The sequence below is a fragment of the Rhinoraja longicauda genome, chromosome 7 (assembly GCF_053455715.1).
Source record: "Rhinoraja longicauda isolate Sanriku21f chromosome 7, sRhiLon1.1, whole genome shotgun sequence".
Lineage (NCBI taxonomy): Eukaryota > Metazoa > Chordata > Chondrichthyes > Rajiformes > Arhynchobatidae > Rhinoraja > Rhinoraja longicauda.
The window spans coordinates 8,759,278-8,903,456 of NC_135959.1; the positions used below are offsets into that span (position 1 = coordinate 8,759,278).

Sequence of the window (144,179 nt, forward strand, 5' to 3'; positions counted from 1 at the left end):
GGGGAGGGATGAAGGGTGAGGGGGGCATGAGGGAGGGATGGAGGAGGGGAAGAAGCCTCGTCACATTCACACAGTCATTCAATGGAGGAGGAGGAAGGAGGGAAGGAGAGAAAGAGGGAGGGAGAGAAAGAGGGAGGGAGGGGGAGAGAGAGGGAAGATGGAGAGAAAGAGGGGATGGAGGGGAGACATGAGGGAGGGAGGGAGGGAGGGGGGAATGATGGAGGAGGGGAAGAAGCCTCGTCATGTTCACTAATGGAGGGGATGGATGGAGGGAGATGAGGAGAAGGGGGGGGCATGAGGGGGGGGGTAATATGGGGAGGGGAAGCCTCGTCATGTTCACTAATGCCTGGAGGGGGAGGGATGGAGGGTGAGGAGAAGGAGGGAGGGAGGGAGGGAGGACATGATGGATGGAGGGGAAGAAGGTATGTAGGTTAATTGGCTGGGTAAATGTAAAAATTGTCCCTAGTGGGTGTAGGATAGTGTTAATGTACGGGGATCACTGGGCGGCACGGACTTGGTGGGCCGAATGGCCTGTTTCCGGCTGTATATATATATGATATGATATGATATGAAACGTAATGCTAACATTTTTGTCGGGAGGTCTAGAAACACACAACAACAAAAAAACAGGGATGCAATGCTGAGGCTCTATGAGGCGCTGGTCAGACAGCATTTGGAGTAACTGTGAGCAATTTTGGGCCCCATATCTGAGGAAGGACGTGCTGGCTCTGGAGAGGATCCAGAGGAGAGTCACGAGAATGATCCCAGGAATGAGTGGTATAAGAAAATACATTGACTTCTCCAACTTTAGATAGTCCCTCTGTCCCTCTCTTCCCCTCCCCCTTCCCAGATCTCCCTCTATCTTCCTGTCTCCACCCATATCCTTCCTTTGTCCCGCCCCCCCTGACATCAGTCTGAAGAAGGGTCTCGACCCGAAACGTCACCCATTCCTTCTCTCCTGAGATGCTGCCTGACCTGCTGAGTTACTCCAGCATTTTGTGAATAAATACCATGAATGAGTGGGTTAACATACGGTACGATGAGCGTTTGACAGCACTGGCCTCTACTCGCTGGAGTTTGGAAGGATGGGGGGGGGGGGGGGGGGGGGGGGGGGGAGGGGTGGGGACCTCATTGAAACTTACCGAATAGTGAAAGGTTTGGATGGAGTGGATGTGGAGAGGATGTTTCCACTAGTGGGAGAGTCTAGTACCAGAGGTCTTAGCCTCAGAATTAAAGGACATTCCTTTATGAAGAAGATGAGGAGGAATTTCTTTAGTCAGAGGGTGGAGAATCTGTGGAATTCTTTGCCACAGAAGGCTATGGAGGCCAAGTCAATAGATGTTTTTAAGGCAGAGATAGACAGATTCTTGATTCGTGCGGGTGTCAGGGGTTATCAGGAGAATGGGGTTAGGAGGGAGAGATAGATCAGCCATGATTGAATGGCTGAGTGGGGCTGAATGGCCTAATTCTGCTCCTATCATTTATGACCTTATGAAATTTGCTCCAGATGAATTCAATGGAACTGAATTTACAACACAGAGTTTCGCAGAAAGCCATGTAAATAGCACTTGGAGAAGGAAACAAATTTCTAATTTGTGCATCTCTTGATTTTCTTGAGTTTCTCGAGAGTTTCTTCCCACATCTCAATACAATACAATACAATACAATACAATACAATACAATATATCTTTATTGTCATTGTACAGGGGTACAACGAGATTGGGAATGCACCTCCCATACGATGCAATAATTTAATTAGCTAGTCAGTATTAATTTAAACAGCCCAATGAAACAAATTAGAACAGTTTTAAAACAGAATTAAGTGCAAGTAGATCTGTGCCGGTTCACTGTGCGATGTGACCATCCGGCTCAGCAGGACCGGTTCATAGCAGCTATGGCCCTGGGGATGAAGCTGTTCCTGAGTCTGGAGGTGCGGGCGTAGAAGGCCTTGTATCGTCTGCCCGATGGTAGAAGTTCGAACAGACTGTTGCAGGGGTGCGAGGAGTCTTTATGGATGCTGGTGGCTTTTCTGTGTTGCAGATGCCCTCCAAGGCTGGTAGCTGTATTCGATGGTCCTCTGAGCTCTATGGACTACCCGCTGAAGAGCTTTCCTCTCTGCCTCCGTGCAGCTGAGGTACCACACAGGGGTGCCATGTGTTAGGATGCTCTCTATGGTGCAGCGTTAGAATGTCGTCAGCAGCTGTTGGGGGTAGACCAGACTTCTTCAGTGTTCAATGACATGCAGATTGGCAGATTAATTGCCCATTGCAAATAATGAAGAAGAGTGGCACGGTGGCGGAACGGTAGAGTCGCTGCCTTACAGCGCCAGAGACCCGGGTTCAATCCTGACCAAGGGTGCTGGAGTAACTCAGTGTGCCAGGCAGCATCTCTGGAGAGAAGGAATGGGTGACGTTTCAGGTCGAGGCCTTCTTCAGACTCACAAGTCAGGAGTCTGAAGAAGGACCTCGACCCGAAATGTTACCCATTCCTTCTCTCCAGGGATGCTGCCTGTCCCGCTGAGTTACTCCAGCACTTTGTGTAAATTGTCCCCAATGTGTGTCGGATAGTGTTTGGTATTTTGTGACTCTCTTTGGTATAAGCCACCATCAGCAGTTCCTTTTTATTTCATTTGTACAATCATGAGTGACAACAGCCTTTCGGTTTGACTTACTCTATTCACAAACTTGACAAAATAGAGTTGCATCAAAATGGGGATCGTTGGCCGGCTTGGCTGCCTGTCCCCTGTCCTGCTGAGTTACTCCAGCATTTTGTGTCTATCGTCAGAATACTCTTATCCCTTCCAACACAAATATTGACACCTTCTCTCGGAAGAGGTTTGGTAGAGCTGGTTCCATGTTGCAAAGCAGATCTTGGTGACTGTAATTGTTGAAAGTCAAGTCAAATTTATTTGTCACATACACATACACGATGTGCAGTGAAATGAAAGTGGCAATGCCTGCGGGTTGCTTTTCAGGAGAGTCATAGGCCCTCTGGTGGCACAGCGGAAGAGTTGCTGCCTTATAGGGGGATGGAATGGGGGGGGGAAGGGGAAGGGGAGGGGGGAAAGGGAGGAAAAAGTAGGGAGGGAGGAGGGAGGATAAGGGGTGTTGAGGAGGATGGAATGGGGTCAGTGGAAGGGGAGGAGGGAGAGGGAGGGAGGGGAAGTGGGGAGAGGAGAGGGGAGGAGGGGAGGATGGAGTGAGGGGGAGAGAGGTGGGTTGGGGGAGGGAAGGAGGAGGAGGGGATGGGGAGGAAGGGGAAGCGAGGGGGGAGGGGGGGTGGAGGGGGGGGAGGGGGAGAGGAGAGGGGAGGAGGGGAAGGGGGAGGGTGGAGTGTGGGGGGGAGAAAGGGAGGAGGGAGTGGGAGGGGGAGAGGGGAGGGGAGGAGGGGAGGGTGGAGTGAGGGGGGAGGGTGGAGTGGGGGGGAGGGTGGAGTGGGGGGGAGGGGAGAGTGGGGGAGGAGAGGGTGCTGCACCAATGCAGGAGAGGTTTGGGCCCAACGGGTCCACTTGGTCTAGTGTAAACTAAACTAAGAATCCTGTCTAAAAGGTAGAACCACTTGACATCAAGCGCCAGCTCAGAACAGCACTGTTATCAAGTTTATGATCTTGAGGTGAGACTGCTATCAACTAACACTTGGCTACATTTATTTCCCAAAATCACGAGTCAACTTGGAGGACATAAGTCATCCTGAACTTTAGACTTTAGACTTTAGTTTAGTCTTTAGAGATACAGTGCAGAAACAGGGCCTTCGGCCCACCGAGTCTGCACTGACCAGCGATCACCCCGTACACTAACACCAACCTACATCAGAGAGAATGTACCATTTTTTTTTTACCTAAACCAATTAACTTACAAATCTGAATGTCTGAAGTGTGAGAGGAAAGTGGAGCACCCGGAAAAAAACTCACGCGGTCACAGAGAGAACGTACAAACTCTACACGGACAGCGCCAGAGGTCAGGATCGAACCCGGGTCTCCGGTGCGGTCAGGCAGCAACTCTGTGTTGCCCTGAACCAATAACGACTAATTAACCCTCAATAGCCATTTTAGCAAAATAAGTAAGCATTCGAAAGAATTCTTTGGAGGAAATTGGCAAAAGCTTCAGTGAGGCCTTCTGCATCAATAGTCACAGGAAATAAGATCAGGACTTAATGTTGACATAAAGTGGTATTAAGGAACAGGATATATTGAAGAATACACCTGGGTATATTGAAGAATATATGTCTGAAGAAGGGTCTCGAACCGAAACGTCACCCATTCCTTCTCTCCAGAGATGTTGCCCGTCCCGCTGAGTTACTCCAGCAGTTTGCGTCTGCCTAGGGTATACTGAAACTAAGTTAACCACAACTTTTCACAAGACCTTTGGGAAAGTATATACAATACTTTCATCGATGTCCCCATGTGAGGATTCCAAAACGAAGGGTCATAGGTGCAGCACCGAGGGAGGGCAACCAGGACAATGTCTTGACACAGAACTAGGGTTAGAGCGTAGATCTTGTCACCACATGGAACAAATAGCGCGGAGAAGGCGGGACGAGCAAACAAGAAGGAAAGAAAACCCAGGTTGTTTCATTGGGGTTAGTCAGGAGTCAAGTGTGTTTCATTTTCACACAAGGAACTGCAGATGTGCAGGAAGTAACTGCAGATGTTGGTTTACAAACAAAAGACACAAAAGGTACAGAAGTTTGAAAATGCACAACTCCAGGTTCAGGGACAGTTTCTTCCCAGTTGTTATCAGGCAATTGAACCATCCTACCACAACCAGAGAGCAGTCAGAAGAAGCATCACCTACAATAGACAATAGACAATAGGTGCAGGAGGAGGCCAGCACCGCCATTCAATGTGATCATGGCTCTTCATTCCCAATCAGTACCCCGTTCCTGCCTTCTCCCCATACTCCCTGACTCCGCTATCCTTAAGAGCTCTATCTAGCTCTCTCTTGAATGCATTCAGAGAATTGGCCTCCACTGCCTTCTGAGGTAGAGAATTCCACAGATTCACAACTCTCTGACTGAAAAAGTTTTTCCTCATCTCAGTTCTAAGTGGCCTACCCCTTATTCTTAAACGGTGGCCCCTTGTTCTGGACTCCCCCAACGTTGGGAACATGTTTCCTGCCTCTAACGTGTCCAACCCCTTAATAATCTTATACGTTTCGATAAGATCTTCTCTCACCCTTCTAAATTCCAGTCCATACAAGCCTATTCGCCCCAGTCTTTCAACATATGACAGTCCCGCCATTCCGGGAATTAACCTAGTACAGTATTCCTTTCCTCCAGTTATGCTGTCTGACCAGCTAAGTTACTCCAGTTTTTTTGTGTCTATCTCTGGTTTATACCAGCATGTGCAGTTCCGTCCTACACCAGTCCTGAACTCCCATCGGACTATCTTTGATCGAACTTTACTGGCTTTACCTTGCACTAAACGTTATTCCCTTGTCAAGTATCTGTACACTGTGAATGGCTCGATTGTAATCATCTATTGTCTTTCCGCTGGCTGGTTAGCACGCATCGAAACTGAAAGTGCGAGTGTAACACAACAGGTCGGGCAACACTTATGGAGAATATGGTTAGGTGACGTTTCGAGTTGGGACCCTTCTTCTGACTGTAAGGCAGCAACTCAACCGCTGCGCTACTGTAATAATCATTTTTAATTATATTTTTAACAGTTTAGATATTTTCCGTTCAGAGATACAGTGCGAAAACAGGCCCTTCGGCCCACCAAGTCCACACCGACCAGCAATCCCCGCACATTAACACTATCCTACGCACTAAGGACAATTTACACTTATACCAAGCCAATTAACCTACAAAAACCTGCACGTCTTTGGAGTGTGGGAGGAAACTGAAGATCTCGGAGCAAACCCACGCAGGTCACGGGGAGAACGTACAAACTCCGTACAGACAGCACCCGTAGTCGGGATTGAACTGGTGCTGCAAGCACTGTAAGGCAGAAATTCTACCACTGTGCCACCGTGCCGACCTGTGTTCTGTGCTTCTTTTGAACAAATTAAATGGCATATTGTGCACAAAATGGATCTTGAGTTAATTCGAGGTTGTTTACGACACAGCGCTCATTGTCCATTTTAATTTCCCCGAGGTTGTTAGGTGCTAACAATGTAACACAAACACACGCACAGAAGTAATTTAGCAGCAATGGCAAATAATTTCTGCTGCATGCAAATCAAAAACCATATCCTGACCCACATTTTACTGCTAGCCCATCACCCATCCTTGCACTAACATATGCAAAGAGAGCTGCAACTATATATATGTATGTTGAGGGCTTTGGTAGTTTCATACTTGGAGGATATATTTACAAGTGAGTCTGTGTAGTGTAGATTAGAGTCCAACCACCCAATGTTTTGGCTTCTTCAGATCAAGTCGAGTGATTATTATTGTGCTTAGAGTCGTATTTGGACCACAGCTGCGCTAAGCCAACTCACGACTTTATTTGTGACCTGACAGTTTTGTTAGCACCATGTTACAAGAAAGATGTTGTCAAGTTGGAAAAGGTTTCAGAGAAGATTTACGAGGGTGTTGCCGGGACTCAAGGGTCTGAGCTGTGGGGAGAGGTTGAGTAGGCTGGGACTCTATTCCTTGGAACGCAGGAGGATGAGGGGTGGTCTTATAGAGGTGTATGAAATCATGCGAGGAATGGATCGGGTAGATGCACAGAGTCTCTTGCCCAGAGGAAGGGATTTCGAGAACCAGAGGACACAGGTTTAACATGGAGGGGGAAAGATTTACTCGGGACCTGATGGGTAACTTTTTCACACAAAGGGTAGTGGGGGCATGGAACGAGCTGCCACAGGGAGTTGAGACAAGGACTATTGCAATGTTTTAGAAACACTTAGACATGTACATGGATAGAACAGGTTTAGTGGGATATGCGCCAAACGTAGGCATGTGGGACTAGTGTAGATGGGACATGTTTGTCGGAGTGAGCAAGTTGGGCTGAAGGGCCTGTTTCCACATCCATGATTTTGACTATGAGCAGTATCACAAGTACCTTCTGTTCTTGTAGAAACAAAGAGCTGCAGATGCTGGTTTATATTAAATATAGTCACAAAGTGCTGGAGTAACTCAATGGGTCAGGCAGCAACTCTGGAGAAAAAGAATGGGTGAGGTTTTGGATCAGACTGAAAGTAGGGGGTGGGCGAGGATGGGGAAGGTGAAGAGCTCTAGGCGAGAAAAGACCAGGACCAATAGAAACATAGAACCATAGAAAATAGGTGCAGGAGAAGGCCATTCGGCCCTTCAAGCCAGCACCGCCATTCATTGTGATCATGGCTGATCATCTACAATCTGTGACCTGTGCCTGCCGTCTCCCCACATCCCTTGATTCCACTAGCCCCTAGAGCTCTATCTAACTCTCTTTTAAATTCATACAGTGAATTGGCCTCCACTGCCCTCTGTGGCAGAGAATTCCACAAATTCACAACTCTCTGGGTGAAAAAGTTTTCTTCTCACCTCAGTTTTAAATGGCCTCCCCTTTATTCTTAGACTGTGGGTCCTGGTTCTGGACTCCCCCCAACATTGTGAACATTTTTCCTGCATCTAGCTTGCCCCGTCCTTTTATAATTTTATAACCAGTCAATCCACAAATGACCTCAGGCAGGGTGGTGTCTGATAGGTCCATTGTTGGCCATTGTTGGCTAGATACGAACTCAAGCCTTTGTACTTGAGTTCAGGTCAGCTTGGTCAAGTTGGGTTGGGGTGCATTTAATTCTATACCTGAATCATTCCAGAACTTGAATTCTATACCTGAATTATCAGGCAACTGAACGGTCCTCTCATCAGCTCGAGAGCGGTCCTGACCACCCATCTCCCTCATTGGAGACCTTTGAACTATCTTTAACCTAAATTTAACGGATTTCAATATTATATCTTGCACTAAACGTTATACTCTTCATCCTTTATCTGTGCTCTGCGGATGGCTGATTTATTCATGGATAATCTTTTCTTTGCCTGGATAGCACGCAAACAAAAGGTTTTCACTGTACCTCAGTACGTGTCAATAACAAACTAAACGAACTAGGGGGGGGGGGGGGGGGGCAAGGTGGCACAGCAGTCGAGTTGCTGCCTTACAGCAGCAGAGACCCAGGCACAATCCTGACTGTGGGTGCTTGTCTGTACGGAGTTTGTACGTTCTCCCCGTGACCTGCGTGGGTTTTCTCCAAGACCTCCGTTTTCCTCACACACTCCAAAGACATACAGGTTTGTGGGTTAGTTGGCTTGGCATGATTGTAAATTGTCCCTAGTGTGTGCAGGATAGTGTTAATGTGCGGGGATAGCTGGTCGGCGCCGACTCGGTGGGATGAACAGCCTGTTTCCGCACTGTATCTTTAAACAAAACTAAACTAAACTAAGCTAAGAAGCTCCTGGTCAGTATTGATGATAGGTATTGCTAGATGCAGGAAGATTGTTCCCGATGTTGGGGAAGTCCAGAACAAGGGGTCACAGTTTAAGGATAAGGGGGAAGTCTTTTAGGACCGAGATGAGAACGTATTTTTTCACACAGAGAGTGGTGAATCTGCGGAATTCTCTGCCACAGAAGGTAGTTGAGGCCAGTTCATTGGCTATATTTAAGAGGGAGTTAGATGTGGCCCTTGTGGCTAAAGGGATCAGGGGGTATGGAGAGAAGGCAGGTACGGGATACTGAGTTGGATGATCAGCCATGATCATATTGAATGGCGGTGCAGGCTCGAAGGCCTACTCCTGCACCTATTTTCTATGTTTCTATGATCCAATCTGATTATAATTTGACATCGTTTCAGAAATCATCAATAATTGGTGTACCTTGAATTATGTCTTTCAACACTCTTCAACTCAAAAGATTATTAGGTTTCTGCATAGAGGTGGCTACAGAAATAACGATTAATATTCAATAATTCATTCATCATTGGAACTACTTGAAAAATTCTTTGAAAGAAACGGCAATTCGGTGATGCTGTTTACGACAGGGTTGGTTGCATTCCAGTATTAGACTTTCTTTTCGGAAGCTCAGGCAGAAATCTAGTTGCACAGCAGCTAAAAATACCCACGTGAGAGATGTTTCCCCATTCAAGTGAATAATTTGTCAAGTGACGTGAAATTGTGCAGTAGGGTGGAAAATAATTGAAGTTGCAAAGGTTAAGCAAAGGACCCGACCTTTTGCCAGTTATTCAGGGCCGAAATAAGAAAGATATTATCTTTTATTAAAGCAATGAATCTCCCCTTCAGCTCAAAAACAAATGAAATATATTTCAGAGGTATTACAAAATGCTGGAGTAACTCAGCGGGTCAGGCAGCATCTCTGGAGAGAAGGAACGGGTGACATTTCGGGTCGAGACCCTTCTTCAGTCTGATGCTGGGTCTGAAGAAGGGGTCTCGACCCTCAGTCTGAAGAAGGGTCTCGGCCCGAAACGTCACCCATTCCTTATCTCCAGAGATGCTGCCTGACCTGCTGAGTTACTCCAGCATTTTGTAAATACCTTCGATTTGTACCAGCGTCTGCAGTTATTTTCCTACATAAATAAATTTCAGACATTGGAGCGGCACGGTGGCGCAGCGATAGAAGTGTGGCTTTACAGCGCCAGAGACCCAGGTTCGATCCTGACTAAGGGGGCTGTCTGTATGGAGTTTGTACATTCTCACCGTGATCTCGGCATGGGTTTTTGTTCGGGTGTTCCGGTTTCTGTCGTGGTTACCAGTGTTCAAAATGAAGCAGATGACACGGAGAATTCTTCAAGAAGTTAATAGCCTTTATTTGCAAACAACGGCTGGAACAATCAGGATGTCAACAATTTGACTGCCCACTTAGTACATCGGGCAGTCTATGTTTATAGGATTATTCCAAACCTTATCTTCTTTACATTACCTCATACCCACACTCCTTTTTTCAGTCATTCATTTCTTTGCAGTCACCCGTCTGTCCTGCCACCATTAAATCCCATTCAGTAATTTATCCTTACCTCAATGCTCACATCCCTTCATACTTCGCCTCCCTTATTTCCCTGCTAGTCCATCCCTCACATCCATTCATCACCCCAAAGCCTATGTCTTTCTTTATCTGCCACCATTATCTTCTATTCTGGTTCATCCATCATTCCAACTCAGATATTTCTCCTCCTCACTCCACCATTAATTATCCGCCTGAGCAGAGCAGTTACAGACACGTGTCAAGGGTAAGGAATGTCTAGAGCGCCTTAATTAGTTACAGAGAGGCGCCTAATGCCTAAGTAGTTACAAACCTTAAACAACAATGTTTAATGTATAAAATAATATCGCATTATCTCCCATATTTCCTCCCACATTCCAAACAGTTTTGTTGGTTAATTGGTTAATTGGCTTCCGAGAATTGTAAATTGTCCCCAGTGCAAAGAATAGTGCTGGTCGGCATGGACTTGGTACGGCCTGTTTCTAGGCTGTATCTTTAAAGTCTAAAGAAAGATATTGTCCTTTATTAAAGCAACAAATCTTTCCTTGAGCTCAAAACAAACAAACTAAATTTCACAACTTAAAATTCAAGGAGTATAAAATAATGAGAGGAATATATATATATATATATATGTGTGTGTGTGTGTGTGTGTGTGTGTGTGGGTGTACACAGTAATATATTAGTAGATACATAGTAATACACACACACACACACACACACACACACACACACACACACACACACACACACACACACACACACACACACACACACACATTGGTTTAGAGGGATATGCGGCAAATGCAGGCAGTTATCCACAGTGTACAGATACCACTACCCCCTGGAAATGGTGAGAAAGCATCCAGATCCCACGGAAGAGGTAAAGATGTGCTTGGTTCAATAAAGAAGAAAGAAAGAAAAATAAAGTGAAAAAGAATAGGGGAATCGAGAACCAGAGACGCAGGTTTAAGGTGAGGGGAGATAGATTTAATAGGAACCTGTGGGGTAACTTTTGTTACACAAAGGGTGGTAGGTATATGGAACAATCTTCCAGAGGTGGTAGTTGAGGCAGGTACTACTGCAACATTCAAGAAACATTTAGACAGGTACTTGGATAGGTTTAGATGGATATGGGCCAAACGCAGACAGGTGGGACTAAATGAATGAATGAATGAATGAATGAATGGAGGAAGGAATGAAGGAATGGAGGAATGGAGGAATGGAGGAATGGAGGAATGGAGGAATGGAGGAATGAAGAAATGGAGGAATGAATGATGAATGGATGAATGAAGGGAGAACAAAGGAGAACCTGGCGTGGGGGGACCAAGGAGAGGGAGAACAAAGAACCTGGTGTGGGGGTGACCCCGAGAAGTAAGTGGGGCCACAAATGGAATGCGTTAAAAATGGTTTGTGTTAAAATAGAATATTTGTGACTCTCTAGGCACCCTTTATATGGTGACTCTTTGGCTACCTTGGGTATGCAAAACATTTCACTGTGAGCCGCTGAGTTACTCCAGCACGTTGTGTCTATCCAGGACAGGTAATGGCCTTGGTTTGAGATCACACCTACTATAAAGGACAGCACCCCTGCACGTTCCCTGAGGTTCCATGGGTTCCCTCCGCCTGCTCTGGTTTACTTCCAATTTCGAAAGCCAGTCTGAAGAGGGGTCTCGACCCGAAACGTCACCCATTCCTTCTCTCCGGAGATGCTGCCTGTCCCGCTGAGTTACTCCAGCTTTTTGTGTCTATCTTCGGTTTAAACCAGCATCTGCGGTTCCTTCTTACACAGTTTGAAGAAGGGTCCTGACATCACTTATCCATGTCCTCCAGAGATGCTGTCTGACCCCTGAGTTACTCCAGCACTTTGTGTCTTTGATTTTGTAAACCAGCACCTGCAGTTCCCCGCCTGCCTGGATAGTCCAGCTCAGGTCTCTAAAATGGGATTCAATAGACAATAGACAATAGGTGCGGGAGTAGTCCATTCGGCCCTTCGAGCCAGCACCACTATTCACTGTGATCATGGCTGATCATTCTCAATCAGTACCCCGTTCCTGCCTTCTCCCCATACCCCCTGACTCCTCTATCCTTAAGGGCTCTATCTAGCTCTCTCTTGAATGCATTCAGAGAATTGGCCTCCACTGCCTTCTGAGGCAGAGAATCCCACTCTTTGACTGAAATCTTGTGAGGAGGTGAGGGAGACACTGATTAACATGAGGTGAGGTGAAAAGATGAACCCGAACTTGCTCTAGTGTTGAAGAGAGACTCAAAAAGATGGGAGTAACTGAGTGGGACATCTGTGGAGAGAAGGGATGGGTGACATTTCGGGGTCGAGACCCCCCACCACTCTGAAGAAAGGTCTCGACCCCAAACGTCACCCCATTCGTTCCTTCTACTCCAGAGATGCTGCCAGTCCAGCTGAGTCACTCCAGCTTTTTTCGTGTCCCTCTTCGGCTTAAACCAGCAGCATCTGCAGTTCCTTCTTACACATTTGCACTCGTGTTGCCTCACTGCCTGTGCGTGGACCTTGGCAGCAAATCAGATGAACAGGAAGTTTAGTTGCTCATTAGATCAGTGGCCAAGACGGCAGAGAAAAAAGAGAGAGAGAGAGAGAGAGAGAGAGGGAGGAGGAAGGAGGAAGGAGGAGGGAGGGAAAGGGACTTTCCAATACTTAAGCAACCCTCCCTCCCTCACACTGAGCGACACCAGCTGAAGAAGTCGCTGGGTGACACCAGCTGAAGAAGTCGCTGGGTGACAGAACCAACTGGGACAGAGTTGCACCTGCTCTTGGAGACAGCCTTGAGAAGGACAATGATGTTTCCATCCCCACATCCGACACAGTCTGCTTCAACTTCCCCACCGTAACAGTAAGAGAACTTCCCACTGGATATTTCAACTCAGATGGATAGAAGCATGTGTTTTTAAGAAGCAAATGTTTGGTCAGTAACTGTGAATTTCTGCATCGTTTTAACGTGAGTTTAAACTTGGCATTTCTTTGTCGCAAAGGTCAATGATTTTTGATTTTTTTTTCTCCATCCCTTCCCCCCCCCCCCCCCCCTTGTTGGATTTTTGTTAAAACTGTTCTAAGTTTAGTTTATTGTCATCGTGGTGCCGGGTTACAGTGGAAAGCCTTTTGTTTGCGTGCTCACCGGGTCAGAGGAGAGACAGTAAGTACGTGATTACAATCGAGGGATGTTCGCAATGTCGTGATTCATGATGTGGGAATAACGTCTATTGCAAGGTAAATCCAGTCAAGTCAATAGACAATAGACAACAGGTGCAGGAGGAGGCCATTCGGCCCTTCGAGCCAGCACCACCATTCAATGTGATCATGGCTGATCATTCTCAATCAGTACCCCGTTCCTGCCTTCTCCCCATACCCCCTGACTCCGCTATCCTTAAGAGCTCTATCTAGCTCTCTCTTGAATGCATTCAGAGCATTGGCCTCCACTGCCCTCTGAGGCAGAGAATTCCACAGATTCACAACTCTCTGACTGAAAAAGTTTTTCCTCATCTCTGTTCTAAATGGCCTACCCCTTATTCTTAAACTGTGGCCCCTGGTTCTGGACTCCCCCAACATTGGGAACATGTTTCCTGCCTCTAATGTGTCCAACCCCTTAATAATCCTATACGTTTCGATAAGATCCCCTCTCAAAGTCCGACCAAAGACAAGCCGAGGGTGACCAATGAGGTGGTTCACAGTCTGAAGAAGGGTCTCGACCCGAAAGATCCCCCATTCCCTCTCTCCTAGATGCTGCCTGACCTGCTGAGTTACTCCAGCATTTTGTGTCTACCTTAGATAGTAGTTCTCTGCCTCAGAAAGCAGTGGGGGCCAATTCTCCGAATGCATTCAAGAGAGAGCTAGATAGAGCTCTTAAGGATAGCGGAGTCAGGGGGTATGGGGAGAAGGCAGGAACGGGGTACTGATTGAGAATGATCAGCCGTGATCACATTGAATGGTGGTGCTGGCTCGAAGGGCCGAATGGCCTCCTCCTGCACCTGTTGCCTATCGTCTATTTTGTCTACAGTTCAGGTTTGCACTGCTCTCTGGTTGTGGTAGGATGGTTCACTTGCCTAATAACAACAGTTGTGCTTTTTAATAATCTCAAGCAATCTCGATCATTTCACAAAAGAAAGACAAGGACTATTTTTAACCTGACTGGCCATAATTAGAGACAAAGTGCTGGAATAACTCAAGGGGACAGGCAGCATCTGTGGAGAGAAGGAATGAGAGACGTTTCGGGTCGACACTCTCTCTTCATCCAGACTGGCCACACCTGTTATTATATAGAGAGAAGCAGGGCAGAGAGCAAAGTAAGAAAGTGACTAACGTTTTCTGAATCGAAGGTATCACAAAATGCTGGAGTAACTCAGCTGGTCAGGCAGCATCTCTGGAGAGAAGGACTGGGTGACGTTTCGGATCGAGACCCTTCTTCAGGCAGTGAGGAAAGCTAATGGCATGTTGGCCTTCATAACGAGAGGATTTCAGTATAGGAGTAAAGAGGTTCTTTTGCAGTCGTATAGGGCCCTGGTAAGACCACATCTGGAGTATTGTGTACACTTTTGGTCTCCGAATTTGAGGAAGGACATCCTTGTAATTGAGGCAGTGCAGCGTAGGTTCACGAGATTGATCCCTGGGATGGCGGGACTGTCATATGAGGAAAGATTGAGAAGACTAGGCTTGTATTCACTGGAGTTTAGAAGGATGAGAGGGAATCTTATAGAAACATATAAAATTATAAAAGGACTGGACAAGCTAGATGCAGGATAAATGTTCCCAATGTTGGGCGAGTCCAGAACCAGGGGCCATAGTCTTAGAATAAAGGGGAGGCCATTTAAAACTGAGGTGAGAAGGTACTTTTTCACCCAGAGAGTTGTGAATTTGTGGAATTCTCTGCCACAGAGGGCAGTGGAAGCCAAATCATTGGATGGATTTAAGAGAGAGGTAGATAGAGCTCTAGATGCTAGTGAAATCAAGGGATATGGGGAGAAGGCAGGCACGGGTTATTGATTGTGGACGATCAGCCATGATCACAATGAATGGCAGTGCTGGCTTGAAGGGCCGAATGGCCTCCTCCTGCATCTATTTTCTATGTTTCTATGTTTCAGACTTTCTGAATGACTATCTAAGGAATACCCAACTACTCTTACAATCTGCACAAGGTGCCAGGCTTTAAGCCGCTATCAAAGTTATACTGTATAGGAAGGAACTACAGATGCTGGTTTAAATTGAAGATAGACACAAGATGCTGGAGTAACTCAGCGGGCCAGGCAGCATCTCTGGAGAGAAGGAATGGGTGATGTTTTCGGGTCGAGACCCTTCTTCAGAACGTCCAGAGATGCTGCCTGTCCTACTGAGTTACTGCAGCTTTTTGTGTCTATCTTCGGTTTAAACCAGCATATGCAGTTCCTTCTTACATGACTCTCTAGGGCATTTCTGTTCACAGACAAGGTTACTGGACAAGAACTCTGAGTTCCAGAACCTCCAGATTCCGGGACTGTTTCTTCCCATCAGCCATCCTTTCACAAATTAGAGAGCAGTCCTGTGCTACTATCTATTTCATTCGAGACCCTCGGATTATCTTTGATCGGACTTTATGGACTTTATCTTGCACTAAACGGTATTCATGTTATTCTTTTCATCATGTATCTCTACACTGTGGGTGGCTTGATTTTAATCATGTATTGTCTTTCCGCTGACTGGTTTGTACGCAATAAGATTATTAAGGGGTTGGACACGTTAGAGGCAGGAAACATGTTCCCAATGTTGGGGGAGTCCAGAACAAGGGGCCACAGTTTAAGAATAAGGGGTAGGCCATTTAGAACTCAGATGAGGAAAAACTTTTTCAGTCAGAGAGTTGTGAATCTGTGGAATTCTCTGCCTCAAAAGGCAGTGGAGGCCAGTTCTCTGAATGCATTCAAGAGAGAGCTGGATGGAGCTCTTAAGGATAGCGGAGTCAGGGGGTATGGGGAGCAGGCAGGAACGGGGTACTGATTGAGAATGATCAGCCATGATCACATTGAATGGCGGTGCTGGCTCAAAGGGCCGAATGGCTTCCACCTGCACCTATTGTCTATTGTCTATTGCAACGAGAGCTTTTCACGGTACCTCAGTACACGGGACAATAAACTAAACTGAACTTCAACCACACTTGCAACTTGATCACTCCTCAATCTTTTTCAACTTATTGAGAATTCGATGGCTGAGAATTAAGGCTGAGTTTTCTTAAAGAGTTAGATTTAGCTCTTAGGGCTAACGGAATCAAGGGGTATGTTGAGAAAGCAGGAACGGGGTACTGATTTTGGATGATCAGCCATGATGATGTTGAATGGCGGTGCTGGCTCGAAGGGCCGAATGGCCTACGCCTGCACCTATTTTCCATGCTTCTATGTTTCTATGTTTCTATAAAGACAGACAGTTTCTTTAATGTCAGAAAATAGAGACAATTCGCTGGAGTGACTCAGTGGGTCATGCAGCATCTCTGGAGAACAAGGATGGAGGACATTTGGGGTCGAGATCCTTCGTCAGCACGTTCTCCCTGTGAAACCTGCACGAGTTTCCTCCGGGTGCTCCGGTTTCTGTCCACATTCTAAAGACCAGTCTGGATAATGGTCCCAAAACATCACTTATCCATGTTCTCCAGAGATGCTGCCTGACCGCTGAGTTACTCCAGCACTTTGTAAACCAGCATCTGCAGTTCCTTGTGTCTATATCTCTCTGTAACGCCAGTTCTGATCAGACTCTGCAAAGCTGGTTCCACATTGCCTGTAGATTCAGCCTTATGAATATCTATTTACTTTCCATTTATCAGAAAATGACAAGAAAAATTGAAGTATGTCAAATGTTCCCTCGAGCCCAGCACTTGGAACTAGAGTTGGATCTCTGCCTCAGAATCCCCTCCCCTCCACTCCCCTCTCCCCCCTCCCCTCCGCTCCCCTCTCCTCTCCTCCCCTCCACTCCCCTCCCCTCCCCTCCCCTCCGCTCCCCTCTCCTCCCCTCCGCTCCCCTCTTCTCCCCTCCGCTCCCCTCTCCTCTCCTCCCCTTCGCTCCCCTCTCCCCTTCCCCTCTGCTCCCTTCTCCTCTCCTCTCCTCCCCTCCGCTCCCCTCTCCTCTCCTCCCCTCCGCTTCCCTCCCCTCCCCTCCGCTCCCCTCTCCTCCCCTCCGCTGCTCTCTCCTCCCCTCTCATTCCCTCCGCTCCCCTCTCCTCCCCTCCCCTCTCCTCCTCTCCGCTCCCCTCTCCTCTCCTCCCCTCTGCTTCCCTCCCCTCCCCTCCGCTCCCCTCTCCTCCCCTCCGCTGCTCTCTCCTCCCCTCTCATTCCCTCCGCTTCTCTCCCCTCCCCTCCGCTCCCCTCTCCTCCCCTCCGCTGCTCTCTCCTCCCCTCTCCTCCACTCCACGCCCCCATCCTCCCCTCCCCTCCGCTCCCCTCTCCCCTCCGCTTCCCTCTCTTCCCCTCCGCTCCCCTCCCCTCTCCTCTGCTCCCCTCCTCTCCACTGCCTGCCGGTCTCCTCTCCTCCCCTCCACTCCCCCATCCATCCCTCCGCTCCCCTCGCCCTCCCTCCCCTTCGCTCCCCTCTGCTTCCCTTCCTTCCTCCTCTCCCCGCCGGTCACACTTGTGGCTGCTCTCTCTTCTCTCACCTCCCACCCCCTTCCCCCCCTCCCCCTTCCCCCCCTCCCCCGTCAGGGATGGGCATTGCCTGTGGTGGCCCAGATCTGGTGAAGGGATTTCAGGGGGAGACTGACTGGGGGATTGGAGAGGGTGACTCGGGGCGGCAAGGTGGTGCAACGGTAGTGCTGCTGCCTTACAGCGCCAGAGACCCGGGTTCGATCCCGGCTACGGGGGCTGTCTGTACGGAGTTTGTACGTTTTCCCCGTGACCTGCGGGGGTTTTCCCCGAGATCTTCGGTTTCCCCCCCCTTTACAGGTTCGTAACTTGGTATACATGTAAATTGTCCCTAGTGTGTGCAGGGTAGTGTTAATGAGCGGGGATCACTGGTCGGTGTGGACTCGGTGGGCTGAAGGGCCTGTATCTTTAAACTAAAATCTACACCAAAAAAACTAAAGATCGCCTCTAGATTCAGCATTACGAACATCTATTTTCTTTCCATTTATCATAAGATGACAAAAATGAATAGAAGTGTGTCAAATGTTCCCTCGAGCCTGGTAATTTGAACTAGAGTCGGAACAGTGTCTCAGAACAGTCCTGGAGCGTAAAGGGAAATAAGTCATCATTTAATTTACCAGGAACTGACAACTGCATTCCCAGTAGACGATCTCAATCTTGATGAGATTCCTGTATTTGTGTGGTGAGTCACAGGCCAAACTCAATAACATTCAGGATCAGTTCCCGCGGATTGGAGGGTAGCTAACGTAATCCCACTTTCTAAGAAAGAAGGGAGAGAGAAAACAGGGAATTGGAGACCTGTTAGCCTGACACCTGGGGAAGATGCTGGAGTCAAGTGCAAAAGATGAACTCGCGGCACATTTGGATAGCAGTAACAGGATCGTTCCGAGTCCGGAATTTTTTGAGGATGTAACAGGGAAAATGGACAAGGGAGAGCCAGTGGATGTAGTGTGCCTGGAGTTACAGAAAGCCTTTAATGAGGTCGCACATAGGAGATTAGTGGGAAAAATTAGAGCACATGGTATTGGGGGTGGGGTACTGACATAGATACCTGTTCAGTACTGCCTTCAACCACTGAAGGTCACCTCACCTTCTGTCTCCTTTCTCTGTTCGTTTACTTATTTACTTATTTATCTATTTATTCATTTCCCTATGTTCTCTAAATCTCTGTAAAGCGTCTTTGAGTATATGAAAAGCGCTATATAAATAAAATGCATTATTATTATTATTATTATAGATAGAAAATTGTTTGGCAGACACGAAACAAAGAGTGGGGATTAACGGGTCCCTTTCAGAATGGCAGAATGACTAGTGGGGTAACGCAAGGCTCGGTGCTGGGACCGCAGCTATTTACAATATGCAATATCTATACACTAAAACTCTCGTTTGTTTGTTTGTTTGTTCCTGAACTACAGTCAAAACGGTACACGATAGCGCGACAATTGTAGGGCCACCTTACTCACCGTCGTCCCTTTGGTGCTAATGGAAGAGGTTTCATTGAAATGGGAGTTATATTTTCAAAGTTATTCACATTTTAAAGTTTAAATCCATCTCCTAGGGAGGGAGGGAGAAGGGGAGGGGGTGGAGGGAGGGGGGGATGGAGGGAGGGAGGGGGGTAGAGGGAGGGGGGAGGGAGGGAGGGGGAGGAGGGAGGATAAGGGGGTTTGCGAGGGATGGAGTGGGAGGGAGCGGGGAGAGAGGGGACGGGGAGGGGGAGAGGGGAAAGAGGGGAGGGGGAGGGAGGGGGAAGTGGCGAGGGGAGGCGGGGAGGGGGGAGGGGGTGGAGAGGGGAGGGGAGGAGGGAGGGAGGGTGGGAGGAAGGGAGAGGGGAGGGGGACGGGAGGGAGTGGGGGAGGAAATGGTGCTGCACCAATGCAGGAGAGGTTTGGGCCCAACGGATCCACTTGGTCTAGTATTCAATATGATCATGGCTGATCATCCAGAATCAGTACCCTGCTCCTGCTTTTTCCCCATATCCCTTGAATCCGTTAGCCCTAAGAGCTAATTCTAACTCTCTCTTGAAAACTCCTGTTGAGTTCAGCAAGAATGGTAGTACTTCATATTTGGAGGTAAAAGGGGACGTGTACCTCTAAACCCATCTCTATCGTAGTTATCTCTTTAACTTTAAGTTATTTCAAGTATTTTTTTGTTTTTAAACCCTTTTTGCATTTTGAATTGATATTTTCTTTATAAAGTTTAAATAATTTTAAATATTTACGATCCATTGATCCGAAGAACCCGAGGGGTAACTTTTTCACGCAAAGGGTGGTGGGTGTATGGAACGAGCTGCCGGAGGAGGTAGTTGAGGCAGGTACTATTGCAACATTTAAGAAGCATTTAGACAGGTACATAGATAGGACAGGTTTAGAGGGATATGGGCTAAACACGGGCAGGTGGGAACTAGCGTAGATGGGACATGTTGGCAAGTTGGGCTGAAGGGCCTGTTTCCACACTGTATAACTCTATGATTCTATGACATTGCTTGTAAGACAGATGTAGGGAGCGATGGATTAAATATGAGAAAGAGAGATCTTAACCGAAGTCATCAAACAGATGGATGCGATCGTAAGTCAGTGGCTGTGAGCTTCGTGTGAGGAGGAGACAAGAGTCAAAGGGTGAAACTTTTTCACCCAGAGAGTTGTGAATTTGTGGAATTCTCTGCCACAGAAGGCAGTGGAGGCCAATTCACTGGATTAATTTAAAAGAGAGTTAGATCAAGCTCCAGGGGCTAGTGGAATCAAGGGACATGGGGAAAATAAGAAAAGAACTGCAGATGCTGATACAAATCGAAGGTACTTATTCACAAAATGCTGGAGTAACTCAGCAGGTCAGGCAGCATCTCGGGAGAGAAGGAATGGGTGACGTTTCAGGTCGAGACCCTTCTTCTTCTCCCGAGATGCTGCCTGACCTGCTGAGTTACTCCAGCATTTTGTGAATAAATACCTTGGACATGGGGAGAAGGCAGGCATGGGTTACTGATTGTGGATGATCAGCCATGATCACGATGAATGGCGGTGCTGGTTTGAAGGGCCAAATGGCCTCCTCCTGCACCCATTTTCAATGTTTCTATGTTTCTATGTAAGAGTGTTTTATTGTCCCAGATAGAACAATGAAATTCCTACGTGAAGCAGTACAAGTACATAGTACATAGTACAAGGTGAATGTACTAAGCTGGTAGTTCATAGACAACAGAGTGATGGAAGGACTTGGGTTAACTGTGGAAGGTTAGCAGTTCAAGACTGGCAGTGTCAAATATATGGGGAAACCATGTATTTTCTTGACATGTGAATGGAAGATGTGAATAACACCGAACCCAAGACCACAAAGAAAGATTTAATGATCGTTATAAAGGGGTGCAAAGAGATTGGGGAAAAAAGCTTGGGGCAGAATATGGAAAATTGCAATTAAATCATTTATTGTAGGATGTTTATATTTATATTTAGACTATAGACTTTACTTTAGACTTTAGAGATACAGCGCAGAAACAGGCCCCACGGCCCACTGGGACCAAAGACCACCCCGTATGCTAGCACTATCCTACATACTAGGGACAATCTATAATTATACCAAAGCCAATTAACCTACAAACCTGTATTTCTTTGGAGTGTGGGAGGAAAACGGAGCACCCGGAGAAAACCCACGCGGTCACAGGGAGAACGGACGAACTCCGTACAGACAGCACCCGTAGTCAGGATCGAACCTGGGTCAGCAGCAACTCTATAACAGTGCCGCCCCAAACATTTGTCTGGTGAGCACACCACAAAAGGAGGAAGGATATTCTTGCTATTGAGGGCGTGCAGCGTAGGTTTACTAGGTTAATTCCCGGAATGGCGGGACTGTCATATGTTGAAAGACTGGAGCGGCTAGGCTTGTATACACTGGAATTTAGAAGGACGAGAGGGGACCTTATCGAGACATATAAGATTATTAAGGGATTGGACACGTTAGAGGCAGGAAACATGTTCCCAATGTTGGGGGAGTCCAGAACCAGGGGCCACAGTTTAAGAATAAGGGGTAGGCCATTTAGAACGGAGATGAGGAAAAACTTTTTCAGTCAGAGAGTTGGAAATCTGTGGAATTCACTGCCTCAGAAGGCAGTGGAGGCCAATTCTCTGAATGCATTCAAGAGAGAGCTAGATAGAGCGCTGTGAACTGTTTGAGTGCTACTGTATGTTTTCATTTTTTTTCTATTGGAACCTAATCAAATGTACAGCACTTTGGTCAACGTGGGTTGTTTTTAAATGTGCTATACAAATAAAATTGACTTGACTTGACTTGACTTAAGGATTGCGGAGTCAGGGGGTATGGGGAGAAGGCAGGAACGGGGTACTGATTGAGAATGATCAGCCATGATCACATTGAATGGTGGTGCTGGCTCGAAGGGCCGAATGGCCTCCTCCTGCACCTATTGTCTATTGTCTATTGACAATAAACTAAACTAAACTAACCATCCCCCCCCCCCCCCCCCCCCGGGAAGAAACAAGGAACTGAAGATGCTGGTATACAAAGAAAAGAGACACAAAGTGCTGGAGTAACTCAATGGGTCAGACAGCACCTTCTTCAGACTGAAGAACGGTTTATGACCCGAAACCTATCCATCATCTATCCATGTTCTCCAGAGATGCTGCCTGATCCACTGAGTTACTCTAGCACTATGTCTCTTTTTTTAAAAAGCAAATTTAGCTTGGGTTAGGAACAGGAAGAAAGCCCTTCAGTATGATTGTTCATTTATCTTTACTAAGACATCGAGTAATCATTTCACCGTTTCCAGAAAGTTAATCATACTTCTTAGAATTCAAAGTTAATCGTGCTGATGAGATGTGTTACAATACACTTTGTGAAGGCAATTCACGTTTTCACTTGCCTCGGGCTTATTGTAAAACCAATTTAGAGTCTCCTCATTTCGGAAGTTCTATGTCTAGCTACAGAGTAAGCTCGACAGTCTGAAGAAGGATCTCGACCCGAAACGTCACCCATTCCCTCTCTCCAAGATACCGCCTGACCTGCTGAGTTACTCCAGCATTTTGTGATACCTTCGGCAGAGCTAAACGTCATGTATGAATCAAAAAACAATGGAGCCAATCTCTATCATCTCTTCCAAGGCTTCCCTCCCCGATTCACGATTTTTGTTGCAAGAAAACACATTTAGATATTGATCTATGATCTTGCGGTTCTTTTATCATTTGCTTGCGAAGTGACTTAATTTCATCAGATACGCAACCGGGCAACGAAGGAGCATTAATGTTAGACAATAGACAATAGACAATAGGTGCAGGAGGAGGCCATTCGGCCCTTCGAGCCAGCACCACCATTCAATGTGATCTTGGCTGATCATTCTCAATCAGTACCCCGTTCCTGCGTTCTCCCCATACCCCCTGACTCCACTATCCTTCAGAGCTCTATCTAGCTAGCTCTTGAATGCCTTCAAAGAACTGGCCTCCACTGCCTTCTGAGGCAGAGAATTCCACTGATTTACAACTCTCTGACTGACAAAGTTTTTCCTCATCTCCGTTCTAAATGCCCTCTGGTTCTGGACTCCACCAACATTGGGAACATGTTTCCTGCCTCTAACGTGTCCAAACCCTTAATGATCCTATATGTTGTCCAAAACCTTAATAATCTTATATGTACCTGTTAAGGAGAGAAACTTGATTTCTGGAAAGCCATGGTCAGACTGGAGGGGGTGCAGAGGGAAATAGACCAGGTTGGTGCCTGGGTTAGAATATTCCATTCCTGCACAGAGACCAGATAGTTTAGTTTCGAGGTACAGCGCGGAAACAGGCCCTTCGGCCCACCGAGTCCACACCAACCAGCGATACCCGCACATTTACACTATCCTACACACATTAGGGACAATTTACATTCATACGTATAAGATTATTAAGGGGTTGGACAGACCCTTCAGCCTCAGAAGGCAGTGGAGGCCAATTCTCTGAATGCATTCAAGGGAGAGCTAGATAGAGCTCTTAAGGATAGCGGAGTCAGGGGGTATGGGGAGAAGGCAGGAACGGGGTACTGATTGAGAATGATCAGCCATGATCACATTGAATGGTGGTGCTGGCTCGAAGGGCCGAATGGCCTCCTCCTGCACCTATTGTCTATTGTCTATTGTCTATACCAAACCAATTAACCTACAAACCTGTACATCTTTGGAGTGCGGGAGGAAACCAAAGATCTCGGAGCAACCCCATGCAGGCCACGGGGAGAACGTACAAACTCCGTACAGACAAGCACCCGTAGTCAGGAACGATACCCGGGTCTCTGGCGCTGTAAGACAGCGGCTCTACCGCTATGCCACCGTGCCGTGAGTGTCCTGCATTTCCATGTTCTTGCCCTCCCTGGTCTAAATCGTGTCCATTAGCTCGGTGGAAATATCTTCAACGCATGGACTAAAGTGGTTCACAAAGATGAATGGCCGCTCACAAGAACAAGGATGGGTAATAAATCCTGGCCTTGCCAGTAATGCCGGTCTCCAGTAAATCAAAAACTAATCTGAAACCTTCCAAAATTCCAGATGAGCAAAGTTGTTATGGAATATTTTCGAGACGGTTAGAATTCTTGTAAGAGTAAGGAATAGCTAATAGTATTTGAGTTGGAATGTACAGTACTTGCGTTTTGTTGCAGGGGGGACTTCCAAATCTTCTTTACTTCTTGGAAAGTGCAGAAGATATTTACAACACTTCCATTTTATTTCTGTTCTTGTCTCATCAGTTTGTAGCCCAAGCGAAAGTGAAAACGGATTGTTTTTAAAAAACATGCATTTTTGCTTTAATATTTAGACAGTAGACAATAGCCAGGAGAAGGCCATTCGGCCCTTCGAGCCAGCACTGCCATTCAATGTGGTCATGGCTGATCATCCACAATCAGTACCCCGTTCCTGCCTTGTCCCCATACCCCCTGACTCCGCTATCTTTAAGAGCACTATCTAGCTCTCTCTTGAAAGCATCCAGAGAATTGGCCTCCACTGCCTTCTGAGGCAGAGAATTCCACAGATTTACAACTCTCTGACTGAAAAAGATTTTCCTCATCTCCGTTTTAAATGGCCTACCCCTTATTCTTAAACTGTGGCCCCTGGTTCTGGACTTCCCCCAATATTGGGAACATGTTTCCTGCCTCTAACGTGTCCAATCCCTTCATAATCTTATATGTTTCAATAAGATCCCCTCTCCTAAATTCCAGCATATACAAGCCTAGCCACTCCAGTCTTTCAACATACGATAGTCCTGCCAGTCCTGCCATTCCATTTCTTCGCTTTATATTGATATTCAGTGGGCCTGTATATCTAAATCTAAAAAAAATCCCAAAAAAATCAAACCAAAGCTTTGCACTCAAGTATTTCTCAAGGGATCTTCAATCTGAAATGAAATAAAGAGTGGGGGTAGTTACCAGTGTTGCAGTGCTGATTTTTTAGGTGCCAGAGCTGTCACTGTTAATTTCCTCGCTGGTTAAAGTTCCCTGCTGTTTATTTGAGCTTTCTTTTACAGAGATGCCTGACAGGCGGTCCGGTTAGCTTCAGCAGCAGTGTACCCCTGGTGGTCACCAAATGAGGGGATGGGAACTCCTTGTTATCCTGTAAAATGACTCAGAGCAAATACTAATCAAACAAGGTCATGTTTGATGGGTAGAAATCTAAGTTGTTAGTCAGAGTTGGGAAGAAAAATGTTTAGACAGCAGTATCTGCAGCCAGCTTTTGTTTCCTTTGGATTTGCAGTTCCTTAAAATCAGTGCTTTCTCAGCGAAAACAAGGGGAGCTTGGAAGGAAATTACACTTTATTGCAGTTTTGGCACAAGCCGCCAGTTTGCAGCCAGCACCCTTCCTTTCTCCGAGTCACTTTAACACTTCCCGTTGAAAGTCAGTAATGGTTGTTGCAAGCACTGCTGTTTGAAATGAGCTCCTGTTTTAATTATTCACAAAATGCTGGAGTAACTCAGCAGGTCAGGCAGCATCTCGGGAGAGAAGGAATGGGTGACATTTCAGGTCGAGACCCTTCTTCAGACTGATGTCAGGGGGGCGGGACAAAGGAAGGATATAGGTGGAGACAGGAAGATAGAGGGAGATCTGGGAAGGAGGGGAATGTTGTACTTCGTGGTCCGGTACCTGTTGTACCTTTGTGGTGACTCTGGAAGGACCACGAGTACACGTGTATAAAAGGTTACATTGCTGGAGCTCAACTCCAGGCTGTTTATTCCGTGGCCACCTGCATCCAGAGTGACCGCCTAATCACCCCAATCACTTATATACACAGGCATACAAAGTAGTCCTTGGATACACAAAGTAGTCCCAGCAATATCACAACATCCCCCTTGTCTTATATATTACAACATCCCCCTTGTCTTATATAAAATTGTTTTCTTTACCATTCGAGGGCTAAAATATATTTAACAAACAAAACCAAAACACCATTGCTTTTTGCAAACAAAACCAATAACACAACTAAACACAATTAAACACAATTGCTTTTTTTCGCCATCATGGTGGTCATTCCTCTGCGGAATTTCACTCATCGCCGGGTGGTCACTCATCTCCATGTGGTCACTCATCTCCGGGCGGTCACTCACTCCATGTGGTCACTCATCTCTGTGTGGTCACTCATCTCCGGGTGGTCACTCACTCCGTGTGGTCACTCCACAGATATATACATTTATACAAAAGCATCAAATATAATACATTAAGCTTTCATTACACAGATCACTACACAGGTCATTAAACACAAAATATTCATTTTGTTCCATATCTTCCCCTCAAGAAGACGTGCTGTGTAGATCAAACGTAGTGTAGGCTCTAGATGCTCCACCACCATGATTTGCACGCCACTGCTGGGCTCCCACTGCTGGGCTCCCACTGCTGGGCTGGCACTGCTGGGCTCCCACTGCTGGGTTGGCACTGCTGGGCTCCCACTGCTGGGCTCCCACTGCTGGGCTCCCACTGCTGGGTTGGCACTGCTGGGTTGGCACTGCTGGGCTGGCACTGCTGGGTTGGCACTGCTGGGCTGGCACTGCTGGGCTCCCACTGCTGGGTTGGCACTGCTGGGCTCCCACTGCTGGGTTGGCACTGCTGGGCTCCCACTGCTGGGTTGGCACTGCTGGGCTCCCACTGCTGGGCTGGCACTGCTGGGCTCCCACTGCTGGGCTGGCACTGCTGGGCTCCCACTGCTGGGTTGGCACTGCTGGGCTCCCACTGCTGGGCTCCCACTGCTGGGCTCCCACTGCTGGGTTGGCACTGCTGGGTTGGCACTGCTGGGCTGGCACTGCTGGGTTGGCACTGCTGGGCTGGCACTGCTGGGCTCCCACTGCTGGGCTCCCACTAGTAGGTTGGCACTGCTGGGCTCCCACTGCTGGGTTGGCACTGCTGGGCTCCCACTGCTGGGTTGGCACTGATGGGCTCTCACTGCTGGGCTGGCACTGCTGGGCTCCCACTACTGGGCTGGCACTGCTGTAATCGCGGTGCGCTGGCCCCGCCCACAAATGCTCCTCGGCAGCTGCCGTTCAACTTTTCGAACGCGCTGCCGCTGGCCCCGCCCACAGGTGCTCCCGGCAGCTGCCGCTCAAATTCGAACGCGCTGCCGCTGCCTCGGGCCCAGGGCCGTCCCGACTCTACGGTCGACGCGCCTGGGTAAGTACGCAGTGGCTCGGCCTTACCGGCCGCTGCACCTCCGCGGGTGGTCGGTCCCTCCGGTCGCCGACCCCCTCCGGTCGCCGCACACCTCCGTGGGTGTCGGTCTCCTCCAGGGCTCTCCCGGTCGCCGCACACCTCCGTGGGTGTCAGCCTCCCCCGGTCGCCGCACACCTCCGTGGGTGTCGGTCTTACCGGTCGCCGCACACCTCCGTGGGTGTTGGTCTTCCCCGGTCACCGCACACCTCCGTGGGTGTCGGGTCTCCCGGTCTTTCCGGTCACCGCACACCTCCATGGGTGTCGGGTCTCCCGGTCGCCGCACACCTCCGTAGGTGTCAGCCTCCCCCGGGGCTCTCCCGGTCGCCGCACACCTCCATGGGTGTCGGGTCTCCCGGTCTTACCGGTCGCCGCACACCTCCATGGGTGTCGGTCTTCCCCGGTCACCGCACACGTCCGTGGGTGTCGGGTCTCCCGGTCTCCTATAGTTGCCGCACACCTCCATGGGTGTCGGTCTTCCCCGGTCACCGCACACCTCCATGGGTGTCGGTCTTCCCCGGTCACCGCACACCTCCATGGGTGTCGGTCTTCCCCGGTCACCGCACATCTCCGTGTGTGTCGGGTCTCCCGGTCTTCCCCGGTCACCGCACATCTCCGTGTGTCGGGTCTCCCGGTCTCTCCCCCGCGAAGCAGTCGCAGGCTTCTAATCTCGGGCCTACACAGGTGCTGGGGCGCGACGTGGGCCTACACGCATCTCCCTCAGCAGCTTGCAGCGTCACGTCGGCAACTCGGCGCCGACTACTGAGCAGGTAACTATACCAACTCACACTGGCCCTGTCGGGATGCACTCCAAACGTCCCGTACTGAGCTGGAAACTTTTCTTTTGTTTTGTTTCCCTTCAGGGCTTTTTTCTTCTTCTTTTTTTTCTTCTTTTTAACCTTTTCTGCTCGGGCATGCTTCATTCCCTCCCTAGGCGAAACACCAAGCCGCTGCCACCATGTTGTACTTCGTGGTCCGGTACTTGTTGTACCTTTGTTGTGACTCTGGAAGGACCACGAGTACACATGTTTAAGATGTTATCATGGTGGAGCTTAACTCCAGGCTGTTTATTCCAAGGCCGCCTGGATCCAGAGTGACCGCCTAATCACCCCAATCACTTATATACACAGGCATACAAAGTAGTCCTTGGATACACAAAGTAGTCCCAGCAATATCACAACAGGGAAGAGAGGGACAGAGGAACTATCTAAAGTTGGAGAAGTCGATGTTCGTACCACTGGGCTGCAAGCTGCCCAGGCGAAATATGAGGTGCTGTTCCTCCAATTTCCGGTGGGCCTCACTATGGCACTGGAGGAGGCCCATGACAGAAAGGTCAGACTGGGAATGGGAGGGGGAGTTGAAGTGCTCAGCCGCCGGGAGATCAGTTTGGTTAATGCGGACCGAGCGCAGGTGTTCAGCGAAGCGATCGCCGAGCCTGCGCTTGGTTTCGCCGATGTAAATAAGTTGACATCTATGGCGATTTCTCCTGTTTGAATTAATTCCCTGAAGATTAGCCCTTTGCTCAGTTCGCCTTGGCCTCGACGATCTCCCAGTTGCCAAACACTTTCACTTTTCACCAGGATGTTGCCAGGACCTGAGGGCCTGAGCTATAGGGAGAGGTTGAGTAGGCTGGGTCTCTATTCTTTGGAGCACAGGAAGACGAGGGGTGATTTTATAAAGGCCCATAAAATCATGAGAGGAATAGATCGGGTAGATGCACAGAGTCTCTTGCCCAGAGTAGGGCAAGAGAGGGGATGCAAGAGTTATTTGAAGTTAGATAAATCAATATTCAATAGGCGAATCGAGGACCAGAGGACATAGGTTTAAGGTGATGGGGAGAAGATTTAATTGGAATCTGAGCGGTAATTTTTTCACACAATGGGTGGTTGGTGTGTGGAACAAGTTTGCCAGAGGAGATAGTTGAGGCTGGGATTATCCCAACGTTTGAGAAATACTTAGACAGGTACGTGGATAGGTTTGGAGGGATATGGCAAAATGCAGGCAGGTGGGACTAGTGTAGCTGGGACATGTTGGCCGGTGTGGGCAAGTTGGGCAGAAGAGCCTGTTTCCACACTGTATCACTCTATGCCACAATGACTCAAACTCCTCCTCCCATTCCTATACTGGCCATTCTAACCTTGGCCTCCTCCACTATCAGAGTGAGGCCTGACGCAAATTGGAGGAACAGCACCTCATATTTCCCTTGGGCGGCTTATAACCCAGCGATATGAATATTGATTTAACGAAGTTCAAATTACCCTTGCATCCCCTCACCTTCCACCCCTCCCCCACCCTAGTCACCATACCGGTCTCACTGTCATCCTGTTAAGTTTCCGTGATCACCTACCCCACAGCCAACAATGGACCATTGTGGGCTCCACCTTTCCTTGATCATTGTTTCTTTTTGCATAGTTCCATTTACCTTCTACAACTCTCGATTCCTTCTTCCCCTGACTCTCAGTCTGAAGAAGGGTCTCGACCAAGTATTTATATGCACCTATCCCATTTATGCAATACTGCCAGTTTTAGTTTGGTTTAGTTTAGTTTAGTTCGGAGAAATAACGCGGACACAGGCCCTTCGGCCCACCAAGTCCGCGCCGACCAGCGATCCCTGCACACTAAAGTTATCCTACACACTAGGGACATTTTCCAATTTTACCAAGCCAATTAACTTACAAAACCGCACGTCTTTGGAGTGTGGGAGGAAACCAGAGCACCCGGAGAAAACCCACGCAAGTCACGGGGAGAACGCACAAACTCCGTACAGACAGCACCCGTAGTCAGGATTGAACCCGGGTCACTGGCGCTGTAAGGCACCAACCCTACCACTGCTCCAACTGTTATTCAACTCCTCTGTAGTTTATCGGGGAAATTTTGTAACAGTTAAACAAATATTTTAAATTAGAATTCTTGAAATTATTTAAATGTATTAAATTTTGGGGCAGCCTGTTCTCCAGAGATGCTGCCTGACTCGCTGAGTTACTCCAGCACTTTGTGTTTTGTTTAAGCAAGGAGCTTACTTCAGCTGATCAGTCAAACACTTTACGGGTCAGAGTGTGGAAGGCACCAATATCACTGTGACAAGTAGGTCAGTCAAGTTTTGGCAAGGAGCTCGGCTTCTGTCTGCCTCTCGTATACAGTCTGCATCCTGTGATTACAGACAAGGAATCGGTGCAGTTGACAAAGAGAACCGTGAGAGGAATAGACTGCGCAGATGCACAGAATCTCTTGTCGAGAGTGGGGGGGGGGGGATGGGGGACCAGAGGACATGGGTTCAAGGTGAAGGGGAAAAGATTTGATAGCAATCTGAGGGGAAACCTTTTCACACAAAGGTTGGTGGGTGTATGGAATGAGCAGCCAGAGGAGGTAATCAACGGGGATGAAACAAAATACAGAGCGGAGGTGCAGAACCTGGCGGACTGGTGCTCGGATAACAACCTGTCCCTAAATACCACCAAGACCAAGGAGCTGATCATCAACTTCCGTAGGTCACATAACGGGGAATATGCCCCGATCTCTATCAACGGGGACAGTGTGGAGAGAGTGTCCAGCTTCAAGTTTCTGGGCACTCACATTTCGGAGGACCTAACATGGTCCAATAACACTGCTGCGCTGGTCAAGAAGGTACAACAAAGACTGTTCTACTTAAGAACACTGAAAAAGTCTGGTCTACCCCAACAGCTGCTGACGACCTTCTACCGCTGCACCATAGAGAGCATCCTAACGCATGGCATCCCTGTGTGGTACCTCAGCTGCACGGAGGCAGAAAGGAAAGCTCTACAGCGGGTAGTCCATAGAGCTCAGAGGGCCATCGGAACACAGCTACCAGACTTGGAGGGCATCTACAACACACGATGCCTCAGAAAAGCCACCAGCATCCACAAAGACTCTTCACACCCCTGCAACAGTCTGTTCGAACTCCTTCCATCGGGCAGACGATACAAGGCCTTCTATGCCCGCACCTCCAGACTCAGGAACAGCTTCATCCCCAGGGCCATAGCTGCTATGAACCGGTCCTGCTGAGCCGGATGGCCACAACGCATAGATCAACTTGCACTTTACCCTGTCCAAAACTGTTACAACTGTTTTGTTTCGTTGGGTTGCTGCTGTCTAAATTACCTAAATTATTGCATCGTATGGGAGGCGCATTCCCAATCTCGTTGTACCCCTGGGTACAATGACAATAAAGATATATTGTATTATATTGTATTGTATTGTATTGTATTGTATTGTAGTTGAGGGTGGCACTATCCCAACGTTTAAGAAACAGTCAGACAGGTACATGGATTGGACAAGTTTGGAGGGACATGGACCAAACGCAGGCAAGTGGGACCAGTGTAGCTGGTACATGTTGGCCGGTGTGGCAAGTTGGGCCGAAGGGCCTGTTTCCACACTGCACCACAATATGACTCCATGACTCTAATTCTGATGACAGGAGGTTTGTGATCAGTGGACTGCTGTAAGGGGTCAGTGCTGGGTCGATTGCTCTTTGTCATCCAAGCCGTTGCTGTATATTACAATGTAGTTAAACTATGTAGTTAAACTATGTTAGTAAATTTGCAGATTACACCAAAATTGCTTGGTATAGTGGATAGTTAGAATAGATACCTAAGTTTACAAAAGGATCTACATCAATCAGTAGGGATGGTGAGCACAGGAATGGCAAATGAAACTTAACTCAGACACTGTACTTAGACAATAGACAATAGACAATAGGTGCAGGAGGAGGCCATTCGGCCCTTCGAGCCAGCACCACCATTCAATGTGATCATGGCTGATCATTTTCAATCAGTACCCCGTTCCTGCCTTCTCCCCATACCCCCTGACTCCGCTATCCTTAAGAGCTCTATCTAGCTCTCTCTTGAATGCATTCAGAGAATTGGCCTCCACTGCCTTCTGAGGCAGAGAATTCCACAGACTTGTACTGGCACCGTCCATCCGCGAGAGATGATGGAGCGGCTTGGTGTTGTCCTGCTTGGAGAGGGGGGATTTTTCACCTGTGGTTACATCTCGCTGTGCCCAGCAAGGAAGAAGTGTCCTCTCCATTTGATTTGGCCGCAGAGCCTGGGCAGGTAAATGGGAATACAAACTTTCCCGGCATCTGCATTCCCCTCTCGACCCGATAGACTGATTGCAGAGGAACGGCGAGGCTGTGGAGATCTTATCGAAACGTATAAGATTGTTAAGGGGTTGGACACGTTAGAGGCAGGAAACATGTTCCCAATGTTGGGGGAGTCCAGAACAAGGGGCCATAGTTTAAGAATAAGGGGTAGGCCATTTAGAACTGAGATGAGGAAAAAAAAATTCAGTCAGAGAGTTGTGAATCTGTGGAATTCTCTGCCTCAGAAGGCAGTGGAGGCCAATTCTCTGAATGCATTTAAGAGAGAGCTAGATAAAGCTCTCAGGGATAGCGGAGTCAGGGGGTATGGGGAGAAGACAGGAATGGGGTACTGATTGAGAATGATCAGCCATGATCACATTGAATGGTGGTGCTGGCTTGAAGGGCCGAATGGCCTACTCCTGCACCTATTGTCTTGATGATGCAGAGGTTATGCACTGGCAGGGGGAGGCTCACGCACTCCGTTCCCTTTTTCGCAAAAATTGCTAGCCGGCAGCATCTGGATTTATACCAGGGCACTAGCCACATGCAACAACCTGTGGCTCGCCCCACCAGCACACCAGACGACCTATGGAATAACTCTATGTCCTTTTGTGACTTCCTCATTCAAGAATCTGTTCAGATGCATCTTCAATTTTCTTGCCTCCATCGCTAACCTGCCGTCGATGACCCAAATTACCCTTTCCTGTGCTAAAGCAATTCTCTAACTATGTACTCGAATAGTGAAAGGCCTGGATAGAGTGGTTGTGGAGAGGATGTTTCCACCAGTGGGAGAATTCTAGGACCAGAGGTCACAGCCTCAGAATGAAAGGACGTTACTTTAGGAAGAAGATGAGGAGGAATTTCTTTAGTCAGAGGGTGGTGAAACTGTGAAATTTATTGCCAGCGAAGGCTGTGGAGGCCAAGTCAATGGATATCTTTAAGGCAGAGATAGATAGATTCTTGATTAGTACGGGTGTCATGGGTTACGGGCAGAAAGCAGGACAAAAGGGGTTAGGAAGGAGAGATAGGGTGGCACGGTGGCGCAGCGGTAGAGTTGTTGCCTTACAGCGAATGCAGCGCCGGAGACTCAGGTTCGATCCTGACTATGGGCGCCGTCTGTACAGAGTTTGTACGTTCTCCCCGTGACCTGCGTGGGTTTTCTCCGAGATCTTCGGTTTCCTCCCACACTCCAAAGACGTGCAGGTTTGTAGGTTAATTGACTGGGTAAATGTAAAAATTGTCCCTAGTGTATGTATGATAGTGTTAATGTGCGGGGATCGCTGGGCGGCGCGGACTCGGTGGGCCGAAGGGCCTGTTTCCTCGCTGTATCTCTAAAAAAAAAAATAGATCAGTCGTGATTGAATGGCGGAGTAAATGATGGGCCGAATGGCCTAATTCTGCTCCTATCACCCGTAAACCTATGAACTAATGTACCATTTCTCAAAAGAAATTACTTAATTCCAAGGATGCAGATCAAACAAGAAACACAACTGGGTGAATGCTGGGATAACAAGGAACTGCAGGTGCTGTTTTATACCAAAGATAGACGCAAAATGCTGGAGTAACTCAGCTGAGTTACCCCAGTGTCTGGTGTTTATCTTAAAAAAATGGTGGAGTCATCAAGGGTTTTGCTAGCTCAGCCACAAATGGCGTAAGATTACAAATCTTTTACACCTTGTTTCTATTTGCAGACCACTGACCACAGCCCTGATGGAAACAAATAACGGGTAACTATAGACCAGTTAGTCTGACATCAGTGGTGGGGAAAATGCTGGAGTCAATTATAAAAGACGAAATTGCTGAGCATTTGGATAGCAGTAACGGGATCATTCCGAGTCAGCATGGATTTACGAAGGGGAAATCATGCTTGACAAATCTACTGGAATTTTTTGAGGATGTAACTAGGAAAATTGACAGGGGAGATTCAGTGGATGTGGTGTACCTCGACTTTCAGAAAGCCTTCGACAAGGTCCCACATAGGAGATTAGTGGGCAAAATTAGGGCACATAGTATTGGGGGTAGGGTACTGACATGGATAGAAAATTGGTTGACAGACAGAAAGAAAAGAGTGGGGATAAATGGGTCCCTTTCGGAATGGCAGGCATTGACCAGTGGGGTACCGCAAGGTTCGGTGCTGGGACCCCAGCTATTTACGATATACATTAATGACTTAGACGAAGGGATTAAAAGTACCATTAGCAAATTTGCAGATGATACTAAGCTGGGGGGTAGTGTAAATTGTGAGGAAGATGCAATAAGGCTGCAGGGTGACTTGGACAGGTTGTGTGAGTGGGCGGATACATGGCAGATGCAGTTTAATGTAGATAAGTGTGAGGTTATTCACTTTGGAAGTAAGAATAGAAAGGCAGATTATTATCTGAATGGTGTCAAGTTAGGAGGAGGGGGAGTTCAACGAGATCTGGGTGTCCTAGTGCATCAGTCAATGAAAGGAAGCATGCAGGTACAGCAGGCAGTGAAGAAAGCCAATGGAATGTTGGCCTTCGTAACAAGAGGAGTTGAGTATAGTAGCAAAGAGGTCCTTCTACAGTTGTACCGGGCCCTGGTGAGACCGCACCTGGAGTACTGTGTGCAGTTTTGTTCTCCAAATTTGAGGAAGGATATTCTTGCTATGGAGGGCGTGCAGCGTAGGTTCACTAGGTTAATTCCCGGAATGGTGGGACTGTCGTATGTTGAAAGGCTGGAGCGATTGGGCTTGTATACACTGGAATTTAGAAGGATGAGGGGGGATCTTATTGAAACATATAAGATAATTAGGGGATTGGACACATTAGAGGCAGGAAACATGTTCCCAATGTTGGGGGAGTCCAGAACAAGGGGCCACAGTTTAAGAATTAGGGGTAGGCCATTTAGAACGGAGATGAGGAGGAACTTTTTCAGTCAGAGAGTGGTGAAGGTGTGGAATTCTCTGCCTCAGAAGGCAGTGGAGGCCAGTTCGTTGGATGTTTTCAAGAGAGAGCTGGATAGAGCTCTTAAGGATAGCGGAGTGAGGGGGTATGGGGAGAAGGCAGGAACGGGGTACTGATTGAGAGTGATCAGCCATGATCGCATTGAATGGCGGTGCTGGCTCGAAGGGCTGAATGGCCTACTCCTGCACCTATTGTCTATTGTCTATTGTCTATTGTTATTATTTGTGTTCATTCTTCCTGCATGTGTACCACACGCACAAACATTTCAGTGATTCTATTCTTGAGGAAGCCTGTTCAATAGTTGGTTCAAACCTTAATTGGTCACCCAGGTATCCTATCCATGTACCTGAGCAGAACCAGGGGACCCAGTCTAATAATAAAGGGGAGGCCATTTATAGACAATAGACGATAGACAATAGACAATAGGTGCAGGAGAAGGCCATTCGGCCCTTTGAGCCAGCACTGCCATTCAATGTGATCATGGCTGATCATTCTCAATCAGTACCCAGCTCCTGCCTTCTCCCCATACCCCCATTTAAAACTGAGGTGAGAAGAAACTTTTTCACCCAGGGAGGTGCGAATTAGTGGAATTCTCTGCCACAGAAGGCAGTGGAGGCCAATTTACTGGATGAGTTTAAAAGAGAGTTAGATAGAGCTCTAGGGACTAGTGGAATCAAGGGACATGGGGAGAAGGCAGGCACAGGTTATTGATTGTAGATGATCAGCCATGATCCCAATGAATGGTGGTGCTGGCTCAAAGGGCCAAATGGCCTCCTCCTGCATCCATTTTCTATGTTTCTATGTATTTTTAAATGTTGAGGCAGGGACTATCCCAACATTTGAGAAGCAGTTAGATAGGTACATGGATTGGACAGGTTTGCAGGGATATGGACCAAATGCTGGCAGGTGGGACTAGTGTAGCTGGGACATGTTGGCCGGTGTGGGCAAGTTGGGCCATAGGGCCTGTTTCCACGCTGGATCATTCTATGATTCTATGACTCTACAAAAGGAAGTTGGCCATGGCTCGGTGGGTTGGAGACTTTCCTTGGAGTTAGAATGTTCGTGGGTTCAAGTCACAGACAACATAGGGTGAGTGGGTGCTTAAAGGTGCTGCCCTGGGAAAGATTAGATCTGGGGGCGGTACAGGGATATAGCGGTACAGCTGTTACCTTACAGCCCCAGGGACCCGGGTTCGATCCTAACGACGGGTGCTGTCTGGGCAGAGTTTGCACGTTCTCCCCGTGACCTGCGTGGGGTTTCTCCGGGTCCTCCCTCCAAAGAAGTCCAGGTTTGTAGGTGAATTGGCTTGGTATAATTGTAAATTGTCCCTAGTGTGTGTAGGATAGTGTTTGTGCGCGGGGATCACTGGTGGGCGCGGACTCGTAGTCATAGAGTGATACAGCATGGAAACAGGCCCTTCAGCCCAACTTGCCCACACCGGCCAACATGTCCCAGCTACACTAGTCCCACTTGCCTGCGTTTGGTGCATATCCCTCCAAACCTGTCCTATCCATGTACCTGTCTAACTGTTTCTTAAACATTGGGATAGTCCCAGCCTCAACTCCCTCCTCTTGCAGCTTGTTCCATATACACCCCACCCTTTGTGTGCGAAAGCTACTCCTCAGATTCATATTAAATCTTTTCCCCTTCACCTTAAACCTATGTCCTCTAGCCCTTGATTCACCTACTCTCGCACAGGGCATGCGACTCTGTGCCATCTTGGCGATCTTTTCCTCCCACTATAAGATCACCGCTCATCCTCCTGCGCTCCAGGGAATAGAGTCCCAGCCTACTCAACCTCTCCCTAGAGCTCAGACCCTCTAGTCCTGGCAACATCCTCATAAATCTTCTCTGTTCCCTGTGCAGCTCAGTGGGCCAAAGAGCCTGTATCGTGCCGTACCACTAAACTAAGCTAAGCTAAAGTAAAGGACAGCGTTTGGCAGTCTTTGCAGATTATCTGTCACTGTTCCTGTGAAATTATAAATGATTAATTATAAATGCATCCAAGAGAGAGCTAGATAGAGCTCTTAAGGATAGCGGAGTCAGGGGGTATGGGGAGAAGGCAGGAACGGGGTACTGATTGAGAATGATCAGCCATGATCACATTGAATGGCAGTGCTGGCTCGAAGGGCCGAATGGCCTACTCCTGCACCTATTGTCTATTGTCTATTGTCTATTAGCAGGAATTGCTTGCTTTTTATACGCTCAAAACCTCTCTTCGATATCACATTGTTAGTCCCACTAAAGCTAATACCAAGAATTGAAGCCCGATTCTCACTTCAACCGCTCGCAAAGATCAGAAGGATGATAAGAAGACTTCTGCTGCAACTTGTATTTTCTTTTCCATCCCTTAAGTGCCAGAGTCAACACACAAAACTGTGTCAATAAACAAGAAACCGCTATGACTCCCTAGCGCGTACATGCTCACGGGTACTTCCTATGTTCACCACACTCCTCACCGCTTTCCCCCTCCCCCTTCCCCATCCCATCAGCTGCGTGCGTTTCAGACGATCATCTCAGCCCAGAGAAGATTGCATTCTGCCTAAGATGGACACAAAAAGCTGAAGTAACTCAGCGGGACAGGCAGCATCTCTGGAGAGAAGGAATGGGAGACGTTTCGGGTCGAGATCCCCTCATCAGACTGGTTAGGGAATAAGGGAAACGAGAGATAGAGAAGATGACGTGGAGAGATAAAGAACAATGAATGAAAGTAGACACAAAATGGGTCAGGCAGCATCTCGGGAGCGAAGGAATGGGTGACGTTTCGGGTCGAGACCCTTCTTCAGTCTGAAGAAGGGTCTCGACCCGAAACGTCACCCATTCCTTCTCTCCCGAGATGCTGCCTGACCCGCTGAGTTACTCCAGCATTTTGTGTCTACCTTCGATTTAAACCAGCATCTGCAGTTTTTTTTCCTACCTCCACTGACAGCTCGTTCCTTACACCCACCATCCTCTGTGAAAAACCTGTCCCTCGGGTTTCTATTAAATTCTGCCCCTCTTATCTTAAACCTACGTCCTTTGCCGTTTGATTCCCCTAATCTTGGTAAAATACTCTGTGCATTCAAAATTCCTTGTGTCTTCTTGTCAATGGAGGGGAGTTCACGCTGCCTATTTCCCCAGTGCCTTCGTACACTTCTATACGGTCACCACTCAGCCTCCTGCGCTCTGGGGAATAAAGTCCCAGCCCACTCAACCTCTCCCGATGGTTCAGCCCATCGAGTCCTGGCAATATCCTCGTAAATCGTCTCTGTGCCCTATCCAATTTAGCAACATCTTTCCTGTAACATGGTGCCCAGAACTGAGCACAATGCACTCTTCGTGTGTAAGAAGGAACTGCAGATGCTGGTTTAAACCGAAGATAGACACACCAAATTGGAGTAACTCAGTGGGTCAGGCAGCATCCCTGGAGAAAAGGAATAGGTGACGTTTTGGGTCGAGAACCTCTTCTTCAAACTGAGAGTCGGAGGAAAGGGAAACGAGAGGTATAGACGGTGATGTAGATAGATGAATGAAAGATGTGCACAAAAGTAACGATGATAAATAAAGGAGACAGGCCTTTGTTAGCTATGGGCGAGGTCAAAACGAGTACAGACAATGAGACTCAACAAGACGACTTTGAACCTGGTATGACTTGGGTGGGGGAGGGATGGAGAGAGAGGGGATGCAGGAGTTATTTGATGTTAGAGAAATCAATTTTCAAATTATTGGGCTGTAAGTTGCCCAAGCGAAGTATGAGATGCTGTTCCTCCAATTAGCCTCACTCTGACAATGGAGGAGGCCTGGGTCAGAAAGGTCAGTGTGGGAATGGGAAGGGGAATTAAAGTGTTTGGCGACCAGGAGATCAGGTAGTTCCAGGCGGACAGTTTAGTTTAGTTTAGAGATACAGCGCGGAAACAGGCCCTTCGGCCCACCGAGCCCGCACTGACCAGCGATACCCGCATATTAACACACGAGGGATAATTTATACTTACGCCAAGTTTACAAACCAAAGCCAATTAACCTGCAAACCTGCACGTCTTTGGAGTTTGGGCGGAAACTGAAGATTTTGGAGAAAACCCACGCAGGTCACGGGAAGAACGTACAAACTCCTTACTGACAGCACCCCGGATCTCTGGCGCTGTAAGGCAGCAACTCTACCGCTGCACCACTCTGCACCCCTGAATCAATGCCACCCTGAATCGGACTGGGTGAATGTATTCAGCAAAACCATCGCCCAGTCTACGTTTGGTCTCACCGACGCACAAGAGTCCACACCTCGAAGAACAGATATAGTAGATGAGGCTGGAGGAGGTGCATGTGAACCTCTGCCTCACCTGAAAGGCAGAAATATGCATTGTGTAAGAAGGAACTGCAAATGCTGCTTCAAACTGAAGATAGGCACAGAAAGCTGGAGCAACTCAGCGAAATATGAGATGCTGTTCCTCCTATTTGCATTTAGCCTCACTCTGACAATGGAGGAGACCAAGGACAGAAAGGTCTGTGTAGGAATGGGAGAGAGAATTAAAGTGTCTAGCAACCGGGAGATCAGGTAGGTTCAGGAGGGCTGAGTGAAGGTGTCCCGCGAAGCGATCGCCCAGTCTGCGTTTGATCTCGCCGATGTATGAGAGTCCACCTCTTGAAACTCTCCTCTATTGTCAGAGTCAGGCTAAACGCAAATCGGAGGAGCAGCATCTCATATTTCACTTGGGCAGCTTACAGCCCAGTGGTATGAATATTGGTTTCACTCACCCCACCCAAATCACACTAGCTTCTCATTTTCACCCAACAAGCACCCTGTTTCATTTACCATCGATAATTTTTGCATACCTTTCATTCATTGTTTAGGAGAAAAAAAACCTGCAGATGGTGGATTAAATCGAAGGTAGACACAAAACATCACCCATTCCTTCTCTCCCGAGGTGCTGCCTGACCCGCTGAGTTACTCCAGCATTTTGTGTCTACCTTCGATTTAAACCAGCATCTGCAGTTTTTTTTCCTACCTCCACTGACAGCTCGTTCCTTACACCCACCATCCTCTGTGAAAAAGCAGGAACGGGGTACTGATTTTAGGTACTATCACAAAGTTTAAGAAACAATTAAATAGGGACACGAATACCATAGGTTTAGAAGGATATGGGCCAAACGCCGGCAGGTGGGACTAGTGAACATGGGGCTTGTTGATCGGCATGGGCAAGTTGGGCCTGTTTCCACACTGTGTGATGCTATGTCTCTAAGATTAGGTCATATAGTCATAGAGTCATAGACATAGAGTGATACAGCGTGGAAACAGGCCCTTCGTCCCAACTTGCCCACACCGGCCAACAATGTCACAGCTACACTACTCCCACCTGCCCGCCTTTGGCCCATAACCTTCCAAGCATGTCTTATCCAAAGCTCCAAATCTATGAAGGGTAGGAAAGCTTCATCTTAACACTTGATTAAAAATGTCAGTGTAACATTCAGTATTAGCACTAATTTGACTCCATACAGATCTTCCAAAGGAAAATGACTGCGTACTCTGGATATCTGCAGTAATGTACAAATGTTCAAAATCTGGCCGAATCCTTGGGGAAATATTATTTTATGCATGGTGCCTATAATGGGAATAACATTTTTGGAATTCCTTTCGGCCCTATTTATCGAAGGGATGAAAGTTTACTGCTACAAGATCAGGCGGGGTATTGGTAAGAAAGCAGCAGATACAATCAGTAGACTGCTATCTGCAAAGTTAGTGATACAACCATGCCAGTAAGATATGTAAGTTACTTTTACCTCTGCATATAGATGATATCTTTTGATTTTAATCTGACACTAGACCAAGTGGACTCGTTGGGCCCAAACTACTCCTGCATTCCTCTCCTCCCCATTCCCTCCTCTCCCTCCCTCCCCCTCTCTCCCACCCCTTCTCTCCCTCCCCTTCTCTCCCTACCCCTCTCTCCCTCCCCCCCTCTCCCTCCCCCTCTCCCTCCCCCTGTCCCTCCCCCCCTCTCTCCCCCCTCTCTCCCTCCCTCCCTCCCTCCCTCCCTCCCTCCCTCCCTCCCTCCCTCCCTCCCTCCCTCCCTCCCTCCCTCCCTCCCTCCCTCCCTCCCTCCCTCCCTCCCTCTCCCCTCTCTCTCTCCCCCGCTCCCTCCCTCTCTCTCCCTCCCTCTCTCTCCCTCCCTCCCTCCCTCCTCCTCCCATCTCTCCCTCCCCCTCTCCCTCCCCCTCTCTCTCCCCCCTCTTCCTCCCCCCCTCTCCCTCCACCTCCCTCCCCTCCTCCCTCCCCCTTTCCCCCCCTTCTCTCCCTCCCCCTCTCTCCCTCCCCTTCTCCCTCCCCCTCTCCCTCCACCTCCCTCCCCTCCTCCCTCTCCCCCCCTTCTCTCCCTCCCCCTCTCTCCCTCCCCTTCTCCCTCCCCCTCTCCCCCTAGGTTTTCCTCTCCTGCATTCATGCAGCACCCTCTCCTCCCCCACCCCCCCTCCCCCCCACTCCCCCCTCCCCTCTGCCCCCTCCACCCCCCTCCCTTCCCTCCCTCCACACCCCTCCTCCCCCCCACCCCTCCCCTCCGCCAATGGATATTTTTTAAGGTGTAGATCGACAGATTCTGGATTAGTACGTGTGTCAGGGGTTATAGGGAGAAGGCAGGAGAATTGGGTTAAGAGGGAGAGATAGATCAGCCATGATTGAATGGCGGAGTTGACTTGATGGCTCTTGCAACTTATGACCTCATGAAAAGTACATTGCGGGAACGGGCATCTAAGTACCAAACATAATGCCAAGTAAATTCATCTCATCAGTTTGCACATGATCAGTAAACCCCCCCCCCCCCCCCCCCCACCATCATATTCCCAGTATATCCATGTGCTTGTCTGAAACGCTCTTTAATGGCAATATCATATCTGCCTCGACCACCATCCCTGACTGCGTGTTCCAGGCACCCACCAGTGTGTTTAAAAAATGCTGGAGGCAGCCTGGTGGCGCAGCGGTAGAGTTGCTGCCTTCCAGCGCCGGAGACCCGGGTTCGATCCTGACTACGGGCGCTGTCTGTACGGAATTTGTACCCTCCCCCCGTGACCTGCGTGGGTTTTCTCCGAGATCTTCACTTTCCTCCCACACTCCAAAGACGTACAGATTTGTAGATTAATTGGCTTGTTAGAAGTGTAAATTGTCCCTCGTGTGTGTAGGACAGTGTTAATGTGCGGGGATCGCTGGTCGGCGTGGACTCGGTGGGTCGAAGGGCCTGTTTCCACGCTGAATCTCTAAACTAAACTAAACTAAACTAAACTAAACTCAGCAGGTGAAGAACAGTTGCGACCTGAACGTTACCCATTCCTTTTTGTCCAGAGATGCTGCCTGACCCGCTGAATTACTCCAGCATTTTGTGTCTATCTTAGAGATGAACTTGGTGAATTACTCTTATGTAGAGTCAATATGAACTCAATGGACCAAAAAGACCTTCCTTTCGTGATGCACTGTAGCTATTCGGTGATTTTATTTTGTAATAATCACACTTGGTCTGTAAAACTGGATTGCACAAAATGACACATGCTGCTCACGTTCAAAGGCAAGAGGGCATAGGTTTAAAGTGAAAGTGGGCAAAGTTGAAAGGAGATGTGCATGGCGCACTGGAACACGCTGGCTGGGATGGTGGTAGAGGCGGGTATGATACTGCCGTGAAATAGGGTTTCAGGCAAGTACACGAACAAAAATGCACAGAACTATTGGACTGCCGAAAATGCCATCTATGAAGGGTGGGAAAGCTTTATCTTAACACTCGATTTAAAATGTCAGTGTAACATTCGGTATTATCGTTGCTGGATATATATCTGCAGTAATGTACAAATGGTCAAAATCTGGCCGAATCCTTGGAGAAATATTATTTTATGCATGGTGCCTATAATGGGAATAACATTTTTGGAATTCCTTTCGGCCCTATTTATCGAAGGGATGAAAGTTCACTGCTACAAGATCGGGTGGGGTATTGGTAAGGAAGCAGCAGATACAATCAGTAAACTGCTATCTGCAAAGTTAGTGATACAACCATGCCAGTAAGATATGTAAGTTACTTTCACCTCTGCATATAGATGATATCTTTTGATTTTAATCTGACACTAGACCAAGTCAAGTCAAGTCAAGTCAATTTTATTTGTATAGCACATTTAAAAACAACCCACGTTGACCAAAGTGCTGTACATCTGATTAGGTACTAAGGAAAAAATGAAACATACAGTAGCACACAAACATCACAGCACATACAAAACAGTTCACAGCGCCTCCTCAATGGGCCTCAAACGCTAGGGAGTAGAAGTAGGTTTTGAGCTTGGACTTAAAGGAGTCGATGGAGGGGGCAGTTCTGATGTGGAGAGGGATGCTGTTCCACAGTCTAGGAGCTGCAACCGCAAAAGCGCGGTCACCCCTGAGCTTAAGCCTAGACCGCGGGATAGTGAGTAGCCCCAAGTCGGCCGACCTGAGTTAGAGAGGTGGGTTAGAAGATTTTTGATATAGGGGGGGGAATGTCCATTTAGGGCTTTATATGTGAATAGGAGGAGCTTGAAGTTGATTCTGTACCGTACAGGGAGCCAAGTGGACTCGTTGGGCCCAAACCACTCCTGTATTGGTGCAGCACCCTCTCCTCCCCACTCCCTCCCCTCCCTCCCCCCCTCTCCCTTCAAATGTTACGTCACTGTCATCGTCCGTCCTGAAAAGGGCGCAAGCCTCCGGCGACAATCAGTGGGAGCCATCACTTGCACAATAGACGGTGGTGGCAGCAGAATGAGGTCAGGGCACTTCCAGTTTTCAGCCCCGCGATGTGGATGCTTCTGCAATGGGGCCACTGTGACCCACTTACTAACTGAGCGTCAGTTTAACAACAAGCAATATAACTCAATCCGTTTGAAACTCTGTTCTCAATTTAATAACGTCGTTTTATTTCCTTTTATTTTCAGAGCTTTTTATTACCCAAATTGTCATTTCTGAACTGACAGTGTTGCATCGTGATCTCCATCATGATCCTTTTAACTGCTTCTCTTGCAATCTTCTTTGCATTATCAAATGGATCAAAAGATAATAGTCCAGATCACACAGATAATCGTAGTAAGTATTGACCATTTATTTAATAAAAAGTTTGTTTGCCTGTTTTGTTTAAGCCAAGTTTCACCTTTTGTTTCACCTCATTTCTACATACATAGTCATTGGTTCATAGAGACTTACAGCATGGAAACAGGCCCTTCGGTCTAACTTGCCCACACTGGCCAACGTGTGTCATCTACACTAGTCATACCTGCCTGCGTTTGGGCCATATCGCTCTAGACCTGTCCTATCGATGTACCTGTCTAAATATTTCTTAAACATTGTGACAGTCCCTGCCTCAACTACCTCCTCTGGCAACTTGTTCCATACACCCACCACCCTTTGTGTGAAATAGTTACCCCTCTGGTTAGACAATAAACAATAGGTGCAGAAGTAGGCCATTCGGCCCTTCGAGCCAGCACCACCATTCAATGTGATCATGGCTGATCATTCTCAATCAGTACCCCGTTCCTGCCTTCTCCCCATACCCCCTGACTCCGCTATCCTCAAGAGCTCTATCTCGCTCTCTCTTGAATGCATTCTATTAAATGGTTCCCCCCTCACCTTAAACCTTTGTCCTCTGGTTCTCGATTCCCCTACTCTTGACAAGAGAATCTGTGCGTCGACCCGATCTATTCCCCTCATGATTTTGTACAGCTCTATAAGATCATTCCTTAATACTTAGATCTGTTGTTTTAATATTTCCTTGCCACAGAGTAAATAGTTTTTGGACATATATTAAAAGTGTTGATGGAAGTTATTAAATCCGCCACTAATTGATAAGGAAGGGTGGTTAGGACGAACTGAGGGTGGAGAACCTCAAACTGGATGTACCTTTCACTTGCCCGCTCTTTTCCCACCCCATCCCACCACCTCTTTCTACCACCTATCTCCTCCTCGTTCCATCAGTCTGAATAAGGGTCCTGACCCAAAATCTCACCTGGTTCTTGATTCACTCACTCTAAAAGACTCGGTGCTTTCACACTATCTATTTCCCTTGTGATTTTATGTATCTCTGTTAGATTACTCTCAGCCTCCTGAACTCCATGGAATAAAGACAGAGTCCTGCCCAACTTATCTTGACAGATCAGGCCCTCGAGTCCGACCAACATTCGTTCTAAATCTTCTCTGCATCCTTGCCAGCTTAATGATCACTTTCTATATCTCAGGAGTCACCTTATCTATTCCACGTATGTTTCTATACACTTCTGAGATCACTCCTCGGCTACCTACTCCTCAAGAATACAGTTCTAGCCTCTCTCGATGGCACAGATGGAGCATTGGTAGCTTATTGCAAAAAACAAACACCGGGAATTCATTATTATTGTCACGTAACAAGGCACAGAAAAAAACTGTATGCTATCCAGTCAAAACGGCGGCACGGTGGCGCAGTGGCAGAGTTGCTGCCTTACAACGCTTACAGCACCAGATACACAGGTTCGATCCCGACAACGGAGTTTGTACATTCTACCCGTGACCGCGTGGATTATCTCCGAGATCTTCAGTTTCCTCCTACATTCCAAAGACGTACCGGTTTGTAGGTTAATTGGCTTGGCATCAATGTAAATTGTCCCTAGTTTGTGCAGGATAGTGTTAATGTGCGGAGAACGCAGGCCGGCGCGGATTTCGTGGGTGGGCCAAAGGGCCTGTTTCCATGCTGTATTTCCAAACTGAACTAAACTAAACTAAAACAAGCCGTACACAAGTACAGCAAGTAGTGCAAAGAGAAAAATACCAGCGTGCACAGTATGGTATTATAGCATTACAGTTACAGAGAAAGTGCAGATAAAAATGAGCAAGGGCCACAGTGAGGTAGGTTGGGAGATCAAGACTGTACTCTCAGCTTATGAGAAATTCATTCAGTGGTGTAGGAACAAATGGACAGACCATGTGGAATTGGTGTTCGTAGAAATGGCCGATTTATTAAAACTGGTGCACACTTGGAAACCAGTTAAAGCTGATCTCCTGAGTGTGACTTTGTTACAGCTTTTACATTCTCAGCTGACAAGATTACACAGAAACTCGATGAACAGTAAAACTAGGCCTCGGTTACAGAACGGAGGTTACAGAAAAGCTTAATTAGGTAACAAACTATGTCTTGATAGAAACATAGAAACATAGAAAATAGGTGCAGGAGTAGGCCATTCGGCCCTTCGAGCCTGCACCGCCATTCAATATGATCATGGCTGATCATCCAACTCAGTATCCTGTACCTGCCTTCTCTCCATACCCCTGATCCCTTTAGCCACAGGGGCCACATCTAACTCCCTCTTAAATATAGCCAATGAACTGGCCTCAACTACCTTCTGTGGCAGAGAATTCCACAGACTCACCACTCTGTGTGAAAAAAAACTTTCTCAGACTACAGACTAAAATGTCTAACTTAGCTGACTGTAGATCTAATTTTCTGTTACAAAGATGGGTGCACACTATAACATAATAAAGTTCCAGAGACTTGTGTGTCGACACTACTGCACTCCATGTCTCTACTTTTAGACTTTGTCTTCGGTTCCCAGTCATCACATTAGCACAATCCACATCCCTATTTACTAGCATGCACTATTCTACCCCCTGCAACAAGTAGTCTGATAGTAAGGGGCAAGAAACTGCTCTTGAATCTGGTGGGACGTGCTTTCAAACATCTGATCCTTCAGCCCAAAGGGAGAGGGGAGAATAATAATAATAATAATAATAATAAACATTTATTTTTTATAGCGCTTTTCCAAATGCTCAAAGACGCTTTACAAAAACAGTCAAGACATAAAAACAAACAGACAAACTATCCTGAGAAGAGGGAGTGAGTGATCTTTGATTATTTAGGCTGCTTTCCCAAGGCAACATGAAGTTTTGTTTAGTTTAGTTTAGAGATACAGTGTGAAAACAGGCCTTTCAGCCAACCAAGTCCACACCGGCCAGCGATCGCCGCACATTAACACTATCCTATACACATTGGAGCCAATTTACATTTATACCAAGCCAACTAACCTACAAAACCTGTCCTTCGTTTGGAGTGTGGGTTTTCTCCGAGATCTTCCCAGTCTAAAAGTAGAGACATGGAATGCAGTAGTGTCGACACACAAGTCTCTGGAACTTTATTATGTTATAGTGTGCACCATCCTTGTAACAGAAAATTAGATCTACTGTCAACTAAGTTAGACATTTTAGTCCGTAATCAAGACATAGTTTGTTACCTAATTAAGCATTTCTGTAACCTCCGTTCTGTAACCGGGGCCTAGTTTTACTGTTCATCGAGTTTCTGTGTAATCTTGTCAGCTGAGAATGTAAAAGCTGTAACAAAGTCACACTCAGGAGATCAGCTTTAACTGGTCTCCAGGTGTGCACTAGTTTTCATAAATCGGCCACTACTACGAACACCAATTCTACATGGTCTGTCCATTTGTTCCTACACCACTGAATGAATTTCTCATAAGCTGAGAGTACAGTCTTGATCTCCCAACCTACCTCACTGTCTCAAGTGTCTACCGCTGCGCCACCATGCCGCCAACTCTTAAATGAATGTGAACAATCTATTCACATGACAGGTAGCTAATTTAGGCGACACAGTGGCACAGTGGTAGAGTTCGATCCTGACTACGGGTGCTGTCCGTATGGAGTTAGTATGTTCTCCCTGCGACCTGCGTGGGTTTTCCCCAGGATCTCTGGTTTCACACTCCAAAGATGCACAGGCTTGGAGGTTAGTTGGCTCAGTATAATTGTAAATTTCCCCTAGTGTTAGTGTGCGGAGATCACTGGTCGGCGTGGACTCGGTGGGCCGAAGGGCCTGTTTCCGTGCTAGTGGAGGAAAATAACTGCAGAAGCTGGTACAAATCGAAGGTATCACAAAATGCTGGAGTAACTCAGCAGGTCAGGCAGCATCTCAGGAGAAAAGGAATGGGTGACGTTTCGGGTCGAGACCCTTCAGACTGATTCAGTCTGAAGAAGGGTCTCGGCCCGAAACGTCACCCATTCCTTCTCCGCTGAGATGCTGCCTGACCTGCTGAGTTACTCCAGCATTTTGTGATACCTGTTTCCGTACTATATCTTTAAACTAAACTAAACTAATCTAAGCTGATTAACACGGTCATCCCGAGCAGACTGGTCACCAAACTTTCCGACCTTGGATTTTCCCAAACCATCTGCCAATGGATCAAGGACTTCCTGACCAACCGCCCCCAGACCGTCAAAATAGGCCCTCACCTCTCCTCCACCATTACACTGAGCACCGGCTCACCACAGGGCTGTGTGTTGAGCCCCATCCTTTACTCCCTCTACACTCACGACTGCGCCCCCACCCATCCCACCAACACCATCATCAAGTTCGCGGATGACACGACTGTGGTTGGACTCATCTCAGAAGGAGATGAGACAGCCTATAGGGATGAAATCCAAAGGCTGGCAGCATGGTGTTCAGTGAACAATCTGGTCCTGAACTCCTCCAAAACAAAGGAACTTATAATTGACTTTAGAAAAACCAGTGTAGATTACGACCCACTCTACATCAATGGGGTCTGTGTGGAAAGGGTACCAGCTTTCAGGTTCCTGGGTACGCACATCGCAGAGGATCTTACCTGGTCTACCAACACCATCACCACAGTAAAGAAGGCACAGCAGAGACTCCACTTCCTGAGGATCCTCAGGAAAACCAACCTGCAGGAGAAGCTCATGTTGTCCTTCTATCGCTGCTCCATCGAGAGTGTGCTGGCATACTGTATAACCACATGGTATGCCAGCTGCTCAGAAAAGGACAGGAAGGCCCTTCAGAGGGTCATCACGACGGCCCAGAAGATCATCGGCTGCTCACTGCCCTCCCTGGAGCACCTGTTCAGCCTACGCTGCCTCAGTAGAGCAGGCAAAATAATAAAAGATCCATCCCACCCCGGCCACCGTCTGTTTGTTCATCTGCCCTGTGGTCGACGTTTCAGGTCGATCAAATCCCGAACAAACAGACTTAAGAACAGTTTTTACCCCAGGGCCATACGAGAACTGAACACTACCTTTGCACTAGGCAACACCGTTAAAAAATCTTGTACTTAATATAATTGTATTTAATTGTATTTATGTATTTATTTGTTTTTGCATTTATTGCATATATGTTTGTACGCACCGTCAGGATTGGCTATTTTTTAATTTCGTTGTACTCGTTGCAATGACAATAAATGAATATTATTATTATTATTATTATTATTATTATTATTATTATTATGATGGGGCCTCAATTCTCATATTGGCCATGACTGATAAGGCTGCCTTTTCTGGGACTATATGAAAATGCCAACATTGTAAATGATTATCTAGAATATGCCAAACCTAACTTTTTACAGGAAACAGAAGATGTGTTAGTGTGAACAGCAGAAACTATAAGATGTACTTTGTAGATAAAAGTAGATAAACAGATGGATATTGTACCACAACTGTAGTAACAGGGAGAGGTCAAGACAGGGAAATGCTGAAATTATAAAAATATATATGCTTTGTGAGTTTAGCCTGTGAGCAAAAGGTGTGAGAAGAAATGTGGAACTGCACGATGTCACAACAGAATGAAATGTGGAAGAGGCTTAAAATAAGATGGGGATGAGAACATTCAACTGAGGCTGCTCTCAAGGATAATTGAGCAACTCCACAAATCCTTCTACTGACGTCTAGAACAGGTCACCCATTCTTGCTTGGGGCATTCTTCCTACCAGAGTGTAAGGTTCACTGTACAAAAACCTCAATCCAAACTCTTCGCACAAGTTCACAAGTTACAGGAGGAGAATTAGGCCATTCGGCCCATTGAGTCCACTCCGCCATTCAATCACGGCTGATCTCTGCCTCCTAATTCCCATTTTCCTGCCTTCTCCCCATAACCCTTGTCACCGGTTCTAATCAAGAATTCGTCTATCTCCGCCTTAAAAATATCCACTGGCTTGGCTTCCACAGCCCTCTGACAATGAGTTCCATAGACTAACTACACTCTTACTAAAGAAGTTCCTCCTCACCTCCTTTCTAAAAGAGCGCCCTTTAATTCTGAGGCTGTATGACTTCTGGTCCTAGACCCTGCCACCAGTGGAAACATCTTGAGCCTTGCTGATACTTGTATGTAGTTGGCAGTGGAGCAGCGGTAGGGTTGCTGCCTTACCGTGCCAGAGACCCGCGTTCGATTCGGACTACGGTTGTTTGCCAGTACGCGTTCGATTCAGACTACGGGTGTTTGCCTGTACGGAGTTCGTACGCTCTCCCCATGACCTGCGTGGGTTTTCTCCGGGACCTCCGGATTCCTCCCAAACTCCAAAGGCGTGCAGGTTTGTGGGTTAATTGACTTGATATAATTGCACATTGACCCCGGTGTGTAGGGTAGTCCTTGTGTAGAGGGATCGCTGGTCGGCGTGGATTTGTGGGCCGAAAGGCCTGTTTCCACGCTGTATCTCTAAACTAAACTATAAAGTTCCAGGAAAATGCAGCCTTATTAGTCACGGCTGACATAAGAACTGTGGTCCCACCAGCTCTCAAGTGAATGTGAACAATCTATTGAGATGACAGGAAGACAAAAATGGTTTCTTCTGTTATCTTGGATGGTGGTATCCCTTCTGTCAACGTCATTAGAAATCGAACATGTGGAATTTGCTTTGTGCAATTTATCTTGTAGCAGTGCATCAATTTGAAGTCAGGTATTATTTGTGTTGCCAGGACTCGAGGGTCTGAGCTATAGGGAGAGGTTGAGCAGGCTGGGATTCTATTCTGTGGAGCGCAGGAGGATGAGGGGTGATCTTATAAAGGGGTACAAAATCATGAGAGGAATAGATGGGATAGATGCACAGAGTCTCTTGCCCAGAGTAGGTGAATACAGAGGACATAGGTTTAAGGTGAAGGGGAAAAGATTTAATAAGAATCTAAGGGGTATCTTTTTCACACAAAGGGTGGTTTGGCGTATGGAATGACCTTCCAGAGGAGGTAGCTGAGGCAGCAACTATCCTGGCGTTTAAGAAACAGTTAGACAAGTACATGGATAGGACAGGTTTGGAGGGATATGGGCCAAAAGCAGGCAGGTGGGACTAGGGCAGATGGAACAATAGACAATAGACAATAGGTGCAGGAGCAGGCCATTCGGCCCTTCGAGCCAGCACCGCCATTCAATGTGATCATGGCTGATCATTCTCAATCAGTACCCCGTTCCTGCCTTCTCCCCATACCCCCTGACTCCGCTATCCTTAAGAGCTCTATCTAGCTCCCTCTTGAATGCATTCAGAGAATTGGCCTCCACTGCCTTCTGAGGCAGAGAATTCCACAGATTCGCAACTCTCTGACTGAAAAAGTTTTTCCTCATCTCCCGTTCTAAATGGCCTACCCCTTATTCTTAAACTGTGGCCCCTTGTTCTGGACTCCCCCAACATTGGGAACATGTTTCCTGCCTCTAAATAGACAATAGGTGCAGGAGTAGGCCATTCGGCCCCACATGTTGGGCGGTGTGGGCAAGTTGGGCCGAAGGGCCTATTTCCACGCTGTATCACCCTGACTCTACTTTGAATAATGACACCACACGTCAAAAATTACATAAACGAGTTTGCGATGTTGTAGGATGGCATGAACGTGGAGGGTCAAACTATCAGCAGGTTTAGTTTTACAGATACAGCATGGAAACAGGTGCTTTGGCCCACCGAGTCCACGCCAAGCATTGGTCACCCTTTCGCACCAGGTCTCTGTTATCCCATTTTCCTATCCACTCCCCACGCACTGAGGGCAATTTACAGAGACCAACTAACCTACAAACCAGTTAGTCTTTGGGATGTGGGAGGAAAGGGGCAGAGATAGATAGATTCTTGATTAGTACAGGTGTCAGGTAGACTTGACGGGCCGCATGGGCCTAATCATGCTCCTGTCACTAATGAACGTGAGCTTAAACCAGAGCACCCTGCGTGGTCACAGGAAGAATGTACAAACTCCACACAGACAGCACCGGATGTTGGGATCGACCCTGGGTCTCTGGCGCTGTGAGGCTGCAGCTCTACAGGAGCGCCACTGAGCCACCTTGTGCTGGGATTGATGAACTGTACATGCCGTACAAAATACAAGACATGGTTCTGATCTTGACAACAAATCAAATAAAGTGACAGCATTTCCCTAGAAATTTGAAATAAAACAAAATGTTGGAAACACACTGCAGGTCAGGCAGCATCTGTGGAGAGAGAAGTTGAGTTTAGTTTAGTTGAGAGACCCAGCGCGGAAACAGAACCGCCGGGTCCGCGCCTACCAGCGATCCCCGCACATTAACACTTCCCTTCACACACGAGGGACAATTTACAATTTTACAAAGCCAAGTAACCTAAAAACCTGTTTTTCTCTGGGTTGTGGGAAGAAGTCGAAGATCTCGGAGAAAGCCCACGCTGGTCGCGGGGAGAACGTACAAACTCCGTACAGATAGCACCCGTAGTCAGGATCGAACCCGGGTCTCTTGCGCTGTGAGGCAGCAACTCTACCGCTGCGCCACCTGCAGTTGAGTTAATGTTTTCTGTTACTTTTGTTGTTGGCTTTGTAACAAACCATTGCCGTTTATTCTTTTGCAAATAGCTGATCTAAATCCACCGACAAACTTCAAGATTGTGGAAATGCAGCTTGGAGAACTGTCATTCTCCTGGGATAGTAATCTCACTGAAGAGACAATGACTCAGTTCGAAGTCAGATATATATATGCAGATAAATACTTTGATGCTGACCAGTGGGAAAATGTAAGTTCAATATCAACTCTTGCTGTTTTTCGTGCTAAAACCCAAATTGGTAAATGATTCTTTGGATAGACTTGGATGTGGCTTGGGTAGAATGGATGTGGGGAGGATGTTTCCACCAGTGGGAGAGTCTAGGACCAGAGGTCATAGCCTCAGAATTAATGGACCTTCCTTTAGGAAGGAGATGAGGAGGAATTTCTTTAGTCAGGGGATGGTGAATCTGTGGAATTCATTGCCACAGAAGGCTGTGGAGGCCAAGTCAGTTGATATTTTTAAGGCAGAGATCGATAAATTGTTGATTTGTATGAGTATCAGGAGTTATGGGGAGAAGGCAGGAGAATGGGGTTAGGAGGGACAGATAGATCAGCCAAGATTGAATGGCAGAGTGCACTTGATGGGCCGAATGGTCTAATTCTGCTTCTATCACTTATGACCTGATGACTTTTGTACCACAAGTTAGTAGAACCATTAGCTTATAAGGCACAAGAGGAGACTTTAAGTTTTAGAGATACAACGTGGAAACAGGACCATCGGCCCACCTAGTCTGTGTCGACCAGTGATCACCGCATGCACTAGCATTATTTACAATTTACAGAAGCCAATTAGCCTATAAAACTGTACGTCTTGGGTGTGTGGATGGAAACCGGAGCATCCGGAAAAAAACAATGCTGGTCACGGGGAGAATGTACAAACTCCATACAGACGGCACCCATAGTCAGGATCGAACCCGGGGCTCTGGCATTGTAAGGCAGCAACTCTACCGCTGCACCACCGTGCCACCCAGAGATGATTCAGCCTACTGCCTGTTGGCTGACCAAGAAAGACCTAACTTGGCTAGTCCCTCTTCCCAGCCAAGGGATTGTAGCTTTTAAGTTACGGAAGCTTGGGGCTCACTCAAGATAGCGGGAATGTATCTCGTACTTTTACAGTTTATTTGGATCTGTGGAATTTAGTTTGGTGGGAAAGAATGAGTACTTATTGTTCATCTGCATATGCCCCTTCTTTCCTGAGAGAAAGGTAAGGCATTTTCAGGTAAACAATAACTTTATCGATTAGAACGTAGTGACAAGGAACAGCAAGATGATGGTTTACAAACTAAAAGACATAAAGTGCTGGAGTAACTAACCTGGTTAGGCAGCATTCATGGAGAACATGGATAGGTGACATTTTGAGCCAGGACCCTTTTTTGGGCAGGTCCTTCTTCGGATGGGTCGTGACCCGAGATGTTACCTATTGATCTGTGATGTTATGATCTAGACCTAGGGTTTTGGCTCTGTGGAATTTGTCATTCTCCTTTGACAGCTTGGGTTTCCTCCGGGTGCTCCGGTTTCCTTCCATGTTCCAAAGACGAGTGGGTTTGTAGGTTAATTGGCCTCTGCGCATTGCCCCTGGAGTGTGGGGAATGGATGAGAAATTGGGATAACAGACAACTAGTGTGAATGGGTGATGAATGGTCGGCATGGGCACGGTGGGCCGAAGGGCCAGTTTCCATGCTGTATCAATCAATCAATCAATCAATCAATCAATCAATCGATCGATCGATTAATTTAATCGCAAAGAGAATTAAATGGGATCTGAGCCTTAAACTAAATAATCTTTCTTTCCATTTATTCCTTCATTGGATGTGTTCATCGCTGGGAGCAAGAGAAATTTTTGTTTCATCCATAATTGATCCAAACTGAGAAGGTATATCTGAGAAATATCAATGAATATCTTTAAGGCAGCGATAGATAGATTCTTGAATAGTATGGGTGCCAGGGGTTACCGGGAGAAGGCAGGAGAATGGGGTTAGGAGGGCGAGATAGATCAACCATGATTGAATGGTGGAGTAGACTTGATGGGCCGAATGGCCTAATTCTGCTCCTATCACTTATCGCCTGAAGGTAGTTAAGTGTGAACTGCATGACAGCGCCAGAGACCAGGGTTTGATCCTGACTGCGGGTGCTGTCCGCACGGAGTTTGTACATTCTCCCCGTTACTTTTTTTGGTTTCCTCCCACGCTCCAGAGACGAACAGGTTTGTAGGTTAATTGGCTTGGTATAATTGTAAATTGTTCCTAGTGTTAGTGTGCAGGAATCGCTGGTCGGCGCGGACCCGTTAGCCCGAGCGCCTGTTTTCCGCGCTATATCTCTAAACTAAATTAAACTCCTCACTGTCTGCTGAACCACAAGCCTGCCCGAGGTTCAAATCACCAATTCTAGATGTTCCTGTTGCACAGCTGTGACAACCTTTGATTTCAAAGGATACAATAATGATATTTCTGTTTCTTGTCTGTCAGAAAAAAAACGTGTGTGAAAGGTGCTTAATAATTCTCCACCGGGTGGCGCCGTCAGCGATGGCAGCCTCGCCAACAGTCTGTCTGTCTTTTCATCTTTTTTTGTTATTTTTAGTGTGTTTTAAAAGTATGTGTTAATGTTTGTTTTGTGTGGGGGGGTGGGTGGGGGGGTCGGAGGAAACTTTTTTTCAATCTCTTATCTTGCTGGAGATGCGATTGTTTTCCGGATCGTATCTCCGGTCGCTCTGTGGCCTAACATCGTGGAGCTGGCGGCCTTGCTCGGGGCTGATGTTGAGACCCGACTTCGCCATCGAGGAGTTTGCAGTCTCGGATAGAGACCGATGTCGGGAAGCACCAAACGACGCAGAAGGTTTTGACCAGCCCCGACCCGGGGTCAGATCGCCCGGCGCGGGGAGCTGAGATTCCCCCCCCCCCCCGATGCAGGAGCTTGATCGCCCTGACGCGGAGGGTCCAAACGCCGCCGGCTACGGGAGGAAGATCGCCCCGCCAACGGAAGGCTCGAGGCCCCCGACCGCGTGAGAACAATGAAGGGAAGAGGTTGAGCTTTTTTTGCCTTCCATCACAGTGAGGGATGACAATAGACAATAGACAAAAGGTGCAGGAGGAGGCCATCCGGCCCTTCGAGCCAGCACCACCATTCAATGTGATCATGGCTGATCATTCTCAATCAGTACCCCGTTCCTGCCTTCTCCCCATACCCCCTGACTCCGCTATCCTTAAGAGCTCTATCTAGCTCTGAGGAGGAGTCACTATGGTGGATGTTCATGTTAAAATGTAGTTTGTGTGTTCTGTTGCTTTTTATTGGTCTGACTGTATGGCAAATCAAATTTGAAAAAAAACTTGGCTAATAAAGTATAATTATGATTATGACGATCTGTTGAAGGATGATCTTCACACTAATTATTTTATCTTGTGTTACAGGAAGTCAGACTACTTGACCCAAAGCATATCCGCATGTTTGAATTACACAGGGGTGTTTCTGTACAAATTAAAAATGTGCCCACAGAAGGCGACAAATTCAAAGAAAGCAATTGGACTGTAATGGAGATACCATCATCAGGTAAGTTATGCATGATCATGCATCATACGTTCATAACATCATAAGGGATAGGAGCAGAATTAGGCCATTCGGCCCATCAAGTCTACTCCACCATTCAATCATGGCTGATCTATCTCTCCCTCCTAACCTCATTCTCCTGCCTTCCCCCCATAACCTCTGACACCCGTACTGATCAAGAATCTATCTATCTCTGCCTTAAAAAATATCCATTGACTTGGCCTCCACAACCTGGCCTTTCACTATTTCTGTGGTTTGATATTATTGTTACGTGTACCAAGATTTCCAGTGTACCAGTTTCTTCCCAGCTGTTATCAGGCAAATGAACCATCCCACCACAACCAGAGAGCAGTGCTGAACTACTATCTACCTCTTTAGTGACCCTCGGACTATCCTTGATCGGACTTTGCTGGATTTCCCTTGCATTGAACGTTATTCCCCTATCATGTATATATACACTGTAAATGATCGATTGTAATCGTGTGTTGCCTTTCTGCTGACTGGTTAGCACGCAACAAAAGCTTTTCACTGTACCTCGGTACACGTGACAATAAACTAAACTGAAATTGAACTGAACTGAAACAATGGTGTGAGACTTATCCTTGATTATGCTGGTTGATACAGATGATCCAGCATTAATATTAATAATGAAATATGTTCAATCAATGTACTATTTATATCATTGATACAGGTGATCCAGAAACATTAGCATCCAACGTTTCATGTGTTGTGTACAACCACACGTTCATGAATTGTACATGGCAATCTGGAAACAAAGTTCCAAATGGTACACATTATAAAATGTATTACAAGTAAGTATACAACATGAGAACATAACAATTTATAACGCCACATAGACTGGTGATAAATTCTTTCCACTATTTTTTAACCTTTTCTCTCCAAGACAGCAACACAACGTTACAAAATGCACTCACTACTATACAGACTTGGATGGAAGACAAGGCTGCCATATTGGTGAAAACGCGATTGATCCCAAAGAGTATGTCCTAATATGCATCAATGGATCAAATAATTCTTCATCGATTAAGCCCTATTACACGGATTTTGAACCACAGCTGATTGGTATGAAAAACATATGACTTTCGGTTGATAATTGGGCGGCACGGTGGCGCAGCGGTAGAGTTGCTGCCTTACAGCACTTGCAGCGCCAGGGACCCGGGTTCGATCCCGACTGCGGGTGCTGTCTGCACAGAGTTTGTACGTTCTCCCCGTGACCTGCGTGAGTTTTCTCCGAGATCTTCAGTTTCATCCCACATTCCAAAGACGCACAGGTTTGTAGGTTAATTGGCTTTGTATAAATGTAAAATTGTCCCGACTGTGTGTGTAGGATGGGGATCGCTGGTCGGCGCGGACTCGGTGGGCCGAAAGGCCTGTTTCCGCGTTGTATCTCGAAACTAAACTAAATTAAAGACCAAACTAATTGCATTAAACGGTCAAGGGATTGGGAATATCTATTTCTGTTCTTTGATTTTCAGAGATATACAATCCACCCTTCAATGTTGAGGTCTCGCCAAACCTGACCGTGAAATGGGAGACGCCTTCAGGTTACGAAATTAATGGGTATTGCTTTGAATACCAATTGCAACTCACGGAATTGGACGACAATAACATTGAGGTAAAGTAAGCAAACCCTTAAATTAGCAACAAGGAACCGCAGATGCTGGTTCACAGAACAAAGTCACAGTACTGGAGTAACTCAAAGGATCAGGCAGCATCCCTGGAGAACATTGACCCTTCAAAATGGTCCCGACCCAAAACGTCACCTATCCATGTTCTCGAAGGGCCGAATGGCCTACAGCACCTATTTTCTATGTTTCTATGTTTCTATGTTTCTCCAGGGATGCTACCTGACCCAAAGATAGACCCAAATGATGGAGTAACTCAGCGGGACAGGCAGCATCTCTGGAGAGAAGGAATGGGTGACATTTCGTAGAAACATAGAAACATAGAAAATAGGTGCAGCAGGAGGCCATTTGGCCCTTCGAGCAAGCACCGCCATTCATTGTGATCATGGCTGATCATCCACAATCAGTAACCTGTGCCTGCCTTCTCCCCATATCCCATGATTCCACTAGCCCCTAGAGCTCTATCTAACTCTTTTAAATTCATCCATTTAAATCCATTCATTTTGGGTCGAGACCATTTCTTCGGACTGAAAGTCATGGGAAAGGGGAATGGGAGGTTTAGACGATGATGTAGAGAGACATAGAACAAATGAATGAAAGATGTGCAAACAAGTAACGATGACAAAGGAAACAGGTCATTGTTAGCAGTAGCCAGGTAAGAACGAAAGACTCGGGTGGGGGAGGGATGGGAAGAGAGGGGATGCAGTGGTTACTTGAAGTTAGAGAAATCAATATTCATACCACTGGGTTATAAGCTGCTCAAGCAAAATATGAGATGCTGCTCCTCCAATTTGCATTTAGCCTGACTCTGACAATGGAAGGGGATCTAGGACAGAAAAGTCAGTGTGGGAATGGGACAAGGAAATTAAAGTGTTTAGCGACCGGGAGATAGAAACATAGAAAATAGGTGCAGGAGGAGGCCATTCGGCCCTTCGAGCTAGCACCGCAGATCAGGTTGGTCCAGGCGTTCTGACCGAAGGTGGTCAGTGAAAGTGATCGCCCAGTCTACGTTTGGTCTCGCCGATGTATAAGAGTCCACATCTTAAACAATGGATGCTGGTCCTAATTTTTGTCCCACAAATTAGGACCAGGATAAATCAATTCAGCCCCTTCAAGCATACCTCCCCATTCCTTACATTCGTGGCTCTTTTGGCCCTCATGTTCAATCTATCCACAATAACATCTCCATCCTATCTTCCCCTGTTCAAATCCCTCTCCACCTACGTCCAAGACACCTCACATGCTCTCCGTCTCCTCGATAACTTCCAGTTTCCAGGCCCCCACTCCCTCATCTTTACCATGGATGTCCACTCTACACTTCCATCCCCCACAAGGATGGTCTTGAAGCCCTCTGTTTCTTCCTCGACCGTAGAACCAGCCAATCCCCATCTACCAACACTCTCCTCCTCCTAGCAGAGCTAGTTCTTACCCTTAACAACTTTTCCTTTGACTCCTCCCACTTCCTCCAAACCAGAGGCGTAGCTATGGGCACTCGCATGGGCCCTAGCTATGCCTGCCTCTTTGTCGGGTACATCGAATAATCCCTGTTCCAGACGTACACCGGCCCCATCCCTGAACTCTACCTCCGCTACATTGATGACTGCATTGGTGCTACCTCTTGTACCCATGCAGAACACTGACTTTATACATTTCACCCCCAATTTCCATCCTGCTCTTAAATATACCTGGACTATCTCCGACATCTCCCTACCGTTTCTGGACCTCACCATCTCCATCACAGGAGACAGACTAGTGACTGACATCTACTACAAACCCACTGACTCCCACAGCTATCTGTACCACACCTCTTCCCACCCTGACTCCTGCAAAAAGTCTATCCCCGACTCCCAATTCCTCCGTCTACTCCGCATCTGCGCCCAGAATGAGGTGTTTCACACTAGGGCATCAGAGATGTCCTCATTTTTCAGGAAACGAGGCTTCCCCTCCTCCATTATAGATGAGGCTCTCACTAGGGTGCTCTTGCTCCCCCTCCCCCCATTCGTAACAAGAACAGAATCCCCCTCGTTCTCACCTTCCACCCCATCAGCCAGCATATCCAACAAATCATCCGCCAACATTTCCGTCACCTCCAACGGGATCCCACCACTGGCCACATCTTCCCATCCCCTCCCCTTTCTGCGTTCCGCAGAGACCGTTCCCTCCATAACTCCCTGGTCCACTCGTCCCTTCCTACCCAAACCACCCCATCCCCGGGCACTTTCCCCTGCAACCGCAGGAGATGCAACACCTGTCCCTTTACCTCCCCCCTCGACTCCATCCAAGGACCCAAACAGTCTTTCCAGGTGAGACAGAGGTTCACCTGCACCTCCCCCAACCTCATCTATTGCATCCGCTGCTCTAGATGTCAACTTCTTTACATCGGTGAAACCAAACGCAGGCTCGGCGATCGTTTCGCTCAACACCTTCGTTCAGTCCGCCTTAACCAACCTGATCTCCCGGTGGCTGAGCACTTCAACTCCCCCTCCCACTCCCTGTCTGACCTTTCTGTCATGGGCCTCCTCCAGTGCCATAGTGAGGCCCACCGGAAATTGGAGGAACAGCACCTCATATTTCACTTGGGCAGCTTACAGCCCAACGGTATGAACATTGACTTCTCCAACTTTAGATAGTTCCTCTGTCTCTCTCTTTTCCCCCCCTTCCCCTTCCCAGTTCTCCCACTGTTTTCCTGTCTCCACCTATATCCTTCCTTTGTCCCGCACCCCTGACATCAGTCTGAAGAAAGGTCTCGACCCGAAACGTCACCCATTCCCTCTCTTCTAGATGCTGCCTGACCCGCTGAGTTACTCCATCATTTTGTGATACCTTCGATTTGTACCAGCATCTGCAGCTATTTTCCTACACTATCCACAATACCATTTCACTCTTTGCATTATCAAGAGACAATTTCTACCTTATTAAAATAGAGTGAATTTCACATCAAGGGAATGGAACAGTGGAATAAATTAAAGGGCAGCAAAATATGAAGCTGCAATTTTAAAGGAATCTTCGCCGTTATCCAAATTTTCTGCCAACGAGTAATATATTAGACAATTGTAAATTGGAGCTGCTGAGAATTCAAGGCATAGAATCAAGCCATGGGACCTATCATGATCAATGCTGGTGTTTCTATCCATTTCCACGTGTCTCTTTCTCCACATTTCATCTCGCCCTATCAGTATGGCACGGCACTTTATTTCTCACATGTACCGATGTACAATGAAATGCATTTCTGTATACAGTTCTGTATGCAAGTATCACTATTCATAAGCACTTAGATACATCTCAGATACTGTACAAGCGTACCGCAGTATCGCAATAGACAATAGACAATAGGTGCAGGAGGAGGCCATTCGGCCCTTCGAGCCAGCACCACCATTCAATGTGATCATGGCTGATCATTCTCAATCAGTACCCCGTTCCTGCCTTCTCCCCATACCCCCTGACTCCGCTATCCTTAAGAGCTCTATCCAGCTCTCTCTTGAATGCATTCAGAGAATTGACCTCCACTGCCTTCTGAGGCAGAGAATTCCACAGATTCACAACTCTCTGACTGAAAAAGTTTTTCCTCATCTCCGTTCTAAATGACTTACCCCTTATTCTTAAAGCCTGAAAACTGTCACGTCCAGGTTCAGCAGCAGCTTCTTCCCTACAACCATCAGCCTACTAAACACTACAACCTCCAATGAGACAGTGTACAGAGTTAGCAGGTTGGCGCCATTTCCAAGTCCCAGTTGTTGCAAGTACAGGTATCTTGACCCGACCATGAAGGCCTGTTGTCCTGTTGGCGTTGCATGGTCAGCCCGGCCAAGCGTAGCCCACAATACAGGATGTCCCGACTAACACCAACAGTTGGAAACACTAGATACAATGCAGAAACAGGTCCTTCGGCCTCCTGAGTCCGCGCCAACCAGTGATCACCCCGTACACAAACACTATCCTGCACACCAGGGACAATTTAAAATCTTTACAGAAGCCAATTAACTTACAAACTTGCACATCTTTGGAGTGTGGTAGGACACCAGAGAGCCCGGAGAAAAACCACATGGGTCACAGGGAGTACGTACAAATTCTGTACAGACGGCACCCGTAGTCAAGATTGAACCCGGGTCTCTGGCGCTGTAAGGCAGCAACTCTACCGCTGCTCCACTCTGCCGCCCAGTATAGAGATGTTTTACCTGAGGTATTTCCAGTACATTCTGCACATGTGCAATCATAAACCAATACCACTATTATGCTGACATTATGTCGAAACTACCGAGTGAACTACCTAATAGAATGACACGGTGGCGCAGCAGTATAGATGCTGTCTTACAGTTCCAGAGACTCTGGTTTGGTCCTGACTACAGGTGCTGTCTGTACTATCTGTGCTGTCTGCTCCCTGTGACTCCGTGGGTTTTCTCCGGGTGCTCCGGTTTCCTCCCACATTCCAAAGGCGTGCAGGTTTCTAGGTTAATTGGCCTCCATAATTTGCCTCCAGTGTGTAGAATGGAACTAGCATAGGGGTGATCGCTGATTAGCGTGAACTCGGTGGGCCAATGGGCCTGCTTCCACACTGTATCTCTAAACTCTAAAATCTCTGGAGAAGCAAGTTACACAGTCAAACAATTCACCTGGTTAAAACCCCCCATCTTGTAGGTTTCAATTTATTGACCCTCGGACTATGTTTGCTCGGACTTTACTGGCTTTTACCTTATTCCCTTATCGTGCCTCTGCACACGGTAAATGGCTCGATTTTCATCACGCGCTGTCTTTCCGAAAGCTTCTCACTGTATCTCAGTACACGTGACAACAATGAACTGAGCTAAAAAAAACGCGACTAATTGCTTTCACTTTCTTTCAGTTCTTCCATGTGAAAAAAAACACCACGTTTATCCTCATTAATGCCAACTCGTTGAAACGCTACTCAGTGAAAGTGCGAATGAAGCTGAAATTCTGCTTGGAAACCAAGTACTGGAGCGACTGGAGCAATGAAGCATTCTTTGGTATGGCTTCGTCCTTCGACCGCAGTCTGTCATTACATCCAAATCTCCATTCATCTTTTTTTAACAGTCACGGGAGATTTCGCAGCACTGGCACTCTCCACCATTGGTGCCTAGAATAATATTTATTGAAACTTCATTGAAACCTACCGAAGGCTTGGATAGAGTGGATGTTTTCGTTAGTGGGAGAGTCTTAGGAACAGTGGTAATCGGCCCAGAATTAAAGGACGTTCCTTTAGGAAGTTGAGGAGGAATTTCTTGAGTCAGAAGGTGGAGAGTTTGCCTCAAGACTTCACTGCCACAGAAGGCTGTGGAGGCCAAGTCAAAGGATAAGAAAATAACTGCAGATGCTGGTACAAATCGAAGGTATTTATTCACAAAATGCTGGAGTAACTCAGCAGGTCAGGCAGCATCTCGGGAGAGAAGGAATGGGTGACGTTTCGGGTCGAGACCCTTCTTCAGACTGATGTCAGGGGGGCGGGACATCGGTCCGAAGAAGGGTCTCGACCCGAAACGTCACCCATTCCTTCTCTCCCGAGATGCTGCCTGACCTGCTGAGTTACTCCAGCATTTTGTGAATAAATACCAAGTCAAAGGATATTTTTTAAGGCAGAGATATACAGATTCTTGTGCGGGTGTCAGGGGGTTATGGGGTGAAGGCAAGAAAATGGGTTAAGAGGGAGAGATAGATCAATCACAATTAAATGGCGGAGTAGACTTGACGGGCCGAATGGCCTAATTCTGCTCCTATCACTTATAAACTTACACACTTTATCACATCATAATACGAATGGGAGGCTAGTAAAACAATTAAAAAAATAATTCCATGCCTCGTGGTGGGTAGGCGATATTCCTGTAGGAAATGCGTAGGAAGGAACTGCAGATGCTGGTTTACACCAAAGATGTACACAAAAAGCGGGAGTCACTCAGCGGACCCGAAACGTCACCTATTCCTTTCCTCCAAAGATGCTGTCCGACCCGCTGAGTTACTCCAGCTTTTTTTGTGCCTAATTTCCCTTCAGGAAATAGTTATTGGAATTATTCGCCCGTCCCCAAAACAAAATGGATACATGCTGTCGATAAGACATAAAAGCAGAATTCGGCCCATCGAGTCTGTTCCGCCATTTGATTGATCTTTCCCTCACAGCCCCATTCTCCTGTCTACTCCCTGAAACATTCGGCGCCCTTGCTCGTCAAGAACCTATCAATTTCCACCTTAAACATACCCAATGGATTGACTCCCACAGCCGTCTGTGGCAATGAAATCCACAGATTCAGCACCTTCTGGCGAAAGAAGTTCCTCCTCAACTCCATTCTAAAGATACATCCTTTTATTCTGAGCCTGTGCCCTCTGGTGCAAGACACTCCATCTACTTCTTCTAAATTGTTGTATTGGCTCTTCAAAAGCAAAACCTTTGGATTATTGTAGAAACTATTGTCCGGCAAGAGGCGTTAAGGGGTTCATAAGTTCTAGGAGCAGAAATAGGCCATTCGGCCCATCAAATCCACTCCGCCATTCAATCTTGGCTGATCTATCTCTCCCTCTCAACCTGATTCTCCTGCCTTTGCCCCATAACGAGTTAAACAACAGGATCGCAGCATGACAGGTGGACCGTTGAGTTCATCATTATTTCTGTGCCGATCCTTTGAAACAATTGTTCACTTGGTCGTTCTTCATCACCTCCAGCTATTTTTAACATTGACCAATCTTGGTTTGACTGCGGGCAGGTAACAAAATTAATTGACTTTAAATGTCGGCCAATTGCCTTGCTGGGAAGGGTTCAGTCATCAGATCAAGCATTCTGGAAATGATTATCAATAAAAATGGTGTCTGAAGAAGGGACTTGACCTGAAACGTCACATGACCTGAAATGTTCTCAGTCAGGGTTGCTGCCTGACTCACTGAGTTACTCCAGCATTTTGTTCCCTTAAGCATGACGTTTGATGGATGTAGCCATAGATTTAACACGAGTTTGCAATATGTAGCCGACAACAGAGCCTAAACCAGTTTAGCACTTTTAGCAAGACACTAGACCAAGTTGGGCCCAAACCTCTCCTGCATTGGTGCAGCACCCTCTCCTCCTCACATCCCCCTCGCCCCCTCCCTTCCCTGCCCCCCACTCCCTCCCTCCTCCCCCTCCCTCCCGCCTCCCCTCACCCTCCCCCTCCCCCCTCCATTCACCCCCTTCCCTCCCTCTCGCCCCTTCCCCCCCACTCCATCCCACTCAACCCCCCCTTGTCCTCCCTTCTCCCCCTCCCTCCCCCTCCATCCACTCCCCTTCCCCCCCTCACTCCATCCCACTCAACCCCCCTTGTCCTCCCTCCTCTCCCTTCCCACCCCCTCCGCACTCCATCCACCCCCCTCCCCCTCGCCCCTTTCTCTCCCCCCCCACTCCATCCCCCTCAACCCCCTTGTCCTCCCTCTTCCCCCTCCCTCCCTCCCCCCCTCTCTCCCCTCCCTCCATCCCCTCCCTCCCTCCCTCCCTCCCTCCTCCCTCCCTAGGAGATAGATTAAACTTTAAAATGTGAATAACTTAAAAAATATAACACCAATTTCAATGAAACTTCTTCCATCAGCACCAAAGGGACGGCGGTGAGTAAGGTGGGCCTAAAATTGTCGCGCTATCGTGTACCATTTTGGCTGTTGTTCAGGAACAAACAAACAAACAAATGAGAGTTTTAGTATATAGATGTCTATATTCACTCCCTACAATCTTCATTTTCAGCTTAGTTTATTGTCACGTGTACCGAGGTACAATGAAAAGCTTTTGTCGCGTGCTAGCCAGCCAGCGGAAAGACAATACATGATTCCAATCGAGCCATTTACAGTGTACACATACATAAGGGAATAACGTTCAGTGCAAGGTAAAGCCAGTAATGTCCAATCAAAGATAGTCCTAGGGTCACCAATGAGGTAGATAGTAGTTCAGGACTGCTTCCGGTTGTGGTGGGATGGTTCAGTTGCCTGATAACAGCTGGGAAGAAACTGTCCCTGAATCTGGAGGTGTGCGTATCCACACTTCTATACCTTTTGCCCGATGGGAGAGGGGAGAAGAGGGAGTGGCCAGGGTTATTACAGGGTCCACAGAAAATATTGGAATTTTCTGTTACTCTACAGCCCCACGGAATGGCCCAGCTTAGAGTCGTCCCATTTCTAACCTCAATTATTTGAGCATTTTCATGCACTTTGATTGTAGTATAGGTCCTTTCAGTTTTGGACTGAGCTCTTCCCTGCAACAACCTATTCGAAACAAGAAACATCGACAATTCTAAATGAGTAATAAACAAGATTTATATTGTACCTGTATCACACTGTACTTTTGCATATTCTCCGTATGGTGGCATAGCAGTCGGGTCATTGCCTTACAGCGCTCACGGCGCCAGAGACCCGGGTTCGATCCCGACTGCGGGTGCTGTCTGTACGGAGTTTGTACGTTCTCCCCATGACCTGCGTGGGTTTTCTCCGTGATCTTCGGTTTCCTCCCACACTCCAAAGACGTGCGTACATGTTTGTAGGTGAATTGGCTTGGTATTTGTAAATGACAATGGTATTTGGTATTGACAATGTAAATTGTCCCCAGTGTGTGCAGGATAATGTTAATGTGCATGGATCGATGGGCCGAAAGACCTGTTTCTGCTCTGTATCTATAAACTAAATGTGACAATGAATGTAACAACTTGAAATGTCCGTTATGACCCTATGATAATGTTTACTTGCAGAGCCCAAGAAGACGTTAAATGGCCGCATATTTGTGCTTGTACTGATTATAATCCTTATATTGGCAGGACTGCTTCTAAGAATAATTTTCAGAAGGTAACTCCATACCCAAAGGTTTATTACAGTATGAATACATCTTGATTTATGCACCTACTCCTATCTTCTTAAGATCATAAGTGATAGGAGTAGAATTAAGCCATTCGGCCCATCAACTACTCCACCATTCAATCATGGCTGATCTATCTCTCCCTCCTGATCCCATTCTCCTGCCTTCCCCCCATAATTCTGACACCTGTACTAATCAAGAATCTATCTATCTCTGCCTTAAACATATCCACTGACTTGGTCTCCACAGCCTTCTGTGGGAAAGAATTCTACAGATTCGCCACCCTCTGACCAAAGAAATTTCTTCACAAAATGCTGGAGTAACTCAGCAGGTCCGGCAACATCTCAGGAGAGAAGGAATGGGCGACGTATTTCGTGTTTGCTATCTCAGTCTGAAGAAGGGTCTCGACCCGAAACGTCGCCCATTCCTTCTCTCCTGAGATGCTGCCTGACCTGCTGAGTTACTCCAGCATTTTGTGAATAAATACCTTCGATTTGTACCAGCATCTGCAGTTATTTTCTTACACAAAGAAATTTCTCCTCATCTCCTTCCTAAAAGAACGTCAATAGACAATAGACAATAGACAATAGGTGCAGGAGTAGGCCATTCAGCCCTTCGAGCCAGCACCGCCATTCAATGCGATCATGGCTGATCACTCTCAATCAGTACCCCGTTCCTGCCTTCTCCCCATACCCCCTCACTCCGCTATCCTTAAGAGCTCTATCCAGCTCTCTCTTGAAAGCATCCAACGAACTGCCCTCCACTGCCTTCTGAGGCAGAGAATTCCACACCTTCACCACTCTCTGACCGAAAAAGTTCTTCCTCATCTCCGTTCTAAATGGCCTACCCCTTCACATCTTGTGTAGGAAGGAACTGCAGATAAACCGAAAATAGACCCAAAAAGCTGGAGTAACTCAGCAGTTGAGGCAGCAACTCTGAAGAGAAGGAATGGGTGATGTTTCGGGTCGAGACCCTTCTTCAGACTGGTTAGTGATAAGGGAAATGGGAGATGTAGACGATGATGTGGAGAGATAAAGAACAATGAATGAAAGATGTGCAAAAAAGATACCTTGCGTGTTTCCTTTATTGCATATCTTACATTCACTCTTCTTTATCTCTCCACAACATCGTCTATACCTCTCGTTACCCTTATCCCTAACCAGTCTGAAGAAGGGTCTCGACCCGATACATCACCCATTCCTTCTTGCAATGGCAGTTTCTATACCTTCTCAAAGTCCAACTTCGATAGCTATTATTGCCCGGGGATGGGGCGGAGGTATACCTTACCCACACACCGCACACTGAGATAGCAAACACGAATCTTCCAAACGCTGTTTCGTGATGAGTTGGTCTTTATTAAAGTAGCACAGATCAAAAGAATACTTCATAACTTTTCGTTCTTATCAACTGTTTCTTCTTCAAACAATACAGTCGAGACCGTGTGGTCGTGGTCATGGTCATGGTAAAAAACTGCATTCCCTCCATCCTCCGAGACTAAACTGACCACCAATCTCTGTGGCCATGCCAGCCTCTTCAGATGTAGACACTCCCCATTACGTACCCAATCACTCCCCATTACATATCAAATCAGCATGCAAAAAAAATAATTATTAAACATAGCCATAATATAATGACAGTAACTAATCTAAGTGTAAATAGCTCCTACACCTCTCTCCAGAGACGCTGCCTGACCCGCTGAGTTACTCCAGCTTTTTGTGCCCTTTACACCTTGAGTCTCCCTGTGATTTGGATCCTGAGAATTGCATCGATCCCCCCCCCAGACGCCTTGACAAAGTCAAAGTCAACTTCGGTGGGGTTCTTCAGGTTACAGTTTTGTTTATTGTCACTTAACTGTCACTAAAAATTCTTAAAAGGATTGGACAGGCTAGATGCAGGAAAAATGTTCCCGATGTTGGGGGGAATCCAGAACCAGGGGTCCCAGTTTAAGAAGAAGGGGTAGGCCATTTAGGACTGAGATGAGGAAAACAATTTTCACCCAGAGAGTTGTGAATCTGTGGAATTCTCTGCCACAGAAGGCAGTGGAGGCCAATTCATTGGATGTTTTCAAGAGAGAGTTAGATTTGGCTCTTTGGGCTAAAGGAATCAAGGGATATGGGAAAAAGCAGGAACGGGGTACTGATTTTGAGCTGAAGAAGGGCCTCGACCCAAAACGTCACCCATTCCTTCTCTCCAGAGATGCTGCCTGTCCTGATGATTTACTCCAGCTTTCTGTGTCTATCTACCGATTTTGGATGATCAGCCATGATCATATTGAGTGGTGGTGCTGGCTCGAAGGGTCGAATGGCCTACTCCTGCACATATTTTCAATGTTACTATGTTTCTATGTCATGTGTACCGAGATGCAGTGAAAAGCTTTTGTTTCGTGCTATCCAGTCAGCGGAAAGACAATACACGATTACAATCGAACCATTTTGTACAGGGCCCTAGTGAGACCGCACCTGGAGTACTGTGTGCAGTTTTGGTCTCCAAATTTGAGGAAGGATATTCTTGCTATTGAGGGCGTGCAACGTAGGTTTACTAGGTTAATTCCCGGAATGGCGGGACTTTCATATGTTGAAAGACTGGAGCGACTAGGCTTGTATACACTGGAATTTAGAAGGATGAGAGGAGATCTTATCGAAACGTATAAGATTATTAAGGGGTTGGACACGTTAGAGGCAGGAAACATGTTCCCAATGTTGGGGGAGTCCAGAACAAGGGGCCACAGTTTAAGAATAAGGGGTAGGCCATTTAGAACTGAGATGAGGAAAAACGTTTTCAGTCAGAGAGTTGTGAATCTGTGGAATTCTCTGCCTCAGAGGGCAGTGGAGGCCAATTCTCTGAATGCATTCAAGAGAGAGCTGGATAGAGCTCTTAAGGAAAGCGGAGTCAGTGGGTGTGGGGAGAAGGCAGGAACGGGGTACTGATTGAGAATGATCAGCCATGATCACATTGAATGGCGGTGCTGGCTCGAAGGGCCGAATGGCCTCCTCCTGCACCTATTGTCTATTGTCTATTGTCTATTTTCAGTGTATCATAGTTAAAGTGAGATACTGTATGTTGCTGTAGGAATAGAGATTTAAGAGTGCGGAGCGATTGTAATATGTGATTGTAGAGCTGCTTCTGTGGCCAGCACGCAAACGGCCACCATCTTGGGCACCATCTTGAAAGCCTGGCACAAGTTCTTCATAAAATTGGCAAGCCGTCTACCTCACTCCCATCACAAGAAACATCTTGACAATCTTCTGTCAAATTTATGCCAACAATATGTTCAAAGGCATCTGGTTAAGAATGAATGAATGAATAAGTTTATTGGCCAAAGATGCGCACATGCAAGGAATGTGCCTTGGTGCTCCGCTCGCAAGTAACACCACGAACATGCAACATTACAGTTGTACATAAAGTAGTCAAATATGGCTTTTGACACAATGGCCTTCATCAGTTAGAGTATCGAGTGTAGAAGTTGGGAGGACATGTTCCAGTTGTATAAGACATTGGCGAGGCTGCATTGAGAGTATTGTGTTCAGTTCTGGGCAGCATGTTATAGGAAAGATATTGTCAATTTGGAAGGGGTACAGAGAAGAATTACAAGGTAGTTGGCAGGGATCGAGGGACTGGGCTGCAGGGAGAGGTTGGGCAGGCTAGGACTCCATGGCAAGGAGCTCAGGAGAATGAGGGGTGATCTTATGGAGGTGCATGAAATCATGAGATGATTAGATAGGGCAAATGCATTGAGTCTTTAATGCAGAGTAAGGGAATCAAGAACCAGAGGACATAGGTTTAAGGTTTCCTATAACAGGGTGACCAAAACGGAACACAATACTCCAATTGTGACCTCACCAGAGATGTGCACAACTGTAACATGACCTCCTATAATGACCTGCACAACTGCATAGTGGTCCAGCGGTAGAGTTGCCGCTTTACAGCACTAGACACCCGGGTTCGATCCCGACTACAGGTGCTGCCTGTATGGAGTTTGCACGTTCTCTCTGTAACCTTCCTGGGCTTTCTCAGAGATCTTTGGTCTTCTCCCACACTCCAAAGACGTACAGGTTTGTTTGGTTGATTGGCTTAGTATAAACGTAAATTGTCCCTAGTGTGTAGGATAGTGTTAATGTGCGGGGAATTGCTAGTTGGTGCAGACTCAGTGGGCTGAAGGGGCCTGTTTCCTAAACTAAACTAAACTAAAACGAAACTAAATTAAACAGTAACATGACCTCCTGTTGTAACATGACCTTCTATACTTAATACTCTGACTGATGAAGGCCAATGTGCTGAAAGCCTTCTTGACCACCCTATCTACCTGTGACGCTACTTTCAAGGAATAATTGTGATAATTCGAGGCCGACTTCGATCTTTCATCGAACATGGAAACAGAAAATAGGTGCAGGAGGAGGCCATTTGGCCCTTCGAGCCAGCACCACCATTCAATGTGATCATGGCTGACCATCCACAATCTGTAACCTGTGCCTGCCTTCTCCCCATATCCCATGATTCCACTAGCCCCTAGAGTTCTCTCTAACTGGAGCTCTATCTTCCATGTTAATGTGCAAAATAGTTGAAAAATGTGGAAATGTACCTAATATGAATTAATATATTTAACATTGCTTAGGTACAAAATCATTGTGTTCCGCCCAGTGCCTGATCCGCAGAAGAAGTTCAAGGAATTGTTTGAGGAGCACAACGGTGATTTTCAGGTTGGTGGTCAAGTAAAAAGCCTGATATGTCACAACCAGTAATTTAAATAAATATTGATTGAGTATTAGAGATGGATGTAATGCTTCATCAGCCAAGCAACTTATAGTTTCAAGTAAATATATACAATTAATGGCTTGTTCCTTGAGAGTCATAGTCATAGAGTGATACAGTGTGGGAAACAGGGCCTTCGGCCCAACTTGCCCACACCGGCCAACAATGTCCCAGCTACACTAGTCCCACCTGCCCGCGCTTGGTCCATATCCCTCCAAACTTGTCCTATCCGTGTACCTGTCTAATTGTTTCTTAAACGTTGGGATAGTCCCAGCCACAACTACCTCCTCTGGCAGCTTGTTCAATACACTCACCACCCTCAGATTCCTATTAAATCTTTTCCCCTTCACCTTGAACCTATGTCCTCTGGTCCTCAATTCCCCTACTCTGGGCAAGAGGCACTCTTAAGCATATACGTACAGACGGATATCGGAGTCCAAGTCCACAACTCCCTGCAAATGGCAACACTAGTGGATAGAATGTAAAGAAGGCACATAGTATGCTTGCCTTCATTGGCTGTGGAATTGAGTATAAAAGTAAAAAACCTATGATGCAGCTTCAGAGGACTTCAGTTAGGCCACATTTGGAGTGTTGCATGTAGCTCTGGTCACCCCAATACCAGAAGGATGTGGAGGCTTTGGAAATGGTGTACAAGAGGTTTTACCAGAATGGTCAGGCAGTATCTCTGGAGTAAAAGGATGGGTGATATCTTGGGTCTGGACCCTTCCTCAGTGAGACATCACCCATCCTTTTTCTCTAGAGATGCTGCCTGGGCTCCAGCTCTTTGTGTCTATCATTGGAATAAGCCTGCATCTGAAGTTCCTTTTTTCCTACTTTACCAGAATGATGCCTTTATTATTGGGGATGAGCTTCAAGGAGAGGTTAGACAGACTTGGATAGTTTTCTCGAGAGCACCAAAGGTTGAAGGAGAACCTGATAGATCAATATAGCATTACGAGCGTCTGTCGAAAGTCACAACTTTTTTCCAGGGTGGAAATGTCAAATACTAGAAACAGCGTGGAGACAGGCCTTTCGGCCCACCAAGCCTGACCGACCAGTGATCCCTGTACACTAGCGCTATCCTCCGCACCAGGGTCAATTTACAATTTTACCAAAGTCAACTTAACTACAAACCTACGGAGTGTGGGAGGAAACCTGAGCACATGGAAAAAAACCTACAGGGTCACAGGGAGAACGCACAGAATCTGTACAGATAGCACCCTTAGTCAGGATTGAACCTGGGTCTCTGGCGCTGTAAGGCAGCAACTCTACCACTGCACCACTGTGATGATCGGTGATCGATGAGGGCGATCGAAGGTCGGGCTGAACTCGGTGGTCCGAAGGGCCAGTTTCCACGATGTATGTCGAAACCAAACGGTCCACTTCTGCTACATCCAAAAGTAAAACCAAACACAGATGTACTAACCTGAGTTTTTTTCCTTCCTCAACAGAAATGGCTGGGCTACCAGATACCAATTTCTAAATATGAAGAATGTAGCACAGTTGTCATTGAAGAAAGCATCAGAAGTGATGTTTAAGTTAAGAAATCTGCTCCTACCATCAGCTCTTTGTATACCTCAGAGTACCTCCTCAATCCTTGTGTGAAAGCAAGTAGCCATAAACAATTGTCATCGTCGATCAAGAATCCTCACGAACAATCTTGCAGGAGAATCATTGACCTGAAACATTACCTTAATAATAATAATAATAACTTTATTTGGATAGCACTCTTCATACAATTGAATGCAACCCAAAGTGCTTTTCACAAAACACGCAGGTCTAAACAAAAATACAATTTAAAACAGTAAGGACATAGACAGTTAATAGCATATGCAGCACAGATTAATATAATTATATATAATTATATATAATTATTATGTTATATATATTCCTTTATTTGTCCAACACTGGGGAAATTTGCAGTGCTACAGCAGCAAAGTGGTAGCAAGAGACATTCATTATAAATAAAAATAAAGATAAGGATAATTGTCATCATTTGCTGTGTTTTTCCATTAGATTTTTTTTTTAGATTTGTTTTTTTTTAGATTTAGAGATACAGTGCGGAAACAGGCCCTTCAGCCCACCGGGTCCGCGTCGCCCAGCGATTCCCGCACATTAACACTATCCTACATTTGCCCAGCCAATTAACCTACATACCTGTACGTCTTTGGAGTGTGGGAGGAAACCGAAGATCTCAGAGAAAACCCACGCAGGTCACGGGGAGAACGTACAAACTCCGCACAGATGGCGCCCGTAGTCAGGATCCAACCTGTCTCCAGCGCTACATTCGCTGTAAGGCAGCAACTCTACCGCTGTGCCACCGTGCCGCCATGCTGCGCCACCGTGCCGCCCTGTTACTATTACTGTTGACTGGTCTGCTGGGAGCAGTGCTGGATGTGCAGTCTCATAGCAGCGGGAAGGATGGACCTCTTATATCTCTCCTTCACGCACTTGGGGTGAAGGAGTCGGTCACTGAAGGAGCTACTCAGTGCAGTAACAGTGTCCTGCATGGGGTGGGAGTCGTTGTCCAGCAGTGATGTTATCTTTGCCATCATCCTCCTCTCTCCCACCACCTGCACTGAGTCGAGGGAGCAACCCAGGACAGAGCTGGCCTTCCTGATCAGCTTGTCAAGTCTCTTCCCCTCTGCTGCTGAGATGCTGCTGCTCCAGCAGACCACTCCATAGAAAATGGCCGATGCAACCACTGTGTTGTAGAAGGTCCTTAGGAGTGCCCCCTGCGCTCCAAGGGACCTGAGTCTCCTCAGCAGATTAAGTCTGCTCTGGCCCTTTTTGTACAGTGCATTGGTATTTTCGGTCCAGTCAAATTTATTGTTAAGGTAAACGCCCAGGTACTTATACGAGTCCACCCTCCCGATGTCCATTCCCCGGATGTTCACCGGTGTCGGGGGGACCTGGCTGCGCCTGCGGAAATCCACCACCATCTCCCTGGTTTTCCCCGCGTTGATCCGGAGGCGGTTCCACTGGCACCAGTCCACAAGCTCCTTGATCAGTTCTCTGTACGCCTTGTCATTGTCGCCCGTGATGAGGCCGACGATGGCAGAGTCGTCAGAGAACTTCTGTAGATAGGAGTCTGCAGAGCTGTGCCTGAAGTCCACAGTGTACAGGGTGAACAAGAATGAAGCTAGCACTGTTCCCTGCGGAACAGTATAAAATAAAATATAAAATAAAAAAATTGAGAGTGTAACAGGACAAATAACGAAAACACTGAGGTTAAATACAGAGTCCCATATACTATAGGAACCCACAAGCTGCTGAAGGGTTAGTTGAGATAAATTCAAGAGAATAAAGGTAATTTGTACAATGTCATCAGTTGAAAGGTTGATTGAAAAGATAGGTTTTTAACTGAAGTGTCGTCTGGATGGCTGAGTAATTACAGTATTACTGATTTTATTCTGAATGATTTTATTTGAATGTCAGCTTTGCCAACTGTAAAGTAATCTATGGAAGACAGGGCCCTGGTGAGACCGCACCTGGAGTACAGTGTGCAGTTTTGGTCTCCAAATTTGAGGAAGGACATTCTTGCTATTGAAGGCGTGCAGCGTAGGTTTACTTGGTTAATTCCCGGAATGGCGGCACTGTCATATGTTTGTATACACTGGAATTTAGAAGGATGAGAGGGGATCTTATCGAAAGACATAATTACATAACTACACACTCCAAAGACGTACGGGTATGTAGGTTAATTGGCTGGGTAAATGTAAATTTTTTAAAATTGTCCCTAGTGGGTGTAGGATAGTGTTAATGTACGGGGATCGCTGGGCGGCACGGACTTGGAGGGCCGAAAAGGCCTGTTTCCGGCTGTATATATATGATATGAAACATATAAGATTATTAAGGGGTTGGACACGTTAGAGGCAGGAAACATGTTCCCAATGTTGGGGGAGTCCAGAACCAGGGGCCACAGTTTAAGAATAAGGGGTAGGGCCATTTAGAACGGAGATGAAGAAAAACTTTTTCAGTCAGAGAGTTGTAAACCTGTGGAATTCTCTGCCTCAGAAGGCAGTGGGGGCAAATTCTCTGAATGCATTCAAGAGAGAGCTAGATAGAGCTCTAAAGGACGGCAGAGTCAGGGGGTATGGGTAGAAGGCAGGAACGGGGTACTGATTGTGAATGATCAGCCATGATCAAATTGAATGGTGGTGCTGACTCGAAGGGCCGAATGGCCTCCTCCTGCACCTATTGTCTATTGTCTATTGACATTTCAAGTGTGCCAAATGCAGTTGTCAAAACCGTGCCTCTTTCCTGCAGCAAACACGTTTATACTTGCTCACAAAAGAAGTGGTAGAGCTGCTGCCTCATAGCACCGGAGACCCGGGTTCAATACCTCTGTGTGGAGTTTGCACGTTCTCCCTGTGACTAGTGTGGGTTTCCTCCAGGCGCTCCGGTTTCCTCCATCACCTCAAGGACGTGCGGGTTTGTGGGTTGATCGACCTCTGTAAAATTGCCCATATTGCGTAGTGAGTGGATGTGAGAGTGGGGCTCCATAGAACTAGATTACATGGAACATAGAAGGAGGGAAGGAACAAAGGGGGACCCATTGTGGAGGGGGACCATGGTGAGGGAGGGCGGGGAACACTGGACAATGGAGGACCCAGCGTTAGGGGATTGCCGTGAAGAAGGGGATGGAGGAAAACAAAGTGGGACCTACCTTGGGTGTGCAAGCAAAGAATTTCACAGTGACTGGTCACATGAGACAATAAAGTATTCCATTCAATTCAATCTTGTGGTGGAGCTTTTAAACAGACGTGGCTGTGGTAGCGAGTCTGGGTCAAAACGTGGTCGTAGAGTACTAAACAGACCCGAAACGTCACCCATTCCTTCTCTCCTGAGATGCTGCCTGACCCTCTGAGTTACTCCAGCATTTTGCGATACCATTCAATCGAATAATCAGAATGGGGGATCGATGGTCAGCGTGGATTCGATGGGCCGAAGGGCCTGTTTTCATGCTGCAGCTCTCGAAACATTATACCCGCCAATGCGCCAATGAATAAAGAACAATGCATATCAATAAATAATTTTCCAGCACATTGGCGCAGCGGTAGAATCGCTGCCTTACAGCGCCAGAGACACGGCTTCGATCATCACTACGGGTGCTGTTCGTAGGGAGTTTGTACATTCTCCCCGCGACCTGTGTGGGTTTTCTGTGGGTGCTCCGGTTTCCTCGCACACCCCAAAGACATGCAGGTTTGTAGGCTAATTGGGTTGGTAATATTGTAAACTGTCCCCAGTGTGTGTAGGATCGTATTAATGTGTGGGGATCGCTGGTCGGCACGCACTCAGTGGGCCAACGGGCCTGTTTCCACACTGTATCTCTAAAGTAAACTAAATTGTGAAAATTGGTTCCAACACAAATAGATACGGAAATATGTTTGTTTTTTTCCCACACTGGAGGACATTGCTTTAAGGCGAGAGGGGAAAGTTTTTTTCACACAGAAATGTTTTCACACACAAATGTTTTCACACACAGAGAGAGAGGAAGGGGGGGCCTGGAACGCATTGCCAGGGGTGGTGGTGGAGGCAGATACTAGAGTGACCTTTAAGAGGTCTAAAGATAAGCACATGGAGGAATAGAGAGATATGGATCGTGGGCAGGCAGATGAGATCAGTTTAAATGGGCATCATGTTCAGCACAAACATTGCAGGCTGACAAGCCACATTCCTCTGTTGTACGAAATTCTGAAAAAGAACAAATATGTGAATATAATTATAACTTTTTATTTTTGTGTACTGACACTTCTGATTTTTAGATTTATATTGTATGAGATTTTCGTCTGCTGTTTAAAAAAAAAAGCGAACAAGTTAACCTAACATTAAGACACAGAAGAGTGCTGATGCAGGAATGTCACCCGTTCCTTCTCTCTAGAGATGCTGTCTGTCCCCTGAGTTACTCCAGCATTTTGTAGCTATCTTTGGCATGCAGTGTATTGTTTAACACACTTCTCCCCTGTATTAATGATGGTAGTTGTTTTCATTGTCAATGTATTTACTGGGCATAAGGACATTTTTAAATGTCTGACATTGCAATCCATTTTATTTTATTTTAAATGTACTACCATGGTAGCGTTCTTAGATTTTGCGCTTGAATGTTTTTTTGTGGTAGCATGTTCATTCAGATAGGACTGTGTGCAGACACACAAACTCAAATCCCATCAAGTAGCTGGCGAGTTTAAGTTGAAGTAACTAAATAAACCTGGTAAACAAAAAAACCCAAGCAACAGTGAGACTAGAAAGTCATTCAGAAACAAGGAACTGTGAACACTGGTTCATGAAAGAAGTCACGAAGGAGTAACTCAGCGGGTCAGTCAGCATCTCAGACTGAAGAAGGGTCTCGACCCGAAACGTCACCCATTCCTTCTCCAGAGATGTTGCCTGTCCCGCTGAGTTACTCCAGCATTTTGCGTCTATTTTCGGCGTAAACCAGCATCTGCAGTTCCTTCCTACTCATGTTGCCTGACCGGCTGAGGTACTCCACACTTTGTGTTGACCTTTCTATAGAAAGTCATCCATGTTATTCGCAAACCGCAACCTGCCACCTCCATCTGATCTGGTCTATATTAGACTCCAGACCCATCAGATTAAATATTTTTCAAATGCTGCTTAAATTTAAAGGCAATTAGGACTGAGCTTTCTGGCCTGCTTTGTAAATGAAGGGAAAAATATAACAAGCAAGAGGAATTTCTTTAGTGACTGCCATCCATCTAGGGTGCCACGGTGGTGCAACGGTAGAGTTACTGCCTTGCAATGCCAGAGACCGCGGGTGCTGTCTGTACGGAGTTTGTCCGTTCTCCCCGTGACCTGCGTGCGTTTCATTCAAGATCTTCGGTTTCCTCCTACACTCCAAAGACGTATAGGTTTGGAGGTTAATTGGGTTGGTGTAAATGTAAATTGTCCCTAGCGTGTGTAGGGTAGTGTTAATGTGTGGGGATCGCCGGTCGGTGCGGACTCGGTGGGCCGAAGGGCCTGTTTCCGCACTGTATCTCTAAACTAAACTGAAACTTAACTTGGAAAGGGCTGCTGGCAGGCAATGGAGTGTTTTGGACTACCTTAAACAGATCTGTTATTAAAAACTCCATCTTCACTTCTGTTTTAAGCTTGCCTTCCATAAATGACTCTTGGAAACTGCAAGTTAAGACGGATGTTCAGAATGCAGTGCCTTCGCATGATTTGTAAATTCTCAGTCATTTATGAAACTGTCCAAGTGCATTAAAGAATCGTTTTATCAAAAGCTGAAAGGATGGATGTGTGGTTTATTTTTTAATGAATACTTTGCTGGAATTGAGCTGGTCTGGGGCAGAACAGTGGTGCAGTTTTACAGCTCCGGTTTCCTCCCCGCACTGGACCAAAGGGCTTGTTTCTGTGTTGTTTCTCTAAAACTAAAAACTAAAAATAAAACTTGTACTTTTCGTTTAGTTTAGAGACACAGCGTGGAAACAGGCCCTTCCCCGCATGTTAACCCAAGCCCACGCACACACTAGGGATAATTTACACTTACACCATGTATACAAACCCAAGCCAATTAACTGACAAACCCGTCCATCTTTGGAGTGTGGGAGCAAACTGAAGATCTCGGAGAAATCCCTCGCAGGTCACTGGGAAAACGTACAAACTCCGTACAGACAAGCACCCATAGTCAGGACCGAACCCGGGTCTCCGGCGCTGCAAGCGCTGTAAGGCAGCAACTCTACCGCTGCGCCACCGTGCCGTACTATTGATTTATCTAAAATGGCTTTATTTACACAGGAACACGGGACGAGAAATAGTGCAGGAGTAGGCCACAAGGATTTTAAGGTCTGCTCATTCATTCAATTAGGTGATCTAAACTTGGCAACTCCGACCTCAATGGTTCAATGGTACTTTATTGTAACTTTGTCGCATTATTGTTACTTAATTTTAAGAGACATTAATTTTAAATTCATTTTTGCACACAGTTTAGTGACAATCCTGCTACACATTAGGCGCAATGGTACCAAGTATAAGATTGTAAGATAGTAGAGCCCACTGTGTCAGTACACAAGCATCGCCATGTTTTAGGCGCCATCTTGTACACTTCATGTCCAAATTTTACTAAATAAATGTTAGTCTTGACGTGGCCATTGAGGTCCATTGTCCTGAGTATTTATTCACAAAATGCTGGAGTAACTCAGCAGGTCAGGCAGCATCTCAGGAGAGAAGGAATGGGTGACGTTTCGGGTCTAAACATGGCAACTCCAACCTCAATGGTACTTTATTGTAACTTTGTCGCATTTTATTGTCACTTGGTTCAGAGACATTAATTTTAAATTCATTTTTGCACACAGTTTAGTGACAATCCTGCTACACATGAGGTGCAATCGTATCAAGTATAAGATTGTAAGATAGTAGAGCCCACTGTGTCAGTACACAAGCATCGCCATGTTTTAGGCGCCATCTTGTACACTTCATGTCCAAATTCTACTAAATAAATATTAGTCTTGACGTGGCCATAGAGGTCCATTGTCCTGGAGTCAGCACTGGCTTGGAATTGCAAGGAGTCGGCCTGGCTTCGCTCCTCCACACAATAAATCCTTCAGAAAATAACATGTATATTGTGGTGTTGAGCCATTTCCCTTCTCAATGCATTCTAAGAAATGTATCCACACTGGTCTTTGTTTCCTAGAAAATGGCTTATTGTGAGCTTAATGACAAATTCATTTTACCCAGTAAATAGTTTGCACAATGTCACAGTTGTTCTGCTCCTGATTTTTTAATAAACCTACCAGCCTTTATAAACCTACCTACCTATAAGACCAGTCTGAAGAAGGGTCTCGACCCAAAACGTCACCCATTCCTTCTCTCCGGAGATGCTGCCTGACCTGTTGAGTTACTCCAGCATTTTGTGAATAAATACCTTCGATTTGTACCAGCATCTGCAGTTATTTTCTTATACTACCTATAAGACCAGGATAAGCATTCATTTGGGAAATGAGATGGGGAGAGATGTCTTTACACACAGGGCTGTACATCATTGAAATCTTTATTGCAATGCAGACTTAATTGGTGCACATATATTCAAAACTGTGATCGAAAAAACTGCTGTTACGGAAATTATTCTGGAACGTTATTAAGATGGGATGTGAATTAAACATGGGATCATCCATGTTCTAATTGAATAGAAGATTAGGTTGGGGAAATCTTCTTGATTGTTCCCATTTCCATCTGTTACCTTTGAAAAATTGAGGATATTCCATTATAATTAGGACCCAGATGCAAATACTTAAACAATTGAAGTTGGGCGGAAGGGTCAGTTTCGCTGCTGTACAACTCAACGGTTCTGTATGCATTCCTCAAAACATCTCAAAGCACTTTACGGAATGAAACAATTGAACATTGGCTGATTCGAATGATTTAGACGTATTGTATTAATCATAGAAATGTTGGATTGTTAGAGCATAAAATACATCCATGCTATCTCTCTGTGGAACATTCTTTTCCCCCTGCTAACCATGGTCCCCGCATTAAGGCCATTAGGCCATAAGTGATAGGAGCAGAATTAGGCCATTTTGGCACATCGAGTCTACTCCGCCATTCAATCAAGCCCGATCTATCTCTCCCTCCGAACCCCACTCTCATGCCTTTTCCCCATAGCCCCTGACACCTGTACGAATCAAGAGTCTATCTATCTCTGCGTTAACAATATCCATTGATCTTGCCTCGGCAGCCTTCTGTGGCAAATAATTCCACACATTCACCACCCTCTGACTAAAGAAATTCCTCTTCATCTCCATCCTCCAGGAATGTACTTTAATTCTGAGGCTATGACATCTCTGTGAACTGTACCGGGCCATCTCTGAGCAGCAGACAGCACACCCAGATGGCTTTCTCATCGTAGCTGGGGACTTCAACCATGCTAACCTAAAAACTGTCATGCCTAAAGTATACCAGCATGTTGATTTCCCAACACGAGAAAACAACACCTTGGAACTTGTTTACACGACCATCAAAGGAGCATACAAGGCTTCCCCCCTCCCCCACATCGGCCTCTCTGATCACCTCACCATTCTGCTGAAACCGGCATACAGACCCCGGGTGAAAGTCACCAAACCGGTTTCAAAAGAGGTACGTTTATGGTCAGAGGACAGCACAGCTGCACTCCAAAACTGCTTTGAGACTACAGACTGGGACATGTTCAAGCAGGCAGCAACATACAACAACACAACCAACATTCAGGAATACACAGAGACAGTTACAGGCTACATCACCAAATGCATTGACGATGTGACCCACACCAGAGCCATCACCATCCGGGCTAACCAGAAGCCATGGCTGACAGGGGAGGTCCATGGGCTGCTGAGGATCCGCAACGTTGCCTTCAGAGAGGGCAATCCAGCCGGTCTCAGAGCAGCCAGGACCAACCTTTCCAGTGGCATCAGGAAAGCCAAACAACACTACACCCGGCGCATCACAGCCCACTTCAGTGACAGCAGAGACACACGGAGCCTGTGGAAAGGTATTAGGACTATCACGGACTACAAACCCTTACCACAGACCTGTGACAGTGACACCTCTCTCCTGAACGACCTCAACGGCTTCTTCGCATGCTTTGAAGCACAGAGCAACACACCTGCGCAGAAAACAACTTCCCCCCCCAACGACCAGGCTATTTGTCTGTCTCCAGGCAGTGTGAGGAGCACACTGTTAAGGATTAACACCCGGAAAGCTTCTGGACCTGACAACATTCCTGGTCGTGTGCTAAAAGACTGCGCAGCTGAGCTCACAGATGTCCTCACAGACATCTTCAACATCTCCCTGAGCCAGGCTGTTGTTCCCTCGTGCTTCAAAGAAACCACCATCATACCTGTGCCCAAGAAGTCTTCTCCATCCTGCTTCAACGACTACCGCCCTGTAGCGCTGACTTCAACCATCATGAAGTGCTTCGAGAGGCTGGTCATGAAGCAGATCAGATCCAACCTCCCCCCCTCCCTGGACCCGTTTCAGTTTGCATATCGAGCTAAGCGGTCCACTGAGGATGCCATCTCCTCTGCTCTACACCCAGCCCTCACCCACTTGGACACTAAAAACTCATATGTTAGGATGCTGTTCATAGACTTTAGCTCAGCATTCAACACCATCATCCCCCAGCAGCTGGTTTGTAAACTAACAAATCTGGGCCTCAGCACCCTTCTCTGCAACTGGCTGCTGGACTTCCTCACTGCCAGACCCCAGTCTGTACGGGTCGGCAGCAACACATCGGACACCATCACGCTGAGTACGGGGGCCCCACAAGGATGTGTGTTAAGCCTCCTGCTCTTCACCTTGCTGACCCACGACTGCACACCCACCCACAGCTCCAACCACTTCGTCAAGTTTGCGGACGACACAACCGTGGTGGGTCTCATCAGCAACAACGACGCGTGGTGCACAGACAACAATCTCTTCCTGAATATGGAGAAAACAAAGGAGATTGTTGTCGACTTCAGGAGAACGCACACCCAACACCCCCACCCACTGACCATCAATGGTGCTGCTGTGGAGCATGTGAGCAGCACCAAATTCCTGGGGGTGAACATCACCGAGGATCTCTCCTGGAGCAACAACACCACGTCCATCGCCAAGAAAGCCCAGCAGCGCCTCTACTTCCTCCGCAAACTGAAGAGAGCGGGAGCCCCCACACCCATCATGTACACTTTTTACCGAGGTGCCATCGAGAGCATCCTCAGCAGCTGCATCACTGTGTGGTTCGGAAGCTGCACAGCCTCCAGCCGCAAGACCCTGCAGCGCATAGTGAACACTGCTGAGAGGATCACTGGCGCCTCACTCCCAACACTCCTGGTCCTTTACACCACCCGCCTCACCCGCAAAGCATTGAGCATTGTGGGTGACCCCTCCCACCCCTCCAACAGCCTCTTCACCCTCCTGCCTTCAGGGAGAAGGTTTCGCAGCCTGAGGTTGAGCACCACCCGACTAAAGAAGTTTTTTCCACCAGGCAGTCAGGATGCTGAACTCTCTCCCCTCCCTCCCTCCTCTCTCCCCTGCCCCCATTGGACCTGGACTTTAACACCCCACACACACGCACATCCAGCACCAGACACTTTTTTTAACGCTGCTATGGACAGGCTTTGCACTACTGTTCATTATTTTTTATTGTAATATATTCATCTTCATCTTTTTTTCATTGAAGTGACTATATTTTATATTGATTGATTGTTGCTTGCTGTGCCTTTTTAATTTTAACTTAATTTAATGCACTTTATTCCTCGGGATTGTGGGAAACGGTATTTCGATTTTCTGTCTGTGTAAACTAACTGGAAATTGACAATAAAGTTGACTTTGACTTTGACTTTGACTTTGATGACCTCTAGTCTAAAGGGCCTGTCCCAGTTAGGCGATTTTATAGCAACTGCCAGCAACTAGGCTATCGCCGCACATTCGCCAGGGTGTCGCGGGCATGATTGTGAGGGGTCTTCAATAGAAGGATGAGAGGAGATCTTATCGAAACGTATAAGAGGTTGGACACGTTAGAGGGAGTCCAGAACAAGGGGCCACAGTTTAAGAATAAGGGGTAGGCCATTTAGAACTGAGATGAGGAACGGGGTACTGATTGAGAATGATCAGCCATGATCACATTGAATGGCGGTGCTGGCTCGAAGGACCGAATGGCCTACTCCTGCACCTATTGTCTATTGTCTATTGTCTATTGTCGTAGTAGATCTCGGCTCGTCGTGGAAAAATTTACCTGCTCAAAATTTTTCGACGACAGCTGCCTTGTCAAGTCAAATCAAGTTTATTTGTCACATATACAAGATGTTCAGTGAAATGATCGTAGCTTGTCGCCAATGATCGTAGCTTGTCGTGGGCGCTGTTGCAAGTTGTCGCCTGGTGTGATAGGTTATCGCTTACAGTCAAAACTGACAGAACTGTCAAAACCCGTCAATAGACAATAGGTGCAGGAGGAGGCCATTCGGCCCTTCGAGCCAGCACCACCATTCAATGTGATCATGGCTGATCATTCTCAATCAGAACCCCGTTCCTGCCTTCTCCCCATACCCCCTGACTTCGCTATCCTTAAGAGCTCTATCTAGCTCTCTCTTGAATGCATTCAGAGAATTTGCCTCCATTGCCTTCTGAGGCAGAGAATTCCACAGATTCATAACTCTCTGACTAAAGAGGTTTTTCCTCATCTCAGTTCTAAATGGCCTACCCCTTATTCTTAAACTGTGGCCCCTGGTTCTGGACTCCCCCAACATTGGGAACATGTTTCTTGCCTCTAACGTGTCCAACCCCTTAATAATCTTATACGTTTCGATAAGATCTCCTCTCATCCTTCTAAATTCCAGTGTATACAAGCCTACAGAAGTCCAGCAGCAACAGCCAGCTGTGGAAGGAGGGGCGGAGACCGCGATGCTGTCAAAGGTGGGCGGACACCTGACGTGGAGATAAACTCAAGAAATGTCCCCGAGGAAAACGGCCTTTGGTGTTAGGGAAGAGCAGAAGATTATTTGAAGATAGACACGAAATGCTGGAGTAACTCAGCAGGACAGGCAACATCACCGGAGAGCAGGAATGGGTGAAGTTTCGGGTCGTAAGAAGGGTCTGAAGAAGGGTCTCGACCCGAAACGTCACCCATTCCTTCTCTCCAGAGATGCTGTCTGTCCCCCTGAGTTACTCCAGCATTTCTTGTCTATCTTTGGTGTAAACCAGCATGTGCCATTCCTCCCTACACAGAAGCGGAATATGATGTGTGCTGGAAAAGCGACATTGAATTTATCGCTGTTTGACCAGCGCCTAACGCCCCTGCTATAAATCAACTCCCAATTATAATTTATTGAATTTAGGATTTCCAGTTAAACCGTGAACACCCGTCAAAGGACCCGAGTCTCCTTAGCAGACTCCTTACCAGATTGGTGCCTCGTTCCTTCGTTCCCTATTGACACTCCGCCTTGTATTCGTGTGGCGGCGCCTAACGGCTGCGGCTCGCTGGCAGTCTGTTCGTCTTTTTTCCTTTTTTTTGTTGTGTGTCGGTGTTGGGATGGTTTTTGTTTTTGTTTTTTGGCTGTGTATGTGTGGGAGGGTGGGGTGGGGGGTGTGGTGGGGTGGGGTGGGGGGTGGTGGGGGAAACCTTTCCTTTTTAGATCTCTTCCTCGCGGGGCGCGGCTCGGCCGCGGGCCGTCCATCGCCCGTGGGGCCTTTCATCGCCCGGTGCGGCTCGGCCGCTGGATTTTACACCGCTGGTGCGGCTCGGCTGCGGGACCTAACATCGTCCGGCGCGGCTTGGCCGCGGGACTTAGCAGCGCACGGTACGGCCGCGGGGCCTTCCATCGCCCGGCTCGGTCACGGGACGTTTCAGCACCCGGTACGGCTCGGCCGCGGGGCCTTCAATCGCCCGGCTCGGCCGCGGGACTTTTCAGCGCCTGGTGCGGCTCGGCCGCGGGGACTTCCATCCCCTTGCGGGGACTGTGCGGGTCGGTCGGGGACGAGCTGTCTGTCCGTGGGCGTGGGGAAGGGAGTGGAAGTTTTGTTGCCTCCATCACAGTGAAGGGGTGTTTGGAGTACCTGTGATGGATGTTTGTGTTGGGGTCATGTGTCTTGTGTTCTTTTTTTTTTTGTGTGTGACTGCAATGTAATTTCGTTCGGTACCTCGGTACCGAATGACAAATAAAGCTCTGTATGTCATTTCTAAAAGTGAAAAGATATCCTCGGCAAAATGGGAGGCTTCATGGCGCGACAGGTCAAGATCTCCACATTTTCAAAATGTTTATTACAAATGTCAAATTCTAGCGGCATCGCATCGAATCCCCTTTCCCCCGCATCTCCCACCCAACCTCAACCTCAGCCTCAGCTGCGAGCATCGATTCCAAACAAAATCCTAACACTCATAATTATCCCTTTACTCCACTGCGTCAATTTTAGCTCAAGTCCAAGTCAATGTAATAAATTAGTAACCAGCAATTTTTGTGGTGTAAGTTTGGCATTCACCCACAGACTGCAAGCATTGTGAGTGCCTGGTGATTGTAGAACTGCTTTTGAAATGGCCCATTACATCTGATAGGGACTAGGTTAAGGATATCGACAGCCTTGCATCTTTTGCACATAATTACATGGAGTGTTTAAGTGGAGGTTGCCGTAGGTTGTCGTGGTCCCTGTCGTAGTGGACGTTCCAGGTCGCGAAGACTGGGTCTCCTGTCGTCGGCAGCTTGCCATCGCCTAGGCGGTAGGTTGTCGTAGCTTGTCGCGGGCATTGTCGTGGTCATTGTTGTAGGCATTGTCGTAGGGTAAAAAAACATTTAAAGTTTTTCGGCGATCTTTGACAGTGGCCGGCAGTCGCCTTAAAGATTGTGTATTCACAAAATGCTGGAGTAACTCAGCAGGTCAGGCAGCATCTCGGGACAGAAGGAATGGGTGACGTTTCGGGTCGAGACCCTTCCTCAGACTGAGAAGGGTCTCGACCCAAAACGTCACCCATTCCTTCTCTCCCGAGATGCTGCCTGACCTGCTGAGTTACTCCAGCATTTTGTGAATAAATCGATTTGTACCAGCATCTGCAGTTATTTTCTTATACTTAAAGATCGTGTAACTGGGAAAGGCCATTTAGACTCCCCCACTAGTCTTAGACTCTCCCACTCTCCCACTTAGACTCTCCCACTCTCCCACTTAGACTCTCCCACTAGTGGAAACATCCTCTCCACATCCACTCTATCCAGGCCTTTCTCTAAATGCTTTAGTGATTAGTTAATTCCTATAATTAAATCCTTTAAAAAAATAATGCAGATCAAATTCCATTTGAAGGAACACAGTAGTTATGACGCAATCACTTTCACAGGGCAGTGAATTCCAAATCTCATGGGAAAATATTTGTGGGAAAAAAATGTCCTCACTTCCTCATTGTAACGTTTGCCTGATATTTTACTGTAAGTCTGTGGCCTAGATCCACCAGCCATTATCTCATGAGAACGACTTCCCTCTATTTACCCCATCAGAACCCATGTTGCTCTGGTACACGTTGATTGAATCTGCTCTAAACTTTTCTTTTCTCAAAGAAGCACAACTCCAGCTTGTCCAAACTACTCTCATGGTAGAAGGATGCAGAATATAATTCTCTACACTGTAGAACATCAGTTCCATAGATATAGCCTCAGAATGAGGGTGGCGCAGCGGTAGAGCTGCTGCCTTACAGCGAATGCAGCGCCGGAGACCCGGGTTCGATCCCGACTACGGGTGCTGCCTGTACGGAGTTTGTACATTCTCCCCATGACTTGCGTGGGTTTTCTCCGACATCTTCGGTTTCCTCCCACACTCCAAAGACGTACAAGTTTGTAGGTTAATTGGCTTGGTAAATGTAAAATTTGTCCCTAGTGGTTATAGTATAGTGTTAATGTGCGGGGATCGCTGGTCGGCGCGGACCCGGTGGGCCGAAAGGGCCTGTTTCTGTACTGTATCTCTAAACATGGTCCAATGTCTGTAATGGGGTATGTCGATACGAAAATAGGTGGAAGGGCAGGTAGTGTAGAGAAAGCAGGGACTCTGCAGAAGGACTTGGACAGGTTGGAAGAGTGGGCAGAGAAGTGGCAGATGGAATATAGTGTAGCAAAGTGTGGAGTCATGCATTTTGGTAGTAGGAATAAAGGCATCTGAGGAAGGGTGTGATGGCTCTGTAGAGGGTCCAGAGGAGGTTTACAAGAATGATCCCAGGAATGAGTAGGTTAACCTATGATGAGCGTTTGTCGGTACCGGGCCTGGACTCGCTGGAGTTTAGAAGAATGAAGGGGGACCTCGTTGAAACATGCAGAATCATGAAAGGTTTGGATAGAGTGGATGTGGAGAGGATGTTTCCACTAGAGTCTCGGGCCAGGGCACCAACTCAGAATAAAAAGGCGTATCTCTAGAAAGGAGATGAGAAATAATTTCCTTAGTTAGAGGGTGGTGAATCTGCGGAATTCATCGACACACAATGTCAATAGACAATAGACAATAGGTGCAGGAGTAGGCCATTCGGCCCTTCGAGTCAGCACCACCATTCAATTTGATCATGGCTGATCATTCTCAATCAGTACCCCGTTCCTGCCTTCTCCCTATACCCCCTGACTCCGCCATCCTTTAGAGCTCTATCTAGCTCTCTCTTGAATGCATTCAGAGAATTGGCCTCCACTGCCTTCTGAGGCAGAGAATTCCACAGATTCACAACTCTCTGACTGAAAAAGTTTTTTCCTCATCTCAGTTCTAAATGGCCTACCCCTTCTTAATCTCCTCTACTGGACTTTTACCGGGTTAATTCCCGGGATGGCGGGACTGACACGTGATGAAAGAAAGGGTAGACCGGGAATTTAGAAGGATGAGAGAGGATCTTAAAGAAACATATAAAATTCTTAAGGGATTGGACAGGCTAGATGCAGGAAAACAATGTTCCCCATGTTGGGGGACTCTAGAACCAGGGGTCACAGTTTAAGAATAAGGGGTAGGCCATTTGGGACTGAGAAGAGGAAAAACCTTTTCACCCAGAGAGTTGTGAATCTGTGGAATTCTCTGCCACAGAAGGCAGTGGAGGCCAATTCACTGGATGTTTCCAAGAGTTAGATATAGCTCTTAGGGCTAACGTAATCAAGGGATACGGGGAAAAAGCAGGAACGGGGTACTGATTTTGGATGCTCAGCCATGATCATATTGAATGGCGGTGCTGGCTCGAAGGGCCATATGACCTACTCCTGCACCTATTTTCTATGTTTCTATGTTACGCCATCTATGCTCTTCTTAATATCCTCCACTGGACTTTTAGCAGCCCAGACCATCACACAAACCAACCTTCCCTTCCATTGACTCCATTTACACCTCACGCTGCCTCAGCAAGACCAGCAGCATAATCAAGGACGAGTCGCAACCTGGCCACTCCCTCTTCTCCCCTCTCCCATCAGGCTAAAGACCATCAGAAGTGTGAAAACGCACACCTCCAGATTCAGGGAGAGTTTCTTCCCGGCTGTTATCAGGCAACTGAATCATCCTACCACAACCAGAGAGCAGTGCTGAACTACTATCTACCTCTTTGATGACCCTTGGACTATCCTTGATCGGACATTGCTGGCTTTACCTTGCACTATTCTCTTATCATGTATGTGTACACTGTAAATGGATCGATTGTAACCAGGTATTGGCTTTACGCTGACTGGTTAGCAGCACAACAAAAGATTTTCACTGTACCTCGGTACAGGTGACAAAAAATTAAACTGAAACTGAACCACTAAGCATCATACCCTTTATCCTGTATCTGTATACTGTGGATGGCTTTATTTTAATCATGTACGGTCAATTCGCTGGCATGCAACTGAAAGCTTTTCACTGTACAAGTGACAATAAAATAAAGGGGGGCATGGTGATGTAGCGGTAGAGCTACTGCCTTGAAGCGCCAGAGATGCGGACTCGATGCTAACTACGGGGGCTGTCTGTACGGAGTTTGCACGTTCTCTCCGTGACCTGCGTGGGTTTTCCCTAAGATATTCAGTTTCCTCCCACACTCCAGAGATGAACTGATTTGGAGGTTAATCGGCTTGATATAAAATGTGAAATTGTCCCTCATGTGCGTAGGGTGGTGTGAATGTGTGGGGATCGCTGGTCGGCGCGGACTCGGTGGGCCGAGGGGCCTGTTTCCGCACTGTATCTCTAAAAGTGAAACTAAAAAACTAAAAGCTTTATTTTAATCACAAATGGTCATTCCGCTGACTAAATGGCACGCAGCAAGAAAGCTTTTCACTGTACCTCGGTACACGTGACAATAAAACTAAACTACACTAATCTAAACACGAGTTAATGTGTGGGAAGGAACTGCAGATGCTGGTTTACACGGCAGACAGACACAAAATGCTGGGGTAACTCAGCGGAACAGGCAGCATCTCTGGATAGATGGAATGGGTGACGTTTTGGGAAGATCTGAAATGCCACCCGTTCCTTCCATCCAGAGATGCGACTTAAACATGAGTTAATGGCTACTTCAAACATTTGGAGGAAAAGACAGATTCAAAATTTGGACTCTTACGTCAGTCCTGGAAAAGAGAAGTATTGAAAATATCCACGGTAGAAGGCTATGTTATTTGTTCAAATGTCAAATGGCAAAAGAAAATAAAGAACTACAACAGGATTTGTGGCTAACCGTAAGAGTCAACCAGCCGGCATCTTCGAACCACATTCTGTACCAAGCGGAAGGGCTGGCAAATTTTGAAGGTTCTGACTCACTCAGCCGCTCGATTACAACTTAGGGACTAGATTCAGGAGTGGCCCGCTCAACTTACAAACCTGCTGTGTAGGGAGGAACTGCAGATGTTGGTTTCAATCAAAGATAGACACAAAATGTTGGAGTAACTCAGCGGGACAGGCAGCATCTCTGGAGAGAATGAATGGGTGACGTTTCAGGTACCCGGTGGGCCGAAAGGGCCTGTTTCTGTACTGTATCGCTAAACATGGTCCAATGTCTGTAATGGGGTATGTCGATACGAAAATAGGTGGAAGGGCAGGTAGTGTAGAGAAAGCAGGGACTCTGCAGAAGGACTTGGACAGGTTGGAAGAGTGGGCAGAGAAGTGGCAGATGGAATATAGTGTAGCAAAGTGTGGAGTCATACATTTTGGTAGTAGGAATAAAGGCATCTGAGGAAGGGTGTGATGGCTCTGTAGAGGGTCCAGAGGAGGTTTACAAGAATGATCCCAGGAATGAGTAGGTTAACCTATGATGAGCGTTTGTCGGTACCGGGCCTGGACTCGCTGGAGTTTAGAAGAATGAAGGGGGACCTCGTTGAAACATGCAGAATCATGAAAGGTTTGGATAGAGTGGATGTGGAGAGGATGTTTCCACTAGAGTCTCGGGCCAGGGCACCAACTCAGAATAAAAAGGCGTATCTCTAGAAAGGAGATGAGAAATAATTTCCTTAGTTAGAGGGTGGTGAATCTGCGGATTTCATCGACACACAATGTCAATAGACAATAGACAATAGGTGCAGGAGTAGGCCATTCGGCCCTTCGAGTCAGCACCACCATTCAATTTGATCATGGCTGATCATTCTCAATCAGTACCCCGTTCCTGCCTTCTCCCTATACCCCCTGACTCCGCCATCCTTTAGAGCTCTATCTAGCTCTCTCTTGAATGCATTCAGAGAATTGGCCTCCACTGCCTTCTGAGGCAGAGAATTCCACAGATTCACAACTCTCTGACTGAAAAAGTTTTTTCCTCATCTCAGTTCTAAATGGCCTACCCCTTCTTAATCTCCTCTACTGGACTTTTACCGGGTTAATTCCCGGGATGGCGGGACTGACATGTGATGAAAGAAAGGGTAGACTGGGAATTTAGAAGGATGAGAGAGGATCTTAAAGAAACATATAAAATTCTTAAGGGATTGGACAGGCTAGATGCAGGAAAACAATGTTCCCCATGTTGGGGGACTCTAGAACCAGGGGTCACAGTTTAAGAATAAGGGGTAGGCCATTTGGGACTGAGAAGAGGAAAAACCTTTTCACCCAGAGAGTTGTGAATCTGTGGAATTCTCTGCCACAGAAGGCAGTGGAGGCCAATTCACTGGATGTTTCCAAGAGTTAGATATAGCTCTTAGGGCTAACGTAATCAAGGGATACGGGGAAAAAGCAGGAACGGGGTACTGATTTTGGATGCTCAGCCATGATCATATTGAATGGCGGTGCTGGCTCGAAGGGCCATATGACCTACTCCTGCACCTATTTTCTATGTTTCTATGTTACGCCATCTATGCTCTTCTTAATATCCTCCACTGGACTTTTAGCAGCCCAGACCATCACACAAACCAACCTTCCCTTCCATTGACTCCATTTACACCTCACGCTGCCTCAGCAAGACCAGCAGCATAATCAAGGACGAGTCGCAACCTGGCCACTCCCTCTTCTCCCCTCTCCCATCAGGCTAAAGACCATCAGAAGTGTGAAAACGCACACCTCCAGATTCAGGGAGAGTTTCTTCCCGGCTGTTATCAGGCAACTGAATCATCCTACCACAACCAGAGAGCAGTGCTGAACTACTATCTACCTCTTTGATGACCCTTGGACTATCCTTGATCGGACATTGCTGGCTTTACCTTGCACTATTCTCTTATCATGTATGTGTACACTGTAAATGGATCGATTGTAACCAGGTATTGGCTTTACGCTGACTGGTTAGCAGCACAACAAAAGCTTTTCACTGTACCTCGGTACAGGTGACAAAAAATTAAACTGAAACTGAACCACTAAGCATCATACCCTTTATCCTGTATCTGTATACTGTGGATGGCTTTATTTTAATCATGTACGGTCAATTCGCTGGCATGCAACTGAAAGCTTTTCACTGTACAAGTGACAATAAAATAAAGGGGGGCATGGTGATGTAGCGGTAGAGCTACTGCCTTGAAGCGCCAGAGATGCGGACTCGATGCTAACTACGGGGGCTGTCTGTACGGAGTTTGCACGTTCTCTCCGTGACCTGCGTGGGTTTTCCCTAAGATATTCAGTTTCCTCCCACACTCCAGAGATGAACTGATTTGGAGGTTAATCGGCTTGATATAAAATGTGAAATTGTCCCTCATGTGCGTAGGGTGGTGTGAATGTGCGGGGATCGCTGGTCGGCGCGGACTCGGTGGGCTGAGGGGCCTGTTTCCGCACTGTATCTCTAAAAGTGAAACTAAAAAACTAAAAGCTTTATTTTAATCACAAATGGTCATTCCGCTGACTAAATGGCACGCAGCAAGAAAGCTTTTCACTGTACCTCGGTACACGTGACAATAAAACTAAACTACACTAAACTAAACACGAGTTAATGTGTGGGAAGGAACTGCAGATGCTGGTTTACACAGCAGACAGACACAAAATGCTGGGGTAACTCAGCGGAACAGGCAGCATCTCTGGATAGATGGAATGGGTGACGTTTTGGGAAGATCTGAAATGCCACCCGTTCCTTCCATCCAGAGATGCGACTTAAACATGAGTTAATGGCTACTTCAAACATTTGGAGGAAAAGACAGATTCAAAATTTGGACTCTTACGTCAGTCCTGGAAAAGAGAAGTATTGAAAATATCCACGGTAGAAGGCTATGTTATTTGTTCAAATGTCAAATGGCAAAAGAAAATAAAGAACTACAACAGGATTTGTGGCTAACCGTAAGAGTCAACCAGCCGGCATCTTCAAACCACATTCTGTACCAAGCGGAAGGGCTGGCAAATTTTGAAGGTTCTGACTCACTCAGCCGCTCGATTACAACATAGGGACTAGATTCAGGAGTGGCCCGCTTAACTTACAAACCTGCTGTGTAGGGAGGAACTGCAGATGTTGGTTTCAATCAAAGATAGACACAAAATGTTGGAGTAACTCAGCGGGACAGGCAGCATCTCTGGAGAGAATGAATGGGTGACGTTTCAGGTCGAGACCCTTCTTCAGACTGTAGCATGTAGATTACAGATGGGGTCGAGTGTAGATGGGGAAAGCTAACCGGTGTGGGAAATAATATAGAAAAGGACATGGACTAACTCAGATAGCATCTCTGGAGAACATGGACAGGCGACATTTCGGATCGAGGCCCTTCTGCCGACTGACACAAAAGGACACAAAGAGCTGGAGATGTCCTACAGCAGTTGTACAGAGTCCTGGTGAGACCGCACCTGGAGTACTGTGTGCAGTTTTGGTCTCCTAGTTTGAGGAAGGACATTCTATTGAGGGAGGCAGGATCAGTTCCTGTGGATTGGAGGGTAGCTAATGTTATCCCACTTTTTAAGAAAGGAGGGAGAGAGAAAACAGGAAATTATAGACCAGTTGGTCTGACATCAGTGGTGGGGAAGATGCTGGGGTCAATTATAAAAGACGAAATTGCGGAGCATTTGGATAGCAGTAACAGGATCGTTTCGAGTCAGCATGGATTTACGAAGGGGAAATCATGCTTGACTAATCTTCTGAAAATGCTGGAGTAGCTCGGAAGGTAAGGCAGTTGAGATAGACACATGGATATGCAGTGAATGGAGGGATATGGATCATGTGTGGATCACGAATAGTGAAAGGCTTGTGTAGCGGCCAGCTTCTCGACTATCAATTAGCTCCCAAGCTGCCACTTGTATAGATCGGGTGAAATGATAAGCTTTATGACTGGAGCATATAAAAATAACAGAGACCTTCTCGACGTTTGAGTCAGACGTTTTTTTAATTTGAAGTCGCAATAAACATATTGGCATATCTCTTGTCATCGACTGGTTATTGATTTGCTCGATAAAATTCCATATATTACCAAAGTCCAAGCGATCGATACGAACTGCCAGATTTATCTTCGGCGGAAATCTGTATTAATCTTCTTGTCAATATGATCTACAACCGACTACATCTTGGCTAATGAATCTTTTGGCGGAAACTTTGGTTGAACCTCTGTCAGCACCTTTTCGGCTCACACTGGCAGCACGTCCCAAACTCCCATAACTCTAGCTTCACCAAGCCCATACATAAGCTTCGCATTACCTCTCTAGTGGGGGGACCTTATAGAAACATATAAAATTCTTAAGGGGTTGGAGAGGCTAGATGCGGGAAGACTGTTCCCGATATTGGGGAAGTCCAGAACCAGGGGTCACAGCTTAAGGATAAAGGGGAAGTCATTTAGGACCGAGATGAGAAAACATTTCATCACACAGAGAGTGGTAAGTCTGCGGAATTCTCTGCCACAGAAGGTAGTTGAGGCCAGTTCATTGGCTATATTTAAGAGGGAGTTAGATGTGGCCCTTGTGGCTAAAGGGATCAGGGGGTATGGAGAGAAGGCAGGTACAGGTTACTGAGCTGGATGATCAGCCATGATCATATTGAATGACGGTGCAGGCTCGAAGGGCCGAATGGCCTACTCCTGCACCTATTTTCTATGTCTCTATTTTTCTCTGTCCAACCCGAAGCAGGATACAAGGTAATAATAATAATATGCAAAAATAAATAATAAATGCAAAATGGCTCCTACAGCTTGGATAGAGTGGGTATGGAGAGGACGTTTCCACCAGGGGTCACGGTCACAGCCTCGTAATTAAAGGACGTTGGAGCAGGAGGGAGATGAGGAGCGAGACAATGGTGCCGATTTAAAAACCGGTAACCAGAGACAGCACGAGACCGCTCTGGAATGTTGCTTTAAATGGCGGTGCTGGCTTGAAGGGCCGAATGGCCTACTCCTGCACCTATTGTCTATTGTCTATTGTCTATAAACCTAAAACTAAACAATAAACTGGTACCCACCCCTAATTCTCCATTAACTGGAGCCCACCCCTAATTCTCCATTAACTGGTGCCCACCCCTAATTCCCTATTAACTGGTGCCCACCCCTTTAGGGGTCACAGTCCTAGAATAAAGGGGAGGACATTTAAAACCGTGAGAAGGAACTTTTTCACCCAAATTATGAATTTGTGTTATTCTCTGCCACAGAGGGCAGTGGAGGCCAAATCACTGGATGAATTTAAGAGAGAGTCAGATAGAGTTCTGGGGGCTAGTGGAATCAAGGGATATGGGGAGATGTTGGGCACAGGTTACTGATTGTGGATGATCAGCCATGATCACAATGAATGGCGGTGCTGGCTGGAAGGGCCAAATGGCCTCCTCCTGCACCTTTTTTCTATGTTTCTAACTGGTGCCCACCCCTAATTCCCCATTAACTGGTGCCCACCCCTAATTCCCCATATCATATCATATCATATCATATCATATATATACAGCCGGAAACAGGCCTTTTCGGCCCAGCAAGTCCGTGCCGCCCAGCGATCCCCACACATTAACACTATCCTACACCCACTAGGGACAATTTTTACATTTACCGAGCCAATTAACCTACATACCTTTACGTCTTTGGAGTGTGGGAGGAAACCGAAAATCTCGGAGAAAACCCACGCAGGTCACGTCACAAAACCCATCTGACTACATATGATGAGCTTTTGACAGTAATGGACCTGCATTCGCTGGAGATTAGAAGAATGAGGGGGAACATTAAATTGTACAAAATAGTGAAAGGCTTGGATAGAGTTGATGTGGAGAGGCTGTTTCGACTAGTGTAAGAGTCTCGCGTAGGTTTTCTACGAGAGCTTTCGGTTCCTCCCACACTCCGAAGATGTACAGGTTTGTAGGATTAAATGGGTTGGTATAAATGTAAATTGTCCCTAGGTATGTGGGATAGTGTTAATGTTCAGGGATCGCTGGTCGGCCTGGACTCGGTGGGCTGAAGGTTCTGTTTCCTTGCTGTGTCTCAAAACTAAACTAAACTAAAACTAAATTATCACACTGCCTTGCAACTGTCCACTGAAAAAACAATCCATGGAGTTTTTGGTGATAAAATGCTCCTCTTAAGTACTTTAGTCCTCAGCTTATGTCACTTAGCCTTGAACTATGCCACCACTTGTCATGGAGATTCCCATGCTAAATTTAGCATGGACGTTTCCTCTGGGGTTTGGTTTTGTATGCCTCTACGTGCAGAACTTTTCACAATGTTGCTTACAATTCGGCAATGTTGAGAAGGTTAACCATTTACACATCAAAAGTTGATTTTGTACCCATGGACTATGCTTTATCGGACTTTGCTGACTTTATCTTGCACTAAAAGTTATTCCCTAATCATTATCTGTACACTGCAAATGGCTCGATTGTAATTACGTATTGTCTTTCTGCTGACCGGTTAGCACGCAACAAGAGCGTTTCATTGCACCTCGTGAAAATAAACTAAACTAAACTAATTAACTAATTTTTAACACTCTCAAATCTTATATGATTTCCATTTCCCCTCAACTTCATCCAAGGCCTTCCCCCTCAACTCCATCCAAGGATCCAAACAGTCTTTCCAGGTGAGACAAAGGTTCACCTGCACCTCCTCCAACCTCATCTATTGCATCCGCTGCTCTAGATGTCAACTTATTTACATCGGCGAAACCAAGCGCAGGCTCGGCGATCGCTTCGCTCAACACCTGCGCTCGGTCTGCATTGACCAAACTGATCTCCCGGTGGACGAGCACTTCAACTGCCCCTCCCATTCCCAGTCTGAACTTTCTGTCATGGGCCTCCTCCAGTGCCATAGTGAGGCCCACCGGAAATTGGAGGAACAGCACCTCATATTGCGCCTGGGCAGCTTGAAGCCCAGTGGTATGAACATTGACTTCTCCAACTTTAGATAGTTCCTCTGTCCCTCTCTTCCCCTCCTCCTTCCCAGATCTCCCTCTATCTTCCTCTCTCCACCTATATCCTTCCTATGTCCCGCCCCCCTGACATCAGTCTGAAGAAGGGTCTCAACCCGAAACGTCACCCATTCCTTCTCTCCCGGGATGCTGTCTGACCTGCTGAGTTACTCCAGCATTTTGTGAATAAACAGCGCCCAAGTGAGTCATTGTAATTTATTGATTGCTTGCAGCTCTTGCATGAGCACTGCACCACAACGTTAGTCCTCCTGGACTTTGGCGCAAGGACCATGCGTCTTTCAGAACCATAATTTGCCTGTGAAAGACCTTGCCATTTCCTGTACATATCCCCTCCCAGGATGATTTCCTAAAGTGCACTCCCAAAGCCTGAGACCGCAGGAGGACAGAGGGGGAACAGAGAGGTGCAGATATGTGAATGCACAGAGGCTTTTACACAGAATAAAGGATGCGGGAGGAATCAGTTTAAAGTGTAAGGGGGACCCGACTAAGGGTGCTGTCTGTACGGAGTTTGTACCTTCTCCCGTGACCCACGTGGGTTTTCTCCAGGCGCTCCGGTTTCCTCTCACATTCCAAAGACGTACAGGTTTGTAGGTTAATTGGCTTGGTATCATTGTAAAATTGTCCCTCGTGTGTGTACGATAGTGTTAGTGTTTGGGGATCGCTGGTCGGTACGGACCCGGTGGTCCAAAGGGCCTGTTTCTGCGCTGTATCTCTAAACTAAACTAAACTAAATTAAATTCCATCTACTATCCCGGAATGGCGGGACTGTCATATGTTGAAAGGCTGGAGCGACTAGGCTTGTATACACTGGAATTTAGAAGGATGAGAGGAGATCTTATCGAAACGTATAAGATTATTAAGGGGTTGGACACGTTAGAGGCAGGAAACATGTTCCCAATGTTGGGGGAGTCCAGAACCAGGGGCCACAGTTTAAGAATAAGGGGTAGGCCATTTAGAACTGAGATGAGGAAAAACTTTTTCAGTCAGAGAGTTGTGAATCTGTGGAATTCTCTGCCTCAGAAGGCAGTGGAGGCCAATTCTCTGAATGCATTGAAGAGAGAGCTAGATAGAGCTCTTAAGGATAGCGGAGTCAGGGGGTATAGGGAGAAGGCAGGAACGGGGTACTGATTGAGAATGATCAGCCATGATCACATTTAATGGAGGTGCTGGCTCGAAGGGCCAAATGGCCTCCTCTTACACCTATTGTCTATTGTCTATTGTCTATTGTCTACTATCTGTCTACTCAATTTTCCAGTTGATCTAAGCCCCACCAAATGCTCTGCAAAAAAACCGTCTTCACTATCTACAGATATGGCAATTTTCCTTTCACGTGCATACTTAGTAATTAGACGTGTAGGAAAGAACTGCAGATGCTGGTTTAAATCGAACGTAGACTCAAAATGCTGGAGTAACTCAGCGGGACAGGCAGCATCTCTGGAGGGAAGGAATGTGTGACGTTTCGGGTCGAGACCCTTCTTCAGACTAATTAGATTATGTGCATTCTCATTCAAGGAGAAGAGGGGGGGGGGGTGAAGGGGGAGGGGAAGAAGGGTGAGGAGAAGGGGAGGAGAAGGGGAGGAGAAGGGGAGGGAGGAGGAGATGGAGGGGATACGAAGGAAGGGGAAAAAGGAGGGGGAGAGGAAGGAGGAGGAGAAAGAGAAAGAGAAATGGAAGAGAGATGAAGTGTTCCCCTGTCTGATTGTACGCCTCGTCGTCACCTTCCCCTCAGCTAACAATGATCCATTCTACATTTTCCTTGATCGTCGTCCTCTTTGATCTCTCGTTTCCACACCTTACCCTTCCATACCTCTATGTCTCACTCTCTCCCCTGACTCAGTCTGAAGAAGGGTCTCGACCCGAAACGTCACCCATTCCGGCTCTCCGGAGATGCCGCCCGTCCCACTGAGTCACTCCAGCATTTTGCGTCTATCTTCAGTGTGAACCAGCATCTGCAGTTCCTTGCCACACTTTTCCGCTAAAGAAGGCGGAGCCATTGGGACTAATCCGAGAACACCAGCGCCACTGTGTGGACAAGACTGGACTGCCGGGAAGAAGCCCTACACAGCCAGTGCCTCTAACGGAGGCTAAAACTGAGTGACCAGGGCAAGTCTGAGGCTCTTCTGTCTCAGTAAGACTGGCAGAAGAGAAGATTTCATGGAAATGCAGGCCAGCATACACCAAGTACGTGAGGCACAAAGATTGTGAAATGATAAGTTTTTCTCATTTTATGGTCATAATTAGTTTGCTTTTCGGGGAACATATTATATTGAGGTTTTCTTCGACAAGGTTCTGAAATGAATTGAATGGTGCCCGTACAAGGAAGTGATAATCATAACTTCCATATTGCAAAGCTAATTTTACTCGTCTACTTCAACCGATACATAGTGAGAATGGGGCGGCACGGTGGCGCAGCGGTAGATTTGCTGCCTTGCAGTGCCAGAGACCCGGCTTCGATCATGACCAAGGCTGCTGTCCGCGCGGAGTTTGCACGTTCTCCCCGTGACCACGTGGGTTTCCCCCGGGTGCTCCAGTTTCCTCCCACATCCCAAAGACGTGTAGGGTTGTCTCGGATAGCAAAGACGAGCGCCAGAGACCCGGGTTCAATCCCAACCGTTGGTGCTGTCCATGTGTAGTTTGCACGTTCTCCTTGCATTACTTCTTGGCTCTCTCATTGGTTTAAACCAGCATTTGCAGTTCCTTCCTACACCTCAATGGAATCACTGGAATATAGAAGGATGAGAGGGGATCTTATAGAAACATATAAAATTCTGAAGGGATTGGACAGGCTAGAAGCAGGAACCCTCGTACACATATAGTACCATAACAGGAAAAAATGTTCCCCATGTTGGGGGAGTCCAGAACCAGGGGTCACAGTTTAAGAATAAGGGGTAGGCCATTTAGGACTGAGATGAGGAAAAACATTTTCACCCAGAGAGTTGTGAATATGTGCCACAAAAGGCAGTGGAGGCCAATTCACCAGATGTTTTCAATAGAGAGTTAGATTTAGCTCTTAGGGCTGACGGAATTAAGGGATGTGGGGAAGAATCAGGAATGGGGTACTGATTTTAGACGATCATATTGAATGGTGGTGCTGGCTCAAAGGGCTGAATGGCCTACTCCTGCACCTGAAATCATGGAGCACAATGTTGCGTACGATAGGTTTTAAAAGAGCCTTCCGAATCAGAAGACGCTTTCAAGTAGCCAGTGTAGATCAATCCCCTAGGTGGATTGATCCATGCCTGACTTTCGTATTGCTGACCTGATCTATGGTCCTTGCCTGACTTTTGTAGTGTTATCTGTATATTTCTCACTTGCTCTCTGCATTGTATTTGTAATAAAACGCTTATATAGAAGTTAAACTAATTTAATTAGCAGCATAATACAGATAACACTACAAAAGTTAGGCATGGACCATAGATCAGGTCAGCAATACGAAAGTCAGGCATGGATCAATCCACCTAGGGGATTGATCTACAAATGGACACTCCCCCCCTACATCAAAAATCTTCTAACCCCCCTCTCTAACTCCAGGTCCCTCAGATCGGCCGACTTGGGGCTATTCACTATCCCGCGGTCTAGGCTTAAACTCAGGGGTGGCCGCGCTTTTGCGGTTGCAGCTCCTAGACTGTGGAACAGCATCCCTCTCCCCATCAGAACTGCCCCCTCCATCGACTCCTTTAAGTCCAGGCTCAAAACATATTTCTACTCCCTAGCGTTTGAGGCTCATTGAGGAGGCGCTGTGAACTGTTTGCGTGCTACTGTATGTTTTCATTTTTTTTCTATTGGAACCTAATCAAATGTACAGCACTTTGGTCAACGTGGGTTGTTTTTAAATGTGCTATACAAATAAAATTGACTTGACTTGACTTGACTTGACAAATACGAAAGTCAGGCATGGATTAATCCACCTAGTGGTCTCCTGTGAACCCTCGTACATACATAGTACCATAACATCACTGCTGTGTGTTCTTTGCAAGATTACAGCATCTGCAGTTCCTTGTGCCTCCAATACAAGCAGCGCGGTGGCGCAGCGGTAGAGTTGCTGCCTTACAGCGCCAGAGACCCGGGTTCGATCATGACCTCTGGTGCTGTCTGTATGGGGTTTGTACGTTCTCCCTGTGACCGACTGAGTATTCTCTGGGTGCATCTCTGGAGAGGAGGAATGGGTGACGTTTCGGGTCGAAACCCTTCTTCAGACTGAAGAAGTCAGAGTCTGAAGGGTCTTGACCCGAAACGTCATCCATTCCTTCTCTCCAAAGATGCTGCCTGATGTCCCGCTGAGTTACTCCAGCATTTTGTGTCTCTCGTTGGATTCAGAAGTCGCCCTTTGACTGCTATGTCGATTTAAACCAGCATCTGCAGTTCTTTCCCACACATATTGAATGCATTCAAGAGAGAGCAAGATAGAGCTCTTAATGATAGCGGAGTCAGGGGGTATGGGGAGAAGGCAGGAACGGGGTACTGATTGAGAATGATCAGCCATTATCACATTGAATGGCGGTGCTGGCTCAAAGGGCCGAATGGCCTCCTCCTGCACCTATTGTCTATTGTCTATATTCTCTGGGTGCTCCAGTTTCCTCCCACATTCCAATGCCATGCACTTTCTGAGCGGCACGGTGGCGCAGCGGTAGAGTTGCTGCCTTACAGCACTTGCAGCACCGGAGACCCGGGTTCGATCCCGACTACCGGTGCTGTCTGTACGGAGTTTGTACGTTCTCCCCGTGACCTGTGTGGGTTTTCTCAGAGATCTTCGGTTTCCTCCCACGCTCCAAAGACGTGCAGGTATGTAGGTTAATTGGCTTGGTAATTGTAAAAATTGTCCCTAGTGGGTGTAGGATAGTGTTAATGTGCGGGGATCGCTGGTTAGCGCAGGCTCGGTGGGCTCGGCTTGCCTGCAGTCCGTCTGTCTTTTGTGTTTTTTGTTGTTTTTGTCTCAATTGTAGTGTTAATATGATGTAGTGTTGTATGTTATGTTTTGGGGGGGGGGGGGTGGGAGGGAACGGGAACTGTAACTGTAACATTCTCTCTCCAGAACGGAGACGCGACCTTTGTTCTGTATCGTGTCTCCGTTCCCGTTGCGGCCTACCACCGGCCATGCACCTGGGACCACCTGGGGCTCTGGTTCGCAGAGCCCGCGGTCCGGACTCACCACCTGCGGCGCTGGCTGCCTGCGAATGCTGCGGGAACGGCTGCGACTCGTCTCCGGAGGCTCCGGCGCGGGCTGCGTGGACGTCGGAAGCCCGCAGGCCCCTGGATGGGGGCCGACATCGGGAACTCCGGCAGCGGCAGAGGCAACGTGTCCGCCCGCCCCGAATCGCGGGGCTTGGGTCGGCCCGCCACGGACCTTTCACCGTCCGGCGCGGCCTGAAATAGGCCGCGGGATTTTTTTTCACCGCCCAGCGGGGGCTTCAATATCGGGAGCACCGACCGCCCCGACGTGGCAACTCCAACAGCCTGACCGCGGGACAAGACGGCAGGGAAGAGAAAAAGACATTCTGGCCTTCCATCACAGTGAGGAGGGACTGGAGGATGTTTGGATGTGATGCAGGGACTGTGATGGATGTTTCTTTTTGTTTGGTGTTAGTTGTGATTGTAGGTGTTATTGCATTTTTATTGATTAATCTTATTGGTCTTATTGTTCAACTGCGGGTAATGTTTCATTTTACTACACATTTATGTGTATGTGACAAATAAACGACTATTGACTATTGATTGACTATTGAAGGGCCTGTTGTCGCGCTGTATCTCTAAACTAAACTAAACTAGACTTTTGTAAGTTAATTGGCTTCTGTAAATTTCCCCTAGTGTGCAGGATCCAAAATTGGGCTAACATAACACATGTCATTGGTCGTCATTGACTCGATGGGCTGAAGGGACTGCTTTCATGCTGTATCTCCAAGCTATGAACTGAGTATCACTGCTAGGCTTTGCAAACCACTTTAGAACTCTTCTTGTAGATGAAGATACGATATAGGCATTGACATAAAGTGTAATGAGCATGGACAGAATCCTATTCTTGTGCTTCTATTCACTGAGGCTTTTTGCAAATATCTTGATAGCTTGTTTGACGTGGATTCCTTATGTACCATGTGTAGTATTGGCTGGTCTGCAGTTAAAATAAGTGAGATGCTGCCCTCTGCTGCTCAGTTGAAAACACTGAACAATTAAAAGAGGTGATAATCCAGAAATAAAATCAGATTCATCGACTGGTCTGTGTAAGGGAGTGTTTGCTAAGGGAGTGCCTTGCATCAATATCTTAATTCACAAATCAAGGTAGACTAGTCAAATACTTTGAAAATACGTTAGATAAGGGGAAAGAGACATGAGTTTCCACTGGTGGGGTAGTCTCCAACAAAGAAAGTGTTAAAAGATAAAGGGGCAGCCAGGTGCATAGATTATCAATTTTTTACCAAAGCCAATTAGCCTCCAAACCTGCACGTCTTTAGAATGTGCAAGGAAACCGGAGCACCTGGAGAAAACACACGCGGTCACGGGGAGAACGGACAAACTCCGTTGAAAGGCTGGAGCGATTGGGCTTGTATACACTGGAATTTAGAAGGATGAGGGGGGATCTTATTGAAACATATAAGATAATTAGGGGATTGGACACATTAGAGGCAGATAACATGTTCCCAATGTTGGGGGAGTCCAGAACAAGGGGCCACAGTTTGAGAATAAGGGGTAGGCCATTTAGAACGGAGATGAGTAAGAACTTTTTCAGTCAGAGGGTGGTGAAGGTGTGGAATTCTCTGCCTCAGAAGGCAGTGGAGGCCAGTTCGTTGGATGCTTTCAAGAGAGAGCTGGATAGAGCTCTTAAGGATAGCGGAGTAAGGGGGTATGGGGAGAAGGCAGGAACGGGGTACTGATTGAGAGTGATCAGCCATGATCGCATTGAATGGCGGTGCTGGCTCGAAGGGCTGAATGGCCTACTCCTGCACCTATTATCTATTGTCTATTGTCTATAACTCCGTACATACAGCATCCGTAGTCAGGATGGAACCCGGGTCTCTGGTGCTTTAAGGCAGCAACTCTACCCCTGCGCCACTTGATTGCACTAGAAGCTGAGTACAGAATTGTTTGTCATACGTGCGAGTTTACGTGAGTTACCGACAGCGTAGGTCAGGAAGTATCTGTAATTCAGGGTCTGAAAATCACAACCGTCATTGTATCTATTTGAACGTTAACAATGGCTTTCATCGAGAGCAGCCCTCAGGTAAACTTTGGCAAAGTTGGTCGGATTGTTATCCAAAAGGATCACCCATGACTGAATGGCGGAGTAGACTTGATGGGCCAAATGGCCTAATTCTGATACGATCACTTATGATAGACAATGGACAATAGGCAATAGGTGCAGGAGTAGGCTATTCGGCCCTTCGAGCCATCACCGCCATTCAATGTGATCATGGCTGATCATTCTCAATCAGTACCCCGTTCCTGCCTTCTCCCCATACCCCCTGACTCTGCTATCCTTAAGAGCTCTATCTAGCTCTCTCTTGAATGCATTTAGAGAATTGGCCTCCACTGCCTTCTGAGGCAGAGAATTTTACAGATTCACAACTCTCTGACTGAAAATGTTTTTCCTCATCTCCGTTCTAAATGGCCTCCCCTTATTCTTAAACTGCGGCCCCTGGTTCTGGACTTCCCCAACATTGGGAACATGTTTCCTGCCTCTAACATGTCCAACCCCTTAATAATCTTATACGTTTCGATAAGATCCCCTCTCATCCTTCTAAATTCCAGTGTATACAAGCTTAGGCGCTCCAGTCTTTCAACATATGACAGTCCCGCCATTCCGGGAATTAATCTAGTAAACCTACGCTGCACGCCCTCAATAGCAAGAATATCCATCCTCAAATTTGGAGACCAAAACTGCACACAGTACTCCAGGTGCGGTCTCACTAGGGCCCTGTACAACTGCAGAAGGACCTCTTTGCTCCTATACTCAACTCCTCTTGTTATGAAGGCCAACATTCCATTGGCTTTCTTCACTGCCTGCTGTACAGCATCGCAGTCAGGATGGAACCCGGGTCTCTGGCGTTGTAAGGCAGCAACTCTACCCCTGCGCCACTTGATTGCACTAGAAGCTGAGTACAGAATTGTTTTTCATAAGTGCGAGTTTACGTGAGTTACCGACAGCGTAGGTTGGGAAGTATCTGTAATTCAGGGTCTGAAAATCACAACCTTCATTGTATTTATTTTAACGTTAACAATGGCTTTCATCAAGAGCAGCCCTCAGGTAAACCTTGGCAAAGTTGGTCGGATTGATATCCAAAAGGAAGTCGCAGAAGGCCGTGGAGGCCAAGTCAGCGGTTATATTTAAGGCAGAGATAGGTAGATTCTTGGTTAGTACGGGTGTCAGAGGTTGTGGGGAGAAGGCAGGAGAATGGGGTGAGGAGGGAGAAATAGATCAGCCATGACTGAATGGCGGAGTAGACTTGATGGGCCGAATGGTCTAATTCTGACACGATCACTTATGATCTCATGACCTAGCTGTGAAATTGTTGGTAAGCTGCAGAAAAACTCAGATCCCCAAATATGGATGAAAAAAAAGTCATCCCAACATTGATGTTTTAGTCACATTGGTGGTCCTCCACAATGTTGAAGCCATGAACAGCTAGAACGAAGGAGATTACAAAAAGGTGCCTGGTCCATCACGGCCACTGACCTCCCCACCATCGAAGGGATCTACAGGAGTCGCTGCCTCAAAAAGACAGCCAGCATCATCAAAGATCAACAAAGATCCATACACAAATAAAAACATTTCTTCCGTCGAACGTGTCCAAAGACAGGCAGCTGGTTTTGTTACAAATACCTATGAGAGAGAAGCGAGTGTTACCGAACTTCTTAATTCATTGGGGTGGAACACTCTCCAAGACAGACGAAAAGCCCACCGCTTCACCTGTTTTTACAAAATGTTAAATGGTCAGCTCGACATAGATTACCACATCTACACCAAACCCAAACCTATCAGGAGTAGACGAGGGCATTCGATTCAATTTGGGATGCCAGTTATCAAGACAGATGTGTATAGCGATCCATTCTTCCCTCGCACAATTAAAACATGGAATAGTCTTCACCCTACTATTGTTACTCAGCCAGACGCAACTCAATTTAAGGCAGCTCTTCTTCTCCAAGAAGCCCTTCTTGCTTAAGTCCATACTCCGCCACCTCCAGTTTAAATTCCATTTGGAATATTTTGGAGGACCAAGAACCAAGGACCACGAAGAACCACCCAGGAAACGCTCTCATTTCAGGTATAGAAGGTGTAGGAGTCCGAAAACTGTAAAGTCCAGGTTCACGAAACAGCTTCTTCCCAACAACCACCCAGCTACTGAACGCACGACTCCAACTAAATCCTGAACTATGAACCGCCTAATTTGCACTGAGGACTTTGTTTTTTAAAAAATGTTTTATGCTTTATTCTTAATTGTTTACTGTACGTTCGTGTTGTTACTTGTGATCGGAGCACCAAAGCACATTCCTTGTATGTGTACATACTTGGCCAATAAACTTATTCATTCTTCATTCATTTATATAGTGGGTTATTTATTTATTTAACGTTTTTTTAATGAACTCTATGTTTATACATCCAAGTTTGTATTATCTGTGTTTACAAAGCTGTAATGCTGCTGCAAGTAAGAATTTAATTGTTCCCTTTCAGTATGATACTAAAACACTATGGACACAAACCTCCAGATTCAGGGACAGGGTCTTCCCAGCTGTTATCAGGCAACTGAATGATCTTACTATGACCAGAGAGCAGCGCTGAACTACTATCTACCTCTTTGGTGACCCTTGGACTATCCTTGTTCGGACTTTGTTGCTCTGAATGTTATTCCCTTATCATCTATCTATCTATACACTGTAGATCAGGGGTGTCAGACTCATTTTCACCCCGGGCCACATCTCACCCCGGGCCACATCAGCATTATGGTTGCCCTCAAAGGGCCGGTTGTAACTGTAAGACTGTATAAATGTAACTAATCCTTAACATATTGTTAAATAACTGTCTGCATTTGATTATTATTTATTGAAATGAACAAATATTGTACATGCATTAACATAAATGTAAAAATATATGTAAGCACATTGACAAATTGGGCCCGTTCCTCGTAGGGTTTCCATTACGACCTGGGGAAATCGGGAGGGGGGGGGGGGGGGGGGGGGGGGGGAGGATGGGAGGTGGGAGAGGGGAGGGGTGGGTGAGGAAGGGGAAGGGGAGAGGGAGCCTCTGACATCGTCCTGCCAGCGGCCATCTTCTTTCTCCTTCACTGTGGTGCCGTGCTCCTCCAGGGGAGGGGGAGCGCAATTAAAGGCGGTACAGGGAAGGGGAGAGGGTGTGACCGAGGAGCCTTGGACCCAAAGCCTCTCCTGTATTGGTGTAGCACCCTCAACCCCCTACTCAATCCTCCTTATCCCTCCTCTCCCTACCCCCCACTCTCTCATCTTCCCTGACCCCCACTGTCCCCTTTCTCCCCAACCCCCACTCTCTCATCCCCCACCAACACCCCCTCCTCCCCTGCTGTCCCCTTCCCCCCACCCCTCCTCCCCACCCGCACTCTTCCCTCCTCCCCACCCCACCCTCCTCCCCAGTAGCACTCTCCCTCCCACCCCCACTCGCACTCTCCTCCACCCCCCATTCCACCACTCTCTCCTCCCCCCATCCCCCCATTCTCTCCTCCCCAGCCCCACTCTCACTCTCCCCACTCTCTCCACCCCCCATTCTCTCCTCCCCAGCCCCACTCTCCCCAGCCCCACTCTCTCCTCCACCCCTCCTCACCCACCCCCGCCTCCCCCACTCTCTCCTCACCCCCTCCCACCCCTACCCTCCCCTCAACCCACTTGCCCCACCTGCATTCTCACCGTCCCCCTCCCCCCCACTCTCCCCTACCCCCACTGTCCCCCAACCCCCCACTCTCTTCCCCCCACCACCACCCCCTTCCCCCCACACTCCCTCTCTCCTCCCCCCACCCTCCTTTCACTCTCACTGTACCCTTCCCCATCACCCACCTTTCCCTCCCTCCCCCACTCTCCCCTTTTCCCTGACCCTCACAGTCCCCCTTCCCTCCCACCCCCACTCTCTCTTCCCCCCACCACCACCACCCTCCCCCCACACCCCCTCTCCTCCCCCTCCTTCCTCACCCCTCCCTCTTCCCTCCTCCCCCTTTCACTCTCACTGTCCTTCCCCCACCCACCTTCTCCCCCTTTGCTCCCCCCCTCTTCCCTGACCCCACTGTCCCCCTTCCCCCCACCCCCACTCTCTCTTCCCCCCACCACCACCACCCTCCCCCCACACCCCCTCTCCTCCCCCTCCTTCCTCACCCCTCCCTCTTCCCTCCTCCCCCTTTCACTCTCACTGTCCCCTTCCCCCACCCACCTTCTCCCCCTTTTCTCCCCCCCCTCTTCCCTGACCCCCACTGTCCCCCTTCCCCCCACCCCCACTCTCTCTTCCCCCAACCACCCCCGCTGTCCCCCCTCCCCAGTCCCACTCTCCCCCTACTCTCTCCACACCCACTCTCACTCTCCCCACCCCGTTTCCCCCACTCTCTCCTCCCCCACCCCCATATTTCCATTCTCTCTTCCCCCCCTCCTACCCCCACACTTCCCTCCCCCCACTCGGCCACACGTCCACTCCCCTCCCCTCCGTGGAGCCGTTGGCGGCGAAAGGCACTTACCGAGCGTGCAGGGAGGAGGGAGCCCCGGACTACTGGAGTCGGGCAGCGGAGGTGGGACTACTCGAGGCGGGCGGGGCCGGTCTGGGAGCGTCGGGAGGGGAGAGAAGCGGGGGAGAGAGGAGAGAGGCAATGCGGGAGGCGCGCAGTCTGAAGTCGCGACGGCCCTCGTCGACGCCGCCATCGGTGGAAGGGGGGACTCGAGGACGCCGTGCGTGGGTTAAAGGGACGGAAGGGAAGGATGAGGACCATCAGTCCGACCATCTCCCTCCTGCTCGGGAGTGTCCCCCGGGTGTGAGAGAGCGGGGATGGGAGGCGGTGATTGCGGGCGGCCAGCTCCGCTAACGGCGGCCATCTTGTTTGTGCGAGTGAGGAGCGGCCGTGTCGTGCTGGTGACGTCAGACGCACAGCACTTGGAAAAAAATGTGTTTAGAAATGAAAGTTTGAAAGTTAAAAATGTCTGTAACTTAAAAGATATACGACCAATGACAATTAAGCTCTCCCGGGCCACATAAAATGACGTGGCGGGCCGCATTCGGCCCGCGGGCCTTGTGTTTGACACCTGTGCTGTAGATGGACACAAAATGCTGGAGTAACTCAGCGGGTCAGGCAGCATCTCGGGAGAGAAGGAATGGGTGACGTTTCGGGTCGAGACCCTTCTTCAGTCTGAAGAAGGGTCTCGACCCGAAACGTCACCCATTCCTTCTCTCCCGAGATGCTGCCTGACCTGCTGAGTTACTCCAGCATTTTGTGAATAAATACCTTCGATTTGTACCAGCATCTGCAGTTATCTTCTTATACTCTCTGGAGAGAAGGACTGGGTGACGTTTCGGGTCAAGACTCTTCTTCAGACTGGTTAGGGATAAGGGAAATGAGAGGCAAAGACAGTGTTGTGGAGAGATAAATAACAATGAATGAAAGATGTACAAAAAAGTAACAATGATAAAGGAAACAGGTCATTATAAGCTGGTTGTTGGGTGAAAATGAGAAGCTAGTGCAACTTGGGTGAGGGAGGGATAAGGGATAGAGAGAGGGGGAATGCTGGGGCCACCTGAAGTGAGCTCATTGTAATCATGTATCGTCTTTCTGCTGACTGGTTGGCATGCAACAAAAGCTTTTCATTGTACCTCAGTACACGTGACAGAGCTCTTAAGGATAGCGGAGTGAGGGGGTATGGGGAGAAGGCAGGAACGGGGTACTGATTGAGAGTGATCAGCCATGATCGCATTGAATGGCGGTGCTGGCTCGAAGGGCTGAATGGCCTACTCCTGCACCTATTGTCTATTGTCTATTGTCTATTGTCTATAAACTGATAACTGATAACTCTTGACTCTTGAGTTTAGAATGTATAATATGCATCGAGACTGGACAAATTACATTCTTATTTGCTGCAGTTTATATTGGCACATTATCACAGCAGCGCAATAAATAAATACCTAGGAGTCAATATCACCAGCAACTTGTCATGGACCGGCCTTGGCTAAGAAAGATTTAGAGATACAGCTTGGAAACAGGCCTTTCGGCCCACCGGGTTCATGCCGCCCAGTGATCCCCGCACATTAACACTATCTTACACACACTAGGAACAATTTTTTATTTTGTTTTACATTTGCCCAGCCAATTAACCTACATACCCTGTACGTCTTTAGAGTGTGGGAAGAAACCGAAGATCTCGGAGAAAACCCACGCAGGTCACGGGGAGAACGTACAAACTCCGTACAGACGGCGCCCGTAGTCAGGATCGAACCTGAGTCTCCGGCGCTGCATTCGCTGTAAGGCAGCAACTCTACCGCTGCGCCACCGTGCCGCACTGTCCAACGCCTCTACTTCCTTGGAAGCCTTAGGAAGTTCGGCATGCCCTCAACAACTCTCATAGTGTCATAGAGTGATACAATGTAGAAACAGGCCCTTCGGCCCAACTTGCCCTCACCGGCCAACTAGTCCCACCTGCCTGCGTTTTGATGCATACCCCTCCAAACCTGTCCTATCCAACGGTTTCTTAAATGTGGGGATAGCCCCAAACGCAACTATTTCCTCTGGCAGCTTGTGCCATACACCCACCCCATTTTGTGTGAAAAAGTTACCCCTCAGATCCCTATTATATCTTTTCCCCTTCATCTTGAACCTATGTCCTCTGGTCCTCGATTCCCCTACTGTGGGCAAGAGATTCTGTGCACCTATCCGATCTATTCCTCTCAAGATCTTATACACCTCTATAAGATCACCCCTCATCCTCTTGCGTTCCAAGGAATAGAGTCCCAGCCTACTCAACCTCTCCCCATAGCTCAGACACTCTAGTCCTGGCAACATCCTCGTAAATCTTCTCTGAACCCTTTCAAGCTTGACCAATATCTTTCCCATAACATGCTGCCCAGAACTGAACACGATACACTAAATACGGTCTCATACAACTGCAACATGACCTCCCAACTTCACCAACAGATGAGCCGTGGAGAGCATTTTATCGGGGTGCGCCACAGCACGGTTTGGGAACAGCTCCATCCAAGACCGCAAGAAATTGCAGAGGATTGTGGACGCAGCCCAGACCATCACACAAACCGACCTCCCTTCCATTGACCCCCACTTACACCTCGTGCTGCCTCGGCAAGGCCAGCAGCATAATGAAGGATGAGTCGCACCCTGGCCACTCCCTCTTCTCCCCTCTCCCATCAGGCAAGAGGTGCAGAAGTGTGATAATGCGTACCTGCAGATTCAGGGACAGTTTCTTCCCAGCTATTATCAGGCAACTGAACCATCCTATCACCATCCAGAGTGCGACCCTGAGCTGCCATCTACCTTATTGGAGATCCTCGGACTATCTTTAATCGGACTTTATTGGACTTTATCTTGCCTTAAACGTTATTCCCTTTATCCTGTATCTACACAATGTGAACAGCTTCATTTTAATCATCTATAGTCTTCCTGAAAAGCTTCTCACAGCACCTTGGCGCATGTGACACTAAACTAAACTAAACTAGAGTTGTGAATTTGTGGAGTTCTCTGTCACAGAAGGCAGTGGAGGCCAATTCACTGGATGAATTTAAAAGAGAGTTAGATAGAGCTCGAGGGAATCAAGGGATATGGGGAGAAGGCAGGCACAGGTCACTGATTGTGGATTATCAGCCATGATCACAATGAATGGAGGTGCTGGCTCGAAGGGCCAAATGGCCTCCTCCTGCAGCTATTTTCTATGCTTCTATGTTTCTAGACTAAACTAAACTAAATTAAACTAAACTAGTCCACATGTGTAAGAAGGAACTGCAGATGCTGGTTTAAATCGAAGATAGACACAAAAAGATGTAGCAACTCAGACAGCATCTCTGGACAAAACATCACATATTCCTTTTCTCCAGTGATGCTGTCTCATAAGATCATAAGTGTGTGTAGGATAGTGTTAATGTGCGGGGATCGCTGGGCGGTGCGGACTTGGTGGGCCGAAAAGGCCTGTTTCCGCGCTGTATCTGAAATATGAAAATATGAAATATGAAATAATAAGAGATAGGAGCAGAATTAGGCCATTCGGCCCATCAAGTCCAGAGATGCTGTCTGAGTTGCTACATCTTTTTGTGTCTATCTTCGGTGGATCAATCGTGGCTGATCGATCTCTCCCTCCTAACCCCATTCTCCTGCCTTCTCCCCATAACCCCTGACACCCGTACTAATCAAAAATCTATCTATCTCTGCCTTAAAAACATCCACTGATTTGGCCTCCACAGCCTTCTGTGGCGAAGAATTCCACAGGTTCACCACCCTTTGACTAAAGAGGGTGGGGACCCGCTGAGTCAAACTAGTCCCCAGTAGTCTATTGCTGAGGTAGGATTGCGCAGTGTGGTTGATAAGAAGCAGCTGCTCTTTGACCAGTTCCTGTATGTGGCTCCTGTATGTGCTGCCTGATGGTAGCAGCAAGGTGAGAATGTGGCCAGGGTGGTGTGGGTCTATGATGATATTAGCTGCCTTATTGAGGCAGCACTCCCTTGCAAAGTAGAGATCAGAACATGTTGTTCAGATGAGAAAGCATTACACATTTCTGATCACAGAAAGATAATTTCTTTATCCATCGTGACATCCTGTACAAAATGTGTACTTGGCTTTGCAGTCTGCACGTACATACGCAGGAAAAGCTTTTTCTTTATTGAGTCATAGAGTGATACATTGTGAAAACAGGCCCTTCGGCCCAACTTGCCCACACCTGCCAACATGTCCCAGCTACACTAGTCTCGCCTGCCTGCGCTTGGCCCATAACCCTCCAAACCTGTCCTATCCATGTACCTGTCCAACTGTTTCTTAAACGTTGGAATAGTCCCTGCCTCAACTACCTCCTCTGGCAGCTTGTTCCATGCACCCACCGACTTTTGTGTTGAAGAGGTACCTTCAGATTCCTATTAAATCTTTCCCCCTTCACCTTAAACCTATGTCCTCTGGTCCTCGATTCCCCTACTCTGAGTCCGCGCCGACCAGCAATCCCCGCACATCAACACCATCCTACATACACCAGGGACAATTTACAATTTTACCAAGCCAATTTACCCACCAATCTGCATGTCTTTGGAATGTGGGACTACGGAGCTCCTGGGGAAAACACACGCAGGTCAGGGGGAGAACGTACAAACTTCATCCAGCCACCACCTATAAGTTAGGATCGAACACGGGTCTCTGGCGCTGAAAGGCAGCAACTCTACCACTGCACCACCCATTCATGAGTGATCTATGTATAAAGGAACTGCAGATGCTGGTTTAAATCAAAGATGGACACTAAATGCTGGAGTAACTCAGCAGGACAGGCAGCATCACTGGAGAGAAGGAATGGGTGATGTTTCGGGTCGAGACCCTTCCTCAGACCCACGAGTGATCTATGCCTCCTTCTCAACCCCATTATAGACAATAGACAATAGGTGCAGGAGGAGGCCATTCGGCCCTTCGAGCCAGCACTGCCATTCAATGTGATCATGGCTGATCATTCTCAATCAGTACCCCGTTCCTGCCTTCTCCCCATACCCCCTGACTCCGCTATCCTTAAGAGCTCTATCTAGCTCTCTCTTGAATGTATTCAGAGAATTGGCCTCCACTGCCCTCTGAGGCAGAGAATTCCACAGATTCACAACTCTCTGACTAAAAAAGTTTTTCCTCGTCTCTGTTCTAATGGCCTACCTCTTATTCTTAAACTGTGGCCCCTGGTTCTGGACTCCCCCAGCATTGGGATCATGTTTCCTGCCTCTAACGTGTCCAACCCCTTAATAATTTTATATGTTTCGATAAGATCCCCTCTCATCCTTCTAAATTCCAGCGTATAGAAACCTAGTCGCTCCAGTCTTTCAACATATGACAGTCCCGCCATTCCGGGAATTAACCTAGTAAACCTACGCTGCACGCCCTCAATAGCATTCTCCTGCCTTCTCCCCATAATCCCTAACACCCGTGCTAATCAAGAATCAATCTATCTCCTCCTTAAAAATATGCTTTGATCTGGCCTCCACAGCCTTGTGTGGCAATGAATTCCACAGATTCACCACCCTCTTGTGTAAAGAAATTCCTTCTTGTGATTCAACGTGCTCCTTTTCTTGAGACAGCACTTTCTATAGATATCTTTGACGGTGGGGGAAGTCAAGACTCATGGTGGACCACGCAATGTCCACCATTTTCTAAAGCCTCCTGCATTCTTCAGCATTTCAATGACTGGACCAGGCCATAAGGCAACCTCTCCACCATACACCGGTAGAATGGCGATAGAGTATTTGGGCACTAAAACATCCCCGCAAACGTCTAAGGAAGTAGAGAAAGCTTTCTTTGTGATGGCACCAATGTGCTGAATCCAAGAAAGATCATCAGAGAAGTTACGAGGATGTTGCCAGGACTTGAGGGCCTAGAGCTACAGGGAGAGGTTGGGCAGGCAAAGGCTTTATTCACTGGAGCGCAGGAGGATGAGGGGGTGATCTTATAGATGTGTAAAAGATCAGGAGGGGAATACAGAGGGTAGATGCACAGAGGCTTTACCCGGAGTACACAGAGTACGCACTTTTTAGTCAGAGGGTGGTGAATCTGTGGAACTCATGGCCACAGAAGGCTGTGGAGGCCAAGTCAATGGATATTTTTAAGGCAGAGATAGATAGATTCTTGATTAGTACGGGTGTCAGGAGGAGAAGGCAGGAGAATGGGGTTAGGAGGAGCGAATAGATTAGCCACGATTAAATGGCGGAGTAGATATGATGACCCAAATGGCCTAATTCTGCTCCTCTCACTTATGAACTTATGAACTTATGAGTGGAGGAATTAAGGACCAGAGGATATAGGTTTAAGGTAAGAGGGAAAGATTTAATATGAACCTGAGGGGCAACTTTTTCACACAGACCGCTGATCACCCAAGTCCATGCCAACCACTGATCACCCACTTCTATGTTATCCCACTTTAGCATCCACTCCCTACCGACAAGAACAATTTACAGAGGCCAATTAACCTACACATTCACACATCTTAGATTGTGGGAGGAAACCGGAGCACCCGGAGGAATCCCGGGCAGTCACAGGGAGAATGTACAAACTCTACACAGACAGAGCAAAGGTCGGGATCAAAATTTGATTCGAGTATAGGAGTAAAGTTCTGCAGTTGTCCAGGGCCCTGGTGAGACCACATCTGGAGTATTATGTGCAGTTTTGGTCTCCTAATTTGAAGAAGGATATCCTTGCTATTGAGGCAGTGCAGCGTAGGTTCACAAGGTTGATCCCTGGGATGGAGGGACAGTCATATGAGGAAAGATAGGAAAGACTGGGCTTGTATTCACTGGAGTTTAGAAGGATGAGAGGGGATCTTATAGAAATGTATAAAAATTATTTAAAAACAGACTGGATAAGCTAGATGCAGGATAAATGTTCCCAATGTTGGGGGAGTCCAGAACCAGGGGCCATAGTCTAAGAATAAAGGGGAGGCCATTTAAAACTGAGACGAGAAAAAACTTTTTCACCCAGAGAATTGTGAATTTGTGGAATTCTCTGCCACAGAGGGCAGTGGAGGCCAATTCACTGGATGAATTTAAAAGAGAGTTAGATAGAGCTCTAGGGGCTAGTGGAATCAAGGGATATGGGGAGAAGGCAGGCACGGGTTACCGATTGTGGATGATCAGCCATGATCACAATGAATGGCAGTGCTGGCTCGCAGGTCGAAATGGCCTCCTCCTGCACCTATTTTCTATGTTTCTAAACCTGGGTCTCTGGAGCTGTGAGGCAGCAGCTCTACCAGCTGCGCCACTGTGCCACCCTTAAGAACTTGAACTTCTCATAATACCTTCATAATTCTAAATAATGAATAATCTGAGGAAAAAATATTATCAGAATTTTAAAATATGTACTATAATATTACCGAAAAAATATAGTCAGTTTCCATTTGCTAATTTGAAGACACGATTCATCACTTAATTACACTAATCTCAAGATGACATTTCATATTTTTCCAGCCGTGACCACTAATATCGTCATAAAAACACAAAAATGTCATCAGCGACATTTATTCATTTTTTTACCTGAAGGGAATTTAAGCTGAGGTAACATGATCATTGTAAGTGGAAGAAGGTTTTTTGATGAATCGGTCAATAAACATACCTGTACCTCCACTGTTGCAACATCCAGTGATTCATTCAGCAGGACAGGCAGCGTCTCTGGAAAGAAGGGATGGGTGACATTTCGGGTGAAGAAGGGTCTTGACCCGAAACGTCACCCATTCCTTCTCTCCAGACACGCTGCTTGTCCAGCTGAATGAATCACTGGATGTTGCAACAGTGGAGGTAAAGGTATGTTTATTGACCGATTCATCAAAAAAGCTTCTTCCACTTACAATGATCATGTTACCTCAGCTTAAATTCCCTTGTGATAAAGAAGCTAATAAATGTCGCTGATTACATTTTTGTGGTTTTTTTGACGATATTAGTGGTTGCGGCTGGAAAAATATGAAATGTTATCTTGTGATTAGTGTGATTAAGTATTTGAATCATGTGTTCAAATTGGCAAATGGAAACTTAAGACACCTTAAGTATCTACTAACTGCAGATTTGGAGATAAATTACCTCTATTGGTTACAAATAACTTTTTATCTGGACCTGTAAGAAAATAACTGCAGATGCTGGTACAAATCGAAGGTATTTATTTCACAAAATGCTGGAGTAACTCAGCAGGTCAGGCAGCATCTCAGGAGAGAAGGAATGGGTGACGTTTCGGGTCGAGACCCTTCTTCAGACTGATGTCAGGGGGGGGAGGGACAAAGGAAGGATATAGGTGGAGACAGGAAGACAGAGGGAGAACTGGGAAGGGGGAGGGGAAGAGAGGGACAGAGGAACTATCTAAAGTTGGAGAAGTCAATGTTCATACCGCTGGGCTGCAAGCTGCCCAAGCGAAATACGAGGTGCTGTCCCTCCAATTTCCGGTGGGCCTCACTATGGCACTGGAGGAGGCCCATGACAGAAAAGTCAGACTGGGAGTGGGAGGGGGAGTTGAAGTGCTCTATTTGGACCACTACGAACAATAGTTATGAAAATGAAGACTAATATTACAGTACATATTTTTCCCCATATTATTCATTATTTAGAATTATGAAGTCATTATAAGAAGTTCAGGTTCTTCAGGGTGGCACAGTGGCGCACCTGGTAGAGCTGCTGCCTCACAGCGTCAGAGACCCAGGTTTGATTCTGACCTTGGGTGCTGTCTGTGTGGAGTTTTTTAGATTTTTGTTTTTAGATTTAGAGATACAGCGCGGAAACAGGCCCTTCGGCCCACCGAGTCCGCGCCGCCCAGCGATCCCCGCACATTAACACTATCTATCCTACACACACTAGGGACAATTTTTGTTACATTTACCCAGTCAATTAACCTACATACCTGTACGTCTTTGGAGTGTGGGAGGAAACCGAAGATCTCGGAGAAAACCCACACTGGCCACGGGGAGAACGTACAAACTCCGTACAGACAGCGCCCGTAGTCAGGATCGAACCTGAGTCTCCGGCGCTGCAATCGCTGTAAGGCAGCAACTCTACCGCTGCGTCACCGTGCCGCCCGTTCTCCCTGTGTTTCCTCTGGGTGCTCCGGTTTCCTCCCACACCCAATGATGTGTGAATTTTTGTAGGTTAATCGGCCTCTGTAAATTGTCCCTTGTTGGTGGGGAGTGGATGCTAAAGTGGGACAGCATAGAACTAGTGTTAGTGGGTGATCAATGGCAGCATGGACTCGGTGGGCTAAAAGTCTTTTAATTTAGTTTAGACTTACAGCGCGGAAACAGGCCCTTCGGCCCATCGAGTCTGCACCGACCAGCGATCCCCGCAAAATTAACGCAAATTATCCTGCACACGAGGGACAATTTGCAATTTTTAATCCAGCAAATTCACCTTTAAACCTGTACGCCTTTGGAGTGTGGGAGGAAACCGAAACTCCCAGGGAAAACCCAAGCAGGTGACGGGGAGAAAGTACAAACTTTGTACAGACAGCACCCATAGTCAGGATCGAACCCGGGTCTCTGGCACTGAAAGGCAGCAACTTTACTGCTGCACCACCCTGTTGAATGTTGGGGTGCAGAGTAATATTTTAAAATGTGCTTATGAAGCCAATCATGGAGGGTCAGCAAACAATGATATAAACAAAGCGATCCAGATTGGCAGATTTTTAAAAGAATAACGTGAAGGATTGCGCTTCCGCCACCAGATGGCACCGTTGAACGCAATATTTGCGACTGAGCTCTGCAATATTGGAGACAAATGGGTTTTTTGCAGACAAATGCTTTAGCTTTTAAGATTAGAGCTTCGCTTTACAAAATTATCTTTCTCTGTGTTGGAAATAGATATATTTGGTATACAGATTTTAAAATAAAATTTGCGAGGCTTTCTTTGCTGCATCAGACTAGGTTCAGGTACGGTGGGCGGCACGGTGGCGCAGCGGTAGAGTTGCTGCCTTACAGCGAATGCAGCGCCGGAGACCTAAGTTCGATCCCGACTACGGGCGCTGTCTGTACGGAGTTTGTACGTTCTCCCCGTGACCTGCGTGGGTTTTCTGCAAGATCTTCGGTTTCCTCCCGCACTCCAAAGACGTACAGGTTTCAAGATTCAAGATTCAAGATTCAAGATATCTTTATTTGTCATCCAAAAAACAAGTTTTTTGGACGAAATTTCGTCACCCACAGTCCAACAATAAGAGCAATAAAATAAGCAAATTACACAACCCCAACCAACACAAAACCCCCCAAAAAGAAACATCCATCACAGTGAGTCTCCTCCAGTCCCCTCCTCACTGTGATGGAAGGCCAGAATGTCTTTTTCTCTTCCCCTGCCGTCTTCTCCTGCGGTCAGGCTGTTGTCGTTGCCATGTTCCAGGCTGCGCCGGACGGTGAAATGTCCGCAACGGGCCGACCCAAGCCCCGCTGCAAGTCGGGGCGGTCGGGGCTCCCGACATTGAAGCCCCCGCCGAGCAGTTTAACTGGATTGGCAAATGTTAAAATTGTCCCTAGTGGGTATAGGAGAGTGTTAATATGCAGGGATCGCTGGTCGGCGCGGACCCAGTGGGCCAAAAGGGCCTGTTTCCGCGCAGTATCTCTAAACTGTGTCTGTAAAGATAGGTTCATGGTGGCACGGTAGAGTTGCTGCCTTATAGCACCAGAGACCCAGATTTGATCCTGAGTACGGGTGCCTGTCTGTACGGAGTTTGTACGTTCTCCCCGTGACCTGTATGGGTTCTCTCCGAAATCTCCGGTTTCCTTCCACACTCCAAAGACGTGCAGCTTTGTAGGTTAATCGGCTTGGTATAATTGTAAATTGTCCCTAGTGTGTGTGGGATAGTGTTAATGTTTGGTGATCGCTGGTAGGCACAGACTCGGTGGACTCTATCTCTAAACTAAACTAAACTAAACTAAACTAAACTAAACTAAACTAAACCAGGTTAAACCCATGTTCACAGGATAGACAGTCAGAACCTTTTTTCCAGGATAGAAAAGCCAAATACAATACAATACAATACAATATATCTTTATTGTCATTGTACAGGGGTACAACGAGATTGGGATGTTCCTCCCATACGATGCAATAATTTAATTAATTTAAACAACAACAACCCAACGAAACAAATTGTAACAGTTTTAAAACAGAATAAAGTGCAAGTAGATCTGTGCCGGATCACTGTGCGATGTGACCATCCGGCTCAGCATGACCGGTTCATAGCAGCTATGGCCCTGGGGATGAAGCTGTTCCTGAGTCTGGAGGTGCGGGCGTAGAAGGCCTTGTATCATCTGCCCGATGGAAGGAGTTCGAACAGACTGTTGCAGGGGTGTGAAGAGTCTTTGTGGATGCTGGTGGCTTTTCTGAGGCATCGTGTGTTGTAGATGCCCTCCAAGGCTGGTAGCTGTGTTCCGATGGTCCTCTGAGCTCTATGGACTACCCGCTGAAGAGCTTTCCTTTCTGCCTCCGTGCAGCTGAGGTACCACACAGGGATGCCATGCGTTAGGATGCTCCTATGGTGCAGCGGTAGAAGGTCGTCAGCAGCTGTTGGGGTAGACCAGACTTCTTCAGTGTTCTTAGGTAGAAGAGTCGTTGCTGTGCCTTCTTGACCAGCGCAGCAGTGTTATTGGACCATGTTAGGTCCTCCGAAATGTGAGTGCCCAGAACACAAAGTTTAAAGGAGAGGTGCTGGGCAAGTTTATTATACAGAGAATGGTGGGTACCTGGATCATGGTGCCAGGCGAGGTGGTTAAGGCATATATGATAGGGGTACTTAAGGAAGTTTTTTAGATAGGCACATGGGTATGCAGGGAATGGAGGGATATGGATCATGTGCAGACAGAGATTACTTTAAAGGCGTCATGAATGGAGGGATATGGATCACATGCAGGCAGAGGAAATTAGTTTAGTTGGCATCATGTTAGGTATGGATATTGTGGGTTGAAGGGCCTGCTCCACAGGTTGGGGGTTCAGAACCAGGGGTTATAGCTTAAGAAAAAGGGGTAGGTCATTTAGTTCAATAGTTCAATAATCCTTTATTGTCACGTGTAGCCTAAGGTACAATTACATTTGATTTACCATACACTAATACCAAAAAAAAGCACCAAGCCAATAGACAATAGACAATAGGTGCAGGGGTAGGCCATTCGGCCCTTCGAGCCAGCAACCGCCATTCACTGTGATCATGGCTGATCTTTCACAATCAGTACCCCGTTCTTGCCTTCTCCCCATATCCCTATCTTTAAGAGCTCTATCTAACTCTCTCTTGGAAGACACAGTATTACATATTACAAATTAAACATAAACAGCCACACAGCAGCGTGTGAGAATCCCCAGGGCACTCACGGCAATCCCTCTGAGTCCCCGCGGCGCAGACGGCGTCCGTCTTGGTTTCCCCACTGAGACGGAAGACGAATAACCTTTACCTTCTACCTCCTTTTCTCCTGCAGTCGATCGAAGGCTCCCCTGCAACGGGGCGATCGAGGCTCTCGCGATCGGGGTGGTTGAAGCTCCTGCGGTTGGAGTTCCCCAAGTCAATCCCTAACAAAGGGACCGCCAGCTCCACAATGTTAAAGCCGGAGAGAAACGATCGGAAAAAGTTGCATCTCCGTCGGGGGAAGAGATTTAAAAAGTTTCCACCACCCCACCACCCCTCCCAACTCCCACATAATACAAAAACTAAAGATCAACTAAAACATACAAATAAAAAGGACTAAAAACAACAAAGAAGAAAGGGGCTAGACAGGCTGTTGGCGAGACTGCCTCTCACGGCGCCACCCAGTGGTCATTTAGGTCTGAGATGAGGAAAAACTTTTTCACGCAGAGAGTTGTGAATCTGTGGTATTCTCTGCCATAGAAGGCAGTGGAGGCCAATTCACTGGATGTTTTCAAGAGAGAGTTAGATTTTGCTCTAGGGGCTAGTGGAATCAAGGGATATGGGGAGAAGGTAGGCACGGGTTACCGATTGTGGATGATCAGCCATGATAACAATGAATGGCGGTGCTGGCTCGAAGGTCGAAATGGCATCCTCCTGCACCTATTTTCTATGTTTCTAAACCTGGGTCTCTGGAACTGTGAAGCAGCAGCTCGACCAGCTGCGCCACTGTGCCACCCTTAAGAACTTGAACTTCTCATAATACCTTCATGATTCTAAATAATGAATAATCTGAGGAAAAAATATTAGCAGAATTAAAAAATATGTACTATAATATTACAGGAAAAAAATAGTCAGTTTCCATTTGCTAATTTGAAGATACGATTCATCACTTAATTACACTAATCTCAAGATGACATTTCATATTTTTCCAGCCGTAACCACTAATAAATGTTATCTTGTGATTAGTGTGATTAAGTATTTGAATCATGTGTTCAAATTGGCAAATGAAGACTAATATTACAGTACATATTTTTGAATTCCGATAATATTTTTCCCCATATTATTCATTATTTAGAATTATGAAGTCATTATAAGAAGTTCAGGTTCTTCAGGGTGGCACAGTGGCGCAGCTGGTAGAGCTGCTGCCTCACAGCGTCAGAGACCCAGGTTTGATTCTGACCTTGGGTGCTGTCTGTGTGGAGTTTTTTAGATTTTGTTTTTAGATTTAGAGATACAGCGCGGAAACAGGCCCTTCGGCCCACCGAGTCCGCGCCGCCCAGCGATTAACACCATCTATCTTACACACACTAGGGACAATTTTTTTACATTTACCCAATCAATTAACCTACATACCTGTGTACATCTTTGGAGTGTGGGAGGAAACCGAAGATCTTGGAGAAAACCCACGCAGGTCACGGGGACAACGTACAAACTCCGTACAGACGGCGCCCGTAGTCAGGATCTAACCTGAGTCTCCGGCGCTGCATTCGCTGTAAGGCAGCAACTCTACCGCTGCGTCACCGTGCCGCCCGTTCTCCCTGTGTTTCCTCTGGATGCTCCGGTTTCCTCCCACACCCAATGATGTGTGAATTTTTGTAGGTTAATCGGCCTCTGTAAATTGTCCCTTGTTGGTGGGGAGTGGATGCTAAAGTGGGACAGCATAGAACTAGTGTTAGTGGGTGATCAATGGCAGCGTGGACTCGGTGGGCTAAAAGTCTTTTAATTTAGTTTAGACTTACAGCGCGGAAACAGGCCCTTCGGCCCATCGAGTCTGCACCGACCAGCGATCCCCGCAAAATTAACGCAAATTATCCTGCACACGAGGGACAATTTGCAATTTTTAATCCAGCAAATTCACCTTTAAACCTGTACGCCTTTGGAGTGTGGGAGGAAACCGAAACTCCCAGGGAAAACCCAAGCAGGTGACGGGGAGAAAGTACAAACTTTGTACAGACAGCACCCATAGTCAGGATCGAACCCGGGTCTCTGGCACTGTAAGGCAGCAACTTTACTGCTGCACCACCATGTTGAATGTTGGGGTGCAGAGTAATATTTTAAAATGTGCTTATGAAGCCAATCATGGAGGGTCAGCAAACAATGATATAAACAAAGCGATCCAGATTGGCAGATTTTTTAAAGAATAACGTGAAGGTTTGCGCTTCCGCCACCAGATGGCACCGTTGAATGCAATATTTGCGACTGAGCTCTGCAATATTGGAGACAAATGGGTTTTTTTGCAGACAAATGCTTTAGCTTTTAAGATTAGAGCTTCGCTTTACAAAATTATCTTTCTCTGTGTTGGAAATAGATATATTTGGTATACAGATTAAAAAAACAAATTTGCGAGGCTTTCTTTGCTGCATCACACTAGGTTCAGGTACGGTGGGCGGCACGGTGGCGCAGCGGTAGAGTTGCTGCCTTACAGCGAATGCAGCGCCAGAGACCTAAGTTCGATCCCGACTACGGGCGCTGTCTGTACGGAGTTTGTATGTTCTCCCCGTGACCTGCGTGGGTTTTCTGCAAGATCTTCGGTTTCCTCCCGCACTCCAAAGACGTACAGGTTTGTAGTTTAACTGGATTGGCAAATGTAAAAATTGTCCCTAGTGGGTATAGGAGAGTGTTAATATGCAAGGATCGCTGGTCAGCGCGGACCCAGTGGGCCAAAAGGGCCTGTTTCCGCGCTGTATCTCTAAACTGTATCTGTAAAGATAGGCTCATGGTGGCACGGTAGAGTTGCTGCCTTATAGCACCAGAGACCCAGACTTGATCCTGAGTACGGGTGCCTGTCTGTACGGAGTTTGTACGTTCTCCCCGTGACCTGTATGGGTTCTCTCCGAGATCTCCGGTTTCCTTCCACACTCCAAAGACGTGTAGCTTTGTAGGTTAATCGGCTTGGTATAATTGTAAATTGCCCCTAGTGTGTGTAGGATAGTGTTAATGTTTGGTGATCGCTGGTAGGCACAGACTCGGTGGACCTGTTTCCGCTCTGTATCTCTAAACTAAACTAAACTAAACTAAACTAAACTAAACTAAACTAAACTAAACCAGGTTAAACCCATGTTCACAGGATAGACAGTCAGAACCTTTTTTCCAGGATAGAAAAGCCAAATACAATACAATACAATACAATATATCTTTATTGTCATTGTACAGGGGTACAACGAGATTGGGATGTTCCTCCCATACGATGCAATAATTTAATTAATTTAAACAACAACAACCCAACGAAACAAATTGTAACAGTTTTAAGACAGAATAAAGTGCAAGTAGGTCTGTGCCGGATCACTGTGCGATGTGGCCATCCGGCTCAGCAGGACTGGTTCATAGCAGCTATGGCCCTGGGGATGAAGCTGTTCCTGAGTCTGGAGGTGCGGGCGTAGAATGCCTTGTATTGTCTGCCCGATGGAAGGAGTTCGAACAGACTGTTGCAGGGGTGTGAAGAGTCTTTGTGGATGCTGGTGGCTTTTCTGAGGCATCGTGTGTTGTAGATGCCCTCCAAGGCTGGTAGCTGTGTTCCGATGGTCCTCTGAGCTCTATGGACCACCCGCTGAAGAGCTTTCCTTTCTGCCTCCGTGCAGCTGAGGTACCACACAGGGATGCCATGCGTTAGGATGCTCTCTATGGTGCAGCGGTAGAAGGTCGTCAGCAGCTGTTGGGGTAGACCAGACTTCTTCAGTGTTCTTAGGTAGAAGAGTCGTTGCTGTGCCTCCTTGACCAGCGCAGCAGTGTTATTGGACCATGTTAGGTCCTCCGAAATGTGAGTGCCCAGAACACAAAGTTTAAAGGAGAGGTGCTGGGCAAGTTTATTATACAGAGAATGGTGGGTACCTGGATCATGGTGCCAGGCGAGGTGGTTAAGGCATATATGATAGGGGTACTTAAGGAAGTTTTTTAGATAGGCACATGGGTATGCAGGGAATGGGGGGATATGGATCATGTGCAGACAGAGATTACTTTAAAGGCGTCATGAATGGGGGGATATGGATCATGTGCAGACAGAGATTACTTTAAAGGCGTCATGAATGGAGGGATATGGATCACATGCAGGCAGAGGAAATTAGTTTAGTTGGCATCATGTTAGGTATGGATATTGTGGGTTGAAGGGCCTGCTCCACAGGTTGGGGGTTCAGAACCAGGGGTTATAGCTTAAGAATAAGGGGTAGATCATTTAGTTCAATAGTTCAATAATCCTTTATTGTCACGTGTAGCCTAAGCTTGTTTTTGCATTTATTGCATATATGTTTTTACGCACCGTCAGGATTGGCTATTTTTTTAATTTCGTTGTACTCGTTGCACTGACAACAAATGAATATTATATTATATTATAGGTGCAATTACATTTGATTTACCATACACTAATACCAAAAAAAAAGCACCAAGCCAATAGACAATAGACAATAGGTGCAGGAGTAGGCCATTCGGCCCTTCGAGCCAGCACCGCCATTCACCATGATCATGGCTGATCTTTCACAATCAGTACCCCGTTCCTGCCTTCTCCCCATATCCCTTGACTCCGCTATCTTTAAGAGCTCTATCTAACTCTCTCTTGGAAGACACAGTATTACATAAAAAATTAACCATAAACAGCCACACAGCTGCGTGTGAGAATCCCCAGGGCACTCACGGCAATCCCTCTGAGTCCCCGCGGCGCAGGCTGCGTCCATCTTGGTTTCCCCACTGAGACAGAAGACGAATAAACTTTACCTTCCACCTCCTTTTCTCCTGCAGTCGGGGCGATCGAAGCTCCGGCAGTCGATCGAAGGCTACCCCGCAACGGGGCGATCGAGGCTCCCACGATCGGGGCAGTCGAAGCTCCTGCGGCTGGAGTTCCCCAAGTCAATCCCTAACAAAGGGACCGCCAGCTCCACAATGTTAAGGCCGGAGAGAAACGATCGGAAAAAGTTGCATCTCTGTCGGGGGGACGAGCTATCCTTAAGAGCTCTCTCTTGAATGCATTCAGAGAATTGGCCTCCACTGCCTTCTGAGGCAGAGAATTCCACAGATTCACAACTCTCTGACTGAAAAAGTTTTTCCTCATCTCCGTTCTAAAAGGCATACCCCTTATTCTTAAACTGTGGCCCCTGGTTCTGGACTCCCCCAACATTGGGAACATGTTTCCTGCCTCTAACGTGTCCAACCCCTTAATAATCTTATATGTTTCGATAAGATTCCGTCTCATCCTTCTAAATTCCAGTGTAGACAAGCCTAGTCGCTCCAGTCTTTCAACATATGACAGTCCCACCATTCCGGGAATTAACCTAGTGAACTTACGCTGCACACCCTCAATAGCAAGAATATCCTTCCTTAAATTTGGAGACCAAAACTGCACAGTACTCCAGGTGTGTTCTCACTAGGGCCCTTCAACTAAAACATACAAATAAAAAGGACTAAAAACAACAAAAAAAGGGGCTAGACAGGCTGTTGGCGAGACTGCCTCTCACGGCGCCACCCAGTGGTCATTTAGGTCTGAGATGAGGAAAAACCTTTTCACCCAGGGAGTTGTGAATCTGTGGTATTCTCTGCCATAGAAGGCAGTGGAGGCCAATTCACTGGATGTTTTCAAGAGAGAGTTAGATTTAGCTCTTAGGGCTAACGGAAACAAGGGATATGGGGAGAAAGCAGGAACGGGGTACTGATTCTGGATGATCTGCCATGATCATATTGAATGGCGGTGCTGGCTCGAAGGGCCGAATGGCCTACTACTGCATCTATTTTCAATGTTTACTCTGTTTCCTTGTGCTGTAATGTTCTACACTGTTGAGTCTCACCCCAGGAATCATTTGTGTAAACCTTTCCTGGCGATACCTTCAGAACCTTCCCCTAGGGACGCACCCATAAATGTGCAATGAATAAAGCTTCTGTCTACGCAACTAGTTGTTAATAGTTAACTCCTTCAGTCACACTATCCAGGCCTTTCTCTCTTCACTATTCGGTAAGTTCACTATTCGCTATGTATTCTATCTGTGAAAAGCGTTGCATGTAGCCTTTTGAAAGCACTCATTTACAATGATCCTACCCATCCAATTTTCTTACCAAAGACCCCATGATTCTCTGTAGCCCCGTTCCCTAGTTTTCTATTGACAACTGCCCACCAATATCAATTTTTTTCTTTACGGCAACTGCTTGCCACAAAACTGAACTCTCTATCACCTTTATTCGCCTCAGGACTTTCAAGAATGAGGTAAACACAGTGGCACAGCGGTAGAGTTGTTGCCTTTTACAGCGCCAGAGACCCAGGTTCGATCCTGACTACGGGTGCTGTCTGTGTGGAGTTTGTACGTTCCCCCTGTACGTGACGGCGTGGGTTTTCTCCGGGTGGCTCCGGCTTCCTCCCGCATCCCAAAGATGTGCAGGTTTGTAGGTTAATTGGCTTCTGAAAATGGTCAATTGTCCAGAGTATGGGGGAAGCAAATCTGGCATCAATGGTGACTGCTTGTTGGCAGAGACTTAGTGGGCCGAGGGGGCCTGTTTCCACGCTGTATCTCTAAACTAAACTAAAACCCCAGAAAAATACAGGTCAAATAATTATGGAGATGGACTAGTTCTCTGACTGGTTCTACTGTCCTCCTGATTAAATATTACTGATTGTCTGCCGCGTTGCCACCTTCCCCTCAGCCAACAATAGACAATAGACAATAGGTGCAGGAGGAGGCCATTCGGCCCTTCGAGCCAGCACCGCCATTCAATGTGATCATGGCTGATCACTCTCAATCAGTATCCCGTTCCTGCCTTCTCCCCATACCCCCTGACTCCGCTATCCGTAAGAGCTCTATCCAGCTCTCTCTTGAATGCATTCAGAGAATTGGCCTCCACTGCCTTCTGAGGCAGAGAATTCCACAGATTCACAGCTCTCTGACTGAAAAAGTTTTTCCTCATCTCAGTTCTAAATGGCCCTTATTCTTAAACTGTGGCCCCTTATTCTGGACTCCCCCAACATTGGGAACATGTTTCCTGCCTCTAACGTGTCCAACCCCTTAATAATCTTATACTTTTCGATAAGATCTCTTCTCATCCTTCTAAATTCCAGTGTATACAAGCCTAGTGATCCATTGTACATTTCCTTATCGTCATCTGCTTTGATCTAGTTTGAAGAAAGGTCTCGACCCGAAATGTCACCCATTCCTTCTATCCAGAGATGCTGCCTGTCCCGCTGAGTTACTCCAGCATTTTGCGTCTATTTCCGCTTTGATCTGTCGTTTCCCACACCTCACCCGTCTATATCTCTGGACACCTTCTCCCCTGACTCTCAGTCCGAAGAAGGGTGTCATCCCAAAAATGTCACCCGTTCCTTCTCTCCGGAGATGCCGCCTAACCCGTCTGAAGAAGTGACTCGACCCTGAACGTCACCCATTCCTTCTCTCCACAGATGCTGCCTGACCCGCTGAGTTACCCCAGCATTTTGTGATACCTTTCATTTGTACCAGCATGTGCAGTTATTTTCCTACACGCTGAGTTACTCCGGCATTTTGTGTCTGTAAGCGGAGCAAACCAGCTACCACAGTCCCTTCCTACACATGGAGATGGGTTCTTCAAACATCATTGTTCCACCGTTAGTGGTTTAGACAGATATAATGCAGAGTGAACAACTGCAAAGAGATGGAAAGTGTGGTAACTAACCAATTTCTACTTAAATCTCAGGGCATCTCATCATTGCGTGGGGACTGGCTATCACCATCATTATCACCTCTATGGAATCAGCACACTACAACCTATTTAATTTCCAGCCGTATCCGGTCTTGGTGGGCCCCGATGCATTCGAATTCAATATTTGTCTCTTTTATTTCAGCAGCCCCAGAGCGATAGAGGCCTGGGTTCGATCCTTATTGCTGCTGCTCCTGCACACTCTCCACTTCCTCGCACTGGTCTTCCATCCGGACACTCCCTGGCGGTCCGTGTTACCGCCTGGCAGTGGGAGCAGTCCCCAGTGGAGGTCTCTCTACAAGGGAGTCCTCCCCCTTTACACAGGGTACCTGAGGTGGAGAGTGTTGCACAGAGACGTGGCCTGCAACAGGTACTTGAGCTGGTTCACGGACTCGCCTGTCACCCCTGCGATGAGGAAGAGACCGTGTACATTTGTATATACAGTGCGAGAGGTTACAGCCCCTGTTCGAGTATCAGAAGGGGCTGCTCCTCAGGTTTTGGCTCCATTTTAGTCCTGCGCTTCTGATTTTTGGGCACCCGGTACAGAGGGGGGAGGGTCGGGAGGGAGGAGGAGGTTTCCTTGGGCCTGGCCAAGATGGCCATCCGCGGGTCCAGGCAGCGTGTAGTCAACGGCCTCACAGAGGTCGGCTGCCTGCCCCTCTTCCGGTCTTACGTCCGTGCCCACGCGTCCATGGAGAGGGAACACGCGGTGCCCACGGGGACTCTGGAGGCCTTCCGTGAACGCTGGTCGCCGCGGGAGGTCGATTGTACAGTTGACAAAGTTGGCGGGATTTTAATTTGATAACTGTTGGTTTTGTAAACTGCCGATACAGGCGGCTTTTGATTTAATCACTTTACCACTTTGTATGTTTGTTTTGGTTTTGGAATAAAGTATTTGTAAAAAAAAAAACACGCTGTCCTTACGGAGTTTGTACGTTCTCTCTGTGACCGCTTCGGTTTTAGTTTAGCGTGGTTTGGTTTAGAGATACAGAGCGGAAACGGGCCCTTCGGCCCATCGAGTCCGCGCCGACCAGCGATCCCCGCACATTAACACTATCCTACACGCACGAGGGACAATTTACAATGTTACCACGCCAATTTAGTTTAGTTACGTTTATTGTCACGTGTACCGAGGAGGTACAGTGAAAAGCTTTTGTTGCGTGCTAACCAGTCAGCAGAAAGACAATACATGATTACATTTGAGCCATTTACAGTGTATAGATACATAATAAGGGAATAACGTTTAGTGCAAGGTGAAGCCAGCAAAGTTTGATCAAGGATAGTCCGAGGGTCCCTGATGAGGTTGATAGTAGTTCAGCACTGCTCTCCGGTTGACCTACAAACCTATAGGTCTTTGGAGCGTGGGTGGAGACCGGAGCTCCTGGGGAAAACCCACACAGGTCACGGGGAGAACGGACAAACTCTGTACAGACAAGCGCCTGTCAATAGACAATAGACAATAGACAATAGGTGCAGGAGTAGGCCATTCAGCCCTTCGAGCCAGCACCGCCATTCAATGCGATCATGGCTGATCACTCTCAATCAGTACCCCGTTCCTGCCTTCTCCCCATACCCCCTCACTCCGCTATCCTTAAGAGCTCTATCCAGCTCTCTCTTGAAAGCATCCAACGAATTGGCCTCCACTGCCTTCTGAGGCAGAGAATTCCACACCTTCACCACTCTCTGACTGAAAAAGTTCTTCCTCATCTCCGTTCTAACCCGATCAAACCCGAGCCTCTGGCACTGAAAGGCAGCAACTCTACCTCTGCGCCACCGTACTGCCCTTTTCTTCAAGGTCTCCGGTTTCTTCCCATATTCCAAAGATATGCAGGTTCGTAAGTTAATTGGCTCCTGTAAATTGTCCCTAGTTTGTAGGGTAGAGCTAGTGTGCGGGCGATCGCTGGTCGGCATGGACTCGGTGGGCCGGAGAGCCTGTTTCCACGCTGTATCTCGAAACTAAACTAAACTAAACTATGGGCATTGCTACCAAGTTCAGCATTTATTGCCAATTCTTCAAAGCCCGTGAGAAATTGTATTGGTTGAAATAAACAGCATGGAAACAGACCCTTCGGCACACCGCGTCCATGCTGACCATCGATCACGCGTTCCAGCATCTGCAGTTCCTTCCTACACGTTTCGTCTGGTCCACAGCGAAATCTTCTCAAGGTATGTCTACTTTGAAGAAGTTCTCCTCCTCTCTCCGACGTGAGTTCAGCAACACCCTCTCTCGCTGCCCCCCCCCCCTCTGTGAGTCCTCCTGCTCTCTCCCTCTCCCCTGACTCAGTCTGAAGAAGGGTCGCAACCCAAAACATCACCCATTCCTTCTATCCAGAGATGCTGCCTGTCCCGCTGAGTTACTCCACCATTTTGTGTCTATCTTCAGTTTAGACCAGCATCTGCAGTTCTTTCCTACACATCAGTTCTTCACCCTCTTCTTCATCCACTCTCTACATACGAGGGCCAATTTAGATTAGCGAGTATAGAACAGCAAACTGCTGGAGATAAACTTAGCAGGTCAGTCAGCATCCGTGGTGGTAATGGATTGATGCCATTTCAAGTCAGGATGCTTCTTCACAGGTTCATGCATTCATAAGTGTTAGGAGCATAATGAGGCCATTTGGCCCATCAAGTCTACTCCACCATTCAATTATTGCGGATCTATCTTTCCTTCAAATTTCACTGTGCCTTAATTGGTAAATGTGGCAATAAACTGACCTTGACCTTGAAGCCTTGAAACCTTCTTAACCCCATTCTCCTGCCTTCTCACCCTAACCCCTGACACCCATACTAATCAAGAATCTATCTATCTCTGCCTTAAAAAATATGCATTGATTTGGCCTCCTTAGCCTTCTGTGGCAATGAATTTCACAGATTCACCACCCTCTGACTAAAGAAATTCCTCCTCATCTCCTTCCTAAAGCGACATCCTTTAACCGCGGACCCGGTGGGCCGAAGGGCCTGTTTCCGTACTGTATCCCTAAACTAAACTAAATTAAATAAATAGGCAGCATAGATTTCAAAATTCCCAGAATTGAAACTAAACATTTTTCTCTTGGATAGGTGACAATTTAATGTTCTATGACATTGGCCACGCTTCAAAAGAGCTTCATTGGCTGTGGAGGGCATTGCACCTCATGGAAGATATGTACAGGGCCCTAGTGAGACCACACCTGGAGTACTGTGTGCAGTTTTGGTCTCCAAATTTGAGGAAGGATATTCTTGTTATTGAGGGCGTGCAGCATAGGTTTACTAGGTTAATTTCCGGAATGGCGGGACTATCATATGTTGAAAGACTGGAGCGACTAGGCTTGTATACACTGGAATTTAGAAGGATGAGAGGAGATCTTATCGAAACGTATAAGATTATTAAGGGGTTGGACACGTTAGGGGCAGGAAACATGTTCCCAATGTTGGGGGAGTCCAGAACAAGGGGCCACAGTTTAAGAATAAGGGCTTTAGAAATGAGATGAGGAAAAACTTTTTCAGTCAGAGAGTTGTGAATCTGTGGAATTCTCTGCCTCAGAAGGCAGTGGAGGCCAATTCTCTGAATGCATTCAAGAGAGAGTTGGATAGAGCTCTTAAGGATAGCGGAGTCAGGGGGTATGGGGAGAAGGCAGGAATGGAGTACTGATTGAGAATGATCAGCCATGATCACATTGAATGGCGGTGCTGGCTCGAAGGGCCGAATGGCCTCCTCCTGCACCTATTGTCTATTGCCTATTGTCTGTTGAAAGTCGATATATAAATGCATGATTTCCACTCATTGTTACGCATCTGGAGATCTGAAGCACTTAATGAAAATCAATGTGTGGAAACAAGGAACTTCAAATGCTGCTTTGCAAAAAAAAGATGCAGAGTGCTGGAGTAACTCAGCGGGTCAGGAGGCATCAGTGGAATTCACGGATAGGTGTCGTCTGGGGTTGGGACAATAAAAAGACAAAAAAGTGCTGGAGTAACTTAACGGGTCAGGAGGCATCTATGTTTAATATAGTTTGTTTAGAGACACAGCGCGGAAACGTGCTCTTCTGCCCACCCAGTCCGCACCGACCACCAACCACTATCCTACACACAACTAGGGACAACTTACAATTTTTACCAAGCCAATTAGCCCACAAACCTGTACATCTTTGGAGTCAGGGAGGAAGCCGGAGCACCTGGAGAAAGGTCACAGGGAGAATGTATAAACTCTGTGCGGACTGCAGCTGTGGTCAGGATCGAACCCGGGTCTCTGGCGCTGAAAGACGGCAACTCTACCGCTGCGCCGCCATGCCGCGCCTGTGGAGAGCGTGGATATGTGGGTGGGGACGGATGCCTCCTGACCTCCTGAGTTACTCCAGCACTTTGGGGTTGGGCTTGAGATCGGCCCGAAACATCACCTGTCCATGTTCTATTAGCTACCTATGTTCTCCTCAGATGCTGTCTGACCAGCTGAGTAACTCCAACACTTTGTGTCCTTTTTATTAAAAATGAAAATCAAAGTTGCTACGCACATATAAGTTGGAAGGAACTCTAAACATGATTCTATCTACTCCAGGAGTGGATCAATTTATTACTTGAAAGGAACGCAAGATTTTTGTGGCTCTGAAAATTTCTTATTACATTGTTCCAACGAGATTAGTGCATAGCGACCTCATAGAAATGTATTAAAGTAAATAAAAACGTTATTGCAGTGAATCCACAAAATATATATCAGATCTTTCATAAGACGGAGCACAATAAAAGGGAGTTTTATGTATGTTTGCCATTTTAAAAGCAAGTAAGCCCTTAACAGGGTTTGGGCTTTGAAGTATGCAATGGTTTAGTTTAGTTTAGTTTAGTTTAGTTTAGTTTAGTTTAGTTTAGTTTAGTTTAGTTTAGTTTAGTTTAGTTTAGTTTAGTTTAGTTTAGTTTAGTTTAGTTTAGTTTAGTTTAGTTTAGTTTAGTTTAGTTTAGAGATACAGCGCGGAAACAGGCCATTTCAGCCCACCGGGTCCGCGCCGGCCAGCGATCCCCACGCATTAACACTGCCCTATACACACTAGGGACAATTTCTACATTTACCAAGTCAATTAACCTACATACCTGTACGTCTTTAGAGTGTGGTAGGAAACCAAAAAGATCTCAGAGAAAACCCACACAGGGCACGGGGGAACGTACAAACTCCGTACAGACAGCACCCGTACTCGGGTCTCCGGCGCTGCATTCGCTGTAAGGCAGCAACTCTACCGCTGCGCCACCGTGCCGCACTACTTAGGGTTATTAGAGACGGACTGGATATTCAAGCAGAGTGCAATTCAAGAGGTGCAGCACATACATTTCAGAATCGTAGAGCCATGCAGCATGAAACCAGGCCCTTCAGCTACACCTTCGCTCAGTCTGCCTGGACCTACCTGATCTCCCGGTTGCCAAACACTTTCGATAGACACGAAAAGCTGGAGTAACACAGCGGGACAGGCAGCATTTCTGGAGAGAAGGAACGGGTGATGTTTCTGGTAACACTTTAATTCTCCATCCCATTCCAACACTCTCCTTTCTGTCCTGGGCCTCCTCCATTGTCAGAGTGAGGCCAAATACAAACTGGAGGAACAGCACCTCATATTTCGCTTGGGCAGCTTACAACGCAACAGTACGAATATTGATTTCTCGAACTTCAAGTTACCCTTGCATCCCCTCTCTCTCCGTCCCTCCCCGAAGCAAGATGTTGTACTAGGTTCAAAGTCATCTTGTTGAATCTCATTGGCTGCAACGTGTTTTCACCTAGTTCACAATGGCCTGTTTCCTTTATCATCATTACTTGTTTGCATATCTTTCATTCATTTGTTCTATATTTCTCTATATCACGTCTATATCTCTCGTTTCCCTCTCCCCCTGACTCAAAGTCTGAAGAAGGGTCTCGACCCGAAACATCACCTATTCCTTTTCTCCAAAACTTAAAATTAGGAAAAGACAGGTTTGGAGGGATATGGACCAAGTGCAGGCAGGCGGGACTAGTGTAGCTGGGACATGTTGGCCAGTGTGGGCAAGTTGGGCTGAAGGACCTGTTTCCACACTGTATCGATCACTCTATGACCTTATGACTCTAATCAATTTTGAGAGGCTCTGGAAGGCACCGTATAAGGGCATTTTTTTCTTTCCTCATTGGCAACAGCCAGAGCTACTATCCTTTAGGATAGGAACATAGGAACACTGTCTTCTCAAGGCTTCCTTCATTGTCATTTCACCGAGTTCCTTGCATCTTGCCTATCTAGCAGCATGGGCAGGAGGACAAGCTTGGCAGTGATTCAAGAAGATGGCTATCCAATAACAAATGTAGGAAGGAACTGCAGATGCCAGTTTAATCGTAGATAGACACAAAAGCTGGAGTAACTCAGCGGGACAGGCAGCATCTCTGGAGAGAAGGAATGGGTGATGTTTCAGGTCGAGACCCTTCTACAGACTCCGATTTTCATTTTTTTAAAAGGACACAAAGGAAAAGAAGGGTCTGAAGGGCTGAAGAAGGGTCTCGATCCAAAACGTCACCCATTCCTTCTCTCCAGAGATGCTGCCTGTCCCGCTGAATTACTCCAGCATTTTTGTGTCTATCTCCAATACCATCCTTGGTACCATCTAAATGCCATCCTTGCCAGTCATGTCTAGGTCCCAAGTCCCGAGTGAGGCCAGAGTAGTGGAGCAGCAGGTAGAGCTGCTGTCTCGCAGCTCCAGAGGCAATGGTTGGATCCTGAACTTGGGTTTATGTCTTTGAGTTTGCACATTGTGCTTGTTGCAGTGTAGGTTTCCTCCGAGTGTTCAGGTTTCCTCCAACATGCCAAATACGTGGATTTGTAGGTTAATTGGCCTCGGTAAAATTGGCCCAAGTGTGTGGGAAGTGGATGGGAAAGTGGGATAACATTGAACGAGTGTGAACTAGCGATTGATGGTCAGCGTGGACTCAGTGGGCTGAAGGGATTGTTTCCATGCTGTATCTCTAAAGTAAACCAAACTAAACTCAACTAAACTCAACCAAACTCAACTCAACTCAACTCAAGTCAAGTCAAGTCAAGTCAAGTCAAGTCAAGTCAAGTCAAGTCAAGTCAAGTCAACTCAACTCAACTCAACTCAACTCAACTCATCTCATCTCATCTCATCTCAATTCAACTCAACTCAACTCAACTCAACTCAACTCAACTCAACTCAACTCAACTCAACTCAACTCAACTCAACTCAACTCAACTCAACTCAACTCAACTCAACTCAACTCAACTTAACTCAACTCAACTCAACTCAACTCATCTCATCTCATCTCAACTCAACTAAACTAAACAAATCAACTCAACACAACTCATCTTAACTAAACTCAACTCAACTTAACTCACTCAACTAAATGAAGAAAGATGCAAGGCATGGCAATTGTGTCCAAAATATTGGCTGCATTGTTATAACTGCAGTCCCAGTTCATCCCATTGTCAGGCAGGAGAGAACAACAGTGGAGTGTAAAACAAGCTGAATAAAAACGACCTGAAATTAGAAGGAATAGCGGAAGTTAGCACACCATTGAGCTAATCTGCAAGATATTGGAAAACTAGTTCTGCAGATACTGAAAGACACAAAGTGCTGGAGTAACTCAGCAGGTCAGGCAGCATCCCTGGAGAACATGGATAGGTGATGTTGCTGCTCAGAACCCTTCTGCAGACTCCATGACCTCTCCAGATTTGCCGTCTGACCCGCTAAGTTCCTCCAGCACTTTGCATCTTTTTTTTTTGTAAGCCAGCATCTGCAGTTCCTTGTGTCCGCAGATATTAAGAATGGAATTTGTTGATGACGTGAAGGCGAGATTTCACCTAGCTCAGACAAATCTTAACTTTCTGTGCAGCAAGAAACTGCAGATGCTGGTTTACACCGAAGGTAGACACATAAAGCTGGAGTAACTCAGCAGGACAAGCAGCATCCCTGGCAAATCTTAACCTTCTATGAGATGTGAGACCACATCTGGAGTATTGTATGCAGGTGAGACCACATCTGGAGTATTATGTGCAGTTTTGGTCTCCTAATTTGAGGAAGGACATCCTTGCTATTGAGGCAGTGCAGCGTAGGTTCACGAGGGTAATCCCCGGGATGGCGGGACTGTCATATAATAATAATAATAATAATATATTTATTTTATATAGCGCCTTAACACATGCACAAAGCGCTTTACAAATACAATTAACATAGAAACAAACAGACAAACAGACAAACTATCCTGACGGAAAAGCGGCGAATACTCAACGCCAGCGTCCTCTCACGTCAGGGTCCGGCAGTAGTCATTAAAGAACACAAGACACACAGATACAATTTTTTACACAAAACAGCCATCACAGTGATTGCTCTAGGCATACCCTCACTGTGATGGAAGGCAAAGTCTTATCTCCTCCTCGTTCTTCTCCCGTGGCGCCACGAGGCGATCGAGGCTCCCAACCCCTTGAAGCCCCCACCGGGCTATGGAAAGTCCCAGGGTCGAGCCGAGCAGGCCGATGAAAGTCCTGAGCCCCCACCGGGCGATGGAAAATGCCGCGGCCGAGCCACGCAGGGCGATGAGAGTCCTGAGCCCCCACCGGGCGATGTAAAGTGCTGCGGCCGAGCCACGCAGGGTGATGAAGGGCCTGCGGGCGGGTTGATCGTGCCGCGTGCTTCGGGGCGGTCGAAGCTGCTACGGCTGGAGCCCCCAAACGCCGGTCGCCAGCCAGGGACCTGCGAGCTCCCGATGTTGCGGTCTGCAGGGCCCACGGCCGAAGCCTCCGAGATGGTAAGTCCAGGCCCTGCGACCGGAGTCTTCGAGGTCGATCCCAGCTGGAGGCCGCCGACTCCACGATGTTAGGCCGTTGCGCGAACGGAGATACGACACGGTAAAGGTCGCATCTCCGTTGAGGAGGAGATTTAAAAAAAGGTTTCCCCCAACCCCCCCACCACCCCCCTACATACACAGAATTAAAAATAAAACAAAACGTACATTTAACATCAACAATGACAAAAAAACACCAAAAAAAAACGGAGAGACTGCCGGTGAGCCACAGCTGCAGAACACAGCCACGCCCCTGCAGAGGAAAGATTGGAAAGACTGGGCTTGTATTCACTGGAGTTTAGAAGGATGAGAGGGGATCTTATAGAGACGTATAAATTCATAAAAGGACTGGCCAAGCTAGATGCAGGAAAAATGTTCCCAATGTTGGGGGGGGTCCAGAACCAGGGGCCACAGTCTAAGAATAAAGGGGAGGCCATTTAAAACTGAGGTGAAAAGAAACTTTTTCACCCAGAGAGTTGTGAATTTGTGGAATTCTCTGCCACAGAAGGCACTGGAGGCCAATTCACTGGATGAATTTAAAAGAGGTTTAGATGGAGCGTTAGAGGGCTAGCGGAATCAAGGGATATGGGGAGAAGGCAGGCACGGGTTACTGATTGTGGATGATCAGCCATGATCACAATGAATGGCCAAATGGCCTCCTACTGCACCTATTTTCTATGTTTCTATGTTTCTTTGAGTCAAACAAATCCAACTTAATATATGGGTATTTAGAAAAGAAAGGATTGTAAATTTCCAAGCAGAGATGCCTGCAAATAGAAATGCAAATAGTGTTATTGTTCGAGCTGTCAAGACCTTGTTCAGATTCTACTGCCTGTACTTGTGCAAAGCTCCCCACAGATCTCTTTAAGAGATTTCAACAGCTTGTTCAGTATCGTGACATTCAGTCAACAAATATATGCATCAGTTTGGGAGAAATCTGTTTCTTAATTGCAGCAAACAAACTCATTTAACTTGAGTGAAATCAATGTTTAAATGTAAGCAGGCCATGATTTTATGAAATGCTGTCGAATACTGAGAAACCTGGGTGCACATAATTACCGTACAAGCAGGAAAAAAATGCTGCTTTGATCCGATGATCAAAGAAATGAGGAATTCTATCAGTTGCTGTAAGCTAACAAAGCCTTGAAAGCCAAGCACTCATGACGAGGCCAACGCAAGAAAAGATACCTGGACAGTTCTTTGCCCTCTGATTGAGATAGCCCAGTGTCAGAAAGCCAGCTTAAATTCATCCACCAACATTTCCGTCACCTACAACGGGACCCCACCACTGGCCATATCTTCCCATCCCCTCCCCGCTCTACGTTCCGCAGAGACCGTTCCCTCCGTAACTCCCTGGTCCACTCGTCCCTTCCTACCCAAACCACCCCAACCCCGGGCACTTTCACCTGCAACCGCACGAGATGCAACACCTGTCCCTTTACCTCCCCCCTCAACTCCATCCAAGGACCCAAACAGTCTTTCCAGGTGAGACAAAGGTGCACTTGCACCTCCTCCAACCTCATCTATTGCATCCGCTGCTCTAGATGTCAACTTATTTACATCGGCGAAACCAAGCGCAGGCTCGGCGATCACTTCGCTGAACACCTGCGCTCGGTCCGCATTAACCAAACTGATCTCCCGGTGGCCGAACATTTCAACTCCCCCTCCCATTCCCAGTCTGACCTTTCTGTCATGGGCCTCCTCCAGTGCCATAGTGAGGTCCACCGGAAATTGGAGGAACAGCACCTCATATTTCTCCTGCGCAGTTTGCAGCCCAGTGGTATGAACATCGACTTCTCCAACTTCTCCAACTTTAGATAGTTCCTCTGTCCCTCCCTTCCCCTCCTCCTTCCCAGATCTCCCTCTATCTTCCTGTCTCCACCTATATCCTTCCTTTGTCCCGCCCCCCTGACATCAGTCTGAAGAAGGGTCTCGACCCGAAACGTCATCCATTCCTTCTCTCCCGAGATGCTGCCTGACCTGCTGAGTTACTCCAGCATTTTGTGATTAAATTCTCCCCGAACTGGCTTTAAGATCTGAATCAAGAATAGGTCAGTCAGGACCTCTGAAGGGCGGCACGGTGGTCTTGTGGTAGATTTGCTGCTTTACAGCGCCAAAAAAACGGGCTTCGACCCTGACTGCGGGCGCTGTCTGCGCGGAGTTAGCACGTTTGTCCCTTCACCGTGTGGGTTTTCCCCGGGTGCTCCGGTTTCCTCCCACACTCCAAAAAACGTCCAGGTTTGTAGGTTGACGCAAAATGCTGGAGTAACTCAGCTGTGTAAACCAGAATCTGCTGTTCTTTCATATAGGTTAGTGGGTTAATTGGCATGGTATAAATATAAACTGTCCCTAGTGTGTGTAGGATAGTGTAAGTGCGCAGGGATCGCTGGTCGATGCAGAATCGGTGGGCCAAAGGACCTGTTTCTGCTCCATATCTCTTAACTAAATTAAACCAAACCGGGGTTCGATCCTGACTGCCGCCGCTGTTTGTACGGAGTGTGTACGTTCTCCCCATGACCGCATGGGGTTTCCCACCACTCCAAAGACATAGAAACATAGAAACATAGAAAATAGGTGCAGAAGTAGGCCATTCGGCCCTTCGAGCCTGCACCACCATTCAATATGATCATGGCTGATCATCCAACTCAGTATCCCATACCTGCCTTCTCTCCATACCCCCTGACCCCTTTAGCCACAAGGGCCACATCTAACTCCCTCTTAAATATAGCCAATGAACTGGCCTCAACTACCCTCTGTGGCAGAGAATTCCACAGATTCACCACTCTGTGTGAAAAAAAACTTTCTCATCTCGGTCCTAAAAGACTTCCCCCTTATCCTTAAACTGTGACCCCTTGTTCTAGACTTCCCCAACATCGGGAACAATCTTCCTGCATCTAGCCTGTCCAACCCCTTAAGAATTTTGTAAGTTTCTATAAGATCCCCCCTTAATCTTCTAAATTCCAGCGAGTACAAGCCGAGTCTATCCAGTCTTTCTTCATATGAAAGTCCTGCCATCCCAGGAATCAATCTGGTGAACCTTCTCTGTACTCCCTCTATGGCAAGAATGTCTTTCCTCAGATTAGGAGACCAAAACTGTACGCAATACTCCAGGTGTGGTCTTACCAATGCCCTGTACAACTGCAGCAGAACCTCCCTGCTCCTATACTCAAATCCCCTCGCTATGAATGCCAACATACCATTCTCTTTCTTCACTGCCTGCTGCACCTGCATGCCTACTTTCAATGACTGGTGTACCACGACACCCAGGTCTCGTTGCATCTCCCCTTTTCCTAATCGGCCACCATTCAGATAATAGTCTGCTTTCCTGTTCTTGCCACCAAGACATACAGGTTTGTTAGCTAATTAGCTTTGTATATTGTCCCTAGTGTGAGGGATCGTATACGGGGATTACTGGTCAGCACGAAGCCGAGTCTCAGGCGTGGTAAGGCAGCAACTCGACCACTGGGCCCCCTCTTTCAGGCAGTGAATTCTCTCCTGTAGATCCCTTCGATGGTGGGGTGGTCAGTACCCTTGATGGATCGGGTACTAAAACCTCTTTCTGGTGTTCAAGAGCCTGATGCTTGTTGGCCAGAAGAGCTTAAAGGGCCTGTCCCAGTTACGCAATTTTTTAGGCGACTGTCAAAGTCGTAGCAGACCGCCGAAATTTTATTTTACCCTACGACAATGACCACGACAATGCCCAGTCAGGTCGATACAAGTTACTTTTTTTGTGAAACTAGCACCTGGCTAAGAGATTACACCGTCTTCGGAAACATCGCAAAATTCCCACGCTTACCTGACCGCCAAACTGTCGCCTCCAATCCACCTGTCAAATGTCCTGACGGTAAATATATTTGGTTAAACAAAACTATCTTCTGGTATCTTCAAATGCCTTTACTTAATTTAATATTACGTGCTTCCAAATGCATCTGCGACAACCTAGCAAACCTGGGGACAGCATGCGACAGCGCCCGCAATAAGCTACGATACCTGGCGACAAGCCAGCTGTCGCCGAGAAATTTATATCTGGATTTTGTTTCAGCGATGTGCCGAGATCTGCTACGATTCATTGAAGACTCCTCGGGATCATGCCCGCGACACCCCGGCCAACGTTCGGCGACAGCCTAGTCGCCGGCAGTCGCCTTAAAATCGCCTAAGTGGGACAGGCTCTTAAACCTTCATTGTTGGGGAGAAGAACCTGGAAGACCTGTTAATTATTGCCTGCATCTGAGTGCATAAGATGCTGCTTATAAATGTTTGAAACAAATAAGCAGAGTTTGCTGCAAGATATAAATCACAGTTCAAAGTATGTTGGGTGATGCTACTAAATTAAGGATGAGAATAAGAGAATATAGATTTCCCAAGAGCAGCCAAACCAAATTCCACAGATGACTGAAAGAGTCAGGGCCTTTGAATTAATTCTATTCTTCCCGAATGCAAAGGAATCCATCTGAAGTGAACAAAGCTCACTGGCCTAGTTATCAAAGTGGAACAGAATGTGGAATGTGTTATTTCCCATCCTAATAATAGCACGCGGGCTAGGTACATAAACATTTCCCCCCTTTCAGGAGATCTCAAAAAGTTTCTTGTGTGGGGAAAAAAAACTGCAGATGCTGGTTTAAATCGAAGGGAGACACAAAATGTTAGAGTAACTCAGCGGGTCAGGCAGCATTTTGGGGGAGAAGGAATGGGTGACGTTTCGGGTCGAGACCTTACTGAGGAAAATGAAGGAAAGCTTTGTGTTCATGAGCTCTGGACCAAGGAGAGAAAGGTTAAAAACATTTTCCAAATGGTGAAAATGTCGGCATTATGAAAGAACAGAACTGAAATCTCTGAACGTTAGTCAACTCAAAAAATAATTCAAGATGTTAACGTTATGTTGACTTCCAACGAAAAAGCAAAGAAATGGACCCCCTGATGTAACTCTGGTTAGAAAAGAGCTGTAGTTTAGTTTAGAGATACAGCACGGAAACAGGCCCCTTCGGCCCAACGAGTCCGCACCGACCAGCGATCCCCGCACATTAACACTATCCTACACTAGGGACAATTTTTACATTGATACTAAGCCAATTAACCTACAAACCTGTACGTCTTTAGAGTGCGGGAAGAAACCGAAGTTCTCAGTGAAAACCCATGCAGGTTACGGGGAGAACATACAAACTCTGTACAGCCAAGCACCCCAGCCACTCCCTCTTCTCCCCTCTCCCATCGGGCAAAAGGTACAGAAGTGTGAAAACGCACACCTCCAGATTCAAGGACACGTTCTTCCCAGCTGTTATCGGGCAACTGATTCATCCTACCACAACCAGGGAGCAGTCCTGAACTACTATCTACCTTTTTGGTGACCCTCGGACTATCCTTGATCGGACTTTGCTAGCTTTACCTTGCAATAAACGTTATTCCCTTATCATCTATCTACACACTGTAAATGGATCGATTGTGATCACGTATTGTCTTTCAGCTGACTGGTTAGCACGCAACAAAAGCTTTTGACTGTACCTCGGTACATGAGACTATAAACTAAACTGAACTGAAGTATATTCATAAGTTCATAAGTAATATTGGCAGAATTAGGCCATTCGGCCCATCAAGTCCACTCCGCCATTGAATCATGGCTGATCTATCTCTCCCTCCTAACCCCATTCTCCTGCCTTCTCCCCATAACCCCATATTAATTCCCTCCATCTTCTTCCCCGGAGCATAGACCCCTGAGCACCTTTATCACCTACTTTACACCAATGCACAGAATCAAAATCTGCCCTTTACCTAGGGTTTCAAACAATGGAGTATTGTGTACAGTTTTGGTCTCCTAATCTGAGGAAAGACATTCTAGCCTTAGAGGGAGTACAGAGAAGGTTCACCAGATTAATCCCTGGGATGGCAGGACTTTCATATGAAGAAAGACTGAATAGACTAGGCTTATACTCGCTGGAATTTAGAAGACTGAGGGGGGATCTTACAGAAACATATAAAATTCTTAAGGGGTTGGAGAGGCTAGATGCGGGAAGATTGTTCCCGATGTTGGGGAAGTCCAGAACCAGGGGTCACAGCTTAAGGATAAGGGGGAAGTCTTTTAGGACCGAGATGAGAAAACATTTCTTCACACAGAGATTGGTGAGTCTGTGGA

The 144,179-nt window shown here is 47.1% G+C and overlaps 1 protein-coding gene across 1 annotated transcript; it reads left to right on the top strand.

The window, feature by feature from the left end:
- The first annotated feature begins 12,629 nt into the window (after window positions 1-12,629).
- Window positions 12,630-73,430, top strand: LOC144595456 (interleukin-13 receptor subunit alpha-2-like). Its single transcript, XM_078402964.1, has 11 exons — window positions 12,630-12,783; window positions 44,118-44,265; window positions 52,786-52,943; window positions 56,158-56,296; window positions 56,985-57,105; window positions 57,198-57,376; window positions 57,790-57,929; window positions 62,780-62,921; window positions 66,639-66,732; window positions 71,355-71,439; window positions 72,943-73,430. Exons 2-11 carry the CDS (start codon window positions 44,178-44,180, stop codon window positions 73,027-73,029), a joined length of 1,233 nt encoding a protein of 410 aa, XP_078259090.1. The 5' UTR covers window positions 12,630-12,783; window positions 44,118-44,177; the 3' UTR covers window positions 73,030-73,430.
- Window positions 73,431-144,179: the final 70,749 nt, after the last annotated feature.

Bases quoted from the DNA above. Each gene is read 5' to 3' on its own strand.
- LOC144595456 (XM_078402964.1), top strand. From the start codon at position 44,178: ATGATCCTTTTAACTGCTTCTCTTGCAATCTTCTTTGCATTATCAAAT. The intron at 44,266-52,785 runs GTAAGTATTGAC...TTTTGCAAATAG, and splicing joins AGATCACACAGATAATCGTA to CTGATCTAAATCCACCGACA. The intron at 57,377-57,789 runs GTATGAAAAACA...TTTGATTTTCAG, and splicing joins TTTTGAACCACAGCTGATTG to AGATATACAATCCACCCTTC.